Source organism: Nycticebus coucang, chromosome 2 (genome assembly GCF_027406575.1).
Source record: "Nycticebus coucang isolate mNycCou1 chromosome 2, mNycCou1.pri, whole genome shotgun sequence".
In the NCBI taxonomy this organism is placed as follows: domain Eukaryota; kingdom Metazoa; phylum Chordata; class Mammalia; order Primates; family Lorisidae; genus Nycticebus; species Nycticebus coucang.
Window position 1 is genome coordinate 151,246,956 of NC_069781.1, and position 144,179 is coordinate 151,391,134.

General features: G+C 41.8%; 1 protein-coding gene across 3 annotated transcripts; it reads right to left on the bottom strand.

The window, feature by feature from the left end:
* Positions 1-2,802: 2,802 nt before the first annotated feature.
* TOX3 (TOX high mobility group box family member 3) lies at positions 2,803-112,748 on the bottom strand. 3 transcript variants are annotated; one of them, XM_053582176.1, is made up of 7 exons: positions 112,243-112,748; positions 34,664-34,729; positions 30,380-30,634; positions 16,340-16,609; positions 11,058-11,285; positions 9,469-9,549; positions 2,803-4,779 (listed from the first exon to the last, which is right to left on the bottom strand). In XM_053582176.1, the coding sequence occupies exons 1-7, from the start codon at positions 112,327-112,329 to the stop codon at positions 4,039-4,041; spliced, it is 1,728 nt and encodes a 575-aa protein (XP_053438151.1). In that variant the 5' UTR covers positions 112,330-112,748; the 3' UTR covers positions 2,803-4,038. The 3 variants fall into 3 exon arrangements, with proteins under 3 accessions (XP_053438151.1, XP_053438152.1, XP_053438153.1); XM_053582177.1 differs by having other exon boundaries at positions 30,380-30,631; positions 112,243-112,699; XM_053582178.1 differs by lacking the exon at positions 112,243-112,748 and adding an exon at positions 59,227-59,390.
* Between the last annotated feature and the right edge of the window lie 31,431 nt (positions 112,749-144,179).

The window sequence follows — 144,179 nt, forward strand, 5'->3', positions numbered from 1 at the left end:
GAATATTTTCAAAGAAAATTCAAGTCTGGGTTGTGTATCTGTTTGCTTTTCTGAGTAAGGCACATTTCTTCAAAATGCACTACAATGGATGAATAACCTACAAATTCGAGGACTTCCTAATCATACCAGAATTAGTTGGGTTTTTCTGATCTCCCACTATTAACATTTTTAAATGTCTTCGCCTTTCCAAAACCTCAATCTCAGACTCCTAAGTCTACTATATTTTAGATAGACTTCTTAGACTTTTTAAAAAAACTTGTGCCTACTTAGCCCATTAATTTTTGCTACTATGGAGCACGTGTGTCTGGGCATGCGCACATGTATGTGCATGTGTGTGTATTTGGGGGAGCAGTGAGATCCTTAAAGTGAACCAGAATTTTAGAGTGATAGATTACATGTCCATGCTGTGTCATATCCAATTAACTCAAATTGCCTGTACACTACATTATTCTGTTAGTGCATGGAAGATCAATAAATATGGGGGAAATCCAGCTCAGCTCTCCACTTTCCCATCCGACTTGAGTAGGTCGGAGACGGATCATGCTACTGTGGTGTGCACGCCAGGGCTGAGGCAGGCAGGTGGTGCATAGACACCATTCAAACTTGGCCTATTCAATCCCAACCCCTCTAACGCTCCATTCATGCATAGCAAAACACCATCTGGTCCTATTTTGCCTCCAGCAATCACAGCTGACCAAAAAACGATAATAACAGCTGTTGCAAAACAAAAGCCAAACAAAGGGGGTTGGGTGGGGGGAGGAAAGGTTAGATTGAAGTCCAGTGCTGAAAAATGCTCCATGAAGTGAGAAATGGGAGAGAAACCATTCAGATGTCTAAAGCCCGCTGAATGGACACAGCGGACTCCTGCTTAAACTTGAGATATTAATCCATCTGTCCAGAAAGCCTTCAAACCTCCGTCAGGTGGTAATATATTGCAGAAATTATGCCGCACAAAGGCATTTAAGCCTTTGTTCTTTGAGTCAGGAACTATTGACCCCATGTCAGCTAAAAATGAAAACTGCTTACGTCCTCCCATCATATGGCAGTACAGGTTAATGTCCCAAAATCCCGGGCATGTTTAGCCAGATTAATAAAATAATGTCCACACTACTGGAGGAGAGTCCAGGTGTGTGTGTGATGGAGGTGGGGCTTGGGGTGGGGGGGAAGATTCCTTAATGGGGGAAGCATTTAGACCACTTATGTGGTACACTAATCAGATACTGCAGTTCTCATGCCTATTTTTCATTACCTGATTTATTTCTGCGCTGTTACCAAAAAAAAAAAGGTACCATGTACTTACTTAAATCTCAGGAACAAAACCAAGGCACATGTACAAATTGAAATATAAGCGGAATCATAATTTGCTTGCATGAATCCTGAGAAAAATAATTTGGTAACAAGGTTGGGGAATTCTTTTTGTGAATCAAGCCTTTTGACATTTCAAACAGATAGTTTTGCCAGGAGATTAAGTTTTTAAACTGCAGTAATTAAACTTTTTTTGCCCTCCCCAAACTGACCATCCCTGGCTTAGCAGCTTTTAATCAAATGTGATAAAACCTTAGATTTATAAAATCATTTCATAGATGTTACAACACCTGCTTCTAACTGCAAACAGTTGAAAACAGACTTCATTTGCAATTAAGTCTTATCACTAGTGACACTTTTTTCTCAAGCAATACTTCATGGGTTTTCAAAATGACAATTACAGAGCTAACACACAATTACTGTCACATGTAGTTTACCAATTAATTTTGAAGGCATTTGTCTAAAGGTTTTGCAACAGAATATAAAATGGTTCTTATTGTTATGTAATGTTAGTTTCAATTCGCAGAAAATCTTTTGCCATCAGCTGAGTCTGATGCAAGCAGATCATTTCTTTGTAGAATACAATCGCCCCATTGTACGTGCGATGAGGCGTCATTCTGAGAGCGTTTGAACACTGATACCTGTCAACTAATACATCTTATGAAAAGCTTCAATTTAGGCATAAATTTTTCTACAGCAAGAAATCCATAAATTTATAATTAGAATCTCTTGCTGTTCAATATTTGTACATAATACAGAGTATGAGAGGATTATGAAATATTGAAAACTAGATTCATTATTCATAACCCACAACATACAGTAAATATTCTCTGAAATACAACAACAACTTCGAGGAATCCATATTCCATTATTTTTGAATGTCTTGCTCACAGTAGCCACGGACAGCACCTCGTACAATCTCCCTCTTTCCGGATTAGGATTCTGCTCAGGGTTGACGCTTGCTGTTTTTAATTTTCATTTTATCATAAGCAGTTTAAGACTGTTGCCAGTGGTAATTTGCAATTTTTATCAAGACCTCTTCATTATAGCTTCTGACAGGACAGATGCTGTAATTAATCACGCGAGACAACTGGGGATAGTGGTCACACTGCTCTCAAAGAGGAGCCACCACAGAGCAAGGAAAGGGGGGAAGAAACAGGCACCACCGTCATTATTTTGGCTTAAGGAGGAGCATTCACTATCCATTTTAATAGCAATAACAACACAATGCCCAACCAGTTCTAGCCCCAAATAGAAAGGGAATGGATTTTTCGCTACCTACTTACCTTGCACTGGCATCTTAACAAAAAGACAAATTACAAAAACATTTCCAGTGGGTCTTTTTTTTTTTGTTTAAGGTCCCTGGATTTGTGCTGTGCAATCCAAATTCCTAGCCACGAATATATTTCTAACTGAAAACAGAAGAGGATGCTCAAATAAAGCAAGCTGGGCATGTGGCATATTTCCCCATCTTAGACGTAGGCAAGGGACCCGAAGTGAAATTTGACATAACATTTTATTTGAAAAGTGAACAGTTTTTCCTTGTTGTTGCATCAAAATACAGTCCACAGTTTTTACTGAAATGTGTTTATTCTATAGCAAGATAAAAGCATTTTTGTTTTAGTTAAGCAAAATACAAACAACTTAATTGCTGCTATCGTAACTCATAAAAAAGTATAAAACAGCATAAAAACACAATAAGCAATGTAGCAATGAATGGTTTCTGTCACCAGTGTTTACGTTAAAGCCTCATTTAGGAAAACTTTACAACACATGATATGAAAACTTACAACTTGGAAAGAAAATATTTACATTGATTATTCCGATGGGATGCGCCTTTTAAATATTCTACCAGTATTACATCATAATAAAAACTCTCACTTTTTCTTTTTTAAATCTTAACTTTTGTAATAACTGTTTTCATTTAAGTGCATTTCCCTTTTAAAAATACAGTGTTTTTTAATTTTTTGAAACTTGTCACTCAAAACACGGAATATAATATTCACATTTCTTTTCTTCTAATTGGAATGCATATAATGGGCTAACAGTGGTCATAGGTATTTTGTTACAACATATACTGTGATTTGATTTGGAGAAGTCAAGGTTAAAAAGTGGAAACAGAGTCAATAATTGAATCTAATCACTTGCATTTTTTTTTTTTCTTTCTGGAGAGATTTAGGAAAAAAATAAGAGCTTTGGCAAAAGTCTATGATTTACATTATTTTTTTCATGACAAAAAAATGCCATCCACTATTCACGTCATACAAATGTTTGTATGAAACTGGATCTTCGTATCTCAGGTAGTTACAACTGTGCTTTTTTATGTTTAGGGCTTCAGAAGTTCAAACAGCCTGGAAGTGCGGTTTACTCCTGGAGAAATAAGGCCATTTTTCTACGACTCAGAGAGGCCAGTCTATAGTCATCAGTATGTCCCAGGGTTCATTAAACAGTTTGATTCACATATTGTAGGTATAGCCTGAATAAATAAAAAAGGCATCACAGAAAAGAGCACAGGTGTTCTTGTTTAAAAACAAAGTGATTTATAGTCAGCTAAAAGATGTTACCCAGCTACACTGTGGTTCTTATTGCCTATCTGATAGACACTTGGGCGGACCGTTTGATCTGTTACGCATTGCCGCATAACCAACATCAGCGTACAAGTCTCAGCCACAGACTCCTTCCCCTCCTACGCCACTCTCCTTGTAAGGGGATCCGTCGGCCACGCGAGCGTCTTCAGAAAATACTGACCTGCGATAACACTTGAGTCTGAGTCTGAGCCTGTACCTGCGGTGGGTGCTGCTGCGAGGCCGGCTGGGGGCTGCCGATGGCCGGGAGGGGGGATGTTATCTGGGAGGTGGCGGGGGAGTGCTGCCGGGGCGAAGGCTGGGACTGCTGCTGCATGTGCTGCAGCTGCTGCAGCTGGAGATGCTGCTGCAGCTGCTGCTGCAGCTGCTGTTGGCTGATCTGCTGGAGGTGCTGCTGCTGCTGCTGCTGCAGCTGCTGCTGCATGTGGTGCTGGAAATGCTGCTGCTGCATCTGCTGCTGGATTTGCTGATGCATCTGGTGCTGCTGCAGTTGCTGCTGCTGCATCTGTTGCATCTGGTGCTGCTGCTGCTGTTGCTGCTGCAGCTGCATCTGATGCTGCTGGGTCTGCACCGAAGGGCTCACTTGGGTGGAGGAGGCTGAGCCAACCATGGCCGTTCCCATGGAGCTTATCAGCGGAGCCCCAATGTTCGAGGGCATGTTGGCTGCGATGGTGACAGACGCGACAATCTGCTTCATGGGCAGTCTCATGGTCAAGGGTTTGGGAGCGATAGACCTGGGGAGCGATTGCTGGAGAGTCTGAGGTGACGCCGACACCGTCCCGTGTTGAGACAGGGGAGCGTTGAGAAGGAGGGAGGACATGAGATTGGTGGACGCCAGGGTCTGCTGGACAGAACGGATGGTCTGGGCTTCTGCTGACTCGGCGGCGGCCTGTGTTGCCGGGGAGAAAATTCCAGAATGTTACAGTAAAGCACAAGTGTGTACCATAAGGTATTACAAACTGATTTTTTTCTTTTTTGAATGGCCACCACTATTCAGGCTGCCTGGTACCCCTGTCCCATGTTGTGACTCTTAAGCTCCTCCCAGAGGTGGAGTCAAGTTCCCCAGCCCCTCATGCTTTGGCTAGTCCCGTGATGACAGTGATACAGTCCCAGTTCCAAGCTGAGGACTCAAGAGACCCTGCACCTTCTTTCTCTCTCTCTCTCTACCTACCTGCCACCGGCATGTGACCAGATAGACAAGTGGCCCAGATACCTCACCCAGGAGAGAACTCACTTCTAGCCAATCAACTGCCACGTGTCCCAGTGAGTTCAGTCCTCTCCCCTCCAAACTATAAGCTGACCCTGTGGAGGAGTCCAGCTTGGACCTGAGCTAACTGGCTCTGAGATAAACGCTTATCTTTTAAAATCACTAAGCTTTGGGGATGGTTGTTACAAAGAGAACCCGACACACATGCTGAAGAGCAACGATTCTTCCACGTTTAAGTCCGCACTGACCTCACCACTGAGAGCCGCATGTTGAAAGACAGCTGGTCGAGTACAGACGGCCCTAGTTCAAAACAGTTGTACAACCTGACAGCTCTGTAACTTTGGCCAAGTTAATGCACCTATCTGTTCTTCGGTTTCCTTATTTATAAAATGGGGTTACACAGTATCTGCCCCATGTAGAAGTTGTGAGAATTAAATAAACTCATGTGTTAAGCATTTAGAACACACCAAAGCCCTGGGTTTGCATGATTATGGATAAAAGTGCTCACTTGAATAAAAGAAAAACATCATTGGGTGCTGAGAGATACTAAATCAAAGTATTTCACAACTTCAGAAATGTTTGCTTTACCAACTGTTTCTGAAGATTTCCAGAATTTACCAAAGGAGCCACAGCTAAGGGGAGAATGTTCAACACTGAATAACTTACCATACAGTAAACAGCAGGTCTAAGGTTAAACATGAAGAGAAACTACCTATTACATTTTGTGCTAAAACCACACCACTACTGGCAGGGACATAGCTCACGCCTGTAATCCTAGCACTCCGGGAGGCCGAGGTAGGTGGATTGCTTAAACTCAGGAGTTCAAGACCACTGTGAGCAAGAGCAAGACCCCGTCTCTACTAGGGTGGTGCATGCCTACGGTCCCAGTTACTTGGGAGGCGAAGGCAAGAGGATTTCTTGAACCCTAGAGTTTAAGGTGGTTGTGAGCTACAAAGATGCCAGGGCACTCTCCCCAAGGCAAAAGAGTGAGATCCAGTCTCAAAAATAAATAAATAAATAAATAAATAAAAGCAGGCTTGGCACCTGTAGCACAGTGGTTACAGTGCCAGCCACATACACCAAGGTCGGCGGGTTCAAATCTGGCCTGGGCCAGCTAAACAATAATGACAACTGCAATTAAAAAATAGCCAAATGTTGTGATGGGTGCCTGTAGTCCCAGCTACTTGGGAGGTTGAGGCAAGAGAATCGCTTGTGCCCAAGAGTTGGAGGTTGCTGTGCTACTGAGAGTGACATAGTGAGACTCTCAAAAAATAAAAAAAGAAAGAAAGAAAAGACAAAGCACATCATTACCACCACAAAAATAAATTCTTTTACTAATGCAACAGTAATTGGAATGACTCATCTTAAAGACTATTTTTCCCTCTCAGTCTTTACAAAATTAGGGCTTCTAGGGGGGCATCTTGGAGGCAAGAAGCCACCCACCATCCTTACTGGTTTTGAATGTTTACCTGTCAAGTTTTGATGACTCAGATGTATAAGATCTTACTATTGGAGGAACCTGAGAAATGACCTCATATGGAGAGTCACCGCCTGTGGCTTCTATTTGAACACCTGTAATCACTGTAAAGCATCCGTCAGTGAACAGCTCTGCGTTACGCAAGCTTAGTGTGGCTGCATGTCTACTGGAGGGAAAGCCGAGCCTGTGAGTACTCCAAGTCATCTGCTGAAGTAGAATACACACGGTTTTGCGCGCATAGCCACATACATAATTCTTATATACTCTAGTATTTAAAAAAATCACCAAGCTGGTCTTCAGAAACCACAGAGAAAGTCCACATTTAGACTGGGCAGTTGCACTGTTGTCCCTCTGGCAGCAGTTCTCAACCTGTGGGTCGTGACCCACAGGAACTGTATTAAAGGCTCGAGGCATTAGGAAGGTTGAGAACCACTGCTCTAAGGTGTCACCTCCATGGTACATGGTGACAGGACATGATTATAAAGAGTTCCTCCCTGCCTACCTCCTTATTCCCTTACAATTTAACCTTCTAGCAATTGCTCTGGACATTGTAAAGATTAAAAGTGTAATAGTAAAGTCACATCTTAAGGAAGGACGTCCCAGGCTTTGCATGTAGAGACCTATGTTAACTACGATGAAACCCTATTGTTACTCTGGACACTGAGACTAAAATCTTGCTCCCTGCACCTTCACCTGTTGCAAGAGTTCTTCTCCGAGGCCAGAAAGATTAACTTAGCTTCCCTTATACAATGACCCTCTTATCTGTGGTCTCAGATACATGCCCCCACATCCTCACCTCCCTGATTCTCAGATACATGCCCCCACATCCTCAACCTCCCTGATTCTTTCCATTGTTCTAATACCATTTGATTTCCAGTCCTCACCATCATGGAGGCAGCTCTCTGAAGGGCCTTCAATTGGCTGTCATCTCTCTTGAAGTTGTCAGGTACAAGACAGAAGCTAGGCATCACCCTGTACAATTAGATGCTGCTTCCTACGAGATCACTGTATTAGCAGCTATTTTATACCTTGGGTTCAGGTTGAAATTATTCTAAACTTGTATCTCAAGGACTATTTTAGTTGCCTCCAAGGTTTCTCAATATAAATTTAGGATCTCTCAAACTGCATTTACTGAATTAAAACTGTATTTTAGATTTATTCTTCTTAAATACCATTTTATTGGGTTTTTAAGGTCATCAAATTCCATTTGGAAATATTTCTGAATCCTGATTCTAGCACATTAGGTTTAACTTTTAAATTATCCTTTCTAAGTCTAGACTTGAATAATTAATGGCTGATTTTTTTTTTTTTTTTTTTTTTTTTTTTCTGAGACAAAGTCTCATTTTGTCTCCCTGGGTGGAGTGCTGTGGCGTCAATAGCTCAAAGCAACCTCAAACTCTTGGGCTTAAGCGATCCTCTTGCCTCAGCCTCCTGAGTAGCTGGGACTATAGGCACCTGCCACAATGCCTGGCTGTTTTTAGAGACAGGTCTCACTCTTGCTCAGGCTGGTGTCAAACTCCTGAGCTCAAGCAATCCACTGCCTCGGCCTCCCACAGTGTAGGATTATAGGCATGAGCCATTGTGCCTGGCCTACTGGTTAATATTTTCTGAATCCCTTTTGAGATCCTGGTTCTTGACCATACATCCAAGTAAGGTCAATTATTCAGGCTCTAACTCACAAAGACCACCTATACCTGTTTCTGGACAAATGAATGAATAAATGCTCCATGTAAGAAGAACACACTCACTGCTATTACACTCACATCAGTCCATCTAATTGACCATCAACTATACTTCAATTCTTGACATCTGTTGCCTACACCATCAGTTGTTTTCTGTCAATGTACAAATCTGAGCACAGAATCACTATATCTTCCAATGTGTGTCTTCCCGAGTCTCAAAAACAGGTTCTGCTATTGACCTGATAAATGCTTTTTTTCTTTCTAATAAAGTGGGCAGTGTCCTAAGCTGTCAACAGAGATAGAAGACCTCTGTGGATTGGATTCTGAGCAGCTGTCAACAGTAGATCTTAATAAAGATAATAAAAAGAAGAAAAACTCAGGTGAAGAAGAGGGAAGGGGAAAGACCCTTTTTAAATGACTGAGAGGCCCTATGTTGTACTTAAGGCAACAACAGAGACAATGAAATGGTCTCTCTCTTTGCCAGAAGAAATTTATCAAGAGCAAAAATGTTTTAGAACAAATTATCCTCCCTTAACTCTCCCTAAACTCCAGGAAGCCAACAGATAATGTTAATTCAATGTTAAATAATATAATGTAGCAGTTCATGCTCTTTCTGGAGCTAAGTAATTAATAAGCCAGAGTGACATTTGTTTGGAACCTTGGTGCACTTTATCAAGGCCTACTGTATACTCGATGTATAATACATATACTTTTTCCTTCAGTACTTGGAACATAATTTTATTTTAAATAATCATGAGGTTTATTTATTTATATGATATGGAATAGTCTGGTCAAAATGCAACAACCCCCATTATAATAATGTAACCATTGGAAAATTTATGATGTGATGTCTAAAAATGCCTGACGAACATCTCCCAGTTGAAATAAAGGACATGAACACAGATCCCGATCCCTGACAAAAAAAAATAAAAAAAAGAATAGGAGGCTGTTTGAAATGTATCTACAGCACCAAGTGCACATATATAAAGATCCATGAGTCTTTTGGAAACAATTTAGATTCAGGCACTTAAATTAACTCATATTTTTCATGTCATCATTCGGGTAACCTCTAATGGAAACCAATGCATTTATGAGTTGCTCGAGATGCTTTCTGATCAACTCTTAGGGGAGTCCATTTATGGTTTCAACGCTTGAGGGCTGCATTCAGTGTCATAACCATGTCAGACGCCGGCTGCTCCTGCTCAGGTTTACCTTAGAAACGAGGCTGGCCCTGTAAGCAGCCAGGGCCTTCAGGTATTCTTTCTTGGCAGCTTCTGTTTTCCTTTTATATACCTATTAAAAGACCACAATTAGCACCAATTTTAGTGTATTAATCCTCAGCTATAAAATAACTGCTGCACAAATTAGGTCCCATAAACATGTTGGGTCTCCTTGGCTTTCATTTTTAAATGTTCACACACACACACAGATATTAAAACAAAACCAAACCGAACCCTGCTACGCTTACTGGAGAACAGTTTTGATATCTACTATTGGCCAAGGAGAAATGGATTTCAGGTTGTAATAGGGATTCCTTGAGAGTAAACGCTGACAGCCTTCTGCGAAGGCAATAAGAAGATCACGAGAAGAAGACACTTTGCCAGAGACGGCTTATGTTATAGAAAGTAATCAGAATCTTCTTTGCTTCACACAGCTTTACAGAATCGGAGCATAAAAACGACAGGTACAGTGTGTGAAGTCAGAAGGACACCCATAGAGGCCTTTCAACCTTGGTTTTCTTTTAGAGAAAACAAAATCGGTCAGAAATCATAAAACACAGGCGATTTCCATTTGTGAGATGACTGAGTTACATAAATAAATCCCAATACATTAAACGTGACTTGGGCTTCCTTTTTAGCAGGTGGCTGATGGCTGGGGGTTCCACCAAAGTGCAACTATCTTTCTCTCCAGAGTTTAAAAGTTAAGTGCGGCAAGCAGTTTCCTAGTCCCTCAGCATTACATTTCTGGGACAGAAAAATCAGTCTGCTACATACACCAATAAACTCACTGCAAACTGGCACAGTCTATAGTTACAGGAGGAATGAGTTCGTGAAATGAGTGCATGATTTGCAAATAAAAATCAAAGGTAAACGGTTATTCGATGTTATCACTCATAGGGGTCTATCTGTTCTTCTGAAGCTACGTAAAAGTTAACTCCTATTAATGGTAATTGGAGTTTCATGCAAGGAGCCGAGGGAGGCCTGACCCCCCATGGGAAGCATTCTTCTCCTCATTTGTGTGGGGGAGTTGCTCAGGGAAGAAGAGGAGACCAGACCTCTAAGGAAGTATCTCCCACCAGCATGGCTAATCTCTGAAGACCTCTCATACTGCCTAGCTTTAAAATGAACTTGGAATAAAATTTCAAATGCCTCGTGACAATGAGACTTGCAGAGGCAGCTTCAAAGTTTGGAAACCCACCAGGACAGCACAAGGGTTCAGAAAGATGATCAATGGAAAGGCAAGCAGGACGGACCCAAGCCCTTTGTCATGCCCTTTCTGAACGAAGGGGGAAAATTCCACATTATTTAAAATGAAAAGATTATCATCAAAAGTTCGTGCTTGCAGGATCCTGTTTGGATCTCTTCCAACCCTCCTCTGAATGGGTTCTGAGCATGCACCCTTAAGCAGACAGAGAAATCAGTAAAAACTGGGGACTTGTTTAGATTTATACATGTGTGTTTCTTTTAATTCCATAGCTTCAAAAAGGCTTTCATAAAAAGCAGTCATATGAAGTGAAAGCGTGTACTCAGAAAAGGTGTAAGGAATGCTCTGGAAACTTGTCACATGCGGCCATGCCTCACCTGCTTCTGTTCCTCTCCGAGGCCGTCCCACATCGAGGCTACGATTTTAGAGACCTCTCCAAAGGTTGCATTGGGGTTTTGACCTTTAATTGCAGCCTGTGTGTCTCTGAAAAACAGGGCATATGCTGACACTGGCTTCTGAGGCTCATTCGGATCTTTCTTTTTCTTTTTCTTTGGAGTCTTGGGCTTCTTGCCAGAATCTGGGGCAGCTCTTTTCTCTCCAATGGCCTGCAAAGCAGGAAGAAAATTCACCACCTCGAATGTACTTGCAGAGAACGTAGCAAGACTTAACTCAGATCTGTAATTGTTCTTTTAAGGTTTTGTTAAGCATCGTCTGCAGATGAATCACCACCCAACATGGGGAGGGCAAACTTGCTTAGAGTTAACTGGACAGCAGAGATTAGTGTTTAGAACATTGATTAATGAGACCCAGAAGTATTTTCAATACATTCATAGCATATGCTCTAAATAGCAATTATGAGTAATGAAAAACAGAACGCTCTGTACCAGGAGATGCTATATATACATACACATATATATGCTATGCCACACATGTCCATACACACAAAATATTTTACATTTTCAAGGATATTATAAGTTAAACCTAAATAAGATCCAGGATGTTGATCACATTTAAATATTCTAAATGAGGTCCCTTGCCCAGTCACAAGCCGTATGTGTGATCTGCCTGTATTGATTTTTCTTTCTTTTTCTTTTTTTTTTTGGCCAGAATGTTATTTTACTAACGCATCTCCGGAAATTCAAACGGAAATTAGCTACAAGCTCTACACTTGTCCTGCAAGGAAAAGGTCATCTCTATTTTCTAAAGGAACAACTTTCTAAAGAATAGGATAACAAGAAATATAAAAATGTCAAAACTACTTTAGAGATAGAAAGGAAATTGATAAAATGAAAAACCTGTAAAATTAGGGTATTAATAATTGATATTTAAAGTCACAGACTAAAAAGAAGATACTTATCACACGTGGTAAGTAACCCTGCCCACGAGACCCTCACGCATACCCACAGCATGAGCTCCATGAGATCAGAACCAACCTTAAAAATGGTATGGGCACAGCTCCCCAATTTATATACCACTAGGCTCCATATTTAAAATGGAACCTTCAAAACAGTATGGGCACAGCTCCCCAATTTATATACTACTACGTTCCATGTTTCCCTGCTTCTATCACCTAATTTCACTGATCATTTAATACACTTATCAGAGAATTTGGTGGCCTGACTCTAATTTATCATTAAAAATACCTTGAGGCCTTTGTCTGAGGCACTGGAATTGATTGGTCAACCTAGTTTTCTTTCCCTAAGTTACAATATGACTTATATTGAAGATGATTTTGCAGTTAACGTCATCAAGAATCCTGAAGTGTTTAAGAAAAATCCATTTTCAAAGCCAGCCTTGAGCAAGATCAACAGAGATAGATTCAAGTTACTAACAGATTGGCTTTCAATGGCCTTGAATCCTGATGCAAATTTTCCTAGAGTATTATTACTTTCTGATTGAGAGTCATTGGGCACTTAATCCAAGTACGAAAATTATGAGGAGGAAAACTGGGAAGCAACCTTTTGTTGAGAGTTCTGAACCTCAGTGTGTTAAGAAATCACAGGCCTACTTCTAGGTAGGCTCTATTGTTTGCACTGAGTGGTAGCAACATCCACACTTCAGACAAGTAGTTCAGATGCTCCTTCCTATGGTGTTTGCATCCATAACCCACACAATTAACTCAATAACTCTCTAGTGTTCACAGTCTTTCTTTTTTCTTTTCTTTTCTTTTCTTTTCTTTTTTTTGAGATGGAGTCTCACTCTGTCACCCTGGGTAGAGTGCCGTGAACTCGCAGCAACCTCAAATTCTTGGACTCAAGGGATCCTCCTGCCTTAGCCTCCTGAGTATACAGGTGCCCACTATAATGCCCAGCTAGTTTCTTTATTTTTTTAGAGACAGAGTCTCACTCTGTCACCCTTAGTAGAGTGCTGTGGCGTCACAGCTCACAGCAACCTCCAGCTCTTGGGCTTAGGTGATTCTCCTGCCTCAGGCTCCCAAGTAGCTGAACTACAGGCGCCCGCCACAACGCTCAGCTATTTTTTTGTTGTTGTTGCAGTTTGGCTGGGGCCGGGTTCAAACCCGCCACCCTCGGGACATGGGGCTGGTGCCCTACTCACTGAGCCACAGGCACTGCCCCAAGTTTTTTTATTTTTAGTGGAGGGGCATCTCACTCTTGCTCAGGCTGGTCTCAAACTCCTGAGCTCAAGGGATTCTCCCACCTCAGCTTCCCAGAGTGCTAGGATTATAGGGTGAGCCACCACACCTGGCTTATAGTCTTTTTTCTAAATTTTCATAATAAATGGAACTCGTTTAATTCTACTTAAGGAATCTGAATTTTCAAGAGTCAGATGCCTTCCAGCTTCAATTGGAGCCAAGTTTTCCTTCAATGAAGACTTTAGTTCAGCAATAAGAAAAAATATATGTATATAATACACAAGTAATACCCGTGTGTGTATGTATATATATATAAATACTCAAGTCATGTTTGAATGCTGCAATCACAAGAGGTGCTCAACATAACTTGTATTCATCTTTTGTTATCAGTATATATGGAGTATTACAATTTTGATAGTTTTTTTTTCCTTTTTAAAAATGTGTATACATTTTTTGGCACCCTAATATATATATATACACAAATACTCATTTTTCTACCTGAGTCACACAACTATATTTTTTTCCTAGAGGAAAATTTGATACTGTTAGTGCCAACAATATCCTGACCAATGGCAAGATGAAGGTAATTTCCACAGCAGGTTTTTCTGAAAAATGAAAATTAACCTTCTTATCTCAACTTCTATAAAACAATATTCAAATGTTGACAACCTTTGAAGCCGTTCCTGGATAACCACAACTTACCCTAATCATCATTACTGTCTTAGAATAAACCAGAAAGGAAAAGTCCCACAGTTTAAATAAAAACTCAGAATTAGTTCTCTTAAAGAAATTTTTCCACCTCTGACTTAAAAGGGTTGGGACAGAAAGCTGGAGAAATAGCTTTACCCAAAAGTGACATAATCAATGATAATTTTAATCTTCCTTCCTCAGCTAAGGTGCTTAGAAGATAACAAATTGGATTCTTTGTCTTTATATAACACCTAGACCCTTGCTGAAAATGGAAGAAGTTGGGAGTCATGTCAAAGGTTCGCTTTCGATGTGACAATTTCAGCAAGGCCCACAGGCACGTTTGCAGATCAGCGGGCACGTGAGTGGAGGGAAAGGGAGCCACGTGAATTATTCTGTCCAGCCCAAACCCAGCCCAACCTTCTTCCTGCCCTTCAAGTTCCTGTCACCATTATTTTTCACTATGTCTATGAGTGAGAGCGAGACAGTTAATGCATTTACCATCTCTGTGCTCACCAGGGTGCTAATTTGAGGCTACAGACCAAACATTCCACCTTGAAATCCCTTTGACTCCCACAACGTTATTCAAAACCATCCTCTCCGTCACTCTCAGGCTTCTCTTGCCCTCTCTGTTTGCTATTTAAACATAAGTGAGGCGGCTCGGCACCCATAGCACAGTGGTTACAGCGCTGCCCACATACACCGAGTCTGGCAGGTTCAAACCCAGCCCTGCTAAACAACAATGACCACTGCAACAAAAAAATAGCTGGGCCTGGCGGGCACCTATAGTCCCAGCTACTTGGGAGGCTGAGGCAAGAGAAACGCTTAAGCCCAAGAGTTGGAGATTGCTGTGAGCTGTGACAGCACAGCACTCTACCAAGGGTGAGATAGTGAGACTCTGTCTCAAAAGAAAAAAAAAGTGAGGCTCAGAGCTCCGTCTTTGACTTGCTCCTACGTTCTCTAAGAAATACTAATTAATTCACATGCTCACGTCCACGGCTGATGGTGGAGTTAGTAGTTCTGGCCTCAGCGTGAGATGTGCAGATGGCACACTCACCCAGTAACACACCAAGCTCTCTTCTTCCCCGTGGAGAAATGCGGAACACTCCTCTCCTTCTGATATGCAGTCTGGCTCTCAGACCAAACCCCAATTCATCTCTGACCTCTCCAAATCCCAGTGGATCACCAATCTTCATGGTTCCCCCTCCTGTGTGTCCCACTAATCTGCTACCTCCTGCTCGTCCCCTTCTTTGATGAAAGGACACATAACAAAAAGGGCTCCTAATAACTTCCCTGTCTTTGTAAGGCAATTCTATATATAGCCCAAGTTATCTTTCTAAAGCATAAATTACTTACACCAATCCACTGTGCAAATAATTAATCAGCTCTCCAAACCAAGAGAAAAAAAAGACACCACTCCAAAGCCATTTCTTTCTCCAACTTCCCTTTATGCCCTCCCCAAACCAAAGGTCACAATACCCCAAAGAAGACATTTCTCCTTGTCCTTTCTCCCACAAAGATGCTGGCCTCTCTCGTTTGCCTCACAACTTTTCTGTATCCATTCAGACCTAACGAAAAAATCACCTTCTCAATAAAGTCCTCCTCACATCATCCCCCCCACAGCAGCATTAATTGTAATCTCAGCACACCAGATACATCAATTCTATCACTAATCGTATCTGGAGCTAGTTTTCAACACGGCTATTCACCCCCTGTGGGGATCCCATGAGTAGTAATCCTCTCACACGTCTTTATGAGAACCGAGTTAAACCCCCGGCACAGAATAGGTGTAAACACGCCACAGATGACGTCATGAGTAACGTGGACTATCACAGTATTGTTTTCCATTCTTTATTCTAAGTGTTCAGAAAAGTCACACCTGGAACTCAGTTTGTATTCCAAACTATGCATATTTTCAAATTGTATATATTCTCCCTAACAAAAGCAAAAATGGAAAAGATGAGAATTCACTCCCTGGGAGCAGATTGGCCAACACATCAGGTGACAGGCATTCTACATGAACATTAACTTAGAACCAACACAGTTTAGGATTTCTGGAAAGTCTAGAATTTCTGGAAATTTCTACAAAGGGAGTGCAAGCCCTCCTTTTGTAGATTAGAAAAATTAAGCATATTGTAAGAGTTTAATTGACATGCTTTATACCAGGTTGGAGAAGCCAGATCTCCTAATTTCCGATTCAAAACACTTTCTACAGAAAATAATTAAGTGAAAGACTAGAAGAAAAAAAAAATCATGAACTTAAATACTACTCCAAATCCATGAAGAGAGAGAAGGGAACACCATGAAGGAAATTCAAAGACATGAGGCTGGGTGATGCCCTAATCTGTAGGTCACGTGCTCAGGGCTGGGGTAACTTACCCTGCTGGCTTCATCCACATCCTCTTCATTGATGGAGCTGGAAGGTGAAGGAGTGGCCGATTTGCTTGCTGGAGGAGAAGGAGATGTGTGAGGCATGCTGGCACCTCCCAAATTCAACCCTAACTGGGCACTGAGCTGAGACTGGTTGATGGTGGTGAGCTGGGCAGGTGGCATGATCCCGGAGCGAGCAGCGTCAGTCATGTGGACGATGGACCTCATGATCAAGGAGGGGTCCTGGCGGTACTGGGACACCTGGCTGTGGCTCTGATCCTAGGAAGGCAAACGTGAAGAGGAAAGGGTGTCAGTCTTCCCAAATACAAACTGATGATGTTAGCAGCTCCTTAGTTAGGCTGGACCTGCTGCCATTTTGTAAACCTGACCTATTGCACGATGATGGTCTCTATTACATTTATTGAATGTTATGCGTTCATGCCAAAAAGCTGAACAGTCAGAAACGCAAACCCAGATGTACAGCCCATACTATTTCACTATAGAACATTCATTAATGACTTAAAAATTTAAAAAAGAGAGCTATTAGCAAAAGGAGAGATAATTTCCCACTCTTGCTTCTTATTGAGAAAACTGCTGGCAGGGAAAGGGTTCACGCAGAGATCCAACCCTTTCAGCTCACCCGCTGCTCAGCCATCCTTCTGTTTCCATTATCCTTTAGCCAGCTCTGTGAGAGAAGAAGAATCAGGTCTTTATTTTATCCTTCCAGGAATACACAGGACATGTAGAGAGGATGGGTAGAGAAACACAGAGCTTTGGTTTCATAGAGCAAACATCTGTCTGCTTTAGGGTACCCTTTCTGTCAAATCCTCTGTGGTTAACCAGAGGGTCATGCTGATTCTGAATTACATTGTCAATGGCATCTGGAAGTCATTCAAAGTCTTTGGGATTGGATATCACTTTCTTCATTTAAACCTACTTTGTTTTCTTTTGTTCAATCCACCATGATTTAATGTACTAATGGATTTTAGAAATATATACAGGGTGGCCATCAAGTTCATGTGCAGTCTAAAGTAGACAACTATATTAAATTGCATTTGAACCTGATGGCTACCCCGTATGTGCTCTCTCTCTCCCACTTTCTAAATATATATATGTATGTGTGTATATATATATATATATATATATAGAGAGAGAGAGAGAGAGAGAGAGAGAGAGAGAGAAGGTAACGGTCATAAGAAATACCTTTCTCTGAAAGTTATCACAGCTACTTCAAAACTAGCCCTCTCTGGTTTTGGTAATCATACAAGAAGGCTTAGAGTTGCTACCGCCTCCTTTCTTTTTCTTTTAATTCCAGAGAATCAAAAAATGAAGACATGCTTTTCAAATGACTTACTTAAAGGCACGTCATTCAGAGTGAGTCTGTGATTTTACTGAAACCAAATTCTCTTGACTCACAGTGACCCAGAATCTAATTTTATACACAAGCCCATGAATTCTTAACCATTCCTCTTTTGAGTCCTTCTGATAAGGCTTATTTCTGCTCTTTAAAGGAGCAGAATGAATTGTAAATAACTGAAGTGGAACATTTGGTTTCTTACTATTACATATATAAATGGTACTAAATAAGAAGCTGTCATCAAAGAAAAACAGTTGAATAAATAATTGTTTACCCATAAAATACTGTTTACCCATACAAAGAACTATGAAGCTTTTAAGAATGATAAATTTGATTCACGTTCATTGATCTAGAGCTGGGTTTCTCCACTGCAGCCCTATGGACATTTGGGACCAGATATTTTTTGTGGTGGGAGCTTGTTCTGTGCACGGTAGGTGCTTTGCAGAACCCCATTTCTACTCGCTAGGGGCTGACAGTAACCCTCCTCCCTCCACCAGTCATGACAAAGAAAAATGTCTCCAGACTTTGCCCAAATGACTCCCAGGTGAGGACCACTGACGGAGAGTGGTCCAAGAAACAGTAAGTGAAAAAGAAAACTGAAAAATAATTATAGAGTATAGTCCCTGTGTTTTTTAAAAAAAAAGCACATCAAAATTGTTACTAGTGGTTACATAATAAAGTGAAGGACTGGAGAGTGAGCAGGGGACAGTCTCAAGTTTTTCCATTTTCATGTGTATGCTATCTGGACCAGATGTGACAAAAATACAAAACGAACTAAATCAACAAAAACTAAAAGGCCTCAGTCAGGAAAAACAAAAACAAAAAGTAACACAAGTAGCTAAAACAGTCTATAGCTAATTGTTAGAGTTTACTATTAAATATATAATTATCCTCATTTCTTAAAAATTTCTGAATTATGAAACTACTTTGGAATCCTAAAGGGAAATGTGACACTTCTTGTCTAACTGAGGAGGTTCTCTTCCCTTGTTCCTAAACTACCGAATTCTACTGGCAGTTGTCCTTCTACAGATCTGGGTGACAAAAGTGAATTTTATGTTATCAGTTTGCTCTAATTTTTTATTTTTTTAAAAAAAAAACAGAGTCCCTCTTTGTTGCCTGAGTAGAGTGCCTTGGCATCATCACAGCTCACAGCAACCTCAAACTCCTGGACTCAAGTGATCCTCCTACTTCAGCCTCCTGAGTAGCTGGCACTACAGGCACCTGCCACAATGCCCGGCTCCCTTTTCTATTTTTAGTAGAGATGGCGTCTCGCTCTTTCTCAGGCTGGTCTCAAACTCCTGAGCTCCAGCAATCCTCCTACCTTGGCTTCCCGGAGTGCTGGGATTATAGGCGTAAGTCACCATGCTCGGCCAGCTCTCATTTTTTATCTGGCATTCTACCACAATATTTACACATTTCTCAGAAGATTAGAGCTGTCTCCGCTGATCCATGATCTCTTTAAGTTCAGCCATTGCTCATTACATCACTTTCTACCTCTAATTATTGGCAATTAAGCTATCCATCTTATTCTTTACCTTCTCTTTTCATAATACTTTTTAGAAGTTTTTTCAATCTTTCTTAAATCTAAATGTTTTAAAACATCCACAAGCAACTTTCAGGATATATTTAAATTCAGGATTTGAATTCTGACTGTACAATAATAAATGAGTAAACATGCATGGCCATGATACGTGATCATCTGATTGACAAAATTCTCCCCTAACAGAAGAGTTACTTTGCTGCCTTTCCTCCGACACCTGTGAAAATCGCATAGCTGCTTGATGTACTCACCTCCCAACTACAGACTGGCTCTCAGAGTCAAGCAGGAGGCCATGAAGTATGTCCCCTCAGCCTCATCAGCTCTTCTTAAATTCCACCTACAACTTATATACCTTTGTTATGGTTTTGGTTGCTTAACAGCATCTGCCGATGGACAGCCAAGGTTCACTGTGCTCTAAAGGAACCTTTATGGCCTGCTCAGTATGTGCCAGGATTTGTGCTGAGCTTAACGTGCACTTTCTAATTTGATCCCCTGAACTGCTTTCTGAACTGGATACTATCACTGTACCCATTCTTAGGTAAGAATGATGGCCTGGGCCACCTAGCTAGCTAGTGATTGCTCCCTGGCAACACCTGGGCTCCAGGCACTGCCTCAGAGGTGGAGGTGTGTGCCGGCAGAAAGAGAGAGGCAGGGGGCTTTGGGTGCTTTATCACCATCGTCCCCCTTCGACAAAATCAACTCCATTTCCATTTGTTGTATACACTGAGAACTCCTCGTAACACTCCACTACAAATGATAAAGTTCTTCTGCACTGGGGACAGGATGAAAACCATTTCTGAAGAACATTGGTGGTGGGCCAAGGCCTTGCCAAAACATAAGTCATCCACGAGCCTTTAGATCCAAAAAGATGCCAGCCCCATCTTTTTACCTACGACAGGGCCAGGCAACAAGGACCTCTAGAAAGTGTTTTAAGTAACCTCTGACTCACATAATCAATGTATCAAAACATGCTACCATTCACCACGGCCCATAGTTATTGGATAATAACTTCCTATGAGTAAGGATTCTAGTACAGAAGATTAATGGTTAAAGTATGTCTTTAGAAACTCCAGCTCCTTTAGGGCCAACCAATTATTATCAACTGCCCTGGGGAACGGCTCCAATCATTTTCCATGAAAAAGTAACCTTTAAAAGACATTTCTTTTCAGCTTAAAAATACCACTTAAAGAGATAAAGATGCCAGCCCAGTTTACAAATACTTACTGAGGACCTACTATGCGCTAGGCCAGAGTAGTCAATATACCAATGCTCGTATCTCAGAAGATTAGAAAACTACCTACCAAGTGATTCTTGTAAACATTATACAAAGTTTAGAATGGACTGACAAATTTACTATGACCAAGTAAGGTCAGAATAATTTAGATACATGTCTCCAAAATACTTCACAATTTTTTCCGGTAGTAATGATACAATACGTAAATGCATAATCATCAGTATAGCCCAAGGAAACTTAAATGTGTGCTTGTAAATATTTCTCCTTCATTAAAGTTAAGTCTTGAGAGATTTACCAATGATCACTTAAAGACAAACTAATCAGTTGGTTATAAGAGACTGACACTACCCTATCCAACAGTAAGAGTTGAACGCTGGTAGCTTTTCAGCCCCCTTCACAGTTATATTTTATAAGTAGTATTCACTGGTATCCTATTTTCTAAATTATTCAGCATTTGGGAAAATTCATTCATTCCTCCTGTCTCTCTCTGTCCTCTACTGATGATCTTGGACGAGTGTTTTTCAACATTAACAGCTGTGACATTTTGATCTGGGGAGCTCCTTGTTGGGGCCAGGGGCGTCCTGTGCTTTGCAGAACACTCAGCAGCATCTCCAGCCTCTGCCCACTGGGTGCCCGTAGCCACCCCTCCCCCACCAGGCTGTGACAACCAAAACGTCTCCAGACTTTGGCAAATGTCAAAATCTTCTTCACTTGAAACTACTGTCAAAGACAAATAGCATGAAAATCATCTTTCTTGGAGAATGGTGGTGAATGTCCAAAGTACACTTCTCTGTCTAAAATTAGAAAGCATGGGCTAAGCCAGACTCAAATTGTGGTAAATATGAAGAAAATAAATGAGTCATTAAAAAGAAAGTTACTAGGAAGAGGAAGATCACGTGTGATCACATCAGAGAAGATGACGTCTCAGCCAACACGGAAGGATTATGAGGAGTTTCAGGGAAGCAGGTTCCTGGCAGAGGGAACAGCATGTGCAAAGTCTGAGTGGGGAGAGAGCTTGAGAAGCGGAAAGGAGGGCGGGGAAGCTGGTGGCAGGGGAGGCAAAGTGAACAGTGAAATGTGCTGGGATCGGACAGACGGGAATGGGCCAGATCACACAAGGTGGGGAAATCACGCGAGGAGGTGACCCACCAGGCTGAGGTACAGGAAAAGTGGAAGCTAACTAACGGGGGCAGAGCACGAGGGGAGAGATTCACATGTGCCCAGGGTCCGGCACGAGCAAACACACCATGGACAGGGAAAGGGAAGGCCAGTGTTACCCAGCCAGGAAAAAGCAAGGCCAGCTATGAAGCTGACATAAAGAGACAAGTACTACTGTCCGTTTTAAGAAGTCTGGATGATATTCACAGTGTAGAAGGCTGCCACAGAAAGTCTGAAGCAGAGTCTGAGGCTCTGCCTCTGGTAGCTTCCACTTCTCCTTATATCTCGGCCTGGTGGGTCACCTCCTCCCATGGTTTCCCCACCTTGGGTGATCAGGCCCATTCCAATCCTGACACATTTCACTGTTCACAATTGCAATGATTACTGACTAGTCATTTCAATAAATATGAACTGACCTTACCTCATGGGCAACCCATCTAAATCAAGGTGGACACTTCTATGTAAATGTTTAAATATACTGTTTTGAAGAGTACCCATGGATTAATTTTCACAGTCATGGGAAGTCATTCAGAATGAGCAGGCCATGGCCCCCAGGAATTGGTCTCGGCCGGGTCCATGGGTGTGCTCCATAGCCTTACATCTGTGTGTGTCTTGGTGGGGGTGGGGAGTGCTCAGAGGAGGCCTGCTTCTCTCTTCACCTGATGAAAGAGCATCTTTGTCTTTTTTTTTTAACAGGAAACCAATGAATGGATATTTCTTGCAGCAGCCCCCTCATTTTCTTACATTGCCTGAAACCTAGTCTATTACTGAACATTAATCACTTGAGTGAACCTAAAATTCTGAATGATTTTATATTAAAAAGGAAACTTTAGATCACTAGCATAAATGAAAAGCTAGAATCATGACCAGCTGGAATTCATGACCAATTAAATGCCAAATAAATACCAAGGAAAGAAAATAATACTGTGGCAGTGTAAGTGCGGAGCCAGCCTAAGGCTCTGAGCCTGGGCAACATAGCAAGACCCCATCCCTACCAAAAAAATAAAATTCAATAAAAAATCAATTTGAAAGCTTATATCTTACATCTGCAAAAGGAAAAAAGAAAAATAAGACTGGAGTATGGGTACCTACATACCACCCAGTGTCTAGCACATGATCAACACAGCACTGCCCAGGTCGGTAAGAAGGGGTGAAGAAGATTTAAATATAGAAGAAAGGGAGTTTTCTGGGCTCAGGAAAGAACAAACTTTACTTCCAAGATGTTAGCTTTATATGAAGTATGAACAGTGATTTAAACAGTAAGGAAGTTTTGCCACTTTTCAACTCTACTTCTTAAGTCAAGAAGAAAGTCTCAGTTTGGGGCTAATATGTCTCCCACACATCTCTCTTAAGAGACAAAAAAATCAAAAGAGAAAAAAATCAAATTGATTTATTATTGAATTTTATTTTATTTTTTATTATTATTATTTTTTTTTTGTAGAGACAGAGTTTCATTTTATGGCCCTCAGTAGAGTGCCATGGCATCACACAGCTCACAGCAACCTCCAACTCCTGGGCTTAAGCAATTCTCTTGCCTCAGCCTCTCGAGTATGTATTTTATTTTTTTTGGTAGGGTTGGGGTCTTGCTATGCTGCCCAGGCTGGTCTCAAATTGCCTAGCCTCAAACAATCCTCCCACTATGGCCTTCAAAAGTGCTAAGCTCACAGATGTGAGCCTCCATGCCCAGCCCTAACCTTTTCTATTTTACCTGGTTTTACTTATTACACTGGTACTTAATCCACCTAGTTTGATTTCACCATAGAAGATGTTTTAAAATCTAATATGTAAATGTGCTTCATGCACCTTTTATCTAGACTTGCAAATAAATACACTCTGTAATGATCCAGTATTATGTTTTCATAATAAAGGATAACATCCAATTAAGCAAATAACCCAAATATATTACTGTGACTAAATCTATTTTCACTGTGCCAGTTTTTTAATCAATATTTCTTGAGAAATGAAGTGATTAAATAATTATCAGCAATAAAAATTACTTGGTAATTGATAAATATCAGAGTAACCACAGTATGAAATCCAGGTCCGTAATGTTATATTCAATTATTTAGTTATATCTTACAGCAATGCTAAAATTTATTTCAATAAAAGTTTACGACAAATAGTTACACACAGCTATTATGTTTCTAACCCCAATGGAGCCTAACACAAATATAGTTACGTCAAATGCATACCAATAATTACAGACTTACAAGCCACCAACTTTACACTCATTAAAGTATCTACTAGTCAATTTTTATTTAATAACTACTCTCAGAGTTATAATCAAACATACCTACATGTCAAAGTTCTGAAAGAACAGTCTTCTTTAAAGTTAATAATTTCTTAACGAAATAAAATATTTAAGAGTTTGCTATCAAACACGGAACGGTATTTTAGTCACGTACCTGTAACTGCTTTTATTTTACCCAAGATCAGCTCCGTGCTCATTTTATTCAGTCCTAAGTTAAAATTTTAAAGAAAAAATTCCTCTTTTAACAACTGTTGATATTTAATCCCCCTCTCTTCCATCCAAATTTAGCAGGCAAGTTGCACTGTTAATAACAGATAAATATTCTTTCGTTGACCTTTGATTCATTCATCTATTGAATAAATGAAATAATTCTTGACAACCTAGTCTATGCCAGCCCAGTCATTATTCCAGGCCCAGGGATGACAGCAGATGTGACAGGTGAGGGTCTTGCCTTCTAGGAGCTTTTATTCTGGCAGGGAGGGGGACAGGTGTTAAAGAGGCAAAGGAGACTCTGCAAAGGACAACAAGTGCTGTGACAGAACAGAGCAATCCTTACCCCTCCAAAAAACATCTGAGCTACGCTGCCACTTCCATTTGGGTACCTAAATGACATAAAGGGTGTCTTTACCACCTCTGAATCACTGGTAAGAAGAGGCCAATACTCAACAATAGATGATGTATGTTAAAAGAAGATACGGGGAAATAAACCACAGCCACCTTTCTAATAACACTTTCCCTTAAATGTTATAAATCAAACGAACAGTCATGTGTTACACTGCACAGAGCTAAATGGGTTTAGTGCAAGTTTGGAACACAGTCATACTTTAATAGGTGACCCCAAAGTTAACTTAGCCCTAAAGCCAACACCTATCTGCCCAGTGTCAGTTGTATTCACAGGCCAAGATAAAAGAATATTTATTTTAAGCTCTGCACGAGGCTACGTGCCCATAAAGGTTCTGTGGCCTGGACATTTCCAGGCAGACACCTGCTATAGAAGCAGGTAAACTTTTTTTTTTTTTTTTTTTGCAGTTTTTGGCCAGGGCTGGGCTTGAACCCGCCACCTCCAGCATATGGGGCCAGCGCCCTACTCCTTTGAGCCACAGGCGCTGCCCCGAAGCAGCTAAATTAAAGGTGACTTTTGACCAGAATCATCTGTGAAGCAGTATCTACACTCAAAATTTCTGTGTCTCTGTATGGAAGAGACACTGGTAATCAAGAAAACCATTTCACAAATAGTATAATCAGACCCCAATTATCACAACTAAAATACTGTACTTAGTAGGTGTTCAAAGTATCAGACTCCAATTATTAAAAACAATACATAGTGCCTAGCAGGTGTTCCGTAAACATTTGCTGAAGGTTAATATGGTTTCAATTTTATAAGTTAGACGTCATATAAATAGGTCGTATTTTATAATTTAGACTTCATACAGATAGGTTGTAAATTTTTTGCTTATGTAAGTTGTGTCTTGATTGCATCATTAATGTACAGTAAAAATACTTTTGACCATAACGTCACCAAAAATAAACACTGCTAATTATTCCATTTGTATGGGAAATGGCTAGTTTTCCCAATGGCTAAATGGTCATCGGCCTGTGGAATTCGGCTCCACAGCCTCTGTTGACAATGGCAATGAACATGCTCATAACAATAATAAGGGCTTGTTTTAATAGAACGTTCCATGCATTAAACACATTAATGACCCATGAAATAACTGTTTTATCTGTAACACATTAAGCAACATTGCTAAAAACAATGTATTAATTGAAAGTCTGCCATTTCTCTTAACATGAGGTTTTTTTTTTTTTTAAGTATAAAACGGGCCCCCAAATCATTTTTTAAAAACAAATATAACACTTTTACACTGCTGGTGGGACTGCAAACTAGTACAACCTTTCTGGAAGGAAGTATGGAGAAACCTCAAAGCACTCAACCTAGACCTCCCATTCGATCCTGCAATCCCATTACTGGGCATCTACCCAGAAGGAAAAAAATCCTTTTATCATAAGGACACTTGTACTAGACTGTTTATTGCAGCTCAATTTACAATCGCCAAAATGTGGAAACAGCCTAAATGCCCACCAACCCAGGAATGGATTAACAAGCTGTGGTATATGTATACCATGGAATACTATTCAGCCATTAAAAAAAATGGAGACTTTACATCCTTTGTATTAACCTGGATGGAAGTGGAAGACATTATTCTTAGTAAAGCATCACAAGAATGGAGAAGCATGAATCCTATGTACTCAATCTTGATATGAGGACAATTAATGAGAATTAAGGTTATGGGGGGGTGCAGAAAGAGGGATGGAGGGAGGGGGGTGGGGCCTTAGTGTGTGTCACACTTTATGGGGGCAAGACATGATTGCAAGAGGGACTTTGCCTAGCAATTGCAATCAGTGTAACTGGCTTGTTGTACCCTCAATGAATCCCCAACAATAAAAAAAAGAAAGAAAAAAAAAAAAAAAAACAAATATAATTCAACTTCCAAATTAGAGCCATCCCAAACAGTAGTATAAAACCTTGTAAAATAAGACTGGTAATTTTAGGTGTATTATTTTGATAAATTCACATTTTTCTCATCAAAAATGGTATCTGTCTGAATTATGACTTAAGAGTCTTATGAATATTTTAAAAGCTCACAATTATCTTCCCTGTGTGTCCCCTGTAGTATTTATCCTCATTCCTTACTACCATACTCAAATATACCTCCCTTACTCCCATCATTTTCAATTTTCTAATACTACATTTGGTATTGTTAAGAGTCCCAGTGAAGCATTTTCTGTAAATTATGTGCAATTACAATTAAATCCATGGCAGTATCAAACAAAAACTGGCAGTCCTCTAAACACAGAAATATAATGTATGAAGAAAAAGTATAGGAATTATCAGTGTGTTTTATAAATTCTCTTTTGGGGGGCATACACAATATCAGACTAGAGACAATTATTTTACTGTCTGTTTCTTAGATATCAAAGAAAATTTTGAAATTCATCAAAGCTAACCTTCTGTTATGTACAACAGGCTAAGCTGAAAAGAATGTTAACAAGTTCAATTTTCATTCAATCAGCACTACTGCTCTCTGAAATGTTTCATTGCAGGAAAGAAATAAAAATAATCTATATGGTAATTATGAGGATGAATCCCCCAGTAACTTTCAGCTACATGAAAGGTCAGTTCTATTCAAGATATTTTATCAGTCCCCTGCACATACTCCTGTCCTGTCATTTTAAATCTGAACAGCATTTTATTTTCCCATTTACAGCTACCTGCAGAATTAAGTACTTAAGCCAAATAAGAAAAAAAAAAAAAAAAAAAAAGAAATGTTGAATGCTGGCAAAGGCTATAATAGCATAGAGATAAATCGTTCATCTGTTCTCGCTCAAGCCTCTAGGGCTGCAGATTTTTCTCCTCCTGGTGCACTGTGGGTATTCAAAACTTGTTCAACATGATTTCATTTCATTTCAGGCACTGCCTGAGAAAACTAAATTACAGAATCAATCATACAGAAGGTCAGAGTGAGACTTCATTACAAGTATTGCATGCTTGCATGAATATCTTTCATTTATGACTGACCCAATATGTCACAATAGCTGTCTAGTAAAAATAATCCACTTTCTGAAATTGATGTACTACTGATGTCAATGCTACTCAGCGGGCTGGGCAGATTATAGAGAGGTGTTTTTTAAAAAAAAAAAAACCTTTGGAGCGCACATTGTAGATTTTTAGAATTGCGATCTTTTGTAGATTAAAACAATTTCCAGATGATCATCTGAACTGACAATAGTGCTTAGAGATAACAAATTTTTCACCAACATCTACCGTTGGTTTTGACTTGGCAGGCACATTGTGATGAGGAAAAATACTTGTTTGAAAATACACGTATTCATGACAAGCAAATCGAGGTTGTTCTTTGAAGTCACAAATACATCGACATTCAATTTTTCAGCAATTCGCTTTTGAATACTAGGGCGTTATTTGCATATTTTGAAATGTGAATGCTAATCATTGGACGCTTTTTAATCCCCCTCTTTTTTTGTTCCTGCTTTCTGTTTTTAAATATAATGGCATGAATTTAAGGAAGATAAACATGTTGTGCTTGTTGCCAACAATGATGCAGCTAATCAGTAATGTGACAAACTGTCACTCTTTCTAAAAGAAAACCGGTGATGCTCTGAAGAAAAGCTGGTTCAATGCAACATAAACAAGCTGGCTTTTCTTCCTATAGGACAGTCTTAATTCACCATAGCAATCCTTAACAGACAGCCATACTCATTTGGATAATAAAACTTCTCACTTGCATAAGCTAGGAAACATCCATTACACACTGGGAAGCTGAACGCGTGATGTATAGAAGATTATTTATTATTTTTCTGGTGACCTTCCTAAGGGAAATCTCCGAAGAGGCTTCTATGGAGTATTATGATGTAGCCAGCCAACTCGATACCCGGAGGGAGATAGAGAAGAACCTTGACATAACCTATTTTTAACCATGCCTCTGGCGATTCTGAATTCAAGTTTATAGGTGAACATGTCAGGTAGTGCACAGAACAAAGCCGACGACACATTGTATTCATCATAATTCTGTCCTAGTACATTTTATTTTTTCCAACATTTGTGATTTAAAATCCCATGACATTTCTTCAAGGTGAAATTCTACTAGAATGTTCAACAAGATTAGTTTGTTTCAAGCCAAAATAAATATTATTCAGGTTCAGTGAAACTTCAAGAAGGCGCCAATAAATGTGATGAAGTCCACGTAGATTCGTGACAACAGTCTGCACTTAGCTAAAGTACCTGTACTTTTAAAAATCAATGAAATAATTCAACTGCTTTAGTGATTAGCCATACATTACATAGGCAGCATTAAAAATTGAGTCCTCTCCCAACGCCGGTCTGTGAAAGCATTGTTCTTTAAGTGTATGTGAATATCATAATTATTTTATGATTCCATCTTTAGTTCTTTCCAATATAGTAAATTCAATTGACCATGAAATGAAATTTCATAGTCAAAATGCCTTCTTTACACTTTTTTATAACAGCAATAACAGTTTTATAGCTTTGAGGCAAGGTAATTCATCAGATGTTTAATTTAAAGGCAGATTCTTATATTATTAATAAATATTTACCAATTTAATGAAGTACACATTTTAGCATACATTATATGGTCTTTTAACTATTTCTGCAGCTTCAATGAGCCTCGCTGAGCACCTATGAAAAATGGCAAACCCTGGCAAACTCCCTTGCTGACTAAATACACCCTTTTTATCTTTATTATTTTCGGGCACAACATGGCAAGCCCAGCTCCAGAGGAACAGAGGGATAGCGTCCTTTGTGCCAGTGTCAAAGGGATAAAAACGTAAGAACGTCCACAGGAAACAACCATTTGTGATGTTGAGTAACGTTTATGAATACTTAATAACCAGTTCCTGACTGTTCACTGCATTCTTTCCTCATAGAAAAAGTAAAAATAAAAACCCTGATGTTCGGCTCAAACACAAAAGATCACAAGCAAGGAAAATTATGTTGCCACAATCCTATTTGGGAACGTAATCTTATATTTCAGAGAGCACACTGATTCTTTTCACGGCTAATCCACTACGTAGTTTGCAATCATAAGTTGTCATCTGGGGAATTAACAATGAGACCAATAAACATCACTGGCATGGTCCTAACGTGTAAAGAAACATGTAAACAAGCACAGGATTCGTTTTGTTGTGGTGGTGCTGGTTATACCAACACATCTGTTACATTTTATCAGGGTTTCTTTTTTTAAAGCACTATGAACTAGTAATCTTGTTTTAAAAATGTCTGCTCAGTGCCTCACCTAGATAGACACAATGCAAAATGTACTCTGATGGAAAAAAACCAATCCCAGCACAAGAGTTTAAAATACTTAAGCAGATTTACTCTGGCGATTGCTGACTATAATTGCATGCTAAGAAAAATAGAACCAAAATTATTGCATTAGTAATCTTGCTCCTCTGGAGTGTCTTATTCAATGCTTATGACAATAAATAACACAATTAGGTGTATTTCACTCAATAACCTCTTCTACATTTTCCTCTGCTGGTTATAAGCAATTATTTTTCTCTCTTTGTGCGTATCACAGTTTGATATTTCATTTGAGGTAGGAGCAAATCATGTACCATAAACATTATGTTACAATCCAACAAATTCAAAAGACACTTGAGAAGGGCTTCCATTGCTACAATCTTGCTTCAGCAAACAAACTTTCAACTCTGTGTTAAACCAAAGGCAAGGGGAGATGGGCTCCATCCAAATGTCTTAAAAATCATTTCAACTCAGCAGAATCTTGTTGGTTCATCTCTCTCAGGTGACTGACTGCTGGCCAATCTAATACCCTCTTGTTTAACACCTATATCTAAAGAGTAACAAACCACAAGTCCACCAGTAGACCAGCAAGAGTACGGACCCGCAGGTCTGTACCATGATTAGTGTAAATGATAAAAAAATACTTTCAAGCAATAAATGTGGTGCCTACCATATGCAACCCACTGCTGTGAAGCACGCCATCTTGTTCCACGAGATTTCTTGAGATTGTAATGGAAGGAAGGTCCAGGCTTTGAGGGGGAAACTGGGGTGTGAATTCATTTCCCTGGGAAGGCAATGGATCGCTGAGGGCTTGAAAGGGGAGCAGTACATCCGGCATGCCCAGGGCGGGGTCTGACTCTGGAGGCGGCGTGATTGGCGGGATTTCAAACTCCTCGTCCCCCAGGCTTGGAGTATGGAATGTCTGCTAAAAGGAAATAAAATACAGAAATCTTCATAGTCTGTTCCCATTATCTTATTCCTCCCTCAGAGGGAAAAAGATGTCACATGAAAACACTACGTATCTAGGCCAAATATTTATTTCTCAAATGAAAGCATCTTAAACACAGATTTCCATATATAAAGTTTGCTGATCATTCTGATTAAAGATTTAAGTCTCATTATCATATGGTTTTAATGGAGTATCAGTATTAACAGTTTTTTAATGCGCCCTTAATTAGCAACATCTGTCTTTGTTGTTAGTTGGAGAACATAACAAATTGCTACTTTATTGATATGTTAGTGAAACAGCTCAAACCGCTGACGCTACCCACACACTTCATAAAATTCTGACAAGTTTGTGGTGTGCGCACACACAAACACGCATAATCCAGAAATGAACATTACACATATTTACTTTCTGACACAACACATAAAACAAGTAATATTAAATGTGTGGTTTGCTTTTCATATTTCCTTATTGGTATATTATCAAGTTCAATGAATTCTTCCATGAAATTGTTACTGTTTGTAAATGCAACACTTCATATAAGGATTACCATAGCTTATATAAAAAGGTGACGGTGCTTTCATTTAACCTATCAGGAGGGTTATTTTCTTTCATATGAACATTTTAGTATGTATTTATCAGGACTTTTTTTTTTTACCAGTCTTTAAAGACTATTCTAGAGAGCAGAGCACAGAGCTATACTGATATACCTATATTGATACTGTAGATACTAAGTACATGGTATTGCTCACTTACATGGACAAGTGTTGTCTTTTAAGACCTAAGTAAATTTTAAGGCATTGTTTTTCTCTACTGTGACTGAGATTCTTAAAGGTATTGTTTCAAAATCAGGCCTAGTGATGTCAATCAGGGCTGCATGGGTCAACCACACTAACCATCTTTCTTAAAATAGAACTTGGATTTTTTGGGGGGAGGAAGAGAACATGTCAAGGTCTAGGATAATTTCTTTTGTGGAGTAAAGGGTTGGGGACTACTCAGATATTTTTTATGCCTCGCTCAGAGGGTCAAAGTTAGAGTTCATTTATTATTAATAGTATTTGAAAGAATGAACTGGTGTAGGATGATCCGAGCACTATTATCATTTAAGAGAACTAATTAAGAGCTGAAAATCATCATTCTTCAAGTTAATCAATCATGATGTCACGTAATAACCAGTTAAGAGAAATGAGACACGAACTCCAGAAAAGAAAAGCAACAACAATAGCAACCAGAAAAACCACTTCTTACATACAGAACCTGTCAAATCTCATCTGTATCTCACCAGAAAAAAAGAGGTCACAAGCTATGGCAGTCTATGATGGGACAACTGAACGTCCTGAAGTTCTTAGCAGATCCAATACACGTGAAACACTGCGGCATAATAACACATTTGAAAGCTAGAATAAAATAGTGCGTTTTCTGACATATGCCTTCTAATAATGACCCCCAAAGATGTCAATTTCTAACTGCGGTGCCCTGAGTTCTCAAACACAAAGGGATGAATTGGCCACGAACGTGGTTGGCTAATGAACGTAACCCTATGGCTGCGTTCGCCGTTATCTTGGCACTAATGTAGTCTAGTAACAGATGCAACTGTAATTTGTGACTCATTTGCTACCCCATTACCGCTTAATGAAATCTAACATATCACATTAACAATACGGATAAACACTCATTCTTGATATGTGGCATTTGGCTGTTTTCATTACCACTGTAATTAACACTTGAAATATTATTTCAATAAATATTTAAAGTACTTTAAAAATGGTCAGGGTAATCATGACACAGACAGAAAACATAAAGCAAACGTGTGAATTTCAAACTCTGAATATCCCAATCCCTGTAGTCTTATCTACAGGACAATATCTACGTGCAGGGAATTGGTTTCAGGCACAATTTAGACTTTACAACATGCAAACCTAAACTCTTCCTGAATTAGTTTGCACTCATTAAAATGTTAAAAAACCAAATAAATTTACTTTTAATGCAATGATTGGGAAATTAGGCACATGCTATAATGCAGCATTAACATTTACTTGGGCTTTATTTTTTGTTCAAGAAAAGATCTACAGAGAAATCGTTCTGTAAGATTACCTCTTAAACTCTAACATAAAGCACGTCCTATGCTAGGCAGTCACAGTTAGGAAGGTTTTCATTTTTATTTTTGTTAAGGAATACAGAGATGTCTTACACATAATATGTTCCTATAGTATGATTTTAGAAAAATAAAATAAATTAATTTTTACATTAGAATTTAGTGTATTACTATATCCTAACCTAATAAAACAATGCAATAAAATTATATAATCAAGAAAATGCTAAAATTTTAAACTACTTTGAAAAAGGGTAATACATTAAATATAAAGTTAAGTATTCCTTAGAGAAAAGAGGAACTTCAAACACTGGATATCTGAGATTATATAAATAACCACATATGGCATCAACAAAAAAAGGACACAGACTTTTGTCACTCTGCCATATGACCAATATCAGACTCATCACTTACAGTTTATGTGATTATTTTTTACAGATATTGACTTTTCAGTGTTTACCTTGAACATGTTAAAGTAGTATGTATATGGTTAAATACCATCTGTACTGAAATGTTCAAAACATTTGTTCCTTTTGATAAAAATGCAAATCTGGAGAACTGTTGTATCAACATATAACAGCCAATGTCTGACACGGTGAATTATCACAGCTGGAATTAAATTGTCTCTGAACAGCTGCTGGCAGTAGAGCTTTCATCAATGTTTGATTCAAATGTAGGGGGAAAAAAATCTTACAGAATGAAACATCACGTTGTCCTACAGATGGGGTTTGTGTTCATTATCACAAACAACACAGCACCCAGTGCCAAACAATATTCCCTTATCTGAGCTGTCTTCCTGGTTAGAGAGATGATGGTCACTATAAAAATGATTAATCTAGGAATACCCTTAATTCTTGATTCCCCATTCCTTCTAATAATTTCTCAAAGTTAATTTCTTTCGTATCACTTGCTTCCCTCTACCAAGATCATTTATGAAGCCATTATTATTTTCATCCTCTGGGGTCAAGCTAGTTCAGTTTCCTATATTTGAATGTATCTGGAAAATGAAGACTTTTTATTACTTGGACCCGCAAGAGAAAAATGTTCCATTTGGGCCAATTTCACTTCTATTTGTTCTTATATTAAAATCTGAAGTCTCACACAGTCTACCGTTTTTAGAAAACTACCGTCTTGACCTAATACCTCATCAAGATGGAGGTTTTTGTGGATGGCAGGTCAACAACCGGACAATAGCCCTAAGTCTGTCACAGCAAATACATAACACTGGTGACAAGGAGTCATTTGTTCCACCTGCACTGGGAGAAAGAGACCCAGAGCCCAACATGGCACTGCGCTGGGATTCTGTCACCCGGTTTCCCCACCTGCAGCCACGTCGTGGAGCAAGCCCACTCTTCACTCATTCAATGAATATTTACTAAGCGCCCAGCACTGCCTGGCACCGTACTAGGCTGGCGGGTATCTAACAACAAGTAAACCCCTCATTTCACATCATTTCACTAGAATCCTAAGAAACTCTCACCTTGTTCCGTCACGCACATTCAGAAACCATGGCAACTTAACGAAATCATCCCTAAAGACAGGTGAGGTTCGAATACCTTCAAAGTCGCTTCTAGCCTAGTTTCCAAAGTGACCACATTATCTGCTCAGGTCCCAGTACAGTCTGCGAGTATATCTTAACACACTTTCTTACATATTTATCTTTGTTTGTTTATCTGTTTTTTTCATCAAGAGGTTTGTATGAAGTGGTTAACATTAGTCACAGCCTATGGACCAGTGGTAAAGGCTTGTCAGGTTATTTTCTTTTCCAACAGGCTTTTCTCATTTCTCCTCCAAAGTCGTCCCCTTGTACCACATGGGACAGAGATAAATTCAATACTTTGCTTTTCCCTCCAAGCCCATTATATTACCTAAGTAACGCACAAAACATGAGCAGACACATGAAGATAGTCACCCACCTCGCTGGCAGCAAAGAAGGCGTTGTTTGCCTCAGCCATATTCATGTAGCTGTTATTATTTCCAAACTGAAAGAAAACAGATTGTTTTATGTCAATATGAGGCATGATAAAGAATTCTGGCTGTGATTTGGAAAGAATGCTGGTGTTACTAGATGAAAAGGGGGGGTCTTACTCAGACCAAATGCAAAATATGACCGAGGTTTCAAAGCACCATGTCAGTCATGGCAAATACAGCTCAGAGTTAAGCTAACTCGATAATTCTAGAAAATAGTTTTGTTTCTCATCAAGACAAATAGTGAAGGCAGAGGATTACTAACATTAGGCCCACTGGTCGCAAGTGTGTGTTGAGCTGGCATTTGTCAGAGGTTAGAAGGAAAGAGTTTCTCAGAAAATCACCTAGACACATTGTAAAGCTTGTTGGGATTTGATAGCTTACTTTTCAAGAACAGATATCACAAGTGTGGGTAGGTGAAAATGTGAATTAAAGGGAATGAAATTCAATTCCCAGGACTCAAATGGTATTTTCTAGTGAATGGGGGTGTGGCATGAATATAAATAAATAAGACTAAAGAATATTTTTTAAATCTCCAAACAGAGCTGCTGAAAATAGTGATATTTAATCTCTCAAAGTAACGTTAAGTGCAAAGAGGTTTAAAAAATAAGCGAGATCTTATGAACACGGCAATTTTTATTTCATTCCCTAACACAATAGCCCATTCATATCATCACAAATAAGGCTGTATCAGCATTTCAGACATAAGCTCTTTACTTTCAGGGACTGTTATCAAAATGTAAAACTTGGATTTGAGCAGAAATGTATTTTCAGGTTCAAATGGTCTAACTAGGCACGTTTTGTTGCTTTACACATTCTGTTATCAGTCTGGCAATATGGAAAGGTCCTGTGAGCATAATTATCTAAGAGCGACATTATTTTTAAATGGTAAAAGACTGTCCTTTTTATACAATGTATTATTTCCCTTCCTTTGATGCATCAAATAAAACATAGCTTTGGTTGCCAAAAGGTGAGGTGTATATATCTATTTTCTAACATAAATAAATCTGATAATTATTTAAAGTGAAAGGTTCATTTTCACCAAGGAGAGAGAGAGATGGATGGGTGGACAGATACAGAGAAATAGGTAGGTACTCGGATACACAGATACATTGATAAGTACAGAGAATAAATAGAATTTATAGATCAATACACAGATATGGAAGACTCACGTAATCCTCCTCACAATAAACCACTAACAAAACACTTGTTTCCGAGGGGCTCTCAACCCCTGACTCTGGATCTGGAGGACTCACCGCACAGAGGCGGGATTGACACTCTACGATTTATCACTCCAGGGATCCAAAAACTAAGCAGGATTTATATGAAAGACTCTAATGGTTCCAGAACACCGTTACCATCTACAGAAGCACAGTCTCACCACGGAAAACACACCCAAACACACACACACACACACACAGTGTGCCACCAGAAAAGCTCTCAGTGAACACGCAGATTCACTGCAGTAAGTATCTTTAAAAGGATTTCTGAAAGACTGTTAGCACTTAAGAAAGACCTTTATATGGCTTGGCACCTGTAGCGCCAGCCACATACACTGGAGCTGATGGGTTGGAAACCAGCCCAGGCCTGCCAAAGAAAAATGACAACTACAACCCAAAATAGCCGGGAATTGTGGCAGGCGCCTGTAGTTCCAGCTACCTGGGAGGCTGAGTCAAGAGAATCACTTAAGCCCAAGAGTTTGAGGTTGCTGTGAGCTTTGACACCACAGCACTCTACCAAGGGTGACACGGTAAGACTCTGTCTCAAAATAAATAAATAAATAAATAAATAAATAAAACAATGACAACTGCAACAACAACAACAACAACAAAAATAGCAGGGTTTTGTGGCAGGCGTTTGTAGTCCCAGCTACTTGGGAGGCTGAGGCAAGAGAATCACTTAAGCCCAAGAGTTGGAGGTTGCTGTGAACTGTGACACCATGGCAATTCTCCAAGGGCAACATAGTGAGACGGTCTCTCATTAAAAAAAAAAAAAAAAAAGAAAGACCTTTATCTGGTTTCTCTGAAGACATGTGATATCCAAAACGCATGTGTGAGTGTTTTGTGCCTGTGAACACACACACACTTTTTCGCCATTTTTCTATAATGTTAAATATAGGCAACACTGTCATGAAATGCTTGACGTACTAATGATACTAGAATCAAAATCTTGTGCTTCCAATCAAATGTTATTTTTGGATACGTATAAGAACCTGGGCTGCCAATGTGTATCACCCATGCACCAATCCTGGCCCCTTAAACCGCCTAAGAGCCTGTTATCACAACTTTAACGTTATTTAAATGTTGGTTTTGTTGGGGAATTAGAAAACCATTTAAAGCAAACAGCTTATTATCAGAGAGTATTTTTTTTTTTTACGATTAAACTTGCTTATTATCTAATAGCACCTAAAACAACAAAGAAAAATAAAATGGCTATTAAACTAAGGGCCTAAACAATTCAAAAAACAAATTAAGCTTAGAGTGAAATAAGAACTGGGTTAGAAATCCTCTTCTGAACAGTTAGTATGCGAATGTAATTACTGAAGAAACTACAGCTAATCAGCTGTGAATTGTATCCATTAATTAGTATTTGCCCTGGAGAAATGAGAAAAATCAGTAACAACGCTGGCACCACCATGGTGCGCTGATGAAGGCGAGAGCCGACCGGCGTTTAGTCAAGCAGGTGGCTCCAGCGGTCCACGTAATTTGAAAAGCTCTCACCTGAAGTACAGCGCTGGAATTACAAAGCCCTTCTTGCATATCTTTTGTATCTATATAAGGCCTTAATTAATGGCTTTTAATTTGGAAACACTTGCCCATCAGGCGGGTACAGTTATAAATCATTTCCAAAACAGAAGTAAGTAAAGGTTTCTATTCTGTTTGGGGTAAAATATCTCAAGTGGCTTTAAATATAGACTTGTTGCTGTCAATGGTCATTCTTCTGCACAGGTGCCTGGAACTTTGGTTCAGTGTGGTAAGGTAATCAGATAAAATACAAGACACCCAGATAAATCTGACTTTTAAATGACCAGCAATTTTTTTCTTTTTAAGAGAAGGGTCTTGCTCTGTTGCTCAGGCTAGAGTGTGAAGGGGTGATCGCAGCTCACTGCAACCTCAAACTCCTGGGCTCAAGTGATCCTCCTGCCTCCACCCCCTCCTGAGTAGCTAAGACTACAGGTGCACATCACCATGCCCGGCAATTTTTTTATATTTTTTTGGAGAGAGGGGTCTCACTCTTACTCAGGATGGTCTCAAATTCCTGGCCTCAAGCCATCCTCCTACCTCGGCCTCCCAGAGTGTTAGGAGTGCAGATATAAGCCACTGCGCCCGTCCAAACTTATTTTTTGGTATAAATAGAACCCAGACCCTATTGGGGACATACTTATGCCTAAGAAGTATTCGTTATTTATCTGAGATTCAAACTTAATGGGGTGTTATAGATTTTTATTTGCTAAACTGGGCTGCCCCACTGTGACAGTTAAAGCTCATCAGAATGAAAGATGTTACCTTGCATTTGATTAGCTTATCTCTACTTACTTTATTTTATAATGTGACCTACGAATCCTGCCTTACTTGTTTGTTGTAAGCATAGATCCAATTCTGAGAGAAAAAGTGCCCCTATGGGGCAGATCTCTAATATAATGACTTCAGGACAATTAATTTTAAGCGAATTGTATACAATTAAATTTACTCTGTGCTCTAAGAGACAGTGACATCAATAAACACATTACATTATAAAAACCGTCTAGGTCCATGGGGAAGGGTCCTTAGCTGTGTTCACTACAGTCTCCCCCATGAAGTAACAATGCCTGGCTGGAGTATTGGAAACACTCTGGTATTTGTTGAAGGGAAGGAGGGAGAAAGGTTAATGACTTTGAACTTATGTGCCTCCTAATCACCCATCCTCACTGGAGTAATTTACCACCTACTTTTTTGTGATAATGAGTATTCAATCCAGTAAAGCCCCCTACATCCTTTATTTCATTTCATTTTCCTAAGTGAGACTAAACATATTTTCCCAACAACCAGTAAGACAAATATAATTTTGGCTAGGTGTAGTGGCTTACGTCTGTATCCTGGCACTCTGGGAGGCCGAGGCAGGTGGATCGCTTGAGCTCAGGAGTTCAAGACCAGCCTGAGCAAGAGTGAGATTCCTCTCCCGCCCTGTCTCTACTAAAAATAGAAATACTAGCCAACTGTTGTGGCAGGTTCCTGTAGTCCCAGCTACTTGAAAGGCTGAAGCAAGACCTCTTGGGCCCAAAGTTTGAGGTTGCTGTGAGCTATGATGATGCCGTGGCACTCTACAGAGGGTGAAGGCAACAGAGTGAGACTCTGTCTTAAAAATATACATATATATAAATACAATTTTTATCCCTATTTTATGAACAGACTGAAGCTTCTAGGCGGTCAAGTAATTTGCCCAGGATCACGGACTGAACGCTGGACGTCGGGCATCCAGCCTACCTCACAATCGCTTGCACTCCAACATTCACAAAACCTTGACTCTTCCCTTCACTCAGGGATCAATTCAACATCAACTCTGTTATCTACTTTACTCAGAGCTAGAATTTTCCAGAGAGTATTTCAAGGTACCTGAAGCTAGTAAAATGCTCCTCAAGAAATGGTTCCCCAGTCCAGCACATCTGGGGAAAGCTGCCTTGTCTGTGATGAGTCACAATGCCTGCGCCAAAGTTAAAGGCTCTGAAAAGTTCCGGAGTTCATCCACTCGGCAAGAATTTACATTCCTACCTCGTGCAAGGCAATGGAGACAAAATGGAAAGATGACAAGGTCCCTACTTGGGTGAAGCTTACATTTTTCTTGAAGTGGGAGACACTTAACGTCCTCTTCCCCCTCCAAAAAAAAGCAATGGGTCACTTCCTATTGTCTCTGTGGAAGCACACTTAGGAAAACTTTCTTCTAAGCCCTTTATTAACAAGATTCTTTTATTTTCCCCTAAATCTTTCTTACAAAGACATGTTGGCCACGTTTGGTGGCTCATGCCTATAACCTAGCACTCTGGGAGGCCCAGACAGGTGGATTGCTTGAGCTCTGGAGTTCGAGACCAGCATGAGCAGAGACCCCCATCTCTACTTAAAGAGAAAAACTGGACAGGTGTTGTGGCAGGTGCTTGTACTCCCAGTTACTCAGGGGGCTGAGACAAGTGGATCACTTGAACCCAGGAGTCTGACATTGTTGTGAGCTGCGGCACTCTAGCCTGGGGCAACAGAGTGAGACTCTGTCTTCAAATAAATAAATAAACTAACTAATATGTCAATTTTATACCATGGTAACATTTATGCATTTTATGAAGTAACTTCATAAGAATTTCTAAATTATTCACTCTACGTCACCTTAATTTGGCCTATCTCCAAACTTTCTAGACTGAAAGTTCAACCTTTCAAAACCCCACTGATCTTTCAAACTTTCTAGAACACCACTGATGGGTTCCTTCAAAGATCCCCTAATCAACCACATAAGGGATCGTTTATGCAACTTCAAAAGTCACAAGGAAATAATCCAAATACACTAAATGAACATCAGGTGAGGTGGTTAATTACTCTGAAGGCACATGTAAATATTATGCAAGCACTCAACCAATCCCAACCATTTTAAAGAGCCCGGGTGTGGAGAAGTAGTTGCTCAAGGCCAGGGTGTTTGGCATTTATGAAGTGCCCGGGTGGTGACAGGTCCTCTAATAAAGGTGATCCCCAGAGATACAGTCCCTAAAGATGTCGTTATAAAGCAGAACTAAATCACTCCGCGTGTCAAACTTCTGCATCTTAATAATTTCATAAAAGAACATCTTCATTGTACTTGTAAGTAGATTTGCTTTTTTGCTTCTTGATGAGTAATTATAGCCTGGGCAAATACAATGCATGAAGGCCATCAATTAAAAAGGAGCACGGCGGGGGTTTTTTTTAGAAATGTATTCAAGACCATCATGTCCACGGCCTGTCTGAGCACGTGAAGTGCCAGAGTGAATTAAGGCGGATTGTGAAGTCTGGCTGGCCTGGCAAAGGGTCTGGAAGAAAACTAGAGCAGCCGGGACAAAAAGCCGTCTGTGATCACAAGACCAACCCTTCCGCTTGATGAGTCCACACAACACCATTTTCCCTGAAATTATTTTGACACCCATGTGAAGAACTGTATAGGCTTCTCATAAAGCAGTATTAACTACAGGGTCCCAAGCAGCCAAATGGCATAAATTTAATCCTAAAAATAAAAAAAAATAATCCTTCAAACTCTCTTTTTTTCCTGTTAGATTTGTTAGCAGACACTGTGCAATTTGATGGTTCACTACGGACATCTGTGCCATTACGGATGGGGGTGCCGGGAGCACTGCAGAGTCCACTCACTTCCAAAGCCTCCCAGAAGGACTCCCTGAAGGAGAACTTGGGAGGGATCACCGAGTTCCAACCACTTCCAACAGTGGTCATCTGTTTCACAATAATAAAGCCCAAAGGAGTGAAAACGAGCCCAAGGCAAATGATAGGAACGCTGGTGGTGATCCTGGGTGGGTCTGGAGACCCCCCCATTAGGAGACCAAGAATGACTTCATGAGTAAAGACAGTCTGTATCAAAGGGCAGGGGTTCAACAATAGTCTGGAAACAACGGACTGTAAACAATGGGCTACAAGGTGTAATTATGGAATATATATAATTTATATTTGTATATATATACACAAAATTCTGCTAACGATGTATATACAATTATGTGTAATTGTTTCTCTATGTAGAATTCTATGTATAGAATTCCACGCGCACATGTGTAATTACCCACATGCCGCCCCACATGCTACCAGCTCCTAGATGACCATCTCCCGAGCACCAGACATAGCATCCAGCCATCTACAGCCATCTTGGAGCCATCACCTCCAAGCAGGAATCAGGAGGCATCGTAAACAGCCTTTCCCACTCTTTTAGCGGGGAAGTCACTCACTTCCATGATGAAAGTAAAAAATACTCTTGAATCTCCCCTTTCTCAAGAGAGTCTGTTGGCTTTTCCTTCCAGGTATACTCAAGGACAACCACTTTCCACCACTCCTCTGGACCACCCAGGCCCAAGCCATCCATTCCCTGCCGGACCTCTGCAGCCACCTCCCAGCAGCTCCCTTCAGTTCTAGGCCCTAACATACTACCCAATAGTCTGTTCTCAGTGCAGAGCCAAAGTAGCCCTTCAAAAGTCTACATCAGACCAGGTCACTCCTCTGCTCCTTGTAACAGCCTCGGGTTCTTCTCAGACCTCTTAGCTAACGCTACTGAAGCCTGCTGGCCTTCATGCCCTTCCTTCAACACCCCAGACAGTCCCACCTCAGCACCTCTGCATCGGCTGTTTTCTCTGCCTGGACCGTTGTCCCTACGAATGTGCCTAGGGCTTGCTCACTCCCCTCCTTCCCAGTCTTTCCTCAGATGTCCCCTGGTCCATAAAGACCCCATCAAAGTTCTCTGCAACCCCCTCCACCTCCAATACTCTTCATCCCTCTTCCCCTACTCTATTTTTCCATGAACACTTCAATGTCATGTAATGTAATTACTGCCTGTCTCCCCTCACTAGAAGATAAGAATTTTTGTCTGTCTTCCACACTGATGTCCCAGTTCCTACTTCTACTATTAGTAGATAGACGTGTAGTAGGGGTTCAATCAAGCCCATTGGAGGTGAAGTGATGGTACTCAGAATTGCTCTTCAGGCCCATGCAGGGGTGAAGGTTTGCTCAAAAATCAACTCACAAAAGGCAGATTGGAGAAAATGCGTACACAGTTATTAGATCACAGTTTTACATACATGGGAGCCTTCAAAGTGAAGACTTGAGCCCCCTACTCCCTGGGGGATACAGAAGCCTACCTGCTTATCTTTTCTGTGGTCACAGAAAGAGTAGGGGCTTGGACCTGGCTAATTAGGTTACAGAGAGGGCAGAGGAGGAATTCTGTTGAGGGGGGTTCTATGAAGGGAAATCTGGCCTGGGACAAAGCCTGCTGGGCCTGCAGAGCTGATCGTGGTTCATGACAAACATCCGTTTAGGTTTTGTTGACAGACTTCAGTTTTCCTTTCTGTGATATGGGCTCAGTGAATGAAAACTCCAGGAAGGGCCTGGAAGTTAACTATTTATGTCTTTGGTAGGGCAGGAGGTTAGACCAATAAGGGAACTTCGGAGAACAACTTTATCCTTTTGGGGGACAGACGAGAGATGGGGGCAGGGGGGAGTAAGCCTCAGAGAGAAATTAGGCTTTTTCTTCGATACAACAACTGGTACAACACGCTACATTTGGGGGTGTCGGCTTCTGAGCCCCGACATGCATCAAGACACAGGATACGCACTTGAAATTCAAGTGCAAACAGGAAGCCCAAGAGATGCCACCCCTGGTCCCTCCCCAGAGCACATCTCCGGGGAAAAAGTGGTGACCAGAAGACTTACATATTCCACAAAAGTAATTAATTCCTAGAGATATCTAGCTAGAAAAATGCTTTATTCTAGACAATGCACTAACCTTTTAATAAAAAAGATACAGAGGCCTGGGTGGGTGGGGTGGTCAGGGATGATCATCTCACGTGGCTACAACGGACCCAGATTCCAGCCTGCAGGGATACGCTGGGAGAAGGGAACAGGGGGTCTAAGGTCTCAGGAGCAAGGATGTGAGTGTTAAATCAGATAGTAGATTTTTCCTTCTAATTTAAAAGTCTCTTTTAGGGGTATCTGGCACAGTACCTGGGTGGAAGACCCAACTGCAATTTGGACTTTACCTTAGAAATGTAAACGATGTAACCTAATCTATGTACCTTCGAATTAATCCAAAATAACAAACAATAAAATAAAATAAAACGTTTTTTTAAAAACTATAGTCTAGGTCAGGGTTTCTCAAAGCGTTGTGCCAGGGACCACAGAACAACCAGAAGCCTCCTAAAAATGCAAATTACCTGATCCCCGCCCTGGATTTAGGGTATCGGCATCTCTAGGCAGTGGGACCCTAACCTCTGTATTTTTAACCAGCTTCTAAGGAATGCTAAAGTGCACTAGTATTTGAGAACTAATAGCCCAGCTCATTTTAGACTCATGTGGTGAACATTTCTTTTTTAAAATAAACTTTTCTACACATCTTATGGGAATGCTGATGGAGCTCAAGCTGTCTTGTCTGTGCCGATAAAGGCTTCACTCAAGTATTTACAATCTCTTCTCACCTTCCTTGTTTGCGGGGAAATGCAAACATTTGTGAGGTGACGACATCCCCCCCTTACCCTTGTCACCAGGAGAAAAAGATGAGAACATCTGAGATCAGATGGAGTAGGGAAGACAAATTCCACTGTTGGTTCTCTCAGCAAGTTCTGAGGACCCACACAAGGAACAACAATACCTAACCATATGGACTCCACTCAAACACGGAGGCCTTTGGATTCTCATGATCTGGACACATTTGCGTCTGTGAATCGCATAACCATCTGGACGAGTGAAAAGCGACAAGGGGGGAAAAAACCCTCTCAAACTCAACTGCACTCGTTTAATATCATAAAAACAAATATAAGTAGAAAAGAGGATACTAAAGTTTCAGAATCAAGTTTTTATTTTTCGGTTTTGTTTTTTTGTTTTTAAGCAAACATGGAGCCATGTTTGGGATGGGCCCAATAACCAGTTATCAGCAGTATTCAAGAGAATGGGAAAAGAAGGGATCTGTTTCTCCTTAAACAGACACCAACAAAAATATGCCAATGGTAACACATCACTCCCTCTTCCTGCCAAAACCTTGCCAACTCTTAACTGAATCCCTATTGGATGTTAATTCATAGGACATATTAGGGGAATATATCTCCAGATATACAGAAACAGAAGATTCGAGTGTTGATTTTAAGGGACAATTTAGTTGGTGTGATGAGAGGAAAAAAAAAAAGATCAGGCCAGGCCCGATGGCTCCCTGGGAGGTCGAGGCAGGTGGATTGCCTGAGCTCAGGAGTTCCAGACCAGTCTGAGCTAGAGCGAGACCCAATCTCTAAAACCAGCTGGGCATGGTGACGCGCGCCTGTAGTCCCAGCTGCTCGGGAGGCTGAGGCAAGAGGATCACTTGAGCCCAAGAGTTTGAAGTTGCTATGAGCTGTGACGCCACAGCACTCTACTGAGGGTGACAACATGAGACTGTCTTAAAAAAAAAAGGTACCAAACTAAGGGCCAAGTTGCTGGCAAAATGGCTTGCAAGTTTAAGAGGAGGAGCCACAAAAGAATGGCTTCTCAGAGAACCAAACCTCGAACAAAGAAAAGGTGGCAGAGGAGAAGACCGAGGCAAAGGGCAGGGAGTGGGTGAAGCGCAGACTGAACTGTGCACAAGCTCTGTTCAGAGACCAAAGCAGAGAGCGTCTGCCTGCAGGAGAGGGAGGCAAGCTGGGAGAGACGGCGGGTAGCCAGACTCCGGTGGGCCTTGAAGTCCAACCTGAATATTTCAAAACATATTAATTAAAATAGGGATGTCCAGAAAGGAGTTTGTTAGAAGGAGGATGATGTAGAGGGAGAGGTAAAACCCACGGTTGAACACATAAATCATCTGAAATGTACAAGGAGGTCAGCATTGAGCAAGACTGGGGCAAGGAGCCCAGTGAGGTCAAGGCCGGCAGAGTCTGCCAGTGTCTGGGGTGGACAGAGGCCACAGCAGGAAGAAGGAAACTTGGAATGCCCCTCACCCCGAGTCAGACCAGCTGGCTGAGACTTCCAGTCCCACCACCACACGAGCCATGGGATGGCAGGCATGCCACCCCACTTGTCTTAAGGACAAGTTCAAATCCCAGCTGAGCTCCTTGCTGGCTGTGTCACCGTGCAAAACTGTTTGCCTCCCGGTGCTTCACTTTCTCCATCTATAAGACAGGGATAAGAACATATTTGCCTCATGAAGGTTTTGAGGATTAAATGGGTTAGTGCATATAAAGCCACTTTTTCTTTTTGTACTAATGGCCCTGGTGACATTTCAATGAGTCACACAGAAACCAAAACAGACCAAGTATATCTGCTTTACAAGCTGCTGTAGTTTAAATGGCTGTGCAAGAGAGTTTTACTACTAAAAAAAACTCCAATGGCTTCTCAAAGATACTTAAAAGGCCAACGCACTGGCCCAAGCGCTGCAAGATCTAGCTGCTGCTGCCTCCTTCTCCAAATTCCCTGCTAAGAGGGCTGCTCCGGCGGCTCAGCTCCAGGCCCACCACACTGGCTGCCCCTCAGTGCCCCACACCTGCCGTTCCATGTGGCTGAACCACTCCCTCCACCAGCCTGGCTTTCTGAAGGTTTCTGCTCACTATCCGCTGGGCAGCGAGTCCTCCCGACACTCCACTCACAGGACCCGCACGCCTCAGTCTCGGCCCCATCCCCTCCTTTATATCTCACTGGATATAAACTCACTGATGGCTGACCAACTTACTACATTTACTTGTCTGTTTGCTGAAGATCTCCACATGAGAATGGTCAGTCCATTTGTCTAGTTCAGTGCTGTGTCCTCTGTCTGACCCACGGCAGGTGCTCCGCATGTACCTGGTGAACACAGAAGCGAGGGAGCCCAGGGAGATCCAAGCCCGAATCCCAACTACCACTAACAACTCAAGTGTCATCAGGTAAGTTGCTTCATGTTTACCAATCTAAACTTCTGTCTCCTCATTTCTAAGGAAGGAAGGACAGGACTTACGGGACTGTGCTGCATAAGAAGGATGAGACAATACAAACCCCCCAGCAAAGCGTCTCATATGGAAGAGGTGCTGGATAAATGTCAGAAATTCAATAAATGGGTCTTTGAAACACTTCATATATTACTTATTAAGTACCTATTATATAGAAGACACAATAGTAGATACTGGTTTTAAAATGTGAGTAAGACCTACCTAAGGAGAGTTCTAATGGAAAGAAGAACCAGATAGGAACCCACATGACAGGTGCTATATGAAGGATAGATGCAAAGTGCTCTCTCTGGAAAGTCAGCAGAAGGTTTCAAACAAGAGGGGCCATTTGAGTGGGGTCTTGCAGGATGTGTAGGAGTTGGCCATAAAACAAAAGCACTCTGGTAGAGAAAACTACTTGGGCAGAGACCTAATGTCATGAAAGTGGAGCTGGCAGATGGACAAATGGGAACGCATCATTCTAAGAATAGAAGACAGAGGGAAGGCTGATGCCGGAACCTGCAAGTATAGACTGTGCTGTGGGGAGGCATGGCTTGACGTGGTGGTAGGAAGAATGAACTCAAAGGAGAAGACCGGCCCATGATAGCAGGAGACAAAGATTCAGACTGTAATTTCCAGGTGTCTACTCTTTGTATCTTCTACTGTATTTAGCAAACTGGTTGACATCCCCTATAAAATAACAGCAATTTACAAATGAGATATAACAGCTCGGAGTAGTTGTTCGTCCAGATGGAAGAAAAGTTGACTACGTCTTTGATATCACTAGAAGAAATGGAAAGACCTCTCTTTGGCCCAAAAGATAGGTCAGTAAAACATGCAAATTTCCATGACTGGCAGGACATTCCTTGGTTTTACAGAGGGCTATGACTCCATGCATGATAAATTCTACTACCATTGGGAGGAATACCCACTTAGCTCTTAATCTGCCATGGACACTTTAGTGTGAATTAGTTTATAATGAGTACTTCCACTGATGTTCATAGCAGGTATCCTCTTCAAGGATGCTCAAGGCCGGGTGAGGTGGTTCACACCTGTAACCCTGGCACTCTGGGAGGCCAAGGTGGGTGGATGGCCTGAGAACAGAAGTTTGAGACCAGCCTGAGCAAGAGTGAGACCCTATCTCTAAAAATAGCCAGGCATTCCAGAGGATGCCTGTAGTCCCTGCTACTCAGTAGACGAGGCAAGAGAAATGCTTGAGCTCAAGAGTTTGAGGTTGCTGTGAGCTGTGATGCCACAGCACTCTACCCAGGATGACAAAGTGACAGTCTGTCTCAAAAAAAAAAAAAAAGATGCTCAAGAAATAACTCCTTGGATAAATAAGCCTTCCCTGGGACTACCTTCCCCACACCCGGGCAAACGGCCTTCTCAAGCTCCCAGGTAACCGGTACGTCACTCTACACGGTGCCAAAATGATCTACTTTGGTGTCTGTCTCTCTCCTCAACTCCATGGGAGCAGAGGCTGTGCCTCATTGGACATTGCAACACCAGGGCTTAGCACACCGTTGGCACTCAAACTATAATGCAGTGGCGTCAGCATCAACCTCAGGGGTACATGGCAGCTTCCATGTGGTTAAAGACACATATCACTAAGCCCTTTTTCTTTTGGTGCACAGGACTCAGTCCACATCAAATTCAGGTGACCCACTGCCATTATGGTTTGCCAAAGCACTGTCAAACCTTAAAACAAAATAGAAATAAAAAGTCACATACAAAAAACAAATCTGAGTTATTTTCCTTGTACGACCAGATTTTGTAGTTCTTGCTGCAATCGAATGACAGACGGACCTCAGAGACCTTCTGCGGAAAGCAAACTTCCAGGCCTCTAATGACACAGCATATTTACACCCAACACCCTTCCTTACTAAGCCTCCCGGGCACTACTTCTTTCACAATCATGAAATTTCCAGCGTAAAAAAAGAACAACAAATTAAGCAAAATGTTCCTCACTGTTCTTAAAGGAAAATCTTTTAACTAATTACAAAAAGTCTTTAACTCATAAACCAAACTGTACTAACCAATGGTAAAAACACACATTCTCTTATTTCAATCAATCCCTCTATTTATGATTTAGTATGAATTCCATTCAAAACTTTCTATATTGTCTTCCATTCTTTCATCTCCAAAGTATAAAATTTAGTGCTCTTAAACCACAGCGTATTCGTGCCCAAATCTAATATGCTAATACGTAGATGCATAAAAAGTCATGTATTGGGTCATAAGTATGAGGCTTACAGATCAGTGATTCTCTACTGGGGGTATCCTCCCCTTCCAGGGGACTTTTAATGATCTCCAGAGAGAGTTTTTATTAACATGACTTCTGTCATCCAGTGAGTAAGGCCAGAATGCTGGTTATCATACAGGAATGCACAGGACAGCCTCCACAAAGAATTGTACTGTCCAAAATGTCAACGGTGACTGAGAAACCCTAACGAGAGGTCGATCCGTACATTCAGCATAAATAGAGATATGCAAAGTATCTTAAAATACATATTGCAGGGTCACTGCTTCTACACTATCCAAACCCATTCCATACTCTTCTCTCAAGTGGGCATTACACCACTGTTGGATATATCTACTTATAAGATTATTGACTCCCATTAAGGATTATATTAGATGTGCTTCAACTACGTATCAATTTGCCAGCTGTCAGCTATGAGACATTCCACTTATATAAATATCCAGTTGCTTTCTTTTTTTTCCTGCAAAGGATAAGTCAAGAAATAGAAATAGTTCAACATGTTCCTTTAAGGTTAACATTTTTTAAAAGATCAATAAACCTATCCATTCTTCCTTAAGCATTATAAGTGACTCGATGTGTTTATTTTCCCCTCCCAACCACATTTGATAAGCCAAATACCTAAGGCCTACTTAACTCAGAAATCATTAATGCTAAGAAGTTCAGAAGCATGTATCATCTATAATCATTTCAACCAAACAAGACTACCTATGGGCTCTACTCATTCACATCTATCATGGCTTAAGAGTAAATCTCAGATACTTGATAAGAAATTGTAAGAATCTATGGCTAGCTACAGCAGACACATCAAGGCTAGTATTTTACAGTGCAGTGGCAGAGAGCTTTTGCTCACACTGCAAGAATATCCTGATTACATACATTTTTCTGTGATTTTATGATTGCCTGAATTCTGTAGGGACAACTTCTTACCAGATGGGTGATCATATAGCTTTCATTAGTTCTCTGTATTTTACCAGTTGTGTTTATCTAAAATATTTTACTAGGAAAAGGCCCACATGAGGGTCTAAATCTTATGTCTGGGAGGGTTAAGAGCAGGATGCCAGGAAATCACATTCCTCCTGACCAACGATCCCCAAACCTGTAACTTCAGATTTTATATTTATGGTATAAGAAGAGTGTTTTGTTTTCTAAATCTATTGCTTTAAATAGTTTGAGTATTTGGCTAATGGTTTCCTACACATAACAATACAATAAAATCCCTACAAAGTGGGGGCCACTAGTTTTCATCTTGAAGACAAATCGCTGAATTCAGTCACGATGTCAAGGTTAATCTGCTACACAGCTCAAATTTATTTTAGCGTTTCATAAAAAAGAAACAAAACATGAATTTCAGGATTCCTAAAAATAAGGGAGGCATTTTATTCTCGGGATCCTGAACAGTCATTTTGTATACGAATGCCTTCAAGATTACCTTAACATTTCCTTACACAAATTTAAAAAGATGTGGTTATACAGCAATTTATAAGCTGCTCTTCTAAAATCACATATTAAATTCTACTCGCTTCAGCAAAAACCAAATTCTCTTCTAGAAGAGTGACTCAACCGTACTTAGGCAAATCAAGTTGTAAATACAAGTGACCAAAAGGGATACAGAACAGATGTAAAAATCTTTGCACGATCACAAAGGGATATTAGTTAGGCTGCATTTTAAGCTGAAGACGCTATAAATACTATCTAAAAATTTATTAACCCTCTTGACGTGCCACAGTTAAAATGTAACACATTTGAGGAAGGAATGCTTGCTTAGAAGCTTAAAAAGGGGGCGGGGGGAGGCATACTGCTTAACTTTAAAGTAAAATATTAGAACCTTATACACAGGGACTCTTACACAAAGTATACATATTACCATACACACTGACTCCATTTATTCAAAAACAAAAAAGAATTATTTTTCTCATTGCTACTAGTGGAAGAATATATATATATATATGGCACACAGGGAAAATTACTACACATTCCACAGTGCTGGTTAATAACCAAGGGAAAAAGTAGAATCCACCTATAAAGCTGATCTATAAATTTCTTTGGCCGTAATAAAAATAAGTTAGAGGTATGATTTTTTTTTTTAAGAACTGCAGCTGCCTTCATATCAAGATTAATATTGAAAATAAACCCTGTGTAACAGGGCCCCTGGGATAAGTAACAGATTCCGGGAGGGATGTCCATCTGGCACGGGCCATAAGCTGCTGCTCCCTTCTCCACGGTGCTAAACGCACCACACCCCAAATACGCCCTTCACAGAAACACCAGGCCTTTAGAAGCGATGCAGATTGACTACACTGTTTCTTTATAAAGAGGTGAAGTCGAATATTCTAATGCACAACTAGAAAATAAAGGGGGTGGGGTATATATAAAAGGAAAGCTCTCAACAGAAAACATCAGAATCCTCCCTGGAAAAAATAAGCCACCTAGAGATAACAGGGAATGTGTTATATTACATGGAAGTTCTTGACTCTTGAGTTGACAAGATGAGCTGAGAAAAAGCCAGGTGCTTACCGCGTCCCAGCACTGGGCAATCTGGATACTCACTCCCCTCATTGCCTTTGGAAAATGAGTGCTAAAATGAAACCCTCGCATGCCCAGCCATCCCATCGCTGGAGAGAAGGTGAGGCTGCTTCCTACTGCACAGGACAGTTTGCAATGCAAGGCAAGTAGAGAGAAAAGACTTCATTCCTAGTGGAGAACCCGCCTCTCATGCTCTCTGTGGTCACCTCCAACTACATGTAGCGTGTTGCTTTGTGGAAAATATTAACCAAGGACTCCACGCTCTGACCCTGAAAAACCTGAGTATGATGGAAGGTCCAGACGACAACACAGATGCTTATAAAGTGGCAGCAGTTACTGAAGCAGAAAACATGCTTTTGACACTAAACAGAATGTAATATATTTTAAATGGTGCCTAAAGTTCATCAAACCTAATGGGCTCCAGTACTTAGAGAAATTTCTTTAACTAAACAAGGTCTTTCCCAAAGAGTTTTCGAGCATCAAAGACAGACATTCTAGAAAGATGGTACGTCTCAAATCTGTCGATTTTATTTTAAACATTCGTTCGAATAACAAAATTCGATATAATTGATGATATAATTGAATGATATAAATGATGATATAATTAAAAACTACGATTCAAAACCATATATACAATGTGATAGAATTTTTCCTTCTTTTGTTTTTCAGTGCTTTCTAGCCTTTCTACCATTAGCACCAACCAGCTCTGCAGTCAGAAAAATACATATTTACAACAGAACTGCTCAAGGAGGAGTTCCTTAATCTCCATCAGCATAAAAGCACATCAATAAACGTAAGTCGTACAAACAACAAAAATCAAATTTTAATGTTCGTTTACTCATTCTTGTAACAGATATAGTCTGATTAATGCCTATGGGCCAGAAAGTCTGCTAAAGTAGTGAGAAGATACCATGACCCCCAAAGAAAGAAAAAGGGAGGGAGGGAGGGAGGGAGGGAAGGAGGGGAAGGAAAAGGAAATGGTCCCTGCCTGCACGGAGCATCTATCCCGTTGCAGGGAAATAAGATAACAATCAAATAATCATAGATGAAATGAACACATACATGAATGCAGCGAGTGAAGGAAGGTTAAACCTCACCCACCAAGTACACAGCGCTGTGAAAGGTAATGGTAGGTGGACTCTGGGGGCAACAGTGGGGGAAAGAGCGAAGATAGGAAAAGTTGAGAAGAGGAGGGATCCCGGGGGTTTCTTAGGACTGTTTTCCTGAACTAGACTTGACAATGACGAGTTGAGGGAGTGAGGAAGAAGGGACTGCTGAGAGGACACCGAGGTTCTGGGCTGGCAGCACTGTGTATGTGGCAATGCCATTCATCCACACAGGGACAGCCGAACAGAAAGCAGTCTCTGGGCAGTGGGCTGAATCGTGGGTGCATTTTGAACACGGGGGGCTTGAGGTGACAAGAGATTATCTGTTGTTCACAGGAAAGTCTGGGGCAGGTACACAATGAATTCATGAACATAAATAAAGGAGACTGGGCAGGAAGAAACTACAGAGTGAGGCGAGAGAAGAAAGAGAGGAGAACCTGGAAGGACTCCAGCATTGAATGACCTGGATTTTGGTCCAGCAAAGGAGCCAGCAGAAGAGGGGCGAGGGGTGTAGGAAGGAAGCCTAGAAAGGGAAGTCTTCAGTGGGGAAAGACCACCCGTGGGCACTGCTGCGAGAGCTTGAAGTACCCTGAGGCTGAAATCTGCCTGCCTGGTTTAATAACACCAGCGATACTTTGGGCAGAAATACAGGCGAGGGACGGAACCCGCTGCGCTCAAGGAGTTGGGAAGACAAGACAGACAGATGTTCATTTACACAGCACCATACCCGAAAGAAACTCAAATGCTCAACTCCAGTTCTGGTGGGAGTATAGAATAGTGGCTGAGGGCAAGACAGGTTGCCATGGCTAAAGAAGAATTATTCAAGAAAATACGGTGAGGGCCCGCCATATGATCCTGATTCGTTATGAGGGGGAAAATAATAAGCATCGTGCCCTTAGCACATAAATTATCCCTCTGCAGATAAAAGAATCCAAAAACGTCTGTAAATGAAAACGCCTTAGAACAAATAGGCAGAAATGATTTCGTTATAATAAAGCTGAAGGTACATCTTTTGGGTTAGTGAGAAGGCCTTGTTCACCTATGAGCTACGACAACAGTTGTACATCCCGGAAACTGCTGTTTTCTGGTAGTGACGTGCAAAGCACCAAGTTTATTCCTCGGTCCCATATTGTTCTCCATCACAGATGATAAAAAAACGAGAAAGAAAAAGACATTCCCATCATCATGAAAAAAATCAACTTTGCCAGTACCCTTTCCCTTCCAGGAAATGTCATGTAACAGGAGATGATATAGAATTGTTTTCAACTCAAGACCTAATAATTCTGAAATAGGAATAGTTCAAAGTTAAACACAGGTGTCTGGAGCAGGAAGTGCCCCTGCCCCCAATTTTATCCCTCCATATACTTTGAAATATGAGAAATTATCCAGTATGCTCATAAGATAATGACAACAACTAAAAAAAAAGCAACAGGATTAAAGGATTGTTTCTGTTCTGGGCCAACAAATTTGTGAGCCTGAAACTGTCATTGTCCTTTATCTTCTTAATAATGTCTTAAAAACAACAGAATCATTCCAGAGTTTGCAGTTAAAGTTAATGCATGAAATATTAACTGGAAACTTGAGGACATTGCTAATGAAATTTGAAACCACGCCTCAAAGCAATTTGGTTTTGATAAATATTGATGTCTGGGCACTTTTAAACTAATGATTTTAATCTATGAAGCAAAGTGCATACCTACACATCTCTGATTTTTGGAATCAAGTATTTAATGACTAGTGGGGAAAAGCAAAGTTTTCCCTGGTTCTGGTATGTGTGAAGAATGAAACTGACCCACACTGAATCTCTCCTGCTTCCCTTGGAGTCCTGTCAGATCTATTACCCCAGGTAAACTGCCAACTACCCAAACCTAAAAACGAGGAACTAACTGTAATTTCCACATATGGATCTATCTGTAGATGTACATGGGTATGTATTTTATTTTTCAAACACATCCCACATTTTCCCAACTTCAGGCCGTCTCCTCCAACTGAAACACTGCCCACCTCCATCCAAAACACTCCTGCCCCTAGACAGCAGTCGCTGCCGAAACTCCACACCCACGCCAAGGTCCAGTGCAAACCAGCTCTTCTGCCACCAGATTGGCTGTCCCTTTCTTTGGAATATTCCGAGCTCTTCCTTTCCATCTCTGATGGTACAGCCTATTCTGGTAATACTTAATTCATCCTCTGCTCCATCCCCCAGGACCCTCGAAACTTCTTAAGGGCAAGGACCGTCTTGTTCCCCTATCACTTTTTTGTAGGACTAACTACAAATGACGCTTTATCCACAGAAGAGATGATATGCATTTGGATTTAATTTTTCATTCTTGCATAAATCCTTTTTTAGTGGAGTAAGAAATACCAACTATCAACAAGAAAAACAAAGGTCACAAAAGTAAAGCAGGAAAAGGGATTCACATCTTGACATAGTGCTGGGGTTCTACGAAGAAGGCCAAAAAGAAGTCTGCAAATCTACAAATGTGTACTGAGTGCTCATTATGGGGGGGCACACACACATGATTAGTAACCAGTGGAGATATGAGCACCCGTGAACAGTCTCTCCCGACTAGTTTTGGATTCGTAGGTTTCTGACATCAGCAGAGCCTCTCCCAGCTTGCAGCTGTCCCTCGTGACTCCCAGTCCCATCTCTCAGCTACTGAAAAGCTTCACTCCTCCCCTCGACTTTGTCCCAGGCCCCACCCACTCCTCCACTAGAGAACCTGGTCTCTCACTAAGAAGACAGAGTTCTTGGGTCCTCACCCCAAACAAGCACCTTCTAACGTTCTTCCACCTGTGCTGAGTCCCACCCACACCCCATCTAGACTTAGCTCCATCAGCTCACCACGCCTGTGATTCTGCAGCCTCTCCCACTGCCCTGTCCCCTTCCTCGACCCATCAGAATGTTCAAATCCCATTCATCTGCAGGCACAGGGGAGCAAACATCACCAGCCCCTCTCCAGGGAATCTCTCACCTCCTTCCCTTAAATCCACCAATGGCGGGTCTGGCTCCTCATCTTGATCTTTCTGCTTAGCCTATCTACTGAGCTGTGGCCGTTGAGTCTACCGCAGTCCGTCCATTACCAAATCCTGTGGAGATGTCCCCCAGAGTATCTCAGTCCCAAATGATCATCTTTCCTCTGACACTTTAAACCATTCCCCTTTTGAAAGAGGATTTTCAGGCAGACACAGTGGCGTACACCTATAATCCTAGCACTCTGGAAGGCCAAGGCAGGTGAATTACTTGAGCTCAGGAGTTCGAGACCAGCCTGATCAAGAGTGAGACACCCGTCTCTACTACAAATACACAAACTAGATAGGCCTTGTGGTGACCACCTGTGGTCCCAGCTACTTTGGAGACTGAGCCAAGAGGATCACTTGAGCCCAGGAGTTTGAGGTTGCTGTGAGCAATGATGTCACCATGACACTCCAGCCAGGGCAACAGAGTGAGACTCAGTTTAAAAAAAAAAAAAGTACATTTAGTGTACTTTTTAAACTGAAAGATATCCTGCAAGCATTTTCCTCACCGAGACCACTTAAGATGTGATTTCTAATACTCCGCTGTACCCCAGAGCATGGCTTCAGCACAAATCAGGGAACCAGTTCTCAGTCAGGGCTAGCACCTCAGTATGGAGGTCTAACCATACATGTCACCCCAAAAATCTTTCCACATTTACTCACAAGCAGCTAGCTGCAAACTCCTTTCTTCATTGAGGAAAAAGGCCATTCACAGGCCCGTACCACCTTACCTCCCTGGCTCCACTCCCCGCGTCTCATATCGTCAACTGGTGTGTGCCTCTCTCTGGGACCCTTCACCTCCCTCCACTCCCCCGCAGAAATGCCCCGTGGGGTCATTTCTTAGAGTCCGATGGTGAGCCCTCCCTCCTCACCCCAGGCCCTGTGGATACCAAGGCCTTTTATCACAAAATACGATTGGTTTCTTTAAATGTGTACTAAATAAGCAGAAACAATGTTTTTTTCATTTGTATTTGTCACCGAAGAAAAGGGCTTATTGTGAAATATTTACAAGGAAGTCTCACAGAGTATGGAGTGCCAAGGATGAGCCCTGGGCACAATCTTGTTTGATCCTCAGGTTGCTATTCTGCATGTATTCAGGTAATTATTTGGCAGATGTACCTGCCCGCCCACTGACTATGTCCATCCTAAAGAAAGTGTGATCCTTTTGGTCATGGGGAAATGACGTATGTCAGCAGCAGGTACACTATGGGGGATGCTGTAGGTGCTAAATAAATACCCTCTGAATAATTAATGATAATTAATAATTAATTAATTAATGGCCCCATGGTCATTCCCAGCGTCGTCTCCATCCCTACAGAAAGGAAAGTGAAGCGTAAGCACAGTAAAGAGTAGATGACACGTCAGCTATGTTTCAATATTTCATTACCATTTTTCTGATGGTTTCTTGCTTCTCATAAAAGAAGGGACCCAGGGCCACCTACTAAGCTGTTCTGGGGGCTACAAGCCACACGGCCAGGAGCAGCAGGAAGCACTTCGCTTTTGAAGACCTCCAGTCTGGACAGCTCTGCAAAGCCCCTTATAACAAAAACGGTTGACTTTCAAACACTGGTCCCTTGATTTATAAATCAAACCTGTTTTACAAAATGGGTCTGCACAATGAGCTTTGATATAAAAATTACTTTGTTGACACTTGGGAAACTTTCCAACAGTGCTATGCTGCTAGTCACTTTTAAAACTTCCAAAAAAACTATATCCCTCAATTTTTCGTTTCATATAGTATGTTAATGAGAAAGTTAAATTTTCATATATTGTATCTAGGACCTAAGACAGATGACCAAACAAAATTAAGTCACTCTCTCCTTCCCAACAGAGGTGGGGCTCCAAATGTTACCAGGTGTTATCGGATATGACAAGAAAGAAAAAAAAAAAACTGTATCTTTGCTTCTCATTTGCAAGATGATGAAAAAGCATCCTTCTTTTCTTCCTCAACAGTGGAGTCTTTCAACTCCCAATTTTGTTTTCGTGAGAGGCACGAGGAAGATCAGACAACCCAACTGGCAAAAAAGCCGTTCACTCCAGCTTTCCTTCTCAGAACGCCGAGATCAAAAAGATTTCTCTGAAGGCAAAACAGGTGGGGTTTTTCCTCCTTTATGCTCAAAAGTGAGACAAACATGTACTTTGTACTTCCACTGAACACAGAACAAGTGGACAGAGCCGAGCGTCCCTGAACTTAGTCAATGTCCATATCCGCAAAGGACTCCAGTTCTGAAAAAGAAACAGGCGGCTGAGAACTGGGGCGAAGGCAGCAGAGCTCCACTGCGGTGCTTCAAGCAGCTTGTGCAGAAGAGTGTGCAGGTGAGAGAGAGACGTAACGCAATATTCAGAGATATTTAACCTTGAGCACACACTTCCATACACACAGCCTCACACGCACACCCAAATACCCACAGGTACACACCAGCCCTCTTCCTCTCAGAAACCAGCTCTTTAGGAACGCTGAAAGCCACAATTTCTCTTCCAGTTCAGCATATGCATAAATTGGACCATAAAATAAAAGTGGTAATGGTGACTTCCTGGGAGAGGTTAAAAAAATAAATGTATAAATAAACTACAGCGTGATGAAAAGCAGTAAAGCACATTTTACACCCAATATCATCTGAAAAGAATTCCTTACTGGTAAGAATAAAGAGAGACAATCGGTTATAAATATTCAACAAGACTAAATATTCTCGTTTGTTCTAACCCCTCTTTTTCTTTTATTGAGAAAAGGTCCTCAATATCTTCTCATTTTTATCCCAATCCATCTAAGAATCTTCTTAAAAACTATGCCTAGTTTAGAGAACATGCCTTCTCACCCAAACAGCCTTTGCCACCACCTCCTGAGGTCCCACCTTTTCTAGAAAGTCTCCCCTTTATTGGGAAGAAAGGTGGTGACTATTTCCCAAACTCCTACCCATTTAAGCTCATAATTACCCAGAGGGCACTGCAGTCCCTGCCACTCTCCTTATATGCAATGTCAACACTCCTGATGCTTTTCACTGTTTATAATGCTCCCTGAGGGCACGTGCTCTTTAAACATTTATCTCCACCAATATTGAAAGGCTTGAATTTCATATCTTAGGAGAACAGATAGTTCCTAACTGATAATCCAAAACTCCCCTATAGCCCTTTCACCTGTAAGTGTTAAGAATAATTTTATCATCTCTTCTTCCAGCTCCCCCAAAGAATCCTCTCATACTGACAAACAAATCTGCTTGTCATTTGCGGCAGCAACAGCTAATTATTTTCTAAGTCATGCTCCTCCTTCCATGGTATAGAATCACTGGCTGTTTCTAACTCTCTTGCATTTTGGTTGGGCGGCTGGGACAGGCACTTAGCCTTCACCAAGTGCACTGTGAGCAGAAAGGAGGTGTCTCACTTTGGGGCCAGAGCAGGTGAACAGGTGTGGGCCTCTCCATTTTCTATTTCTCCTTCCACTCCAGCTGATGTTGGCACTTAGGAGACAGCAGAACCTCCACCAGTCTGGGTTCCTCCTCCACCAGCCTGGGTTCCTCCTCCACCAGCCTGGGTTCCTCCTCCACCAGCCTGGGTTCCTCCTCCATCAGCCTGGGTCCCTCCTCCATCAGCCTGGGTCCCTCCTCCACCGCCAACCAAAACAACTGTGAACTGAACAAGCCAACAAGAAATACACCTCTGGGCCAGGCACAGTGGCTCACACCTGTAATCCCAGCACTCTGGGAGGCCAAGGCAGGTGGATTGCTTGAGCTCAAGAGTTGGAGACCAGCAAGAGTGAGGCCCTATCTCCAAAACTAGCCAGGCGTAGTGGCGGGCACCTGTAGTCCCACCTACTCAGGAGGCTGAGGCAGGAGGATCACTGGAGCCCAAAAGTTTGAGGTTGCTGTGAGCTATGATGCCAGAGAGGATGACAGAGTGAGCCTCTGTAAGAGAAGAGGAGAGCAGAAGAGAGGGGAGGAGAGGAGAGGGGAGGGGAGGGGAGGAGAGAGACAGTACACCTCCACTTACGTTTACCTCATTACTCATGTTGGGTTCATCTGTTACGGCTGTTTGGCTATTCTAACTAAGCCGCCTTCTCCTCCGTCCTCATTTCTACTTTCCATGTCTCTCAAAGCCATCTCAGTGACTCGACATTTCTTGGATAATTCTGTGTCCTTCTTGCCCTTCAAATCTCTGATCGAATCCATCTCTCTACGAGGAACTTCCACTCAACCATCCTGTCCACACTTACGTATTGTTTGTATTACATTAGCTTGCATTTGGTTACATCACTCAATCTGTCCATCGATAAATATTCATTCAGAACTCTTACATCAGATGCCAAGTCCGTTCACCGAGCTGACGACGCGACCTTGTAGGACAGCCGCGTTTGCAGTTCTTGTCCCCGCCTGTGTCGTACACCAGCAGGTAAGGAAACCCCTCGAATCTTCAGAAATGAACTGGTCAGCAGGGTTCAATGAGCTTGTTTACAAGACCGTCCTCAGCATCATACAAGGAAGGGCGATCTTCCGAGGAGAAGTTAATATTCTAAAAATAAGGACACTGCCTGCCGTGGTTGGAAAGGGCAGAGGGTTGCAGTCCCAGGAGACACAGGTTCAAATCCCATCCACTAGCTGCAGTTATCTAAGCTCTTTACAGGGTCTTTAAATTTTCTAAGTTTCCATTTCCTCATCTGCAGGAATATAGGATAATACTGATGGCTGTGGGATTTCTGACAATGAGTTGATAATGAGATGTGAGGAAACCTCTCTTATCTTTAGACATCATAATATATATAACATTGAAAGGAGTCAAGAGCTCAGACAGTGCTTTAGGAAAGATGAGCTCCCTGTCTTCCCAAAATGCAATACCCTGATGCCTTGAACCTTCATCAAAATTCACTTCTTCAGAGGATATAAAGGATAGTCATGTGACTTTCCACTAATGGTTATGGACCAGTGCGACAAGGAAAGGAAAGGAGGTTTGAAACCACCACCCCGGGCAGCTTTTCCAAATCTCACTAGCCCTACAGTGAGTAACATTTACTGCTGTTTTAGTAATTACACCTTGATCACAACCCTATAAGGGAAGTATTTATTATTTTCTCCTCTGGTTACAGGTACAGAATCTCAGAGAAGCTATTCTCTAACTTAAGTGTACCTAGACTCTGAAGCTGGCCAAAGGGACACCAGGTGCTCTGACTGCCCCCATTGTGTGTTAAGGAGCCCCTGACTTCCCAGACTACCGCCAACCCACACACACTGTTCTCTCCTAATTTTTGCACGAGGCACTTGATCCTGAAATTTCCCCCCAAAATTCAATCTAGAAATTGTCCAAATTAAGTCATGAGGAGGAAGGCAAAAGATTTTCTACAAATCTCTATTTTAGTATAGTGAAACTCGGATAGTACATTTTCTTTCCACTTATTCTCACTAGAATTTTGGTGTGAGCCATTTTGAAAAAACACCTCCACCCACCCTCACAACGACGAACTCTGACTGTCATTCACCACGGAGACGAAGAGAGGTGCTACCCCGGCCTCTACTGAGTGTCCTGCACGAGTATCAGAGTCTACCTATCAGCTTCCTTCACGCTTTCCTAACTAAAGACTTAAACGCCAAATAAAATAGTAACTTGGAGCTTTAAAAACATGTAAAATACCATATAATCAAGATTGCTTAAATGTATAAAACTGTCAAGCAGATTATCCTTTATGCAATTCAAATGAGCCTTTGGGAGACAGAATTAACTGAGGGCAAACAAGAGCTTAACTTTAAAAGACAAAGAGTTGGCTTCTATCAAGTTGACACTTCCAGATAAGATACTGCATTATACCAGGTTATACTTGCAGTAATAATTTTTGATTGGCATATCATTTGCCACTAACTACTGCTTGGCTTCCAGTGAGAACACGAAACATACTATAAACTGTTATGAAAGATGTCTTTGTCTTGTTCAATATTTACAGGGCGCATTATTTTATAAATGCTCCAGTTGGCAGAAGTTTAGAAAAAAAGAAGAAAAAGCATTAAAACGTTTCAGATCAAAAATGATCCCCTTTGCCTTACAAAAGAAGTACTTTCTAAAAGACAGGTGACAATTCTGTTCAGAAATTTTCACACCAAGGCTAAGTAAATGTGCAGCGGTAAAAACAGAATTGCTTTGTTCAGCTGCACAAACAGATTTCTACCTCGCCTCCATTTGCGTATTCCTGAATATCCCCTTTCAGATCCCACTTTTATTATGGGAAGCAAAATCAATTTTCTTTTGGACAAAAAAGTGAGATCTGGTCTAATGATTTTAATCTTTTAAATAAACATGAACTGAACTTGGAGCACAAGCTTTTCCCTTAAGAAAAGATCTTTGTTGCGCAGAAAAGGCCTCTTTCAACCTATGAACAGTTGACGCCAGCAACAGTCTAACCTGGAAAAAGAAATTGGAAAATACCTATTTCTATCATTTTCTTTTAAAAGAAATGCACATTTTTCTTTTATGTTTAGGGGAAAAAAACGACCCACAAAACCCCTGCATTCAAATTATCCTGCCCCAAATGTAGACTGATGGTGAGTTTAATTTTTGAAGCAAATTAGGTTCCCCAATTCAATTTTAAACAAATAGAAAATGAGAAACAAAAAACTATAACATAAAACTTTTATTGCTACTTCGCTAAAAAAGTACACTCATGTTTATGAAATAGTCTCCCTTAGCCTCCAAAGGGGAATTATTCTAAAAATCGGCAATACGTCAGGATCTTCAGAAACACCAGCCCAGTGCAGCGCTCCCAGGCCTGTTTCAGCCCTGCTAATAGTTATTGTTTGTACAACTGTAACTAAGTACATTACCAACCAGTTGTTCAATCTATATAAATTTAAGGAACACACATTGCCAAGGAGTGACTCATATATCAGTCTATTATATGCTACAGGGCTGACTGTATTAAACAAATCATTCTGCCTACAGCTGAAGAATAGGAGCTGTATACAGAGCAGAGGTTATTGTCTAATTTAAATCTTGGCTTGCTTCCCAGTGCTGTACAAGATTCCAATTTGTGGAAATGTTGCTCTTTGCTACTGCCAGAAAGGCTGCAGAAAATGGTATTGGGAGCCTTCCAGAAATATGTCTGCAAAATGCCAATCAACAAGTCACTGAGATTAACAGTATGACTGTACCAAATTAATTTAAATTATAGAAACATATGGCTAGGATGTTTGCTTTGCACTTAAGACAACACCTACCTCACCAACAACTAGGTTTGTTCCGAGGTATAAAATAACACCCCCGTGTTCGGATTGCTGCAAAATGCGAACCCCAACTAATAAATCTGGACCCCGATGTCCTTGCAGAGCTGATCTTTTTAGGATGTTTGGGGTCTTTAATATATTCAAAATATATGGGAGGATTTTTTTTATAACAAGGTATGTTTTCTCCCACAAAGACAGAAAGAAAAAAAAATCAACATTATTCAACAACTGAAAACAATTTGCTCTGTAATGCGAAGAAAATTCTAGCTTTATTGAGCTTCGCCGTAGAACCCAGAGGATGATGCGATCTATTGCACATTATTCCCCATTCTAAAATATGATATTGGGCTAAGAATTTAATATACAGTCGAGAGAAATTCACTAATTATATGACCTAATCGTGAGAATCAAGACAACACAATGTAGCCCCCCATGCTGGCCCAGTACATATCATATTTGTGCTGCCCCCCATTATTTTTACGATCATCTTTAATATATACAATCACACCATCAACCAAAAGGGGGAAAAAAATCAATGGTACTTCAGGCCGTAGTTATACATTAGTGTACACTGTATTTCAACTGAATAGGAAGGGAACTGTTTTATGTTTCTCCCCACCGCTTTTCTATTATTGCCTAGCTAATGGAAATACATCAAACAAATGTTCTACAAGAGCAATAAATATTAAAGTTGACCTATCCATCTGGGAGAAATGAGAACAATACTGCTCACTTTTAGCCCAAATATGACACTGACAAATGAAGCGATGAGATTCCATCACACTTCCAACAACCTGGGCTGGGAGCCCCCGCGTGATCCTGGTACCAGGAATTCTCTTCATTCATCTTCATTAGGGTGTCACTTGACCTGCCTCCCAACATCCCTGTCAAATCAGAACCTTGGGCTGGGGGGGTGGTACTCTCTAACAATGTGGCCTAAATGTGCTCTTCATGTTTAAAAAAAGGCAGAAGAAGCCCGGGATGAGCATGAAGGAGGGTGCGAGAAAGTCCTCCAGAAACAAAGAGATACCCACTGTTACTTGTGATGTAAAGGGAAACCAGGGGCTGAACTGGTCCAGGCAGCATCCTGCTTGCTGGTGCAGCACCATGGAGGCAGGGAAGGCCCCCGAGTGCCTGAATAAGCACCCCCTGAGCCATCACAAGACAATTACGCATTCAAATGAAGGATGTACACAGGGCTTATCACAGATGTAGAAATGCTTTCCATTTCCTCCCTCAATCACAGTTTCAAGTGAGCTGGAACAAGAAAGGAGGACATCCTTACCCTAACACAATGAGCGAGTTTCATCACATTAGCAGTTTTACATTACAGTCCCATTATTTCCTATTTCAACAGCATAATAAGAGAGGTGCTGATTTGATTATTCCGTAATAGTGAAAATGAATACCAATGCAATATAAAATTGCTATTATAACACAAAGCTACTAATACGATTCACAAGACCCCCTGGAAATTAGGTTTTATAACTGTGATCACAGGGGAAAAATTAGAAATCCAGTAAGCAACAGAAGGGAATTAGGTGCTCCAAACCAGAGCCTCGGCAACGCAGACAGCTGCTCAAATGAAGCCAGGCGGCATTTACTTCGAAATGACGTGCAAAAGACAGTCCTTGCAAATTACGTGAGAGGTATTCCCTTTGTTTTTCTTTATAGCAAGTGTTCCAGATACTCATAAGGTTAATGAAGGCTGTGTTTGAGTACAGTATTAATGGAAGGTTTTCTGATTCAAAAAAAAAAAAAAAAAAAAACATAAATGAGATGGTGCTAGCCAGAGTACGAAAAAGCTATCACTTCCAGAATCAGATATTTAGAACTGATTCTAAAAACACACACACACAAAAAAATGTTAAGCAAAATTGACCATGAATTTAGGTCAAAGGACCTCTTTATCCTCATCCCTCATCCCAGATTAATAAGGGTACTAAAGGATGCTAACCTCGTTATGGTTATTTCTAAACCAGTCTCCTCCTTAGCACTCTGAAAGGATCCAAGGCCCACCTCATGATACTTTCACTTGGCAGATTTGGGCACATCTAGTTTCTATGCATCCACTGAGCTGAAAACATGTCCTCCCTGTGGCTTCAAATATACACCTGCCTAGACCAGGGTTGGGGGGCAACAGATGCAAGGATGGGCTCCAAGGCCCTCTTCAAAAGCTCTCGGTCAGTCCTCCATTGGGCTCTGAAAGTGAGCAACCTAACATAAGCAGAAAGCCAAGATCGGCACCAATCTTGGCTTGAACACAAGAGCCACTGGCTGCAAAGTAACAACTATGAATTTCTGCTTATGACCCAAGGTGACAAGGGCATTGATGTTGGCCCGAAAGTTGTCCATCTCTGCAGACAGGGCATAATAGGACTGAAAATGGAAATGCTTATTGTGGTTTTCTCCTCAAATAAGAGCGATGACGATGTATTTAAGAGATTTCCAAAAGCATACTAATGTTCGTCAGCCAAGGAAGTCACATCACATCAAATTTTACCCTACATCTGTACATTGTGTTTAAAAATCTCAGTTACTGAGTGAGGCAGCAGCCATGACTCAAACAAAAGCCAAGGAATAAATACATCAACAAAACAAGTGCACCCCATGCACAGCACTCCTCAGCATCGGCCTTAACTCCTGGCACAGAATTCTAATCAACAAATACCCTGAAAATTGAAGGGTGTGGGTACCATCCCATCAGCACCCAATCCTAGGAACTAAAAATATCAGATGGCAATTTCGGGACAATATTCAAATGCTGCCATGTTTCCCAAGCTGAAGACGATGAGCCACCTCCAAGAGTAGCCAAGGCGGAAATCTATAATCCTAGTAGACGTCAAGGGCTGATCTCCCAACCCTCCAGCTACTGTCACTGCATTTTCTGTTCTCATTTCCCTTTTAGAATAATGCACACCCTGTACCTTAACAATAGTGACAGTTAATACTCATACATGCTGGGCGTTATGCTGACCATCAAACATCGGATTCATCCTTCACAACCTCATGAGGCAGAAACGAATTATTTCATGAAATCTAAGACACTATTGATTATAAGATATAATCCAACTACAGACATGTTAAATGTGAAAAAAAAATGTGTGTCTTACTCAATAAAATATGCTATTGTTATTACCATCCCCATTTATAGCTAAGGAAGCAAAGCTCGAGAGGTTAAGTTAACTTGTCCGCAGTCACAAACTAGACAGCCTAGACTCAAATTAAGAAGTATCTGAAGGTCTAGCACCCTGGAAGGCCCAGGCACGAGGCCTGCTTGAGCTCAGGAGTTGGAGACCAGCCTGAGCAAGAGCAAGACCCCATCTTTACTAAAAAAAAAATAATAATAAATAATAATAATAATAATAATAATAATTAGCAGAACCTTATTGGCAGGCACCTGTAGTCCCAGCTACCAAGGAGGCTGAGGCAGGAGGATCACTTGAACCCAGGAGTATGAGGTTGCTGTGAGCTAGGCTGACACCATGGCACTCTAGTCTGGGCAACAGAGTGTGACTCTGTCTCGAAGAAAAAGAACTGTTTGATTCTGAAGTCTTAAAATCTAAATGTAGCCTCCAATTATTTCAATTATTTTGTTACATACCTCTACTAAAGACTTTCAATAATAATTAACATTTGCATATCACTTACCATGTGCAGGACACAGTTCAAAGTTCTTCCCATTAATTCCTTACAACGACCTACAAAACAGACATACTCGGGCGGTGCCTGTGGCTCAAAGGGGTAGGGCACCGGCCCCATATGCTGGAGATGGCGGGTTCTAACGGCACCGGCCCCATATGCTGGAGGTGGCAGGTTCTAACCCAGCCCCGGCCAGAAACTGAAAAAAAAATCCCGATGTCAACTTCTGGATTTTGACCCAGGCATTAGGAATTTCTTTATAGGGCGGTGCCTGTGGCTCAAAGGAGTAGGGCGCCGGCCCCATATGCCACAGGTGGTGGGTTCAAATCCAGCCCTGGCCAAAAACTGCAAAAAAAAAAAAAAAAAATCAAAACAGACATACTCACTACACCAGTTCCACAGAGGAACAGACAAGCCTCAAGACGACTCAGGCAAGTGCACCCCAAAGTCTACACTGAGAGCCACTGTAGTGTCTGTCTTAAAAATAAGGGCATCACCTCCAACATGAGCAGGCTTATTCATTTATAAGCTACACACATATTTACCACCATCCTGATATATTTATCATATATCATATGTCAGGATATCATAATATCCTGAATTATGCATATTTCAAAATATGCCAAAAATTATAATAGAAAAGGATGATAGAAAACAGGGAGAAAATTACTAATATTTTCTTTTCCAATACTAATTCATGCTCACTCTCTGAGCTACGTGGGCCACCTACTAGGCGAGCTACTGCCCTAAACCCACTATTTTAAACAGATTTCTTTTAACAACCTTCCCTCGGTAGAATGATCTGTAAGAGACAACTGCGCCAACAACCCAGGTTCCCTCCGCCTTTCTTCCTGGAGTAGCAAATCAGGACACTGCTCACCATTCTGCAATTATCTAGGGAGGGAGGCACTGGCCAGGGGAAGGAGGGCATCTCGGTTTCCTGTAATTTAAATACCCACCAAATAAAACGTGAGCCATGTCAATACAGAAGAAAGTGGTGGCATTTTCCCAGATAGCAAAGCAAAATGTGGGCTTTCTGATGTATTGCAACTTCATTCTTTTTCCTTGAAAGTTCTGAGCCTACAACAAGACGAACAGGCCTTTCCTGAGGACATTCTATTTGTCAGGTTGTGTACAGCACCAGGAACACAAAAATTAAAGCTATGGCCATTTAGGAACAAGATTTCAAAGTAGAAAAAATAGAAAAATCTAACGCGGATGGAAAAGGCCACCCTCTTCCATACTTCAAGTTTCGTTTCCATCTCTAAAATGTCTACCTTTCTGTGTTAGCCAGAAAACTAGCTCCCAGCAAGACAGGTAGCAATAAATATTACACAGGCCAAACCTACTAGAACGGGCCTTCAAATAAAGGAAATAATCTTCAGTTAAAATGTAAAAGTCTATTCTCAACAAAAAGCACAGATTGAGAAAATATTTCAATAGCATGGAAGGACAAGGACCATTCATCCACATTGCCTTATTTAATAAAAAGCAGTTAAGGTTCTTATATAGAAGTTCAACCAAATAAATCACCATCTCGTCAAAATCAAGAATTCCAGAAAGTTCTCTCAAATACATTTAACAAAATTTTAAGAGTAGAGGAAGTATTTTTCAATATTAGTTATTTTTTTCTTTTGAGAAATCAACATTAGGATTTCATGATATCCTAAAGAATAATAATACTTGGTAACTCGGTTTCTAGAAATTTTAAAAGACCGTCAAATAATATTGCTTCTTGCATTAAGTATAATATCGGCTTGTTGGTATAAACCCAACAATAACAATGCATACTACTTTAAATCAGGGGCCAGGAAAACTTTTTCTTAAAAGACCAGACAGGGGCAGCACCTGTGGCTCAAAGGAGTAGGGCGCTGGCCCCATATATCGGAGGTGGTGGGTTCAAACCCAGCCCCAGTCAAAAAATGTAAAAACAAAGAAAGTAAATATTTTAGATTCAAGGGGCCATCCAGTCTCTGTGGCAACTACCCAACTCTATCTGACACAGCAGGAAAGCAACCACAGAAAACAGACAAAAGCAGAAGCAAAGGAGTGTGACCGTGTTCCAGTAAAACTTTATTGACAAAAACAGGCAACCACAGGGCGGGGCACAGTAGCTCACATCTGTAATCCTAGCACTCTGGGAGGCTGAGGCAAGAGGATCACTTGAGCCCACGAGTTTGAGGTTGCTACAAGCTGTAACACCAGGGCAACAGAGTAAGATAAATGCTTGTTAGGGTCTTTCTGCCATAAAAATTATGTTGTTCATTAAAGAAATTTGGAAAGTACTAAAATGTAGAATGACAGAAGAGCCTTGTTTGGATTATGGAGTCCAAGAAGACGTGGGCCCAGGTCAGCTCTGTGACTGGGCAAGTGACCCACCAACTCCTAACGTCAGCTTCCTCACTCGTAAAACCAAGATCATGACAGTCTTGACCTCGGAGGGTCACTCACAGCAATGTCTAGACCGGGGATACGCAGTTATGCATAACCCCACCCCAATCACAAGGACAGCTATCAACTTGCTTCTATATTATCACGAATGATATTATAAAAACACCCAGCACAATGCTGGCATAAACACTGAATGAGCAAATGAAAAAGTGAAAGGAGGGAGGGAGGTGGCAAAATTGTACCTTAGTTTCCAAATTAAAGTACAACCTGAATCTTCTAACATTTTCCAAAACAGAAAGGGAACAGGAAGTAATAGTTAATATTTAAACTATACTGAGAGGTTTGCTAGAGAAAAGTCTATATAATCTGCTTTTCTCCAACTCCCAAAAAAATAAGAAACATTTTTTTTAAAAAGAACTGTTGTTAAAAAAAAAAAACTGTTATTTTAAAACATTATTTAAATGAAAGGATGTGTTTATGGTAACAATAAACATTGTAAATTGACCAGATTCTATATTACAAAACAATATTCCAAGAACAAACGTGTCATACAACTTATTTTTTCCCTCTGCTCCCATATGACATGCAGTCATATGATTTAAATGGGTACACCATGTCGGGTAATTTAAATAAATACGTTAAAAAAGTACACGTCACTCCGAAGTCTGCTTTATTGTTATTTTTAAGACCAAAGAGTCATATTCTAAAATTTGTTCTCCAACAGAATCATCACTTTCATATTCACTACAGCATGATCGGTCCTGATAATCCAGGGATTAAGTCATTTCTTTTAGCAAAATTGAACATGAGGGCAGCATATGCCAACCATTCCTGGTTGTGCAACAATTTTTCTTTTGGGGAGAGGATGAAAAGAAACAGCCTAGGCTGTTCCCTTAAGAAGCCCCAGCTCTGCAATGAAGAGTGACGAGAAACCGTCTATGCACACAGGGCCACACAGACACAGGTTAGTCGGAGAGCACAGTCAGGTGCACACGCTCCCCTGGCTCACACGACAACATTCCAAAGCACAGACGTGATCTAAAGAATGGAAGAAATGTGGCTTCTTTCACTAATGGGGTAAAGGAGACTCTTAGGGACTATGGGATGGACAAGGAAAAGGATTGGGAAGAGACACAAAAGCAAGGCAAGGGACTTGATCTGGGGAAGGAGAGTGGGGAGCAGAGAAGTCCCCAGGAGCAGCAGTCCCTGGAGATGCGTTCAAAGAAGTCTTTCAAAGAAGCGAGATGGAAGGCTGGGCGGAGTGGCTCATGCCTGTAATCCTAGCACCCCGGGAAGCCGAGGCGGGTGGATGGCCTGAGCTCACCAGTACAAAGCCAGACTGAGCAAGAGTGAGACTTCATCTCTAAAAATAGCCAGGTGTTGTGGTGGGCACCTGTAGTCCCAGCTACTCAGGAGGCTGAGGCAAGACGATCCCTTGAGCCCAAGATTTTGAGATTGCTGTGAGCTGTAGCACTGAAGTAAGACTGTCTGAAAAGGAAAGAAAGGAAGGGAGGGAAGGAGGGAGGGAGGGAGGGAGGGAGGGAGGGAGGGAGGGAGGGAGGGAGGGAGGGAGGGAGGGAGGGAGGAAGGAAGGAAGGAAGGAAGGAAGGAAGGAAGGAAGGAAGGAAGGAAGGAAGGAAGGAAGGAAGGAAGGAAGGAAGGAAGGAAGGAAGGAAGGAAGGAAGGAAGGAAGATGGAAAAATCAGGAAAGGAGAGAACTGCCTGGGAACGGAAGGCCTGGCTAGCATTCCGCAGACCTTCTAATTCACTACTCTCTTGCTAGTCATCAATGCAGTTAAGAACCAAAGCAATCAAATCAAATCGCTCAGTGATTAATCTGCACCACCAAGAGTTCTGATTGTATTAACCTTGCATTCCAATAAAAATAATCATCTGGTTGATCCATTTCTTCGGAGGCATTACTTGTTTGCTGTTTCTTTAGCTATAATAAACTCTAACTGCCAATCTCCAAACTAAGCATTAAACAAATTGATTGACAATTTGGAAGCATAGGAATAATTACAGATTATGCTAGACAATACAACTAGATTGGGTTTTCATGAAGCTGATGACTGGATTTGCCACAAAAATCACTAACTGCTTTGGCTTCCAGAGAATGGCCTCATGGATATGCCCCAAGTTCCAGATACTACAAAATCCGTCAAAACCACATTCAACTAGCTAATCATTTTACATCACAGTAAGAATTAATAATCTCTAAGAAAGCCTCAATTTTTACCTAAACCTATATGAAAACTTCATGACGAATTTTATTAACTGAGCCCTGAACTGATGCTCCTGGTGAAAATTGCAATCATCGTAGAAGAGGCTCAATGTTAAACTCTAAGCTATTTTATAGACATCCAAGAATTTTAGAAGCAATATAATTAAAACTCTTCTCACACTAAAAACAATCAATGGACAAAGTACCTCTGGGTTTCTCTCAAGTTTCACTAGGCTGATGCCTGAAACAGAACAAAGTGCTCATGCTCCCTTACACTTGTCCAGGGGACTAGCTAACAAAAGACAGATATCAAAGGTCATTTTCCCCTGACTGGTGGAGGCAAGTCCAAGTGAAGAAAGAAGACAGAACACAGACTCTCACAGATGAGAAGTCAAAACACGAACAGTCAACATCGTCTTCCCAGCCCAAGCCACCAGCCCGTGTATCAGATTGAATGGTAGACAGGTTGGACATGCTGTGAGGGACTGGTGTACACAAAGCAAAGGCCTTGGCGAGTCATGGTCCTTCTTGGAAAGAAGGAAGCGTCTCTGGAGGATGAAAGAACCACAGAGTCCTGGAAGCCAGCCTCCTACTACCAAAAATTGTTCACCACCTCAAGACTATTTTGGTCAGGTTCATAAAGTAATCAGGACTCTTTAGAAGCTGCGGTCAAGATGCAGATAAGAGGGACTCCCGTGCTGGGTGGGGGAATCTCTGGGGAGCCTCCAACAATGAGATACCACCTATAATTACTTCAAAGATCAAAACCCGCGATTAAATCACATATTAACATTCTCCCCCTTAGAACTCCGACTCTCCTTAGAATGTCCTTCTGAATCCAATTCATCTAAGAAGTGCTAGCATTTATAAGGGAGTATTGTTTGTGTCAAATTCTAGAAAGAGGTTATCGTAGAGGCTAATGTTTTCCATAAGCTGGAAACCCTGATGAGTCACCCACAGAGATCTGAATTCTGCTCAAACACAACTGCCAAAGAAGTGATGGTCGACTCTCAAAAGGGATGAGACCACGGAGTTCGCATTCAACGTTAAACCGTGTGGCCCTTCACTTTCCTGACGGGGTACACTTGGGAAACATGTGACACCTGGGAGACACAGGCCAACAGCTGCCAGAGTTATGAAGTGAATTTGATCGTTTCCCAGATGATCGATTTATTCAAAGAATAGCAAGGGGAAGAAGGATGCTACCAGTTGTGTCACAGCACAAGGAAATTCTATGTAAAAGAAGCCGTCAAAATCCTCAGGTTAAAAAATAAAGCTAGCGGTATTAAAGAACTGCTGCAGGCTAAGTGAATTCAAAGACTATCAGTTCTCTGTCTTTTTTTTTTTTTTTTTTTTTTTGGTCATGCAGGTTACTCCTGTGATCAGGTTCAGAAAGAAAAACCTTCCGGGAGTCACTGAAATCTTCACTTTAACAAATATGCTCGATTGTTTGTGCCTCATTTAGGAAGCAAAATAAGCCACAACCAAGCCGCAGTACCTTAAAAAACATCTTTTAAGGAAAATGATACAGACTCAATTATTTCCATATTTTCTGTGCAAAGGAATACCACGAACAACCCAAGACAGTGGTTGTTTAGAAGTCAGGTACTGAGAAATGAAATACAGGACATAATTTTTACAGTGCATCTATAATCTTAATTACATTTCCTACAGCATGTCCAGATTATTTTAAAGTAAACAATGGCTTCAAATCATGGTAGGCAGCAGGAAGAAAGGAAGGTAAATCAGATGGCTGAGCTATGTCACAGGGAAGGCGTAACATCTGTGTAATGATGACAATATTACAAATGACATGAGGCTTGTCGCTGAATATGTTTAATATGTGATCAAAACTATTGAGCACTTTTGACTAAACACTGTAAGCAAAGAAATATGCTACCATAGCAAGACTTCTATAAGTTTTCATTTCCTAAGAACATGTTCCCTTTGATTTCATTAGAAAGTTAATTAATCATCCAAATACCCAGGGACATTACTGTGAAGGCCGATACAGAGGAAATGTATAGCCCAAATGCATTCTGAGTGCGAATGTAAATTAGTACAACTGCCATGGAAAACAGCATTATCTAGTCAAGCATGTAGCCTAAAATCCCTGAATTCCACTTCAAAGACATGCAACTCTTGCAAGAATGTTTGCAGGAATATTGATCATAACAGCAAAATAGGGGTAACAAATTAAATGCCCACAAGTGGTGTACTCAGGCCAGGGAATAGTACACAGCAATGAAAACAAAGAGCTACAGAGACATGTGTCAACCTGGATGAATACTATAAAGAGAATATATATATTTTTTGAGACAGTCTCACTTTGTCACCCTTGGTAGAGTGCAGTGGCGTCATAGCTCACAGCAACCTCAAACTCCTGGGCTCAAGCAATTTCTTCTTGCCTCCAGCTACCAGAGTAGCTGGGACTACAGGTGCCCACCACAGTGCCCAGCTATTTTTAGAGACGAGGTCTTGCTCTTGCTCAGGCTGGTCTTGAACCTGTGAGCTCAGGTGATCCACCCACCTCCAAATATAAAAATAATATTGAAGGGGGAAAAGCAAGTCAGAAAAGAAAATGCATAAAATAATTCCACTTATACCGAGATCAGAAATATGTAAAACTAAATTAACAAATCATTGCAGGAGAAATACATTTATACATAGAAAACAATTCAAATGTATAAAATGCAATTAAAGAATGCACAGACCAAGCCTCTAACATAGGAACCATCAAAAGATGATCGTTATTTATAAAGCATTTCAAAAAGGAACATTAGATTATTTCCAGAAATCCTGGCTATGTTCTAGGTTCTACTCTGTATCTTTCTTCTAAACCACAAATATGAGTAAATACTTCTTTGGAATTATCTGTATCACTACACTGGAAGCTGATATTTCAAGTGAAGCTATTTATGAAGCTTTGACGCTGGTTTAAAGGCTGATCATTGTGGCTTCTTTACAAAGAACATCTAGAAGATTTTTTTCCCAAGCTAAAATAAAAAAAAAAAAAACAGTACTATAATAAGGTATCTTACATTCGTGGATAAAAATACTCCTTGTAGAGAACATAATATAATTAGTTTCTATTCCAAGTCTGTCAGTGTGCACTGTTAACCTCTGACAACCATACGCGAACCTTTTAATTAGCATGTTATCTTTGGTGCAATTAATAACTTGTACTTTGTGTTACAGACGAATTAAAGTTTTCCCACTAAAACCAGATTCTTCTGTGTAGTTCTAAAAGTGTTTTGCCATTTAAGTGAAATTTTAACATTCAGACCTCTTGTTCCCAAAACGCATAAGCAATTTTTTTCCAAAGCGAGACAGCTTTTCGCTATCAACGTTCTTTCAAATATTTTACCTAAGACAGAGAAACTCATATTAAATTCAATTTCACACTTGCCAATCACTCAAGCCCACGCACAGTTCCTCCAGATGATGCAATGTGGCTGATTGGGTGCATGTACGTGTGCACACACAAACATGAATAATGTTTAGATACATGCAAACATGCTGAGAGCTAGGTACTGGTTAAGACAAACTTGCAGCATACCAACATATTCCACGTTAAATGTAAGGACTGATACTAGCCGTTCTGCTCTTGCAATTGACCTTTAGGTTTGAATTATCAAGTCCACAGTCTAAGATCCACACCCGTGGCTCTCAAGTTGGTACAATAATGTACACGGCAAGGCACGGGGGCGATGATTCTCAAAGAGCTTCCATTCCTACTCTCCTAGAAACATGCTATTTGCTGCTGGTCGGGATCAGGATGGAGTTTCTAAGTACAGGATCACCTCTATCCCCCCAATTCCTAGAAACCTTGCACCTCTAAAAATACGTGCTGCTTTTCCAAGGGAAAGAAGAAAGATAAAAGCCTTAGTTTTAAAAGGAAAAAATGATGTCACTTACAAAAGTAAAGGTAAGGTGTTTTATTTACCTTTCCCTTTCTCTCTGGCAAGCATGGATAATCTCAAAATATTTGTGTCGACAAAACGATTGCAGTAAAGTGATGGATGAGACACCAAGATTAAAGGGAAGAAAAGAATCAAAGTAATACTTAGGACTAGGGCCTTAAAATCTAGAGTAAGTTGGCTGAACAGAAGTATTTATGAAAAATTTATATTAGAACAAAATAAAAATGGATTTAGTAATGCCAGATTTAAATTGGAAACTGCTATTTATTTGAACTGATGACCCTAAAAAAAAAAAAAAAAAAATTTAACTTTTCTAAGCTCTCTGCATTTTAATGGCCTAACTGGGGGAGTCATTACTTCCCTCCAGAAACATCTGAATGGAACAATTTGATATGATTCCCAGCACCCAACTTCTGAGCCCTAGTACGAATCTCTGTTGAAAGGAATCAGAGCTCCTTGAAGGATAGCTAAGTCCCTAAGTCCATGTGTTGAGACACAAGAAAATCAAGATCCAAAATCAAGAACTTCTTGTAGTTCTCAGAAACAAAATGCCTGAGGGTAATGCTGAGAAGACCAAGGAGGAAGTTCAAAGGGACTCCCACAGGCCACACCATGACCATCTGAGCATCGACATGCGAATACCAATCATAGTTAATCAGAACAAGTGGATACTATAAAAGCTGTGAGTCCAAAATACTAAACAGAAACAGTAAAGCATTTGTCATACGAAAGAAGAGGATTAGAAGGTACCCTAAAATACTTTTTTTTTTAATCTTTTTATTGTTGGGGATTCATTGAGGGTACAATAAGCCAGGTTACACTGATTGCATTTGTTAGGTAAAGCTAAAATACTTTCTGATAGGTGGTGAAAGCTTCACAAATTAGGATATTCTATTTCTCCTATATAAATCTGCAGTTTCCTTATGCGCTTCTGTAGGAAAGAATGAATACAGGGGACTCTGACCCAAATAGTTATAATTTCAAAGAACGCAGTATAGCTAAGGCCTAACTGGGTAAGTTCAGAGCCCCCGAGGGAGGCAGCAGAACACAGTGGGGAGGGGAACTTGGAATCAGATATTCCACATTCAGGCTCCATGGCCCCTACTCCCCGATTTTAAAAATGACATTCCCACCTCCCTCAGTAAATGTGAGGAACAGTCCCTGTGGTTTGTATTTGTTGGACTATATTTACAGGTTCATCTTTAAGAGGGTTTGATCACGACAAGTGCAAGGTATTTTTATTATTATAACCCAGAGATCAGGACACGGTCTGGAAAAGACACATAAATATTGGCTTGAATTGATTTTGTTTCATCTGAATGAAAGGAGTAAAAATTTGCCCCAGTGGGCGGCGCCTGTGGCTCAGTCGGTAAGGCGCCGGCGCCATATAACGAGGGTATGGGGTTCAAACCCGGCCCCCGCTGAATTGCAACCAAAAAAATAGCCAGGCATTGTGGCGGGCGCCTGTAGTCCCAGCTACTCGGGAGGCTGAGGCAAGAGAATCGCTTAAGCCCAGGAGTTGGAGGTTGCTGTGAGCTGTGTGAGGCCACGGCACTCTACCCAGGGCCATAAAGTGAGACTCTGTCTCTACAAAAAAAAAAAAAAAAATTTGCCCCAGAAATAGTTGCCAAAGTACCAAGAGGTTTCTAAAGGAAGAACTGGGAAGCTAATGGCTTGAGTGTTCAGCCCAGTCAAAATGATTCCAAACAGCAATGCTCTGTTACCAGAACTTTACTCCAGAGCTATTCCAACCAACTATTTACTAAGAGCGTAGTTACTGCTCCGTACATCCAGGCATGCAGCAAATGCCGTATTTCTTATCCCAAGCCAGACCCATTCTATGAGCTCAAGATGCCGACAGCAACAAAAGAGGCCAACCCACATGCCCATGATGAGGGGAAAGACCGCTGATGGCAGTCAGAAAGAATTTTTTTTGGTGGGGGGGGGCCGGGGCCAGGTTTGAACCCACCACCTCTGGTATATGGGGCCAGTGCCCTCCTCCTTAAGCCACAGGCGCCGCCCCAGAAGGAATTTTAAATGAAGGAAGTAAATTAAGCTTGTGGGACTTAAAATGACTTGGTGGGCAGGATACTTTTGAAAGGGAAAACATGGAAGGCTTCTCAGAGGAGCTAACACTAAGATACAAATGGCAGGGAGCTGGCCTGACAGGCAGCTGGGAATGCATTCTTTGCAGAAGAAAGAGGTAGAAAAGCCGGACTCAGGAACGTATCTCACATGTCAAAAAGAGAGAGAGAGAGAGAAGAAAAATAAAGAGCAGAAGACAAGCTAAGGTAGCACAAAAGCTAAGATCGTGTTTCCATCTTTTACAGGTGGCTGCCCAGTTCTCCCAGTACTGTGGATTGAATAGTACTGGGGATTCTTTTCCCCAGTGTATGTTTTTTGTCTACTTTGTCAAAGACGAGATGAGAACATATGAATGGTTTCATCTCTGAGGTCTATGTCTTTCTGTGCTGGTACCATGCTGTTTTGGTTACTTGTACTGGTACACCTTCGAAGTACTCCCCTTGGCTATCTGGTAACCACAGTGATATTCAGCAATGAAGTACGTCGTGCTTTTTCTAGGACGAGTTCGTGAACTTAACTGTTGTTCAGACTTTGTGTGATGACAGCCCTCATGGCCATTCCAGAAAAAGAGTTCTCAAATTGCTCTGGACTGAGCACTGGTGTCAGTGCATAGCTTCCCAAGGGAAGTGCCTTGAAGGTGACGGAATATTCAACTACGAGGTATGTAGCACTTTTTCTAGGATGAGTTTGGGAAGTTAACTGTCCAACCTCGTATAGCTTGAAGTCTGGTAAAGTGATGTCTCCCAATTTGCTCTTATTCTGTAAGGTTGCACCAGCTATTCGGGGTCTTTTCTGATTTCATACAAAGTATAGAACTATTTTTTCCAGATCTGTGAAAAATGATGTTGGTACCTGAACAAGAGTTGCTTTGAATCTGTAAATCACTTTGGGCCATTCTAACAACACTGTTTAGATGTGAGCTTAGAAAGCAAAGAGTGAGCTAGAGAATATGATGTGAGCAAGGTAAGCAGAAAGAATAAATAATACTTAAAATAATTCCATTTTGCACATCCAAAAGTTGATCAAATTTCTTTTTTTCCAGTGCCAAAACACATGTAAGTATAGGATAATATCAAATTGTGTACCACAGGGGCGGAACAGAAGGGAAGAATGGCTACAATGCAAATAAACAGCAACCAATTCTTTGGGGGGTTTAAAATAAAACAGGTGATACAAAAGGCTGAAAAATCACAGCCTTACTCTAAGAACAAAATTAAAGATACAGGTTGTAGGAAAGGCACCAGGTCCTTCAAAGTTATTCGTGCCCACTCAGGGCCATCTCCATCACGAGCACCATCTTCCAAAACAGGTAGTACATGTTACTCCTTTGTTCTACAAACATTTTGTGCTATGATAACCAATTTGGGGAGAAATATGGTACATTCATCATAAAAATGATAACGTATTCAGTATGCAGAAATCCCTAGGACCAGGCCCCTACTTCCCAAATATTCATGCAACTAGAAATGTTGCAACGGTAAAGGAATAGTCAAAATTACAGGAAACTAAATGAGATGAAAACTGAAATACAGAGAAACTTGAAGCCTCTTAAAATTAAAATGGGATAATTTATGCAAAGTTGCTAACAGAGTACCTACAATCCTTTCCAAACTGAAAGTAACGTTTTTCTGTGTTGCTTCTACTTGAGTTCTGAAGCTAAAACCTTGAGTAATACAGGCAGAGTGACTTACAATTGGGATGGAAAAGACCAATCTAAAACTGAAAAATCTAAAATGTAGAATCTTTAAAATAAGGGGAAGTTCACTATTTATTTGGTTCACTGAAAATAATTAATGATTGTGAAAATTCTTAAAGCTGGAGACTTAACAATTTGTGCACTTTATATATTCATTCTTCAATGAGAAATTCAAATAATAATGATGACGAGAGGCCTAGATTAAACCATTCACAAAGTTTCTCAGTAGTAATCAAAGAATCAAAATGTTTGTAGTATATTAGAAGTAGATCTTTCTTTGCTCCCCAAAAAACCTTGACTTGGAAAAGTTCAACCTAAACAAATATTTGCACAGAAAAAAATCATTCCAAGTTTAAAAAACACCCATTAAAAATCATCCACCACTGAAGAAAATGAAGGGCAGAGAATTTAAGATGTATTTTTCAGGATGCTACATACATTCAACCTTAAAATGGACTTGTGGTAGGTATTACTACCTCCTTACCTGAAGAAATCATGGTCCAAAGATATTAAATCATGTAAATAAAGGCACAAAACTAATAAATGGCAATTGTGGAGTCAAACCTAGGGTACACAGAGTAGGTTCCAAATTCATGTTCTTCCACTGTGAGTGGACTGCCTCTCAAATATACAAGTTTAACAAATTCCAAATTATTGGGGCCTAAATATATACCTTATTTAAAATTAAATATTGCCTTTCCTCTCTTGAGTTTTGGGAATCATTTCAACCACAGCTCTGGAGCCAGTGATTACAAACCTATCTCCACATGCTCATTTGGAACAAGATTCAACTGGTACTCAACCACTACCCTGTGTATATAAGTCTCCATTCATCACTGGAGAAACCATTTAAGAAACAGGAAAGGGGCGGCGCCTATGGCTCAAGAAGTAGGGCACGGGGTGGGTTCAAACACAGCCCTAACCAAAAACTAAAAAAGAAAAAAAACAACAAATGGAAGAAAGAAACAGGAAAAACAGGTATTATTTTCTCAATATGGTTGTAAAAGCTAAGATAAGAACAGTTTTACCAAGTTCAATAGAGCTGGAAGTAGAGGACCAGCAGGTGGAGAACCCAGGAAGTATTTATATAGAAGAATTACCTTGAAGGAAGAACCACACTCCAGAAGGGAATTCGCACACCAGCCCTAACTGCAAAAGGACCCCAGAGAACTCAAATTGCATGAGAGCAGAGCTCTACTCCATGTCACTTTGTCACAATACTGGATACTCGAGAGGTAGTTTCTGAAGGAATCAATGAAGTAAATGAATAACTTAAAAGCATAGCTATGAATCTTTAAAAAAACAAAAAAATTTAAGGCCAGGCACAGGGGCTCACGCCTGTAATCCTAGCACTCTGAGAGGCTAAGGCAGGTGGATTGCTTGAGCTCAGGAGTTGAAGACCAGCCTGAGCAAGAGCAAGACCCTATCTCTACTAAAAAGAGAAAAATTAGCCTAGCCGGGCATTGTAGTGGGCGCTGGTAGTTTCAGCTACTTGGGAGGCTGAAACAAGAGGATCACTTGAGCCTGAGAATTAGAGGTTGCTAAGAGCCATGATGACACCACAGCACTCTACCCAGGGCACAGAATGAGACTCTGCCTCAAAAACAAAAAGGAAAGTAAAAAACAAACAAAAAAATTTTTTAAAGGAAAGTAAAAAACAAAAAAACAAAAAAAAAAATTTAAGTGGGGAAAGGCCTGCCTGTGCCCTTGTCCTTGGTCCTGAATAATCATGTTTAGCCACATAGGATAGTTTCCTAACCCTGGCTCGTGGTGTCCAAAATCTAGTTTTTCTTTGTTTGAATTTTCCAGCTTTATGAAATAAAAAAAGTCTAATTTTTTGAGCTGCAGAATAAATCATTCCATGATTTAGGTTCTGAGCTTCTATAACTGACTGTTGAATGTACTTTCAACAATTCTATCATGCCACTTAGAAATATTTTCCCTACACCCTCTGGGAAACAGGGTGTTTTGTGTTTCTCATCCTCCTCTGATATTATACTTTAGTTTAAAAATAACAATCATTATCACTCAATTAGTCAGTGATCAAGTGAAACACCAGGTGCAAACAAAAGTTCTGACCACCCTAGAACATGCCCTTGTTACTGCAAACGACTTAAGAGCTTTGCGCTTATGAAGCCAGTGATCGTGTTATTCTATAAATTTGAATAAACTGAAAAACGGCATAAGCTGATTTTTTCTTTTTGTTTTCTTGACTTCTTTTTCTTTCTAAAGATACCTATAGCAAAATATATTAGCCTTCTGTTTTCTCCATTGTTGGCATTAGCATTAATTGGCATCCAAAAAGTTTATAAATTATCATTTTAACTGTTTTTATAATCAATCTTCTGAACCAGCAGATCTAAAATACGAACAGTACCTCACATTGGGTTTTTCTTTTATTTCAGCATTGAAAGGGCCTTTGAGTTCATCCATTGGTGTTGTAGATAATCCTGAATGTGAAATATTAATAACTTTCAAATTTCACACTGATTTAATGTCATTGAAATGTAGTAAAAGATTAAAGAAATAATGAAACATATATGCTAACCCTACAGGTTCACCAACATGGGTATATTTAAACATTTATATACTCCCTGGTTTAACTAAGTCAACATAACCAAAACTGTGTATCATATACATCAGGCAGACATCAGACCTATGGTTGGGGTCACAGACTAACCACAGAGGGGCACAAGGAAACTTGGTGTGGAATGGAAATGTCCTATATTTATCCATTATTAAATGTGTTTTATTTTTATGTTTGTCAAAATTTATTAAGTAGGACTAGGCACAGCGGCTCATACCTGTCATCCTCACACTCTGGGAGGCCAAGGCAGGTGGAATGATTGCGCTCAGGAGTTGAAGACCAGCCTGAGCAAGAGCAAGACTCCTATCTACCCTCCCCCAAAAAACAAATAGCCAGGCATTATGGCAGGCCCCTGTGGTCCCCGCTATTTGGGAGGCAGAGGGAGGAGGATCACTTGAGTCCAGGAGTCTGAGGTTGCTGTGAGCTATGACACCACAGCACTCAACTCCAGGGTGACACAGTGAGATTCTGACTCAAATTAAAAAAAAAAAAAACCTTATCAATTTGCACACTTAAAATTTTATTGTATATAAATTATCAATATATCTGACACCTCCCCCCAAAAAAACTCAAGATTCTGGTATACCATGATACCTAACAATAACTCCTATAGATTATCTACCTAGAACATTGTAAGTTACTCAAATACTAACGGCGACCCAACAAAATGCTATAAAGCATAAGAAAATAGTGATTCTCCTATAAAACTACGCACACAGAGAGAGAGAGAGAGAGACTTTCTTAAGGAATAATGAGTACACTGGTAAGGTAAGACACCATAATATAGAACAGAAAACACACTTCCCACCCCCTGCCGTAACTACCCACTTAACCTTTGCTGAATACAACTGAAGACAGAATTGAGGGAATCTTGGGAGTATGTTAACTCACTTCCCCTACATACCATCATTCAAAGATTCCCTTGGTGCTCAGACCCTTCATTTGACATTCATATGATTCTGACCAGGAAAGAAGGGTGGCCCACCTTCACCCGGGCCTCTCTCTGCCTCCCTCCTAGAAAGGATTAGGTAGAGAAAAAAGAGTAAGGATATACTGGCGAGCCAGGGTGATCGTTGGTAGGGGCAAAATATTCTTGTCACAGTGATAGCTCCCTTCTCCTTGGTGGTGCCCAGTCCACCCACAAGGGTGTCTATAAATAGGAGAAGAGAAAAGCACTAATAATGATGATTGTAACATAATTAAATATTTTATGAAGGACAAAATATTACAGCCGTGAGAGCTCTGGCAGCACAGACAGATCATATGCACCTCACCTATAAGTTCAGGATTAAAAATGCTAACTGGCCTCCACAGTGCCCTCCCAAGAAAACTAAATTGAGACTATTTCGTGTGATCAAACACACCGAGACCGCTCTGAAAGTACACAAGGGCAAGACAAATGAACAACGAAAGGGATGTAGAGGTCCCTGGAAATCAAGGGAGGGGAAGAAAAAATAGACTTATCAGATACAGTGGACTCTGTTAATGGAGATGGGCACCCCGACAGCCCTGACCTGAGCATTATAAAAGATACTGTGAACAAAAACATTTGAACCCCCTTAATATATTGAAATTTTTTAAAGCCAAAAGAAAGAAAGAATGATATAGTATTTTTAAATACTAGATAGTTTGAGTCTTAACCATATTTCAACTCCCCCAAATCCTCAACCCAGAGAGACATGAATTTCTACTACAAAAAAAAATGATATTTTGCAAACAGGATAATACATGTGTTTTTTTTTTTAAATAAAAAGTAGGGCAAAGTAAAAAACAGGTGCCTCTACAGATGGAGTATACTAAATACATTTAACACTTCTGATAATGTTGAACTACCCCCCTTTTTGGAATTGAAAACCTCCCTAAAAACCTGAACTTTCCAACATTGCTAAATATTTAGATTCTCAAAGGATGAGAGTCATTATTTTGCACAGTAACACATCTTCAAATAATATTTCAGCCTAGTTTTGAAGAACTGCAATTGATATCTTTTCCATATATACTTAACCTCCTACAGATTTATTTGATTCTCAATAATTACTATTCTCTGGTAAAAGGCATATGTTATTACAGTACACTGCGCTCCCACAAGCTGTCCATTCAGTGCATTTTAATAAATCTCTGCCAGAGCTGTATAAATTTGATCCTGTTTAAATTTAATAAGGATCAGAATATATCAAAGCACAAATACCCATGGGAGAAATAGATATTTTGCATAGTTATTGAATGGCCTATTCAGGGATACAATATGTAAGACCCAGACCATCAACCTTGAATTAAAAAGAGAGATTAATGTGTTCAAAGCCAGCTACTTGTTAAATAACATATGAAATTAGTATTTAATAAAACATCTTCTCTATATTGCTGCTAATGGTATCAGTCCTAATACAGCTTTAATATCAATATTCTCATACAGAATTCTAATATTTACAAGAATTGTCAGCAACGTATTTCTTAAATATCTACATTACTTTGATGAAAACGCAAGGCTATCTGGAACACAGATGAAGTGTCTCCAGCAATTTGGAATTGAGGGCTTAATCTTCATCTCAATAACATCAATAAAAAGAACAACTACTTTGCTTGATGTATTTCCCCCAGATTACAAGCATGATGATTAGTGAACGGCTTTCCCAAACACTCTCATCTCTAACAGGGTATGTTTCTGATTTGAATCATATTTCAGTGTTCATTAATATTCTGTGGTTGGGCAAAAATCACTGCTTTTTTTTTTTTCCTACCAAAATTTACACTTAAGTGTAAACACAAAAGGGCTGTGAGTAATGGGCTTGGATTTAGAGGCTGGAGGAAGGTACAGAGGGCAAAAGGTCAGGTATCAGGAAATCCTTCTTCACAGAGAGGATGACTTATGTGACAACTATTGCCAAAAAGATCAAAGGGACACAGCATCGCTTACGGCATGTAAAACCAACCTTTTCTAGAGCTAAATGCCCAGGACAGATGGACAGGCTAACCTGTCTTTAGTTATCTACAAATATTTTGGAGGCCACAAATCATTTAAAGCCTGGGAAAACTACATTAGCTCATGCATGTTAAATTCAAATCTACACCTCATTATTCCCAGTCCCTTTCATCTTATTTAAACTAGAAATGTGAGGGCTGGTTCGTTTATCATACAAACTGATAAAATACTCTATCAGTTAGCCTACGGGGATCCATCAGCCAACCTGACCAGAAGATTAGGTCTTTCAGGTAGGTGGTTATCAGGTAAGGAAAGCTCTCACCAAGGTGCCTGGCTCCGGGAGCTAGGCTGGGCCTAATTCCCCTTCACTACGACTTCTCGGAGCCACCTATGCAGTGGCCCTGTCCCTCTGCAGGATGGGGTTGGGTGAAAGAAGTGAATCCTAGCTACCTAAAAAAAGAAAGAGGCATGTTGTTTGGGCAATCACTAGCAAAACCAGACATCAACTCTTAGGAAGAAATTAGTAATTGAATGATGTACAAATACAAGCCCCACTAGCCAAAGAAAATCAGAATACGGATACAGACACCACATGTCAGATGGACCCAATTCTATAAAGGGTCAGTACACAAAATCCAAACATAAAAAGCAGATCCATCAGACTAATTAGTGCATTTAAAAACTTCTGAAGTACCTTTAAAATCTTTTATGTACCCTTAAAATCAAGCTCTTGGTTGAAATGTCTTCAGTTTTCCAATAAAATAGTGTGATGTATTATACTGTAATTTTTTCAGAGAAACCAAGACTAGTCTTGGCAGTTGATTTTACTAGCACCTGATTTTACACAAAATACAATGCCTTGCCTCTTAACAAGTACAATGCTACCCCTGCCAGCTCTTTGCAGCAAGCAAAAGCTGAGGAGCCCTAGATGTTACATGTGTTCTGATCCTATTGATAGACCCACCTCAAACTATAGCTCTTCCTCCCGGATCAGTGTCGGCCAAATTTCAGTTATTTGTATACCCCCTTCGTGGACTGGTCATCTAAAGCAAGTCCATGCTCTTCCTTATCCAAAGTCTTGGAGCCGGATGTGTTTTACAGTCGACAGTTTTTAAGATGCAGAAAAGTAATACAGCGCATATTCCATTATTCCATCAACACCTCCAGTGGTCTGAGGCAGCCCCGTATCAACTATATGGACACTTCTGCAGCAAAACATATTATCTGAATATTCACATAATGGAAGGTAAATAAAGAACGATCTCATGTGAGCTCAAGTCAGGTTTTGTCACAAATGTGTTGCCATAAACTTTTTCTAAATTTGTTTTTCAGAGCATTTTGAATTTTGGAATTATGAATAAGGTACAGTATTGGGAGCCTTTATTTAGAGCTAACTCATGCCTTTGCCTTTAAAACATGTGCCTGTTTATTAACAAAAGGCCACTTTAGATCATAAGTGAAAAACCAGCATTTTGCCTTCAATAGCACATAACCGTGAAAAGAAATAAATAAATGAAAAATAATGTATTTAATTCTTACAAACCAATAGCTACAGAAGGGTTTGTAACTGGGTCCTACATGTTATCTCTCCCCACCTCCATGTTTGTCAATCTTTCTGTTAAAAGGGGAGATTAGCAAGTACTGGGTGTTAAAAGACACAGTTGCACCAAACTGAGATTTTCTCCCTAATGCAGTAAGAGAAACTGAAAGAAAAATGAAGAAGAAACCCTTTCAAATTCAATGTGGTATAAAAACATATCCTCATAGCTAAAAATCAAGCCACACCCCACCAATGGTAAAAGCCCAGCACCACCTGCCCAGCTTCTTGTACCCAGACCAGCCAGCTCATCCTAGCGTTTGCTCACCCCCTGGCCAGCCCTGCCTTCTCCACCAGCTGCTTGGAAACAGAGGTCACAACACTCGGGGGGGGGGGGGAACCCTAAAATGGAATAAGAACACAGGAGTCCAGAAGAGCTGCATTTTATATAAAACCCACCTAATTTTATAACCCCTTTGAAATATGTTTTGCCTTGTGTATGGCTGACTGTGTCAATGGCGCTGTTATCAGCGGAGTATGCAGACACCGAGGGCAGGTTCCAGCTGTGTGGGCACAACACCAGGGGATGCAGGAAGCCTGAGAATTGTCCCAAGGACTCAGCAGCAGCAGCGACACCTGGGAATTTGTCACAAATGCAAATTCTTGGGCCCCACCTCAGACCTACTGAATCAGAAACTCTGGGTGTTGGGCTCAGGGATGTGGGTTTGAACAAGCCCTCCAAGGCGATCCTGCCGCTCACTCAAAGTTGGAAAGTGCATGGCCAAGAGCGCAGCCTCTGTACTCAGTCTGAGTTCCAGCTCTATCACTTCCCACCTGCCACTCCCATCACGTTATTTCATCCTAGCCACACTTCCACTTCCTCCCCTGTCAGCTGGGACATTAATCGTACTTACCTTGTAGAGTTCTTGAAAATTAAACTTACTAACACATGTACAGTCCTTAGAATACTTCCTGGAAATATTTCACAAGTATTAACAGTATTCTGTGTAAGCTACATAAAACCTGTACTTAATAATATTTCTTCTTATTAATATTTCTTATTGATAATATCTCTTTTCTCCAAACCACAAAAGACGGTCAAGTGAAGAATGTAGGTTCTTCACTTAGCACTAAAACTTTAGGTGTGTAGGCCTCGAACGAAGTCTGGGTTTACTTCATCAGAGATAACCACAAGGCAGCCCATGGGGCTGTACACAATCCGTAGGCAATTTCCAATTAGTGCCAATATTTAAAAATGTTAAAATATCACAGAAACACATTTCTGATCCTTTTTGGAAAATTAGGAGCTCAGACAACATGGACCTACCATTAATTCCTCAGAGCTACTCTTGGCCAGAGTGGAGCTGCAACCATGTCCTCTGGGGGAGCCCACGTTCCCCTGTTCACCCCAGTGCTCAGTCTCCTACACACAGGTAGGTCAGCCGCAGACGCGTATCACCTTCCAGCCACCTGTGACACACGGGGTGGGGAGCCCTGTCCTTCTGCAAGCTCCAATGCCTTTGAGTATGCTCTCTGAGCACGGGATGACCAGCCATCCCAGCTTGGGAGACTAAGGGGTTCCCAGGTCACGGGTCTCTAAGCTAAAACTGGGAAAATGCCAGACAAGCTGGGACAAGTTGGTCACCCTGTCTGTGCAGGCGGCTCCCAGTCTACAACCCAGATTTCTTTCTTCCCTATCTGGTCCCATTTCCAATGCCATGGGGAACATTCCCCTTGCAATCAATCTCACTTTTTCCTCGACACACACTTCTCTCCCTTCATTCTCACCTCCTCAGTAGCAAACAGAGTCCTGGCACTGGAGAAAACACACTGAACACGGAGCGGAGACTCTGCCTCTGTGAGGTCATGTTCTAGCATGGGGGGAAAGGACAACCCAACAAATAAAAACACAGAGCATGCGTGACGACAGTGAGAGCTTGGAGAGCAGGGGGGCAGGGAAAGGCCTCCATGAGAAAAGGACAGCCCAGGGGAGACCTGGAGAAGCTGAGGAGGCTTGAGCCGTGAAAATACCCCCAAAACAGTGTTAGAAGCAGAGGGAAGTAAACCAAAAGCCTGGAGGTGGGAGCGTGCCAGGTCCAGGCGATGTCAAGGAGATGAAGCCCACTGCTGAGTTCAGCCTGAGCCTGGACCCTGAATGGATCCGGAGAGCTCGGAGCCGAGGAGTCATAGGATGACCCAGCTCACTTACTGGTCTAGAGTAATCATCAACACCTCGGCTCAGCGCCTCTCAGAAGTTAGGGCCCCGGCCACAAACACCAGAACCGGAGGGTTTGAACCCAGCCAGGCCAGCTAAACAACAATGACAACTACAGCAAAAAAAAATAGCCGGGCATTGTGGCAGGCACCTGTAGTCCCAGCTACTTGGGAGGCTGAGGCAAGAGAATCACTTAAGCCCACACATTTGAGGTTGCCGTGAGCTGTGACGCCACAGCACTCTACCAAGGGCGACATAGTGAGACTCTCTCAAAAAAAAAACCAACTCATCAACACCCAGTTGTTTTTTTCTACTTATTCAAGGAGGTCAGTTCAAAGAAACTAGATTCCCCTCCTTCTATAATTTCAGTACCCCAATCCCGCCCATGGAAAACGGGAACCACATTCAACATCATTGGATCCTTTGACTACAAAGATGGACCTAGACTCCAATGCTGAAAAGGAAGACTTGCCTCAGTTCACCTGCTGGGATTTATATACTGTGGGCTAATATTCTATTTCACTGGAATATTTGTGTTTATGAAGACATTCTGATGAACAAGACTTTTTGTTTTACTTCATGAAATTTTCAACATAAAAGAACCCTGAATTCCGATATTGAAATCCATCATGCCATTTTTATTCTGCCTGTATTTTAATACAGCATCAATATTTAACTACTCATTAAATGAAGTGTGACTTTTATAGTGAAAATGTCAGTCTTTGCAGTTCATTAAATTCATTTAAAGGATAGCTGCTTGATATTTTTTTTTCCTGGAAGAATAAAAGAACTGGGAATTGAAGACATAAACTTTAAATTTAAGCATGTGTCTTCTTCAAAATTAACATTCAGGATCTGTAACATTATTCATGAGATGGAGGGGCTGTTTGCATCTTCCTGCCTTCACTTAGAGACTGTCATCTTTTATAGAGTGTAGAGCTGTTTATCACAGTTGGATATGACCAGTGGAATGTCACTGTGGACATTAAGATGTCATAAGCTATTATGAATCTCTGGAATTCTGCATGTAGTATTAAAAAAACATTATCTTGAACTATGGCATCAGAAGAAAATAAACCCTGGAAGATGTGAAATTTAATAACTCGCTGAATCCAATAGGGCCTAAAAGTGGTCTATTTCAGTTTTAAAAAATAATTCTGATAAGACATTAGACTGCCTGAAAAAAAAAAAAGGATATATTAAAGATGGAATTCAAGAAATGAATTCAAATGGATTTTTTAGATGTTTGCAATTCTTCCTAAAATTACTGTGATTTACATGTACGGAGCGGTAAATGCAAATGATTTCCCATCACACAGGGACGTGTGCACAATTACAAAGTCTCTTAATGAGAATTGAGGAGATTGTGGTGTCTCTGAACAAGACATGAAGGAAAGGAACTCTTCCAGGCCCTTTCTGTGGCTGAAAGGGCCTCATTGGCATTACAAGAACAGGGACACTCCTCCCTCTCTCTGGCTCCCCATTCTTTCCCAACCACCATGATCTTTGAAGCACACTCAGTTTAAAAGTGTCTGGAACATGAAGTCTCAACTCTACACTCACCAGGCAAAGACCTTTCAAAACCTGGCCTTGACCCTCTGGTCTCCTAAGAACACCCACTTTCTGCCTTTCTAGGACTTCACACTTTTGCTGGATGCTTCTCCCTTTCCTGGCACACCTACCCCCTCACCCCACGTTCTCCTGTCATGGTCAAATTCCCCAGAAAGTCTCTTGAGCTAGGGTGATAATTATAAAAGAAAAATCTACTGTGCTATATTCTGGTTTCAAAAATCTAAAAGGCAAGACATTTGAGGGAAAAGAGAAAGAGAGAGAGTGTGCTTTATTTTGTTGTTGTTATTTTATTTTCTTTTTTTTTTTAAATAAATGTTTAGGACCTGACAGCTGATCGCATCTCACCTCATCAGGAACAGGACATAAAATGACTGGAGAATCTTTCTGGTGAATGCAAAGGGTAATGGCATTTCAGGGGCAGAGGGCTCACTGTGTACCTTTAAGTAAAGATCCATTTAATTAAGTTGGGGGAATGATTTTTTTTCTTGTTCTTTTTTTCTTTTTCTTTATCCTTTTTTCCTAAAGCTCTCCTACTGGAAAGGAAATGGAAAGAAAACTTACATGGAGTCTACAGGGCCTGCCTAAATGATTACGACAGCGGTTCTCAACCTTCCTAATGCCTCCAAATGCCACAACCCTTTAATACAGTTCCTCATGCTGTGGTGACCCCCAACCATAAAATTATTTTCATTGCTACTTCATAACTGTAACTTTGCTACTGTTATGAATGTAAATATCTGATATGCAGGATGGACTTTCATTGTTTCAAAGGGATCTGCGACCCACAGATTGAGAACCACTGCTCTGAGATATTATAACACACATAAAATAAAATAATAAAATTCGACTTCAGGCACTTGCCCACTTCTTGAGCCGCAGGCATCCTGCCATCAGTAACTTTTGCATCTACATCCAGAGGGCACCCGCTAATTTCAAATCAACGGCTACTATCAAGCAGTTATGAATTCATCCATTACATCTTTGCTACCAGAGACAGTAGGGAACGGATTACCAAGGCAAACACTGAGAGATGGACTCTTCTCTCCACTACTGGGAAGTCTTTATGAGTCTTGTGGGGTGCAGGTGCCCACAAACACATGTACAGACACACACACACTTTTCCAACCTTTTCCAATATTTTTATATTTTACGCACTCCCTCTCTTCTCTGTTTTAGGTAACAGCAGTAATACTTCAGTGGAAAACTGCCTAGCAAACCCAAAAAGAAGTAGAATTGGAAAAAATGTCAACACATCCCACTGAAAGATGCTCACCATTAAATTATTTGTTCCCGCTTTTAAACAGTGCAAATACCGACGTGCCCATAAATAACGAACGGGTTTGTTTGTTTTAATCGAGACCTTCCCCAATTGGCTGTTTAGGAACTTCCCACATTGCCCAAACTAGCTACTTATTATAAGATTTCCCACTGCCTCTAAGACGCTCTCTAACAGTCCCATTGGCTTAAGTATTCTCATACTTTTCTGCCTAAATTTGTAGTTTCCCAAGTTTAATTATCCCGCAACAATCTGGTGGTCAACAACCAACTAAAAGAGGATGGTATTTTTCCCCCCTCATAAATCTATTCATCAAGATTCGACCAGGCCTGGAATGTTCAGGGAAAGCTTCAATAATCAGGGAAGAAATGAGTTGCAGAAACTCAAAGAGAAGAGAATAGCCAAGGCAGGAGATTACGAAGCCAGGAGATGAGGGCACACTGAATTAAACATTCTTAAGCAGACTTACATACATAATGAATTGGTCAATTCTGCCCAATGTTTCTGAAAGAGATTACCCCTCCAACAAGCCAAATGAGTGTTCAAGGATGGTAGCGCGGATGGATTCCTGAACAAAATAAGTGTTAATCACTTTATCTCCCCCAATCTTTTTTGTGAAGAAGAGCAACTTTTCATTTCCATAAAGCCTCAGGAAAAAAAAAAAAAAGAAAGATGGCTGGCAGGGGCTGGGGGAAGGGGTAGGCTGGTTGGAGGATGAAGACAATGAAGGCCCTGAAAAGGGGGATTTCCTGACAATAAAACCCTGATCAGAGCCAGAGAGGGGACATTGTTGTCTTCAGCACAGCCCCTTCCTTTGGGAATTCCAGGCATAGTAGAGAGAACAGGGTCACAGGGACAACTGCTTTGGGAAGGATCTACCAGGTAGGCTTTGTGACTTATTGCTTGGGAAGCTCTGCAGCACCACAATACATCTTCTTGGAATTCATTCTTTTAAACACATGGCTATAGGCTTGCTTAAGACATCCTGTCAATTGTTCCAAAAATGTGTAATCGGCTTAGGGAATCTTGAAGCAAAGAATACTAAATATTAGCATATAAATCTTGCAACGGGTTACCTATTAAGATTTTTCCCACAACCAGGCACAGTCCTGGGTACCCAAGATACAACAGAAAACAAAGCACACAAGGTCACTGCTCCCTGGAAATCACAGACTAGAAAGGACCAAACTGCTCCTTCAATGCTGATGTGATCCAGGCCACATGCAGCAGAGGAACAAATGAGTGAAGAAAAGACTTCTGACCTGAGGTTCACATGACTCAAGACTTAAAAAGGAAAAAATAGCTAACAGATATAATGGAAACAACCAAACACATGAAATCATGAACTTGAGTGTATCCCCACAATATCAGGGGGAAATGGGGCAAGAAATCAAAACCCTTGACGTCTAGATCCTATTTGCTACTTTAATATAATTATTGCACAGAACCGGTTGTTGGAATTATTTTAACAATTCCTTCTAAATAGCTTTGTGACTTATTCCAGCACCCAGGGACATAGGTGGGCCTTAATTAAGCCAATTCCCCAGTTGATGGACAATTACTTCCTCTAATGAGCACAGGCCTCTTCTCAACACACTCTATCACACTGCTTTGTAAACGTAAAAGGTAGAGAGATTTCCAAACAGAAAGAGGGAGAAGAAAAAAGAAGACATCTGGCAGGTGCCAAGGCAGCGTAGATTATTTTACGTGGTCCAGAAGCCTCCTTCCCTACTAAGCATCTATTCCTCAGAATGAGTACTGGCCTTCTTAGCTATTCTGGGGAACACACAGAGACGGAGGCTCCTTTTAGCTCCATCAGGCCCTAGAGAGATAACTGCCCTATATTTAGATAAATGCCCTTTGTAACAAAGGAATAACATCCCAGTTAGCACTTTCTAAATGACAAAACGAGAAAGTTTTCCAAAATACTCCTCTAGCTCAGTAGTTTCCAAATAGGGGACATTTGGCAATGTCAGAAGACATATACGGTTGTCATAATGGCAGGTGTTACTGGCATCCACTGGATAGAGGCCATGGATGCTGCTGAACCCCTACAATGCACAGGAAAGTCACCCACAACAAAGAATTATTTGATCCAAAACATTCACAGTGCCGCCATTAAGAAACCCTGCTCAAGTTATACATTAAACAAAGAACAGGTATAAAGTCCCCCAAATAGTTCTGTTAAAATATAAGATATTCTGAAGTGAGATGTTTCTCCCATGGTCTATGTTTAGAAATCTATCCGTATGTTAAGAAACTGATCTGATCTTAAGGCAACACTTCTTATAATAAAATGATAATGATAAGATTAATGAAGTGCTTAATTTACAGAGAATGACACTCAATATTTACAGCAATCCCATGTTGTAAATACTACCATTACCCTCTAGGGGGTAAGCTTATTTGTTACATACAATAACCCTATGGAGTGGGTGGGTTTGTAACCCCCTAGGAAGTGTGTACTACAGCAGGACTTGGTATGTTTGGCTCACCACTGTTCAGCACCCAGCAGAGTTAAATCTCCGTTTTAGAAATCGTGATACTAAGTAAGAGGCCACCCTGCTTCCCTGGTGCCTCCCGCGTTCCCTGCCAGCCTGCCAACTGCTTGATATTTGGAGTCACAGAAACCCATCAGACCCAACAACAGCCTAAGTTGAAATGAGTTAGGCTGCTTTCCAAAGTTACCAAAGTGAAATTTTCCCATTTTCAGGAAACGGATTAAACAAAACATTGACCCCAAAACAATGGTAAAATACATGTGGATGGCCATGAGTCACTTTCAAAACGATCTTAGAGGGTGGCTGGTTTTACAAGAGGTCAACAGCTTTTCTTCATTTGACCAGGGCTCATGCAGCACAAGGACCAGGCTGGAGTCCTGAAGCCACTATGGCTGTACTTTCTCAAAGGACGAACGCCCTGGGCAAGTGCAGAGATGCCTTCCACCCAACAGGGAGATAACCAGGGATCGGGACGTATGTGGGGACACCTGACAACAGGTGCAGTGGGCACCCGATGCCAGGGTTACCCTAACACAGTCTTTAGGTAAAATTAAGAAGGATGCTAATGATGTCATGAGGTCAACTTTCAGGAACTAATGCTTTTTGAATGATCAGATAGCACCAACAGTAATTTAAAGGGTCAGAGAGTGAACCAATGTTCCTACTATTATCATTTTGATAGATTCTATAATTCTGGGGGAAATATCCTATAAGAAATAAACTCTAGCAAGTGCTATAAATTGAGAAATTTTGTGTTCACCTTTACAAAAAGACCCACAGGGGAGAAGCTAAGAGTTTGGGGTTTTTTTAGTTTTACTGTACTGACTCAGTAAACTTAACTTTTTCTTAATGTGGAAACTTTTAAATATGAACAGTATTCTGGACACTATACAAACACTATAAAAGTACTTCAAGTATTCATTCATAATCTGCTCTTCTCCACAAGAGAAGTAGGGGGACCTTTCTAATATATTTCATTTTTGTCTCAAAAAATAAATAAATTTAATTTTTAAAAGAGAGGTAATAATTATGAGAATCAAGATAAATAAAAAGTAAAATTACATTAATAAAGTCTGGATGACTAGCGCCCACGAATGCAAACCCTATGGTTCTGAACAGCTGCTAAACAGTTTCATTTTTGACTCTGAGCTTCCTAGACCCAATGCAAAGAAAGAACAGGAATGACAAAATGAAAAATACTCTTAAGATAGAACTAAGTGGATTTTTTTTTTCAGCCCTTTCTGATATAGGGACCCCAGAAGATTCTTTGGTAAATCATCATGGAAATGGACACCATGAGATGGAAGGGGCTACCCTCTAAACAAAACCAAAAGAGAAAAAGGGTGTCCACAAAACTATTCCTCATAATTCCTCTTCATGCAAAGTGAAGCACCAATCGGTGTGGTCCGTAAAGGAGAAAGAGCCGGTGGGGGCGACTGTGAGTGGGGGTGCACGTAACATCGTCAGAGCACTCAGCTCTCTCAGGAGTGTGGCAGAGCCTCTCATCAGATTAGGTTATCTGGATGCCTTGATCTTCTCTGGAATATTCTCCAAAACTTTTATTTCTTCTATTTCTTTTTCCTTTTTTTGAGACAGAGTCTTACTGTCACCCAGGCCTTGGCCTCAGCCTACCTCACAGCAACCTCAAACTCCTGGGCTGTAAAGGGATCCTCCTGTTTTCAGCCTCTCAAGTAAGCAGCTGGGAAGGCAGACACTCCCCACAACACCTGGCTAATTTTTCTATTTATAGTAGAGACAAGGTCTCGCTCTTGCTCAGGCTGGTCTCAAACTCCTGAGCTCAAGTGATCCACTGGCCTCAGCCTCCCAGAGTGTACCTGGCCTATGATGGTAAGATTTATCATCAGGAATAAATATGTTGGGAAGTTGAATTCTAACACACAGGTTGTGTTAGAATGGGAAATTTTATTAGCAGCTGGAATCAAGCAGTGAGGTATTACTGTCTGTCCTCAAAAGTCATGTATCAACCTAGGATTCAACGGGTATCATTTTCTCAAACACACCCTTCCTCTTTTTCCCTCTCTACAACTGGAGGCTGTTTGGGGCTTTCTCCCTCACACATCTTCTAGATCGCGCTCCTCTGTGGCACTCTTTCTTACCTTCTGTTACCATCTCTCACACTCACCCTTTAACTGCACTTACTTTTTCCTTCCCTTGGTTTTCCGCCTTGAACTTGCACAGATCCACCCTGGTGCGTGCACAGGCTTGAGAAACAGGGAAGAAGGGATATGCTAACTGCACCTGCCATCTTTCCACCTGCCGGAAGCTCAGCCATTTTCAAAGTGTCTAAACTAAGAACAGAGCCGAGGTGATCAAATACATAGTCATAACTATATGTCTTCTAGAAACCTAGGATTGAGACAAGCCACAAAAAGGGGGAATATCTAATATATTTTAACCCCACTGGCAATTAGAAACCTACCAAGCCAAAGCCAAGATTAAAAGGATATCTGCAGGGGTGGCGCCTGTGGCTCAAGGAGTAGGGCACCGGTCCCATATGCCGGAGGTAGCAGGTTCAAACCCAGCCCCGGCCAAAAACCACAAAAAAAAAAAAAAAAAAAAAGGATATCTGCAAAATGATTAATGCAGACAAACCAATATTATATGCCACCAAAAAGTTATTTATTATAAACAATTGGGCTTTGAGTCACATGGAAAACAGCTAACTTTAAAAACTAATAAATCTAAGCAAGGTGCAAAAAACTAAAGGCAGCAAACCTAGTTTGTGAAACTGAGCTATAACCACTGCTATGACTGTCACAATGACCCTGATAGAAAATCCATCAGCTGTTTTCCAAAAAAATGTGTTTTTGCTTAATGTGGTAAGTTTCATACTAGCTTTGGAGTGCCTTCAAAGTAAAGTTGAGGTCTTAGCAATTAACCCTGAAGGCCGGTGTTCCCACTATCTATCTGCATCCTAGATTAACTTAAGTAGTACATAAATGGACTTTTTAAGATTTTTAATAGTTATGCATTTATTGTACAGGTAATGTTCATACATTGCAAGCCATATAGGGCTGTCGGTATACCACAGTGATATAAATTAAAAAGGAGGGAGGGCATGAGGCAGGAACTCACCTAACCTGCACATTATGAGGGTGTATAACACACCCCCTGGGTGAGGGCCTCTTTTACAACTGGAACTTTACCCTGGAAGTGAGAACAATGTGATCTAAAAAATGGGTATTATATGTATTGACACCATGTCATCTGTTTACAAGATGATTGGTCTGTCTGAAAAGAGTTACCACAGCTGCAAACGTCAATCTGCATATTAAGCAATTCAGTTTTTTCTTGTAATATCTGGACTTCTTGGGGGAACTCCCAGCATTGCTATTAATGCCTTCCTATGGACCCCAGAGCGTTATTTATGGTTTGTGGCATTGCACTAAACACAACGTAAAATACACAAGAACCACGCGAGATCACTTTTTACTGTAATATGCAGTTCACTGGCAAGATGAACTTCCTATGCAGAGGTGATTAGTATCACACAGTATTTTAAGTGGATGATTAATTTGAAATAAAATTAATTTGAAATAATAAATAAATAAATAAACGAATAAATAAACCCGCATGCAGTAATACAGATACATTTCACAAATGTAAAGTGGAATAAAAGCAGCTAGATGCAAAATACTATCTACAGTATGATTACATTTACATAAAGCACCCAGACAAGCAAACTGTTCTCTGGTATTGGAAGTTGGGACAGTGAGAAGTACGGGCTGAAAATGAACATCAGGGGACTTTTCACAGTGATTGTTTCATAATCTGGATGGCAGTTGTGGGTGTGTTCAGATTGTAAAAAATCTTTGAGCTGTACACTTCAGTTGTGCACAGTTTTCTCTATCCATCTTATTTGTCATTTAAAAGTTAAGAAGTTGAAATACAAAGTGAGTCAGTGTGAAAGATTTTAAGTAAATAATACCAGCGGTGGGTAGATAAGGCAAAAATGAAGGTGGCAAGTCTAAAAAAGGATTGCTAAAAACAAAGACAAGCCATTGTAAATGCTTTTTAGAAGGAGAATGATAGCTTAGACTGATACCCAGAAGCAGAGCCTAGATTCAACTCATGGTGAGAAAAATTAAGAGTACAGAGAGGCAGAGAGGACCCCACCACACAGGGGTCCTGACAGGATGAGGAGGAGGAGGAGGACGGGCTCACAGAAGAAGAGTGAAGAAGGAAGATGCATGAAGAAACTGCAAGAGGCCAACAGCATTGACTTCAAAGCTCTGCATCCGGAAAGGAACATGGCTCTGAGAGTACGGAAAACTCACAGGGGAGTTTGGAGCAGGAGGCACACGAGATGTCACCTGGCTTACGTTGGATTCGCACCGATGGCAGACAGGGAAGTGGTGACGGCCACGTGGGAGCTGATTAAGTAGAGCAAGCTGGATGAAGATTTGAGGTCTTGGGGCAGCTTACAAAAATGGCCAGACTCTACACCCCCTGAATCCCCCTTTCGTAAGGTAATTTTGCTGCCCCTCCCATCAACAAAAAGACTAATTTCCTCTTCCCTTGAATCCGGGCTGGCCTGATGACTTGCTTTGGCCAGCAGAATGTGAAAGGAACGGTGTGACATTTCGGGGCCTCAGAGGCTCCAGGGTACTGCCGTGCTCAGAAGATGCCAGGGTGAACATGCTGGAGGTGACAGACCACATGCTGGGGAAACCAGGGGCCCGGCTGACAGCCAGCCAACGTCCAGAAGCAAAGCCTCCTAGCGAACCCACAGACGACTGCAAACATCATAAGGAAACCAAGAGGAGAATCACCACCCATCTGTGCCCAATCTAAACTGCTGACTTGCAGAAGCTGAAGCAAAATACATGGTGGTTGTTTTAAGTCACAACATTGAGAGTTGGTTTATTACACAGCCATAGATAACTGATACAAACATCACCAGAGAGGGAACAGCTAAAGGCACAAAACAGGATCTGCATAAAAAGGAAAGAAATACAGAGGCAAAAGAGTGAGAGGCCAAGCCTCTTAGAGGAAGTTCCCAACCCCTGGGAAGAAAAGACCAAGCAGAAGAGGAGCAATCAGCAGCATAGCACCGGGGAAGCAGGGCAGGGGAAGGACCGCAAGGAGTTCTCAGCTCAGTACAACCGAAGGGCTTACTGCAGCTTCTGGCCTAAAGCAGGCCCCCATATTTTTGCATGAATGAACGAAGTTTGGTCTGGCAAGGCGGAACTCACTGGACAGGAGGGTCAGTAACTCAAGGAGGAACAGACGTGGTGTTACGGAGGGACTGGCAAAACATGGGACCATAAATAAAGACTACTTGTTGGAAGAATCATTCAGTGGGGGCTCTGCGGAGTCAGGAAAAGTGAAAATGTGGATAGCCCTTTCTGTAGGACTCTACAACCACAAGTCTGGGAACTCAGCATGGTCTGGGAACTCACTCCCATGTCCACTCTCCAGCAGCCTCAGGCCTACTCTCTGCATTTTATGCGGATTCCCAGATAGGAGCACCTTCAAGTGTGAGAAGCACTGCTCTAGGAGGTACAGAGACAAGGCATTGAAGAGCATTTAATTACATCTTGAGACAGCCATTCTGTGTTGAATTCCCTTTCAACCCCTCAGATAAAATCAAAGACAAAGTCTCAGGTTGGTGGGAGCTTGTCTTCCACCTCCCTAGCCCTTGCAAATCTCCCTTTTCAACAAACAGAGAGCAGAGCCTTAGGCAAGCAAGGTCTCCAGTGAGATTTCAATAACACTGTTTACTCCCCTTCTGTTTATTTTTAGGATTTTCTCCCATGTGTGGAAGGCATTGGATTTTCCATTTGCAGTAGTCTTAATTTCACGTTAATTTATTTAAGGGAAAAAAACTAGGTAAACAAAAGTATGAAGGATATTACAATGGGAGTGGAATGAGGAGACAGCAAAACTTGTGTTAAGACAGGTGGCACTCAATAAAGTCAAGACTGGGAAATCTCAGTGGAGGTCAGAACATCTGGGCGTCTTTGAAGGTAGAATGGAAGGATACAGGAATGATGGGAGCCACGCCCAGAACCAAGAATGTACAACAGGTAGGAAGAAATGAAACACCTGGAAGGACTTATCCCAACAGGTAGAAGGTGCTTTTCCCTGGGCCTGGAACAAAGAGAAAGGATGACAAATGAGATTGATCAAATTCCTCATAACCTGGAAGATCAGAATTCCCATCTAAGAATGAGGGTGGGCTGGTCTGGCGGGCCTTGAAAAGAGCAGGGAAGATCTGAATTATGCATTGCAGAGAATTTCCAAGAGAATAAACAAATGCACAAAAGGATTATGCCATCGTCAGCCCAGGTAAAGTCGGGTGACATTAATTTTTAGTAAGGAAAATGAATGCACGTTTTGGTTGTCCCAAGGTTGAGAAGTGAGACTCTGAAGGCTGACCCAAAACACATGGAGGAGAGGGGACCCAGGAGGCTGAACAGTGGCAGGAGCAGCTGACAATGCCCTCATAGTCAAGGTTAGAGTCCAGGGTTAATGAAAAGGGCCAGTGGATACAGAGAAGCAGAAGGCAGAGGGAAACTAGGTTTAATGAAAAAGGACAACCATCGATTTGTTTTTTTTAATTCTAGTTTTAAAAAATGCTGACTGAAGACAGACTAGAGCTCAGAATTTTGTTACCAACACTTAGGACTTGAGAAACAGCACTGTGAGAGTTTAAGAAAAATCCTAAAAGAGAAATTTGGACCTAAAATGAAGGTCATCAATGACAAGAAGGACCCCATGACTTGTAGTTCTTGCAAAGAACAACGTAAGTCACTGGGTATTTTAGGCCCAATAATAAATATTTTAGGCCCAAAATCAAACTCTAAAACTAAAGAAAAAGACTAAAGGGCGGCGCCTGTGGCTCAAGGAGTAGGGCGCCGGTCCCATATGCCGGAGGTGGCGGGTTCAAACCCAGCCCCGGCCAAAAAAAAGAAAAAGACTAAAAAGATACAGATTTTATCACAGTGTCTCTCTCTCCAAAAGAAGATCCTCCCAGAAGCAGCAAATGGACACTAAAACAATGACATTTAGAAAAAAGAGAGTACTACAGTTTGCAGACAGAACCTCAGACGTAAAGACAGCCGAGAAGGGTTTCTTGAAGCTCAACCGGCACTCACTCACACCCCTGTCCCTGACTAGCCAATCATTCCCTCCACAGAGCTGAGTATGTAGCTAGGCACACGGCCAGCCCCAATGGAGACTACATGTCCTGAGCACCTCACAGTCACAGGTATGGCTGTGTGACTCAGTCTAGCCAGTGAGATATAAGCAAAATGGCATGTGACAGCTTCCGGAAACCTCCATTTGCCTGGACCACCTTCTTCCTCCTTGCTGGCTGGTCCACGGACATTGGAGCTCAACTTTGAACCACGAGAACAAGGGCCATCTGAAAGCTAGAAGCAGCACAGCTCCCAGGTATCTAGGAAGCGGCCCACAGCAGGCCTGGACCACTTTTCTCTAGACTTGGCTAGGGGAAAACAAGCTGAACGTGGACTTCATCGAAGCTGTGGCTCTCCTCCGAGTTACTCTTTCTTCCTGTTACATGTGAATTGAACCCCAACTGTGACACTCCTCTCTGCTTGCCTCCTGGCCTCCTCTTCCTTCACCTCGTCTTCTTACCTAGCCTGAACTCTCAGATTCAGACTTCAATATCTCCTACCCGTTTTCTTTCCACCCGTGTTCTTCTCCCACTCCTTTTGAGGGAAGATCCCCACCCATCAGCTGCTTAGCCATTGCTCTTTTTCTGCCACCAACACAGTTAACAGAGAAAATTACAAATAAAATTGAAACGTAAAAACTTCTAACAGCAGCCGGGCGCAGTGGCTTGCACCTGTAATTCTAGCACTCTGGGAGGCTGAGGCGGGCAGATCCCTTGAGTTCAGGACTTTAAGACCAGCCTGAGCAAGAGAGAGATCCCATCTCTAAAAAAGTAGCAAGAATTAGCTCGGCGTGGCTTGGCAACTGTAGCTCAGTAACTAGGCGCCAGCCACATACACCTGTCTGCCAAACAACAATGACAACTACAACAACAAAATAGCTGGCTGTTGTGGTGGGCGCCTGTAGTCCCAGTTACTTGGGAGGCTGATGCAAGAGAATCACTTAAGCCCGAGAGTTTGAGATTGCTATGAGCTGTGATGCCACAGCACTCTATGGAGGGCAAGATAGTGAGACTCTGTCTCAAAAAAAAAAAAAAGAATTAGCCAGGCATGTGGCAGGTGCCTGTACTCCCTCCCCAGTGCTCAGAGGCTGAGACAGAAGGATCACTTGAAGCCCAGGAGTTTGAGACTGCTATAAGCTAGGCTGACACCATGACACTCTACCCAGAGTGACAGAGTGACACTCTGTCTCAAAAACTAAACAAACAAAAATTGTAACAGAGATTATTACAACTGCAGGCCATCTCCTTGAAAACAAAAACAGAAGTGATTCTCACCACTTCATTCCCAGCTCCTACAAGCGTCGAAAGTTTATTCAAAGATTAAAGTAAACTGCCCCAGATCTTCTGCTCCACAGTATTTTTATTTATCTCTAGTTCACTCCTGTCACATCTTCTTTCGTGTGCCAAGACCTTTTCTAGATGGTAGATCTACAGTGCTCATCAAAGCAGACCCGCAGTCCCTACCCTCGGGGAGTTTACATTCCAGTGGAAAGAGATAAACAAGGAACATATGAATAAATGAATAAGCAAAAATTTCAAATGGGCAGACATGCTATGAATACAATTATGAGGGTAGGAGATAGTAACTGGAGGTATGGTGAAAAGATATTTCAGATAGCATGACATTTTTAAGAGTCAAGTCATACATACTTAAAGGTGACACTGGGGCTCAGATATGAATGCTAAGAAGAGGCCACCCAAGTGAAAATCTTTGGGGAGACAGCTCCAGATAGAGGGAACAGCAAGTACAAAAGGACTGGCAGAAGCTGGTGCAGTTAAGACACATGGGCGGAGGGAGTAGTGGTTGAGCAATGAGGTGGGAGGAGTCGGCAAGAGTAAGCTTTTCAATCAATTCCCCTACCCATTCACAGTCTCCTATCGCTGTCCGACTCTCTCTCTCTTCCCTTCTTCCCCACCATCTTGTCTACTGAAATAAATAAATATATATGTATATAGGTGCATATATATATATATAAATCTTCAGCCATCCTCTCTTCCCTATTATGTAAAAAAAAGTTACCAAGGCTTCCTTGAAAGCCCACCTCCCCTTTATCAACCATCTTCATCCAACCCCAAGTGATCATCACATCTGCCTACCCTTCAGTAGCTAACTTTGAAGGTAAAGTCGGATGACGTTAATTTTTAGTAAGGAAAATGGATGCAGTTTTTGGTGGTCCCAAGGTTGAGAAAGGGGACTGAAATGAGACTCCCACGTGCCTCTCTAATCTCTCTCCAATATTCTCAGACACTGTCTTGAAAACATGGTCTCATTAGGTCCCTCTTCAAAATGCATGCTCTACCCCCCCAATGTGCAAACACATCATACATATAAACGTGCCAACACACATGTGCACACACATAAATTTTACTGGTTCCTACAAATAAAACCTCAGATCTTTCACTAGACATTCCAGTACCTTCACAATTTGTTCTCAACCAACCACATCTCCCACATGGGAAGACAAGCCTCATCTCCGCAGATTATCCCCTGGGACGGGCCAGCACAGTGCTCCAGTGCCATGCCCGCAGGGCAAACCCTGCCTGGAATTCCCTCTCTTGCTCTCCCTTTACCTCTAAAAAATAATCCCATTTGGACAGCGCCTGTGGCTCAACGGAGTAGGGCGCCGGCCCCATATGCCGGGGGTGGCGGGTTCAAACCCAGCCCCGGCCAAAAACTACAAAAAAAAAAAAAAAAAATCTCATTTTTCCTACTTGTGCATTGTGAGCCTGAGAGCCCCCGTGAGCAACTTTTCCTCACCATACTAAACCTCTCTGACCACCTTCCCCATCCAATCTACATGTAGACCATTTCCTCCAACATCACTGGCTTCAGTCTAAAACATCTCTCTCTCTCTCTCTCTCTCTCTCTCTCTCTCTCTTTTTTTTTGCAATTTTTGCCCGGGGCTGGGCTTGAACCTACCACCTCCTGCATATGGGGCCGGCACCCTACTCCGTTGAGCCACAGGCACCACCCTAGAACTTCTCTCTTATATACACATATCAATACACACAGACACGCACACACACCCAATCTCATGAACACATATATACACACCTGGCCCCTGGCCAATCTACGGCTCTCTTTGAAGGCAGACCACATGTAATCTTAGCTCCCAAAAGAGGTGCATTCCTAATACAAACGATAATTATAACATCTGCATTAAATAAGCACAGGCTAAATTCTGGTTTCCACAAAGAATAACAATAAATGTAGATAATGGAAATCCTTAGAAATATTCAAAATTATCAAGCTTTACTTCCATTAGCAGTTTAAATGGACATTTTTCCTATGCCATGCCCACCACTCCCCACACTCCTCCCCCATGCCCCAGTTCCCTTACTGTGACCTCAGCACCTTACTTCTCCTCAGAGGAACCACCGCCCCCTATTCTTAGCCTATGTGGCTTCTAAGAGGATCACAGCATCCAGCTTCCATGCCTGAGATGGACATGTGACTTTGGGTCTGGGCACATGACTCAAGTCTATCCAATGAGACTTAATCCAGTAAAGTTGCTGAAACAAGCAAAAAAGAATCTCTACCTCTTGAGGAGAATGTGACCTGGCACCACTGCAGGACCACTTCCCACCACTTGAGTGTATCGCCTGGCTGATCAAACAAACGGAAGCGGACCTAATATAAGAAGGTGCTGATAACATCTCAAGACTCTGCAGCCAGCCATGTCAGAAACAAAACTCACAATCCGTTTTCTACCTAACTCAGTTTGACTGATCTCTTTTTCTTATTTGCAGCCAGAAACATTTTTATTAATATGATGGTTTTTAACCACTTCTCCATTAAATGTTTTTATTAGAATTTTTTAAATAAACCAAATAATAAAAGTTGAATTTCTAAGGAATTCCAAGACGTGACAAAACAGGTCTACTGAATATGTTTTTTAACTGTCCAGTATTTCTAGATTTTACTCAACCTTTTTTCAAGAAGATTGACTTCTCGTCAATCATACATTATTTCATAAAAGTGTTCTAGTCGGGTCAGCATTTTAAACTTCAACTTCCTATACCTAGGAGATTTTTAAAAGAAACTGTAGAATTTTTATTATTCTACAGTAAATCCCCGGCTCTTTACAAATTAGCTGTAGAAATGGCAATATGGTACAGTTAGTTATACTACATCAACTTAAAATAAATTTTAAAATTCACCCGTCATCATCTTTAATATTATTCTTCTGCACAAACAATTTAAGCCGATTTAGCTAAAACTACATTAGACTTGCAACCTTTGGAATAGACAAGCCCAGCGTAAAATCTAGTTTCTGCAAAAGAATGAGTCTACGCAGAATTTCATTCAAATTACGTATTTAGAGTAAAATCCAAATGTTTCTTGACATTGGCCAATTCAACTATGGACTAGCAAGACATGCAAGGTATTTTTTCATAAACAAAGCAAAATTAAATTAAAGTTAATGATACAAGGTTAATCATACAAGAAAGGCCATTTTCCAGTGGCTGATATGTTTTTTACACAGGCTTGGAACATAATTTTTAAGAGAACATGGCATCCCTGAGGAAGAGATTAAGGATACAAACCTAGGAAATAAAGAAAATAAAATGATCTACCTCAAAGGGAGAAGATATGATCTGTCAGAAGCTCATACAGACCTTGAATAAAAGCCTCTATTCCTTAAATAGGGTTTTGGGGGTTTTTTTGGAGCACTAAATCCACTTTCAAAATATATTTGAATTTTATAAGCATACTTAGCAAAAACCTAGTCCTTCTTTATTAATCACACTCAAAATAGATTCCTTAAGATATTTATGACATCATTAACGTCTCACGAAATCCAATTTGAAATTGCACCTCCTACAAAAAGGAAAAAAATACATGAAATGTTTTCATTCACAAATGGCTCATACGGTTTTAAATTATGTTATTGCAAATTTTGCACCATTCCCAATGAAATAACAACCATTTAAGAACGTTTCCTTCCAAATAACTATTAAGATAGGAAGGATGTATTGTCATGCATATACGAACACATAACATAAACACATACTCCTTTTATACTTCATTTTCCTGGTGCAGTAGGACTTCCAAATTCTCTAAGTCCTCAGTTGCTGCCTCACTAACTAGGAAGCTGAATTAACACCAACTAACCCTCAGGGCCCAGATGTGCCCTTACAGCTCCTGTCTCCTCCCTCTTGAAGGACTCAAATCCATTTCATCTTTGTACCAACAGGAAGATTTCAACTTTGGTTCCTCAGCCCTGAACTCCCTCTTGAGTCCCAGCACATGTCTCTGTGGGAATATTCCACCCAAATATCCCACATCAGCTTCATCTTTCCTTCAAACACAGCTTCTCTTCTGACCTCCCTGCTTCTACTCAGGTCTCATCATTAGTCCCATCCAGGCCAAATTCAAATACCCTGAGTCATTTCTGCCTCCTCATCCTCCCTTCCAGGTTGACATGCTCTCTGAGTGCCTTCCTCTCTTTTGCATTCAAATTCACATCTCCTCAACTCAAATCCTTTGTGTATCCCTTACCTGGATGGAGTGATGACATCCTACCTCGTCTCCCCACCTCCAGTTGGGCCCTCTACTATTCAAAAAGTCAGATCCATCTTCACAAAAAGTACAACTCCAACCAAACCATTGGCCTACTCAAAATTTCTTAAATGCGCAGAGCACCTGACACTCCCAGGTGTCTTTCCAAAAGCCTTTTTCCTTGCTAACAAAACATAACACAAATTGTGTTCATGTAGCAATGTCCAGACCCAGAGGATGACATAGGATTGGTTTAAGCTGATCACAGCAATCTCCTCCCACTTTGCCAATAAGCAGCCCACGGTGGACACATAACCCATTTCTTATCAACAAGATGAAATCAAGAGTCTAGTGGAAGAGGTTTTCCGCTACCAGCGCACCACCACCACTGCCTTATTTCCTATTTTGTCCGCTATCACATGAGGATGTGATGTCCGGGGCTACAGCAACCAACTTGTGACCATGAGGAGACTGCTAAAACTCCAAAGATGGCAGAATAAAAAGAATATCGAAGAAGTGTCTTTAAAGATATGATCAAATCCTCCAATACAGACGCCTACCTAGAGACATATTTGTAGGTAAAACCATTGTCTTTGTGGTTTAGACCACTGTTTTGTTGAATTTTCTATCACCTACATCCCAAAGCACTCTGATAAACTCAGAAAGAGCAAAATCTTTACCTTATCTAAGAAGGCCCTCCACACTGGGCTACTTGGAGCGTGTGGTCCACAGACCCATAAGCTCAGCACCTACCCCAGACCTACGAATCAGAATCTCTGGGGGTAAAGTCCCAAAGTCCATGTCATAACAAGCTCTTCATGATTCTGGTACATGTTAAGGTTTGAAAAACACTGCTCTCTAAAATGATCACAAATTACTTTTTTGCCACCTCAACGACTACTCTATACACCTTTAAGGTGACGTCTGTAATTTCTGCAGTGACAGTAATCTGGCATCAGCATGTTTGACCATGATCTGTTGCTTAACTTCATCTCCTCTTTTAACATTTTCAAATTTGAAACCTCCCAGGACCTGTGAGCAACAGGAAGGGCTGAGTCTGAGAACAGGGAATGGAGGACATGGGATGAACCACGGTACACACGCCCATCTGAAAGGGCGCCCAGCAGATGCCCTGCAAGGATACAGACTCAGAGCTGCCACACTTACGAGTATTTCTAAAGAAAAGCTCGAATCCAGATTTATATGCAAAGATTTTTAAGTAGACTATCAACTGTTTTTTTGGTTTTTTTGTATTTTTTTTTGTAGAGACAGAGTCTCACTTTATGGCCCTTGGTAGAGTGCCGTGGCATCACACAGCTCACAGCAACCTCCAGCTCCTGGGCTTAAGCGATTCTCTTGCCTCAGCCTCCCGAGTAGCTGGGACTACAGGCGCCCGCCACAGCACCCGGCTATTTTTTTGTTGCAGTTTGGCCGGGGCTGGGTTTGAACCCGCCACCCTCAGCATATGGGGCCGGCGCCCTACTCACTGAGCCACAGGTGCTGCCCTATCAACTGTTTTTTTTAACACTATACTGATGAAACAAAACATGTCTTCCAGTCAATTCACTATCCTGCTGCATTTGTGACCTAAAGTAGACAGTTCTGGAACTATCAACACGTACTTTGAACACTGAGACCATGTCCATTTGTTGACTTCATCTAAAATGGCTAAAATCCATTTTCTGTGGCTAATTAAATACTAGTCTCTACTGAGCACAGGACTTTCATCACCGTTCCCCTGTTCAGAGTGGCCACATGGGGACTGTGTAGACCTCCCATTAGGGAAGCAGGACTTTTTCATCCCATAGTCATTGTGGACCAGACATCTAGAACTACATGCTTCTCAAGGGCCTCGAGGCCTACAAAAATGTGTACAATATGAGAAGAAAAACTGAACTGGCCACACAACACCAAAATCTATAGTACAAGGTTTTAACTAACGGATGTGAAACTAAATGTCTACAAAACGTAAACATAAGTCACGAACTCGCATCAACTTGGACATGGCAGAATATGGACGCATTATATTACATGCAGGATATGGATGCATTTTAATGTTTGATAGGATGCAGAGGAGAGCCCAGATCAATAGTGCTGAGGACCTGCCAAGGTTCTAAATAGGCCCCGAGTACCAACCTGAAACCAACCATCCTGCCATAAGTCTCCTTTACACTTATCACAAATTCTGTTACCTGGTTCTCCTCCACTCTCTTCAACTGTCCACGCAGTTGGATATGAAAGTAGCACTGTCCACACAGTTGAAAATAAACCACAGTGACTTCCTAAAATTTTACTTTTGAATCCTCATCCACATATGAATTTTTCTAAGATAAAAATTACAACACAGCAGCACACAAGCATGTTGAGTCTAACATAATGATTTTAATTATTTCTTAATTTGTTGCCAACACAAAAGATTCATATCTTACCTAACAGTCCAGATTACCATTCTCTTAAACAACAAAAAAATAATTACTGCAAGATGTAGAGATAATTGGGCCCAAATGTGGGCCTGCCAATAATCTACTAATGCTGACCAAGGCCACCCCTTTAAATGTGGTATGTTTCCCTCTTGGCCACAAACCCTATGTTCATGTAGGGTAACTAGCTGTCCTTATGACCCCAATGTAAAGTTCTTAGAAAACTTTATTTCTTTTTCGCTATGTGGCCTCAGTATCTTGCTTGAAGACCTGCCATGAAAGGATATGGAAATCTCTCAATTAGCTCTCAAAATTCAACACTCCCACATACAATACTCCAGAAATTGGTTTTCATGCTAGTGCAAAGAGTTACAATCAAATTACCCTCTTAACATGTTCTCATTTTGAATCTTGGTCCCCTGGAAGATAGACAAATGACAAATTGCCTTTCAGTCTCTCTTACCCTTCAAGCCAGCCAAGGGAGAGACCCAATGAGGTGGAGTCAGAGCACTAACATTGGAATGACTTAATTAAGCAGCGTGATCGATAAGCAACACACATAATAATTAGAAAGCCAAGTTTGGGACTGATAGAGTAAAAACGACATAGAACTAATCTAGCAAGGGTCACAAGTCAATAGCCATGTTTTGAAAGGAAAAGAAAAACCCTAAAAATGTTTAATCCAAGTTCATTATTAACCCACTATATGATTTCATCTCACTTATGCCTACGTTAATTAAACACAGTATCTTATTTTGGGGTGGCACACTTCTGACAACTACAGGTTGAATAACCCTTATCTGAAATGCTTGGGACCAAAAGTGTTTCAGATTTCAGGGTTTGGGGGGCTTTGGGACATATTTGCATTACTCTCACCGGTTAAGTATCCCTAATCCAAAAAGTCCAAAATCTGAAATGCTCCAATAAACATTTCCTTTGAGCATCACATCAGCACTCAAAAAGTTTCAGATTCTGGAGCATTCTGGATTTTGGATTTGGGGACTGGAAATACTGACAGGCTAAGTGATATTCTGCATATTATTTTTTTACTAGTGAAAAAACTAATTGAACCCAGGAGAAGAAAAAATCCAGATATATAGTCAAAGGAGTCACCAATTCACTGGAGTAGCATAAGGACTTTTTATTGTTGTAATATACAGGTTTTAGTTTAATATGTTAGCCACATCCAAAAAAGAAATGTTCAAACAGTAGATTTTCCACTTGGAATTAAACTGGAAATTAGCCCTTAGAAAATAGAGATAACTTTAAGTTTATACATCAGTGGCTGGTTCATGAATTATTAACTGATTTTAATGATCCTGGCTATATTTTATTTGAAGTTATTCTACTTGCAATGACTTTTGAACCCTCAAAACTCTTTCATCCATTCTCCATAGACAGAGTACACTTTCATGAGCGCGGACATCTGAAAAGGATCCATGTACTCACAGAATGTAGAGATAATACACATGCATATAATTTATACAAAGGATTCTGGTCATTTGTTAAAGAGAAAAATGAATGAAACCCTATTATTCACGGTTTGTAAATAAATTTAAAGATAAGTGCTAACTTTTCACTTGTTAAGCGTTGAGCCAAGAGTTCTTCTAAAGTTTCCCAGATGGTCATTAAAACAAGACAAGGCAGAAACATACTTTCTGTGAAATCCATCATTTCCCATCCAGAAAGATAATGTATGTCATCAAAAGTCTTGAGAGATTAATAATTTAGGTATTTTCAAATAAAATAAAAGCATGTCTTTGTGAGCTAGTCTTTACATTTTCAATATAAACCTATACTGAACAGCACCACTGCAGACACACTAATTAGCTGTGAAACAAAATGCCATAAACCTTTAATTAGCACTTGCTGTTTTATTCCCATAAAATTAATTCTCCCCCTTCTACTACATTGTCTGTATAAAGAAAAATCACAGGAAATAAAATTGGGCCTTGTACTCCTGAAATTAATCAGAGTAGGAAAATATACTATCATGGCTCCGTTTAAAGATTGGTATATTTTCACCTGCAAGGAAATAAATGCAAACATCCCTTAGATTAAGTACTATTTGATTCCTACCAATACCAACCACTGTATCTAACTTTCCTAAGTTGGGTACATAGAGCACTTATGATGATCAGATTGCTAAATCAGTAAGAAAGCAAGTTATTTCAGGCAAATGGCCGCATTAAGAAAAGACAGCAAACCAAGTTGCCTCCACACTCCTGCAGTTGAACAAGCATCTCAATAAATACCTGTTTTCAAGCTTTATAAACCCTCCCTGAAATAAGTCTTCTGAGTTTAAATTAACTCAAAACATCCTTTCTCAGAAATAAAGAGACATACATAAAACACCCACAATTTCTTTGGTCCCTTGAAGTCCCCTTGGGACCCTAGTGAACACAGATTTGCCTTGCATTGCAGTGACTGGATTCCTACAATAGGTTTCTATTTTGGTGTCATTCGAGTATTGCTGATCTTAAATCAGAGAAAGAAGTAGTTATATTAGGAAAGGTAATAGCTTCCAGAAATAAGAGCATGCCCAGTTTACACAAGGCTTGCATACACTGCCTAAGTTGTAAGGAGATAAATAATACCCCTACTAGAACAATTAGGTGGCTTCTCAGAAACACCACGTACTTAATTAGGCTGCCTCAGTCCCTGACTGAGCATACGTGGGGGAGTTTGCAAAGCTTTTAATAACCTGAGTAAATCCAAAATCAGAGGACACAAACTGTTCCTTAACTCTGGCTACAGCGATCGGCCTTTCCTTGCTTCTCTTTAAATGTTTTATGGCATCACTCGTGGAATTCTGAGGGCATGAACGCTCCCCACTACCGAAGGGTTAAAACACACGGAATAGAGACCCACCACCCCAGACTCGGAGCCGGGGGACGATGGCACAGGAGCGAGCAAGAGAGACCTAATGGTCTTTTCCAAACTTGAGCACTGGAGTTGGGAACGGAGTATAAACAAATAGAAAGGAACGGGAGCCTCCGTCAGCCACCGGGCACAGCAAACTGTTCCCCACTAGACACAATTCCTCCTCTTCCTGTTATTTATTCATTACTTTTATATAGCACCTTTCCTTCAGCAGGCTCCTTATTTCTCCAGTTATCCAAGCAATCATCAACAAACTACGATTTGAAAGAAAAGGTGGGGGGAGGAGGGAGGAGAAGGAAGGGGGAAGAAAAACCACGTTCGAAAGGCAGAAGCCATCCAAACCCCGGCTCTTTCTCCGAGTATCGCCCACTGGGTGATGTTTTCGCCCCGTTCAGCCCTGGGGGCTTCAGGAAGTACAGAGACCCGGGGTCAGCGCGCCCCGGCACACGGGCAGCGGCTCCCGCACCAACTCGCCGCTCCAAGCCGCGCCGGCTGCCCTGAGATCCACCTCCGGCCACCTGAAACGCGCGGCCTCGAAGTTGGCAGAGGAGGAGGGGAAGGTGGGGTGGCCCCAGGGTGTGGTGTGGGGGTCTCCAACCCCGACCTCCCCGAAATGTAAAACTTAACCACCACCCCCCAAAACAAGTAAATATCAGAAGCCACTTGTGCTAACCCGGAGGGTGGGCAGCTAGGTTCAGTGGTCCAAAGCTCCCCAGTGGGAGGGCAACAAGGGCCACCTGCGGGGGTCCCAGCACTCCCCCCTCCCAACTCCCGGTCCAAGAAATGCTCAAAAGTTAGTGCCTTTCCTTCCCTAAGAGGCCTCGAGGCCAGCCCTCAAGTGGGTGTGGGAGGTAAAATGGACTTGGGAGGAGCGGGACGAGATCACCGGACCGATTGATCAGGGACCCCTGCGTCCCCCCGCCTACTGGGGAGGCTGCGATCGTGTTTACTAATAACAGCAACAAAGAATCACACACGCGAGCCCCTCTTTCAGTCCTCGGGCTGCTCTGCGCTTCTTTGGGGCAGCAAAGGAGAGTCTGGCTGGGAGGTGGGAGGAGAGGCGGAGGGGCAGAGGAGAGAGCCCGTGGAGGGACAAAAAAAGGGTGGGAGAAAGAGGGAGTTGGACAGAGGCGAAGGCGCAAAGGGAAAGGAGTGGGTAGAGAGAAAAGAGGCCAAAGAAAGTGCAGCGGGCGGTGAGGTGGGGCGCGGGCGCGCCTGAGATGGGAAGGTGGCCCCCGCCCCGCCGCCCCCGGCCCCGGCCCGGCCCAGTCACCTTGCTGTAGCCGTAGTACCCCAGGCACTGCGCGAAGTCCAGGCCGGCGGGGTCCCCGGCCGCCGCGGGGTAGAACCTCACATCCATGCCGGAGCCGGGCCCGGGGCCGGGGGCTGGGGTTGGGGTTCGCCGGGGCCGGGGCCCGCCTCCTCGCGGCCGCTAGATCCACCGTCGGGGGCGCCCGGGGGCGGGGCGCGGGACTCGCGGCTGGAGGGGCGCCGCGACCGGAGCCCGAGGAGCCCGGGAGCCGCGGCCGCCGCACACAAAGGCGCGGCCACGCGAGCCGCGGGAGAGCGGGAGGCGGCCCGGGGGACGCGCCCCGCCGGGACACCGAGGCAGCGCTGCGCGCGGGCCGGGCGCCGGGGGCGCAGGGCGCGGCGCGGGAGCCCGGGGCGGCGCGGCGAGTTCAGGTGCGCTGGGCGAGGCTGGGATGGCGACGGCGGCGGCGGCCGGCCCCGCTCCTCCTCCTCCTCCCCGGGCGGACTGAGGAGAGGAGCCGCGGAGACAAGGGGCCCGGCCCCTCCCCTCCTTCTACCCCTCCTGCCTCCGCCGCCGGTCCCCTCCCCGCGCCGCCACCGCTCCGCCCCTCCCACCGCGGGCAGCTGGCGCTCCGCCCGCCCCGCCGGTGCGCTCCTCGGCCCGGACCGCCTCCGGGCGCGCCGGCCCCGCCCCGGCCGGCCCCTGCCCCGCGCGGGCCCTCTCGGCTCACGCCGCGCCTCTCTCGGCCCTCGCGGTCCCCATCACCCGCGCCTCGGCCGCCCCCTCTCTGGGCTCCTCTTGTGCCCACGTCCCCCCCTTCCCTCTCCGGTCCTCTTTGTCCCCGCTGTCTCGGAGCGCTCGGAGCGCCCCTGCTTTCCTTGGCCGAAGCGGCCGCCCGGCCGCAGCCCTGTCCCCCGTGGGTCCCACCCCCTCCTTCCCGACCACCGGTTCCCTCGGCCACAGCTTCCCACGCCGCGCGCTCCCTTCCCGCCCCTCGTCCCGTCGCTTCCCTCTCCTCGTCCCCATTCCTTCCTCGTGGGTGTTTGTCCTCGGGCCCCTCTCCCGTACCCGCCTTGCCCCTCTAATGTTCCCTGCGTGGGCGCACCTAACCCAGCAGCCAACTTGCTCGAGTGTCCCCCCGTAGCCGGGAGCCGGGCCCCCGTGTACACCTGTGGTATTTTCCAGAAGGGGTGTTGGGGCCTGACCTTTCGCAGGTAGGCGGACTTGAAGCTTCCCAGGTTAAGCCTCGTGTCGGTTCTCTTCGTATTTTCTTTGCTCTTGTGTATATTCGAAAGCCATTTGAGTAACTGGATCTAGGCGGATCATTCACTGCTCTCACGGAGAAAATGTCCCTATTTTCCTAAAAGGTTCTGGGTGATTAACTTCCCCACTCCGCACTCGCCCACCCCCTCTTTATTTCTTTAAGCTACATTTATTTATTTATTTATTTATTTATTTCCCATCGGCTTTATTACTTTGAGTTAATTTGAGAGTTTGGCCTTCAGCCTTGGCGAAGGGAAGGGTCTTTACACTAGATGGAAACGTTATGGAGAGGCTGTGAGATCGGCCTCCACCCGGGTTTATCTACGAGCTACTTTAACAGGCGTGCAGAAATTTTGAAACATTTTCTAGGACGCTCACTAAGTTTTGTCCCCTGGTCACACTTAGCTGGCCCAGGGCCTGAACTTTTTCAGACAAGTATTACATAGGTTTCTGTCCATTTCTTTTGTTCTCCAAAGTAGACACTCAGGCTTGTGACACCTGTGTGTCTGCCTTCACTCATAATATCTTTGTGGAACCAAGCAGAAAAAAATAAACTTCAGTGAGGTGAAAGTTTGTGTATTTGCTCTTCTCCTCGCAAAAACCCGAGTCTGGAGACTGCAGGAGGGACCGGTGTGTATTCAGGGAAGGAACCACTGCTCACATTGTCCCGGGAGTGACTCGGAGCCCTCCTACCCCCGAAAAAGCTTTGGTCCCTTCTCCCTAGTTTCCATTTAACAGTGACAACCCAGCGGCGCTCCCTAATGGCCCAGCGGGTTGCACAAATTGGCAGTGAGCTGAGATATTATCAGAACAACACCCCATTGAGTAAGTTCTTGAAACGCAGAAGTGGAGGCCCTTTCTCAGGGCCACTGGCGCCTGTGGCCTTTCCACCAATCAGAGCTCGAGGTTGCAGTGGCCACCTGTTGTCTCGCAAGAGAACATCTTTTAAGTTTCACGATTAGTATTTAACAATGGCTTATAGTGCAGGATCTGGCCACAGGAGAGGGGCAGCGCCTGCTGATCTGGGGTACCAAAAGAGAAATTTTTTTTTCTCTTCTTTACAGTTAGCTCTTAACAAGGAACCAAACTGCTGGGAAGCCGAGTTTTCCGTTGCACACTCAACACTCCTCACCTTCTGCTCGTTCGTCGTGCATCTGGAGCGATCTGAGCTTGATTACTGAAGATGAAGGAAAGTATAATCACAGTTACAGAGACTAAACCTAAAGTTGTAATCAGACCTCAAAATCAGGAATACAAATACGCTTCGCAGTGGAAACTCGCTAGCTGCGAGGGTGGAAATTGCACGTGGGCTGAGGCGTTCCACAGAGCCCTGCGCTCTGGAGCTTTGGAGCTGAGTGAGGACCTTCCTACTCCCTGTCCCCGCCCCCACGCTCTCAAGGGTTAGGAATGCCCGAGTCGCATTCCACACCACCTCTTAGCCTTTGTTTTGGAAAAGTCTTTCTCTTAAAGTCCCTTTCCCTGTTAGGATGCAAATGAGAGGGGAACAATATTCCTTGGTCTGCATCTTATGATTTTGTTTTAGTGTGTAAGGTAAACAAAAGTTCTAAATTGAAAATTTTAACGTGGGGGTGGGGGTTAGAGGAAACTTGGTGATGAGACTGAAGATGTCAATGTTGAGCCATGTAGAATGAGCTGGTCTCTGGGTCGTTTGGGAAGGCTGCAGAGTTGGGTTGGGTTTTTGCCCAGTCTCCATTCATACAGCAGCTATTTTCTTAAGTACCTACTACAAGCCAGACACTATTTTAGGCACTGTGAATGAAAAGGGGGATCCCACAGGATGCATGTGGAAGTCCTCAAAGGGGCCTATGAATCGGAGTCTCTCTCTCTCTCTCTCTCACACACACACACACACACACACACACACTCACATGCACAGGGAGTCCCAAACTGTTGGGTTGCCTGGAAATCCCATTATGCCACAGCCACTGCTGCTCTAGAGGGAAAAATCTGAAAAACAAATTCACATACAGTGTGGGGATGCTGGGCTCCTCCATGGTGTCTTAGAAAAGGGCTCAAGGGAAGGGGCAGAGCACCCTGCCACATCACTGCTGCATTCCCAGAGCCCCAGACCACGCTTGGGACATAGTTTGTTTGCAATAAATAATTGGCGTTTAAGATCGGAAATTCAGAAGGAAAAATTGGAAGGAAGAAAGGAAAGAAGAGTGGAAAGGAAAGAGGGAAAGAGGAGGAAGAAAAAGAAAATAATGTTTGAGTATAGGATTTTTTTTGTTTGTTTGTTTGCAGTTTTTGGCCAGGGCTGGGTTTGAACCTGCTGCCTCCGGCATATGGGGCCAGCACCCTACTCCGTTGAGCCACAGAATGGATGTTATTTGCAGAGAGAACCTGGTTATGGTAGGATTTCAGAAGAATGTATCCAGGACCTCAGATCTGGAGAATAATCTACCTTGTGGGAGAGGAAAGAAAGGGAGGGCCTTTGGCATGCTGCTGTTATAGGCCCTTCGTATACATTAAAACTAGCATTGTATGTTGTTTCATTTATGAACATACAAACAACTCTCCGTTGCATTCCAAATACCTCCTAATTTTAGGAGTTCTAGTAGACTTGAAGCCCATCCATTAAAAATTTTAGAATGATGCTTTTAAAAAGTTAACACCATTTTAACTGTCATGCTATTTGTTATCTTAGGGGTGTCACCTTTTTCCGTCTGTCAGCAATCTTCTTTCTGAAATGGCATAGACAAAGGTTTTCTTTATACTAGGTTAGCCTTGAATGTGAAGAAACTTCTCCAAGAACATATCTAAAATATGCTTTGAATTCATGCGGAACAGTGCTAACAGTTATTGATTTACAAGGGCAGCACAGGAATCAGTTGTGCAGCCAAAATACAATTTTTGAGCATTGAAAACTCCTTTAAGGTTTTTAGATGATTTGAGTCAAAACTGTCAGTCTTATTAGCTTGATGTTTCTAATTAAATAGTTGGTGTCATGAAAGAATCTCAAAAAAAAATAAATAAATAAAAACAAGGAAAAAATATACAAACTTTTACATTTTGGAAAAAAAACACATCTTGACAAAACTAAATCTCTCCTTTCTCTGGTTCCAAATTATGCGAGAAAGTCTCCTTGAGGAGTGCATTAAACCTGCTGAGTTTTATAACCAAAAATCTTACTGTGACTCCCACATTTAGGAACCTGTGGAAATAGCTTGACCCCTCTGTGTTCTGCTTGGCCAGATGAGATGGCGATACTGTTAAACAATATATATGGCTTAATTCTCTTGGGTTTTTGGTGATGAAAACTCCTCTCCAAATATTATGATCCTTGTTTGCAATTTGTAATATAGACAAATTAACAGTAGCTCAAATGGAAATTAACAAGGCCAGAGCTGCTCAGGTTTTTTCTCATCTATTCCCATGGTAACAGCTAATGTCTTATATTGGTAAAATATATCTGAATTTGGCTTCACTTCATAAACCATAGTATTCCCATACAGCCTGGATTCTTACATATATAAGCAACTCCATGAAATTTTTAAGAGTTTCATGTCAGAGAATCGACACTTCCTATACATAGTTTAAATCACATGCAGATAAAATCAAGTCAAAACCTACCAAGGTTCTCACAGAAATGAACATGGTAGAGAGGAAACCTTCTGACCTTGGGGCCCTCATTACATGTCCCCAGGGCAGGATCTGAAGCTAATCATCACGGTGGCTCTCGCCTGTAATCCTAGCACTCCGGAAGGCTGAGGTGGGTGAATTGCTTAAACTCAGGAATTGAAGAGCAGACTGAGCAACAGCAAGACCCCTCCCCCCTACTAAAAATAGAAAAACTAGCCCCACATTATGGCAGGCACCTGTAGTCCCAGCTACCTGGGAATGTGGGAGGCTGAGACAGGAGGATCGCTTAAGCCCAGGAGTATGAGGTTGCTATGAGCTAGGCTGATACCATGGCACTCTAGCCTGCGCAACAGCATGAGAACTGTCTCCAAAATTAATTAATTAATTAATAGGGAAAAAAAATACTAATCACCAAGAGAGTTTCACACAGGAACTATAGTGTGAAAAAAATCCCAAAGCATAGTCATTGTTAGTTTCAGTTTTCAATGACTCCAAACTTTTCTGCTCTGAAAATGTGAGCTATTTTGATATTTTTAGTTTGGTCAAAAAATACAGAAACATGGGCAAATTGTGGGAAAAAAAATAACCAACTTTTCCTCCATGATAACAAATATATATTCAGATATATATATATATATATATCAGGTTGCTTCTTATACTATTATACTATAACCAATTTGAGTTGTTTGTCTCTATACTGCTGGGCACAAGAAGAGCTCTAAAAAACTCACCATTTTCCAAGTTGACTATCACTTTTATTAAGAGTGGATATACCCATAGTTTCTGACAGATATATAGTAATTATGGACTCGTAACCCTCAAAACTCCAGTAACAAAAAAGTACCAAGCCAGGAATTCATTCCCAGAAAGATGAAATGCAGCAAGTACTTGCTTATGACCTGAGCAACTCTTCAATAAAGCGATTTTCGAAACCAATACATGCAACTCAGTCAGGAGATGTGCAATTTTCGGTATATTTACACCCTCCCTCTAAAAAAAAAGAAAGAAAAAATTCCTGTATTCACAGAAATCCTAAGCCGTTGTCCTGCTTGTGTTCTGAAATCTATTCTATTTCTTTTAAAGTGAAAGAATGACCTCTTTTGCAGGAACAATTTTCAGAGACAGTGTGTTTATCAAATGGTTTCTCTGCTTTCATAAAAACAATTTATTTTCACTGAACTCTTCAAGATAAGCATCAAAGCCAGGAATAATGTACAATGAAGTTTATAATTACACTCCAGAAACAAATAATGGGTAATTTTTATTTTGCTCAAGTGAAAAAAGATCCCCACCCCCACCCCCAAAGAAACAAAGGTAGTGTTGGAGGAGGGGGCTTATACAGGGGTGAAAATCAGGAAGCCCCAGACAGTTTATGTCAGGAGGGGCCCCACCACACTGCCTACAAAGACCACTGGCTAAACAATGAAAGCTAAAGACCCAATACTTTCTAGGCACATGGGTGGGAATCAGTCCGTATTTTATTCTTCACTAAGGAACAGCTATAGGGGCATGAAGGAGAAAAAAATCATTCGGTAGATATTAATTAAACCCTTTCATGACGGAGGTATATACCACTGCACATAAACATCTCTCCAAGTTGGAGCCTCTTGTGACATCCTTTCTTTGATAAGCATCCACGTTTCTAGGCTTCATTTATATGGCATGTTATTTTTCATGACTGTAGAACAATAAAATTGTAAAAATAACCGAGGCAAGAACTGACTGAGTCTAATAAAGATTCTGTGTCTTAAGAAATGGGAAACAATCGCGTTTGATCACAGCACAGCCAAGGACTAGCTGCAAAATAATCTCCCCTCATTTACATAGATCCAGACATGCCAAGCAGATGAGTGTTTGCTTTGCAAGTACCAGTGCAGGTGGGTATCCTGCAGTGACTGAATCTCTAACTCATCAAACTGTTTCGCCAGAGTGGGACATGCCCTCTTTTTCTGGAAGAGTTTCAAGTTTTCTCCCCAGCATTTCAGCCACCTGTTTATGGAGTTCATCCTTGGGAGAAGATGCATGCCATTAGAAACAAGAAAATGCAAATAAATGACCTTGTTTGTTATTTATAACAAAGAAACTCAGCAAAATTATTGCTGTGGAGCTTGACCTCCTGACCCCGGAGAAAGAGCCACCTCATGGCTTTGTGGCCAACGCACAATAGTCCAGCCGCTCCCATTGTCCAGCCGCAGTGACTTCTGGATGGTCATTAAAGCTGTATGTTCCAAATATTAAATGTTTTACAAGTTAGATTAGACGATGTGCACTTTTTTGAAATTCATATTTAAAATTCTGAGGTTAGTTGGCACAAGAGATTTTCTCTTTTAAAGAGAGCAGGTAAAAGTGTTTTGCTTTCACTCCTTCCTCTGTCCTTCAACAACATGTTGAAGAAAGGGAAATATTTAAAGATTTTGAATTTTGCTCTGGGAATGGAAGAATGGTTAAATACAATAGAACCTCCATAGCTGACCACCTTCCTACACTGACCCCCTCCTTAAGTTGACCTAATTTTCATAGATCAGACACGCACATGTACGTGTCACTATAGTAGGCCTAGTTCCTTATGTTGACCACCTCGTATGCTGACCAGTTTGTTACAGGGCCTTGGATGGTCAAGTTACAGAGCCTCTACTATAAATAATAGAAATCAAATAGAAAGGAAATCTTTGCAAGGAAGAAAAGCTTTGTGTTTCTGTGTTTCTTCCCTGTCAAGGTTACTGGTGGTAAAGGCAGATGCAACTTCCTTCCATTACCTATGTAACGTGGATGGTAACCCCTAGAATTGTACAGAGAAGTAGCACAGCTGTTGTCCCTTCTGTGGCTCGCCCTGAAGCCCAGGCCAGGCGGTCACAGTGGATCAGAACTAGCGTGTGGCTGGAACATCTTGAGGTGGAACGGCCTTAATGACACTCTCATAACTTGAATGGCTGATTTTAAGGCTGGCCCCTGCTACCTGTTGCCTCTTTGCCCCTTTCTGGTCCCCCCTTGTTCACCCACAACAAGTTCCAGGAGTGTCCTGGATTCTTCTAGACCAGTGGTTCTCAACCTTCCTAATGCCACAACCCTTAATACAGCTCCTCATGTTGTGGTGACCTCCAACCATAAAATTATTTTTGTTGCTACTTCATAACTATAATTCTGCTACTGTTATGAATCGTAATCTAAATATCTGATATTAAGCGACCCCTGGGAAAGGGTCGTTCGCCCTGTTCGACCCCCAAAGGGGTCACAACCCACAGGTTGAGAACCGCTGTTCTAGACCTTAAGTTAAAACCTACGTTTGGTATTTTTCATCCACGGTGTTTGCTGGTTGGTCTATCTGCCCAGGGCTACCATGTCTTTAACTCTTTCATTACTAGTTTTTCTCTGGAGAAAATAACTTTTTTCAAGAAGGAATTTCTACTCTTCCTCAAAATATCTTCTTCACTGTGAAAGAAAGTAAGAATTTCTTTCTCTTTTTTCTTTCTTTTTTTTTTTTGAGACAGAGTCTCACTTTGTCACCCTCAGCAGAGTGCCGTGGCGTCATAGTTCACAGCGACCTTAAACTCTTGGGCTCAAGCAATCTTCTTACCTCAGCCTCTGGAGTAGCTGGGACTATAGGCGCCCACCATAACACCCAGCTATGTTTTAGAGATGGGGTCTTGCTCTTGCTCAGGCTGGTCCAGACCTCCTTTGCTCAGGCAATCTACCCACCTCTGCCTCCCAGAGTGCTAGGATTACAGGTGTGAGGCACTGTGCCTGGCCGGTGAGAATTTGTTAAGGCACACAGATTGTCATGTGAACACCACCCCAAGCATTATAGACCATCGCTCTTCACCTTCCCTTTTATTTCTAATCTCATGGGGGTATTTCAATCCGTGCCTCTCCCTACCCTTTATCAGGTACACCGTAGTCATAAACCTGGAGAGATCACCAGAAGCCCTGTTGGTATCTCACCTGCCTACAACAATAACAGCAACAAAATTATAGCCATTGAAGAGCCAACTTTCTGGTTAACCTTTGTGGAGCTGGCCAATTCTCAGATCCAGAGAAAGGAACTTAAGAAAGTTGCTGCATGTCGTTGGTCTAAAGAAACCCATTCTGCATCCCAAAAGCACATGGCAGCTATTGTTTTGCTGAAAGACTGAGTTCTCTTAATCTTGAGACTTTACCAACTGAATTCCCACAGTGTGCTTCAAATACCACATTACATAGCTGTGTTCAGTGCCAGCACTCGAAAGAACAAGGGTACAGTGCGATCATTCCATCTTACCCAGAAACAAAAGCTATGTCATTTATTTTTCAACAAATGTTCGATGTGCCTAAGCATATGGTATTAAGTTTCCAGATATGGAAAAACATGGTCTGTGTTCACACTAAATATTATAAGGCATGGAAGTTATTATATTATAATAATAAAATATTATAATCAGTACCATAGAAGAAGCATTTCTTTACTAATGTAGTTAACAAACATTTATTTACAGATAACGTGATGGGGTTTGGTTAGTGAAGGGAGATCATTTATGAGCAGGACAATCAGAGGAAGCTTCATAGAGAAGGCCATTTGAAAGTAGATAGCATTCTGGGGAGGCAAGAAGGATGAACAAAACAGGCTAGGAAAGGGAGGTTTTCAACACAGTTACTTACAGAGCAGAGTGTGTGTGTGTGTGTGTGTGTGTGTGTGTGTGTGTTAGGGATTTGGGGTTGACTCGGCCATCTCTTGGATAGATTATGCCTCTGTAACAAATAACCTCTACTATCTTGGTGGATTGCCAGCACAGAGGACTATTTCTCAGCCTCATTCTTGTCGGCCACTGAGCAGCTGCTGCTCTTTGGCGCATCTTCATTTCAGGACCAAAGTTGGAAGAGAAGTTTCTATTCACAGCATGCTGGTCTCATGCAGAGCAAAAAAAGAGAAGGAAGAAACATGTGATGGCTCTCAAAGCCTCTGGTCCCTTTTCCACTCACCTTCTACTGGTCAAAGCAAGTCAGATGACCAGTCCTGCTGTGGATGGGGCAGAAAGTATGGTCCATCTGGAGGGACTGGCCTGATAGGGAGAGCCCCACTATTTAATGCAATCAGCGATGTGGGAAGAGATTTTCAGAGACCCAGAGAAATTTTCAGACAGCAAGTCAAATTGTCTAGCAGAGTAGTGAGTAAGGGTTGAAGGGAAGAGCTTGGTGAGATAAGACACCAAGAAGTTGTAGGGGGAGGACACGGGATACGAAGGAAAACATAATGGAGTTTTGAAACCCAGGGAGCCGAGTTTGATTGGACGCAAGAAGCTACAGGAAAGGTGCCACAAGAAACATGCCTAGGAGTTCTGATCTCAAATTTGTGTTGACCCATATACAGCAGCCTCATTTAACGTTTAATTAGTTTACACTGTGTGTCAGTTCTGTGCCATGTAGATATTTGCATACATTATATATTTAAATTTCGATCCTCATGACATCTTTCTGGGATAGGTGAGTATTATTCTCTTTTTTAAGCTGAAGAAGAAGGCTCAGGAGGTTAAATGACTTGCTTAAGAACACAAAGGTAGCAGGTAGGAACTGTGATGCAAATTAAGGTCTTTTCTTTCAACTCCACCACTGTAGGGCAAGAAATCAAAATGTCACCTTTTTTTGGTATTGACTTTTTTTTTTTTGTGGGTTTTTTTTTTTTTTTTTTTTGGCCGGGGCTGGGTTTGAACCCGCCACCTCCGGCATATGGGACCGGCGCCCTACTCCTTGAGCCACGGGCACCGCCCTAGTATTGACTTTTTATTCTTTATCTTCTCCTTCATACACACAGTCTGAAAGCTGTTTTTCCTCAAGCAGAAGTCATCATTAAATTGATGTTCATGTAACCATTCCTTGCACAGTATAACTTGATAAGGAAATAAGAAACAGATCTTTACCTAAGGTATTTATTTTAAAAGTCTTGTGGCAGACATAGTTACTGCTTTCAGAATTTTCAGATGCTCCCTGCCCGTGTATCCCCCAACCTTTCTTGTTGTTAGGTGAAGGGTCATGTGACCAGTTCTCAGCCCTGGACCATAAGCAGAAGTAACGTGTGTCACTTCCAAGCTGAGACAGTTAGAATTGGCATTTGTCCTTCATCTCTCTTGACCTACTGTGATGTCCTTGGAAGCCAAGTGTTCTCGAATGCACAGGCAGAAGATGGAAGATAAACATCCATGTTTCACAAGTCACATGAACCAAAACATGCCTCCGTGCTATCGACCTACACAATATCAGTATTTATTTGTTATAGCAGCGTAGCACAGCCTATCCTGATTAATTCAGCTCCTTCTGGCTTTAATTGATATGTGGAAAGTGGGCGTATCTGTCTTGATCATTATTGCTGAACACATGACCTCCCACCTAATATAGGCTCAATGGATTTTGGTTAAAGGAAAATGAATGATTCTTAAATTGAGCCTGGCCTGTGTATGCTGTTTTGTTAAACCACTTATGAACTGTTTTTAGAAACAGTTGATCAATCTTGTGGAAATACTTCATCAGATCACTCTTCAGATTAAGATTTTACTATATAATTAATCAGTTTTAAACTCCTTCCTCTGACATTCAAGGTCCTCATAATCTTACCTAGTTTTCTATGACTTTACTACTTTATCTCTCTAATCTACTTGTATCTAATCTCTTTCTACTTACTGACATGTGCCACCTAGTCATTTTTTCAGTTTCAAGAGCAAACATTGTATGACCTTGTGCAGATCGTTTCAAGTCTCGAAGCTTCAGTTTCTTGTTCTGTAAAATTGGTATTGTGGCAAATGACAGAATACATACAAAAATTTTAAATCACACAGTAATGAAAGTAGGCAAATCCAAAGTTATTTGTTTTTCTTGATATATATTGATTAAATTGATAGGCCAGAAGAATGATATTGATGGTGTCACTATTTCAGTAATACATTTGCCAAAATCTCCCATAATAATCTTATACATAAAATTTCTGTCTAGGTAGCATTAGTGAAGGGAACCAGGGGCACTTTGGTTACCCACTCTAAATTTAGTCTTTCTGCTTTTTACTTGACCCTACCTTCATTTTATTTAGGTCCTGTCCTTGTCCTTGAAACCATATTCATCCAGGGTGGATTTTTCATGATGGCTCTATTTTCATTGCTAGTGATTAGTGTAGTCATTGGCAAAGATGCCTTTCTGGTCAATAAGACATGTGCAAAAGAGTACAGGAAGGCTTCTAAGAAGGGTTTTCTTGATGTTAAAAAGGCACATTGAAGACAATATAATAATGTCTTCTTCTGGACAATATCACGTCCTGAAATGTTGCAGCCAGCTTGACAGCATGAAGGAATCGAAGCTGACATGCTAAGATGGGAAAGGTAGAAAAAAGTGTCTCGGCGCCCGCAGCACAGTGGTTATGGTGCCAGCCACGTACACCAAGGCTGGTGGGTACAAAACCAGCCCAGGCCAGCTAAAAACAACAATGACAACTGCAACAACAACAACAACAACAAAATAGCCAGACATTGTGACAGGTAGCTGTAGTCCCAACTACTTGGGAGGCTGAGGCAAGAGAATCACTTAAGCCCAAGAGTTTCATGTTGCTGTGAGCTGTGATGCCACAGCACTCTACTGAGAGTGACATAGTGAGAGACCCTGTCTTCAAAAAAAAAAAAAAAAAGAACACAGGTCCTTCTCCATGTCATAACTTATTGATTAACCAACCCTGGAGCTCTTTTTGTCCTTATTTCTAGCAATGTGAAATAATACATATTCTTTTTTTTTTTTTTTTTATTGAGACAGAATTTTACCTTGTCACCCTCGGTAGAGTGCTGTGGCATCACAACTCAAACTCAAACTCTTAGGCTCAAGTGATTCTCTGCCTCAGCCTCCCGAGTAGCTGGGACTACAGGCGCCCACCACAACGCCTGGCTAGTTGTTGTTGTTGTCTTAGCAGGTCTGGGCTGGGTTCAAACCCACCAGCCCTGGTGCATGTGGCTGGCACCCTGCCCTCTGAGCTACAGGTGCCGCCACATATATTCTTATATTTTGATCCAGTTGATTCCAAGTTTTCTACTACATGGAACTGACAATGGTGAAACCCACATTAAACTTGCTGTATTAATCTGCTGGGGCAGCCATGACAAAAGTCCACAGACTGACAATTCATTTTCTCATACTTCTGGAGGCCCGAAGACCCAGATTAAGTTGTTGGCAGATTTGGTTTCTCCTTTGGCCTCTCTTCTTGGCTTGCAGAAGGCCTGCCCTCTTGCTGTGTCTTCACATGGTCATCCCTCTGCTCAGGTGCCTCTGGTGTCCCCTCTGTGCGTCCTAATTTTCTCTTCTTATGAGAACACCAGTCAGATTGGATTAGGGCCAACCCTAAGAGCCTCATTTTAACTTTATCACCTCTTTAAAGGTCCAATCTCCAAATATGTCACATTCTAAGGTAGCGGGGTTTCTAACATAGGAATTTTGGAATTTTGAGGGGACATAGTTTAGCCCATAACATTTCCTCAGAACAAAAGCAGAATTTAATTAAAAACTACAGAAAAATTTCACAGAATCAAAGTGTAGGTTATAAAGTTAGACCTCTCAAATTTCTACTTCTTGTAGCTTGTATACTTTTTTCTTTCTCCTCACAAATCAGCCCCTATTCTGCATATGTAAGGCCCATTATGAATGCCCCACAATGGTGGCCTCAGCCCCAAGTCACATGACTCTGATATTTGGGTCTCTACAACTGACAGGCTCAGGATCTGCGCCTCTTTGCCAAATTGATAGAGACTCTGCTTGGCCTGGCCCATTTTGCATTTGAGTGTTCACCCTTGGTCCAATCTACTGTGGCCAGGAGGTCTGTAAGAGCTGACTCTTATGTTCTATGTCTAAATCAGTTCAACACGAGGATTTGAATAAGAATAACATATTTGGTAGCTCTAGTGCAGTGGTTCTCAACCTTCCTAATGCCACAATCCTTTCATACAGCTCCTGTGAGTCGTGACCCACAGGTTGAGAACAGCTGCTCTATTGGGATTAGGACAATGTGGATAAGATTATACCATGGTCTGGTGGTTTTGAAGCATATTGAACATCCATGCACAAAAATATTAATTAATTCTTAAGAGAAGTATTTAGTAGTTCATTATGTGCTTGATTTTGATTTTTTAAATTTTCCCAATATTTTAATAAATATCTTAGAATAGGTATAGAAGACACACCTGCTGAATTCTTAGCTGACAAAATGACAGAAGCATTAGTTAAGGTGGTTGGAGACAAAGTTCAGACTCAAGCCGGGTAGAATCAATAAGATGAAAATTAGCTCAGATATAAGCATTAACTCCCAAATTTGGATTTCAGTATTTACTTGGAAAATGATGGAATGTAGTTTTCAAATTGAGCTCTTATATAAATTACAGCACTCTAGATATGTGTCTCTCTTTCCAACAAGAAAGTCCTTTTTAATTAGTTGCATGTTAAAGTTAGTCTGGCTAAGTAAATGTTTTCCTAGTGTTGAAAGAATTCTATAATTTTAGTTTCTCTTTTATTTGCAGATCAAGTAGATTAAAAGACCCAGTAAATAACTCTGAGTCCCTACAGGTAACACACCAACCTGGAAAATCCCAGAATCAAGAAGTCCCCCCATACAGTAGCTGAGTGAGAGCAAGCTACTGTAATAGCCAACATGAGTCTTATCATGCTACCATAGTTCTTTCTATATAACTGAATAGTCTATAGTCTAGCTTGACTTTCTCAAATTAGGAAACAAAGATAAAGGCAAACTTACTCTTCTATTTTGTTTTGCCATTTTTATTTCCTTAATGTTTTAGGAATGACATTATTATTTTCTTCTTATACGTGAATTATACCCTTTTGAAAACTGAAATCTAAACATTACAAAAAATATGTGGTGTAGAAAATGTAATATTGCATAATAGGTAACCAATGTAAATGGTCAGGTGATGCCTCTTTCATATAATGTTCTTGTGCATATTCTAACAAATTACTAATATTTTTATTTTAATGAATATAGAACCATGCTACGCATATTCTTTTGTACCTTGCTTTTCTCATATAATGATACAATCTGCAGGCTATAATGATAGACTTTTCTGTTGCATTACCCAGGGACAACTAGAACAGCCAGACAAAACATTTGATTGATTTGGGTTGAAGTCATCAGAGAGCTACCGAGACAGCAAGGACTTGAGGGACTAAGATTCTTGAGAAAAGACTTGTGCAAAGAGGTGATTTCACCATTCAGTCTGCTTTCCCCCTCAGGGCCTTTAACTGATTCACAAGCAGTGGTCAAGAGCAAAATAGATGAGGGTTACTTCTGACAGCCTTATCACACTGAGGAGGAAAATGGGAATTCAGAACCCAGGAAGGAAAATGAGCCACAATAAGCATCCAGGTTCTTAGTTGACATTCACAAAGGGCTATACCCTAGAAGTAGGAGTGAGACATAAATATGTACACAACAACCAGGCCTCACAAAGAGTAAAGTCCAGCTTTGAGTAAACTTAATTCCTGATTGGATTAGGTGATCTGCCTCTACCTTAATGGTTTACTAAGAATAAAAGCAAATCTTTGCAAGAAGATAAAATTACCCAGAGCCTCACATTATCTTAACTTTTTGATAAACATCTGGCATCTAATTTCAAGCTACCAGTCATTTCAAAAGGCAGGAAAACATGAAAAAAGAAATAAATGATAGGGGCACACCTAAAGGGTGTTCAGATATTGAAGTTATTAAGCATGGATTTTAAAATAATCATGATTGCATAGCCACTCTCTACTTGCATTATTCAAGAGATACTTAGTACATGGGCTTAATATACAAGCTTTGTCCACCATACTCTCACTAATACTTAATGATTTAAGCTGATAAATTAATCCAAAATAATGGTAGTTGTATATTTGCAATTTAACTCTAAATAGTGTATGGGTGATTTAACTGAGATTCCTGAGACCCTACCTTAACCCAAGGTACCTGACACAATTGGATGGCTGACACACACACACATACACAGTAATTTACCTGGAGAAAGTCATACTCTCATCTATTCTGTTTTAGTCCTTCTGCTTATGTCATAGAAGAGGTCTCATCTTGGTGCTAACATGTCTTTTAAACTATCCGAACCCTATGTGATTTTTCCTTTTTAACAAAGAAAGAACATGCCGCAAGCTGGGACCATAGACAGACAGTTGAGATTCTCAAGGAAGATGCTCTGAGCATTTGGAAGAGTGGACCCTGCATCAAAATAACATTTGTAAATACAAATAAAATACCTCATATTATAAAGGAAAAATACACTGACATAAAGTTCTGTCCTCTGTCCTTGGTCCCAAAGTTTTTGATCATTGTGTTTATTTTCTGGTTACTTTCTATTTATGGAAGTGTCATTGGTTTCCATTTATAGGCATGGCATACAATTTGCATTTTAAATAAATGTATTTTAGTTATAAAAGGAGAGATGAATTAAGGACATATATGAAGTAAGAGTAGGCGCTACAACCAAAACTAAAAGCTGTGTGCCCTGGCTGCGTGAAGAATGCTGACTTAACCCAAAGAGCAGCACTAGGGGCGGGAATCTCAGGCAACCCTTCAGGCTCCCAACTGCACTACACCAGCCTTGGAGCAAACCTCAGTCCTCCATCAGCAAAGTCCAGATTTGTTTTGGTTGTTTTTTTTAGACAGAGTCTTACTTTGTCTCCCTGGGTAGAATGCCATGGCGTCATAGCTCACAGCAACCTCAAACTCTTGGACTCAAATGATCCTTTTGCCCCAGCCACCCTAGTAGCTGGGACTACAAGCACCTGCCACAACACCTGGCTAGTGGTGTTGTTGTTTAGTAGAGATAGGTCTCCCTCTTGGTCAGGCTGCTCTCAAACTTCTGAGCTCAAGCAATCCACCCAACTTGGCCTCCCAGAATGCGGGGATTACAGGTGTAAGCCATCCCACCCCACCCGACGTGCATTTACTGAGAGGCCCACTGAGTACCAGACACTCTTCTACCAGGGACAGGGATAGGCCCTTGAACAAGACAATTCACTCTCAAGGCGTTTACATTCTAGGGGAAGAATAAAAGGCCACCAACAGGCAAAAACTTTCAATAACAAGATAACTTCAGACACTGACTTTTGTCCTGAAGGGATTAGAGAAGGGTGACTTAGGGTAGGAGTGGGACTGTGAGAGTGGGGTTCATGCTTGGCCCCAGGCCAGGATAGAAAAAGATCAGGCTCCCACTCCAGCGGTGCCCAGAAAAATGCAGAGAGACAAGCTGGGATTTCTGAATCATGACAGTGAGGAGGGGGGTCAACGTCTGTTCTCTTTCAGTGCTCCTCTTGACACCCGGGCAAATGGCTGTTTGCACAGGCAGATCACCCAGCCGCTCCCTTGAAGGTAAACAGCTGCTTCCTGCCTTCCCTGCAGCACAGATTGAGGCCCTGAAACTGTGTGTACCCAGGCAAAAGAGGAGTGTTCCTCCATTCAGGTTTTCACTCATTCAGCTGAGCAAGATGTGCTGAGTGCCTCCTAAGCGCAGGTACAGGAATACTGAACAAAACAAGAAGGAGATCACTCCTCACCTGAGCTCTCTCTCTGCTTCAGGGTTGTCCAAGATAGAAGTGCCTCAGAGGCCCCCAGGCCACCCCTCCTGTGGTACAGATGAAACCATCAAAACCTGAAGAGGCACAGTGACTTGCCCAAGACCCCGAGCTGGGTTGCTGTAGATTTTAAGCTTTGTAGATTTTGTCAACTGCTTCATCATTGCCTATAGCTTCTGAGGTTGCCCATCTCTAACAGTATTTGCTTGACTTCTTAGAGTATTTCACTCCCAAAGTATTATGGCTTAGGGAAGGAGAAACCAGAGGTTCTTCCCACAAGTTCACTGAAATGTAATCCAACTCTAAGTCCCTAAATTACTACCAGGACTACTTGGACTGACTGGAGTTGCCCTATTGTTTATTTACCCAAGTTGAAAAATAACTATCAAGCTTTCAGTTTGACCATATCTCCCGCTTTTTTAGAAGGTACTGTATTTTTAATTGTTTCATTCCCTGTTAAATGAGCACATGTTCATGAGTCCCCACTGTGCACCAGGCCCTGGGACAGGTCCTAGGATTTAATGGTAAACCAAAGACAAACATAGCCCCAATCTAGTCTTTGCTCTCATAGTCTATTTGGGGAGGTAAGCCATTGCCAAATAACTGCATGTATATGACTGGGGGTGGGGAGCACAAAACTAAATGCTTTATGAGTTGTTTTTTTTTAAGAAATTTTAAAAGATTTGTATTGAGGAATTAGAGCAAGGAATAAAAACTAATCAGTTAAAACAAATAATTGCACAAGGCTGAGTACAGAGGCTCATGCCTGTAATACCAGCATTCTGGGAGGCCAAGGCAGGTGGATTGCTTGAGCTCAGGGGTTTGAGGCCAGCTTGAGCAAAGTAAGACCCTGTCTCTACTAAAAATAAAAAAACTAGCTGTGTGTTGTGGCAGGCACCTGTAGTCCCAGCTAGTTGGAGGCTGAGGCAAGAGGATTGGGTGAGCCTAAAAGTGTGAGGTCGCTGTGAGCTGTGAGGCCATGGCACTCTACCCAGGTTAACCAAGTGAGACTCTGTCTCAAAAAAATAATAATAATAGTTGCACATATAAATAGGAATTTACCACCATAATAGATACTTGGGTTATTGAGATCTTCTAAGCAGCAGGCCAAGAGAGGACTAAACATGCAAGAGATTTACTGTGAGTAAGAGGAGGGGGATGGAGAAGGCCAGGAGAGCCATACGATAGGCAAGTGGTTTTGTGAAGAAGAGAGGGAAGGAGAGACAGGTGGGTGGTCTTAGATTACAGTGTAGTTCTCAAGAAATTCTGGCAAGAAATTCAGCTTTGGCTGCCCCTGAGAAGAGTCTGACTTTCTCGAGGATGGACCTGTTTTGGTATTGCTGTTGGGCTTGGTCACAGGCTGGGAGCAGCCCTTGGGAAGTGTGGCCTCAACAGAGACATGGTGTTGGATTCAGAGCACAGCGGGCAGCTGGGCCGTCGGTCCACGGCACGCTCCTCAGTAAGAGAGCGAGGGAGCACACATTCACAGCCATCACACTGCTACCAGACAGCAAGCACGGTAACAGCAGAGCATAAATTAGAGGGGTTGATGTGGTCTAGGAAAATGGAGGCTCTCTGAGAAAATGATCTCTGTGTTACATTAATAAGGGGAAAATGCAATGTTCCAGAAAGAACAGATGGCAAGTACGAAGGCCCTGTGGCAGAGGCAGCATAGGATGTTCAAGAGACAAAATGAAGCCAGGTGAGGTGGCTCACGCCTGTAATCCCAGCACTTGGGAGGCCGAGGAGGGTGCATTGATTAGCTCATGAATTTGAGACCAGCCTGAGCCAGAGCAAGACCTCATCTCTAAAAATGGCGGGGTGTTGTGACGGGCACCTGTAGTCCCAACTACTTGGGAGGCTGAGGCAAGAGAATCCCTTAAGCCCAGGAGTCAGGAGTTTGAGGCTTCTGTAAGCTGTGACACCAAAGCACTCTATCCAGGGTGACAAAATGAAACTCTGTCTCAAAAAACAAAAAAAAAAAAAAAGGAAAGAAAAGAAAGAAACAAAATAAAGGCCAGAGCAACTTAACAGAGAGAATGTAGGACAGAGAAAAATGTGAGACAGAAGTGGACCCTGCTGAGGAGGCCTTAAAACAAAGGACTTTTTGTTTCTTGAGATAGATTTCACTCTGTCGCCTAGGCCAGAGTATAATCAGTGCTATCGTGTCACAGCTCACGGCAATCTCCAACTCCTGGGCCCAAGCAATCCTCTTGCCTCAGCCTCCCTGAGTAGCTGGGACTATAGGATTCTGACACAACAGCCGGCTAGTTTTTCCTATTTTTAGTAGAGACAGAGTCTTGCTCTTGCTCGGGCTGGTCTTCAACTCCTGAGCTCATGCAATTCACCTGCCTCGGCCTCCCAGAGTGCCAGGATTATAGGCCTGAGCTCTCGTGCCTTCCTGTTGTTCACATTTGAAAACTGGACAATTCTGCATAAAAATCTGAATTACTAGCTTTCTTAAAAAATAAGCTCTAGTAAAAGTAGGCCCACATTCCTGCCTGAAAATAATTAGCCGAAAAAAAGTAGAGGCTTCCCCCTGTGGACATGGTATAAAGAACAGGGGAGCTGGTAAATAAATATTTACTGAATGCATAAATAAATGAAGAGTCAGAGACCTATCGGTCAGGATACACCGTGGTAAAGGAACCTCTTTCAGCCTTCTAGAAAGAGAATGTGATATAAGATTAAGTCCAGGGTGTGATGGTAAATGTTTAACAACCCACTCCTTAGGGAGGAAAGAAAAGTCCAGATTTGCAGTGTTTGCTGGTTATTGTGATGTAAATACTCCCACCATGACCAATTTCTAGCTCTCAACATGCTGTCACTGAAGTTGGAGCTGGAAAAAGATGAACAATTATAATCAGATCTCGCGAGATGGTGCAAGCCGGCTCCAGCACACTACTGTTAGATGTAAGGCTAGAATTACAAAGTGACTGGAACAATGACCTTCTGGAACAGTGCCCAAAACATAGCAGGTGCTCAATAAATGTTTATTTAGCCAGGAACTGAATGGGTTGAAGCTCACACATGGGAAATCAGTGGAAATCAGGACAGAGTAAGAAGAGGAACAAAAAATTCGAGGTGCTGCTGACCCTGGGGCTGTAGATTAGGGGATTGTTATAATTCTTTTGACCATTAACCTTTCTGATTTTGAGATCCCCCATCGGTCATATGAAGGGGAAGAATGAGATGATCTCCCTAGATCTTCTTACAACTCTGTGATGTAAATTAGTGATTTTCAATTATTAAAAAGTGTGGGGCGGTGCCTGTGGCTCAGTCGGTAAGGCTCCAGCCCCATATACCGAGGGTGGCGGGTTCAAACCCGGCCCCAGCCAAACTGCAACCAAAAATAGCTGGGCATTGTGGCGGGCGCCTGTAGTCCCAGCTACTCGGGAGGCTGAGGCAAGAGAATCGCTTAAGCCCAGGAGTTGGAGGTTGCTGTGAGCTGTGTGAGGCCACGGCACTCTACCGAGGGCCATAAAGTGAGACTCTGTCTCTACAAAAAAAAAAAAAAAAAAAAAGTGTGATTATGATAATTACAAGCAAAATTTCCCAAATAAGTCTACTAAAAGAAAATGTACTTCTGTTGGGAGCTTGATCCTATTCCTGGTATTTTTGGAGCCCCTTGTAGTAGTCTATTCAATTGGTAATTCCCCTCCCCTTCAAATAAATCACATTTTTCCAAAATACGCACCTTCGCAGAGTTCCTTCCTCTTGAATCTAGGCTGGGACTATAATCTGAGTCAACCCATAAAGCTCAGCAGAGGTGAGGGTGGCTTTCTGCTCTGAGCACAAGGAAGGCTCAGTGGCTTCCAGAGCCCTGAGCTACTGTATAAGTTCAACTTATATGGACTTATATGGAGGCTGGACAGGCCGTGCAGAGAGGCCCAGGAGGACTTGTAGGAAAAAGAAAGACCCTGGGACTACCTGGGACAAGAAAGAGCAACCCAGCCACCCCAGTGTCCCTGCTGAGCCTGGCCCCAAATCAACCCGCCAGCTGAACATGTCTGCAGGAATAACCAGCAGCAAGACCAGTAGAACTGCCCAGCCAAGTCCAGTCCAGGTTGCAGACTTTGAGCAAATAGAATAGTTGTTGTTTTAAGGTTTCAGATCAGGTTAGGATTTAGATTACATTAAAGAACTGAGATTACCTTCGTAGCCATCAATACAAAATTGATTCATGCAATGGAGAATGGCACTGCTCTTAGAAGAAGGCAAATCTATATTTACTGGTAAGATTTACTGTCACGTGAAAAAGCAGCATCCGGAAGAGTCTGCAGGGTACAGCACAAGATTCCATCACTTAATAAAAAAGAGAAGATAAGCATGTGTGCACGTGTGTCTAACTGTAAATGCATAAAATATTTCTGCAAAGATTTGTAAGAAATTAGTAACAGAATGGCAGACTCTAATAAGAGGGGAGAGACTTGCACCATACCCTTCTGCACGTCTTTTTTACCTTGTTTGTATGATTTACTTATTCATATCATAGAAATAACATTTTAACAAAATAAAAACAAAAAAATAAATGAGTTTCTGCCACCGTAACAGTGCAGGCAACTAGCTACAATGCTATGGTAACACATGACTCTACTGGACTTGATAATTCAGGTTTTTAACTAAATTTGACTCAGAATAGAATACAAGAATCTAGGAAAGAATTAAAACCCTATCTGGTTAACACACACCCTTGGGAAGGGAAGGTGGTGGCAGGGAGGGAGTTCTTATGATGGAAAGATCTCATGCTTCCCAGTGCCTGAGATTGGGTTCTCTGAGAAACAGATCCAGAGTCAAGAATGTTAATAAAATGAATGTCTTTGGGAAGTGATCCCAGGAAGCACCAAAACAGAGGTAGGAAAGGAAGACAGAAAGAAGGAGGTCAACAAAGGGAACATCGACAAATTACCATTGTGGCAGCTGAGGTCGGGCCCACTGGGGACCTCTGGCAGTCAGTAGAACATGCTTTCGAGTTGTTCCACCCAAAGTGGGAAGAAGCTGAGGAATTCACCCTCTGCTCCCAGAGGACGTTAACTTTCAATGGTTCCACTTGCAGGCTGCCCCCACTTATAGGCTGAGATACCAGGGAAAGTGCTTGTGTAGGAAGTTGTCAATGTGTAGAAGTGAGGGCCGAGCAGATAGACACAGCTAGGCCACTCTTGTGCCTCTGCTTACCTAGAAAGCAGAGCCTATGCAAGACCTTCTGTGCTGGTGAGGCAGGGAGGGAGTGTGAGCTGTGAGCTGCGCAGGGAAGGGCATGACTTTATGATAGATTGATTCCTTTTTTTCTTTTCCTTTTTTTTGAGACAGAGTCTCCCTTTGTCACCTTCCCTAGAGTGCCATGGTGTCTCAGCTCACACAAACTCTTGAGCTTAAGCAGTTCTCTTGTCCCAGCCTCACAAGTACCTGGGACTACAAGTGCCTGCCACAATGTCCGGCTATTTTTAGAGACGGGGGTCTTGCTCTGGCTCAGGCTGGTCTCAAAACTGTGAGCTCAGGCAATCCACCCGCCTCAGCCTCCAGGAGTTCTGGGAAAGTCTGCTATGGCTACAGGTGGAAGGGCTTGCTGGGAGCCCCCATGCCCAGCCCTGTGACAGGCTGATTTCTTTGTCTTCCTGAATGACATCCAGGGGGCCACAGGAAACCACCTCATCTCATCCCCACATCACGCCTCTCCAAGGAGGATGTCCCAGGGCTTCAGCTCCTCTGCACTGCTGGGTTCTGTACACGAAAGTTCCCAGTGGGTGTGTGCCATGGCGTCTTGTGTCTGAGTGGCAGCAGGGGTGAGAAGGACACAGGGCAGGAGTGAGGACAGGCAGTGCCCAAGAGCCTGGGAGCTGCCCCCAGCAAGCCCTTCCACCTGTAACTACAGCAGAATTTCTAGTAACCAGCTTCACAACAGCAGGAAGAGAGCATGCCCAGGTCAGGGCCTCCCAACTGCAAGCCAGGCCAGCATGACTCTCAGGAGGTGCACAGGGAACCTGGCCCGGAAACAACGACCAGGAAACCACGTCAAATCCCAGCCCTGATGACTCACGTCATCTTAAAGTAGGAAGGACTTTATCAATAAAGGTTTTCATAAATATTTTTAAAGGTATATTATCTAAAACTAGAGACATTATTTCACTATTGTTCCTGACAATTATAAGGTAGAAATGATTAAACAATGTTGATACGCAGATAGAAAAGAAAAAGGTAAATTACTAAGATCCAATATTGGTTCCCATGCTGTACCAGCCAATTATTATTTTTTATACACTTACTTTACTGATAAAACACTGATCTAAGCAGGGCTGCTGGTCATGTCACTGACAATATTCTTGTAGACAACAAGCTAAAGCATGGGTAGAATGACTGTGCAGTTGGCTGAGTCCAAGCAACTGTCCTCAGGTCTCCCCAGATATGCCACAAGATGCTTATCTTGGCCTGGCATGGTGCCTCATGCCTGTAATCCCAGCACTCTGGAGGGCCGAGGTGGGCAGATCACCTGAGCTCACAAGACCAGCCTGAACTAGAGCGAGAACCCATCTCTAAAAATAGCCGGCCATTGTGGTGGGCACCTGAAGTCTCAGCTATTTATGAGGCTGAAGCAAGAGAGAAATGCTTGAGCCCAAGAGTCTGAGGTTGCTGTGAGCTATGACGTCATGGCACTGTACCCGGGGCAACAGAGTGAAATTCTGTCTCAAAAAAAAAAAAAAAAAAAAAAAACATAAAAAGACGCTCACCCATTGGGTTCAGTAATCTTTCTTCCATGATTTGGAAGAAGACATAGCAGGCATGCTCGCCAAAGTTTTAGATGGCAAGAATAGGGAAGGGATGAATGGTTGGTATGTTTGATGGCAAAATCAGGATTCAAATTACATTGACAGGCAGGAAGTTAGGTCAAAACCAACCCTATACAATTTAAGAATAATAGAATCTGTATTTATCACCAAAAAAGTCCATTTTTGTCATTACGGGACTGGGGAAGGGGGCTAGACTGACAGCAGCTGGGGGTTGGAAAAGGCCTTGGGGTTTTAATTAATCCAAAGGTCAGTAAGACCCAACAATGAACCAGTTTATTTTTTTGAAAGCAATTTTAGGTGGCAGTAATAAAAGACTTCCTCTTGGTTGAACGGCAGTAATGTTCTTAATAGATTCTGCGAGGGGCATCCCACATCTGGAGAAGTGTATGTTCAGTTCTGGGTGAAAAACTGAACAATTACCTACAAGGAGGGGTTTCCAAAGCATGTCACATAGGGACTGGTTCTCAGCACCAGGGATCAATGAGAATAAAATGGTAATATTTTGCAGGAATAATAGTAACCTCCACCTATTTGGAGCATTCAGGTGCAAAAGGGAGTCAACCTATTATTTTTGCTATGTTTGCATCAACTGTTGTCACAAGGATGCTGTGTTGGCTTGAAACAAGGTCTTAGGCATCTGCAGGTGAGCTGAACTTTGTCTGATCTACTGAGGCTTGGCTGGGCGTGGCTCAGGGCGGGGAAGCCTGCTTCACATAGTGCAAGGCAAGTGTATGAATTTCTCTTACAGAGTAGTGCAACCAGTAATTCAATTTACTCCACTCCAGACTAATAGGGCAAAACGAGGGTCAGCGATCTAAAGTTACGGGAATATAGATTTTGGTATAATGTAATAAAAAGAGTGAGTGGTCATTGTAACAGTCCAAGACTGAATGCAAACTAGTGAAATCCTTGTCCCAGAAGGCGTTAGACAGAGTCTAGTGCACGGTTTTTCAACCTTTTTTAAGTCACGGCACACTTGAACCTATAGTTAAACTTCCGTGGCACACTAAATTATGTTATTGGTTTGTTTGTTTTTGAGACAGAGTCTCACACTATTGCCCTGGGTAGAGTACTGTGGTGTCATTTTACTAGAGGTGGGTCTCGCTGTTGCTCAGGCTGGTCTCGAACTCCTGAGCTCAAGCAATCCACTCACCTCAACTTCCCAAAGAGCTGAGATCACAGGCGTGAGTCCCTGTGCCTAGCACTTAAATTATGTTGAATGACTTTTAAAAAAAAAAAAAGACGAGTGAAAAAAAGGAATATGCTTACTATGCTTTGAACTTCTTTAAAAAATAATGAATGATCTTTAAAAGTTTTTGTAGCACACCTAAGATCTTCTTGCAGCACATGGGTGCGTCACCACACACCAGTTGAAAATCGCTGCTTGTGTGGATCCTTCCCTAAGAGCATCTGAGATGGAAATCCCGTATCACCCGGGAAGTTGGATGCTAAGCTGACTGGCATTTTTCCTCCTCTAACATTCCACAGTCCTGCTCCGTCCCTGCCATCCCTTGAGAAGCCCGGTCACATATGGCTTCTTCGTGTCCCTGAGAGTTTCTGTGAGTATTTATTGCCTTCCCAGTCACTTTCAGAGCATTTTGAGGGTACAGGCTGGATCTCAAACTTCTCCTACATCACCTACAGCTATGAGCTCAGGGTAAGACCCCAAGTCCTTAGCATCACCCAATACCCCGTTCAGCCCCCAAACATTTTTCCAGTCTGATCTCTGACCTTTCCCATCGTAAGCTACTTGCCCTTCCCCACACACAACCTTGGCTTTGCAGGCCTTTGCCTACTCATAATCTATCCTCCTTATCCTCCAAGGCCAGACCCCACCCAGCCCACCCAGAGAAAACCAAATGCTACCTTCTCCAAGATATTTTCACTGATACTCTATCCTAAAAGTAGTCCCTCCGCTTCTTCTGAACAGTCTTAACACTTCTCAAGGTGTTTATGATTTTTATGTTATAGAAAAGTGATTCTCAGGCAGCACCTGTGGCTCAAAGGAGTAGGACGCCAGCCCCATATGCTGAAGGTGGTGGGTTCAAACCCAGCCCCAGTCAAAAAAAAAAAAGAAAGAAAAGTGATTCTCAACCCTAATCCTTTTAGGACGACTTAAGAATACTCAAAACAGGTCCCATCCCAAGATAGTCTCATGTTATTAGTCTGGTAACAGAAACTCTAAGTAATATTTAAGTAAGAAAGAAAGGTGCTTAACCAGTTGGATGAAAATATTTCAAATGGTATATAAAACCAGCACATTGTACCCCATGATTGCATTAATGTACACAGCTATGATTTAATTTAAAAAAGAAAGAAAGTAAGGTTCATGGAAACAAATGTTTCCAGAGTTGACAGGGCAGTTGAACCTGGGCTCTTTCTTCCTGATCTACCATTTTCAGTGAATCAGCAAAGTCTTTCCTCATGATTGTGAGATGGTTGCTGTGGCCCCAAGCATCACATCCTTGCACCAGCATATTAAGCAAGAACAAAGCAGAGGTGGGAGAACCCTTCTCCTCCTTTTTGATACAGAGTCTCACTCCAGGCTAGAGTGTTGTGGTGTCTTCATAGCTCATGTAACCTCAAACTCCTGGGTGCAAGTGATCCTCCCACCTCCGCCTCCCAAGTAGCTGGGACTACAGGCACCCACCAACATGCCCCGGTAGAGGAGTATACTTCCCGTACATCTCGCTTGCCAGAGAAAGAGAACTGGAAGTTTCCTGCAGACAATTTCCTACATGTCATTGTCTACAACGAGGCCACACACTCATCTATGACCTTTCACTGGCAAAGAATGAGTTCCAGACATGAGCCACTGTTGGAGCTAGACTGTCCTGAACAAAATCTAAGCTCCGGACTTTAAGCAAGAAAAAAGAGAGGGCAGCCACACCTTCCCTTACATCAGTGGTTCTCAACCTTCCTAATGCTGCGGCCCTTTAATACAGTTCCTGTGGGTCGTGACCCACAGGTTGAGAACCGCTGCCTTACACGGAGAAGAGGAGCAGCTTATACAGGGTGACCATGAAGTTCATGTGCAATTTTATACCACCTTGATAGCCACCGTGTATAAACAGACACCCCATGGGACAGTAAGCTTGCTGAGGGCAGAGTATATCCATGCATAAGCTCCCTGGGTCTTCCAGCTCTACAGTCACTTCTGAACCACTGAAGCTCTCTCCAAGCCATTGTCTTGAGCTGTTTTTAACTGACTATAAGGCCTGTAGTTCCCAGGCTCCGCTTATTTTGTCTTTTGAGGATGTTCAATTCCCCAGGACCTCCAAATATGTCAGATTTTTCCTGCAGAGCCCTCATAGGTGTAGAAATTGTCTAAATATATGCTAATGATTTAGGTTCGGTAGAAAAATGTTTCTCTATGAAGGAGGTGGAGATTCAGCACAGCTAGTACATAGGATTTTCTCTGTCCTGTGAAACAGGATGGGGAGTGAATGTGTCAGACAAACCAGGGATAAAATACCAGTTTCAACATTTACGGCTGTGTGACCTCAGGCAAATTCCTCAACCTCTCTGAGCTTTGGTGCCTTGGCCTCCTCATGTATTAAGTATTTTCTGTGTTTGTCCACACATCTCTCAATAATAATTGCTACCACTTTGTGAGTGCCCATTTCATGGCAGGCCCGATTCTAGACTTTTTTATGTGTTACCATTTAAAATCTTTACAAAAATGTGATGAGAGAGGGGCTTGCATTGCTCCGGAGACTTGAAGTAGTTAAGAGACTTGCTCAGAGTCACGCAGTGAATGGGTGAGGGGTGAACTCATGCGTTTGGCTCTAAAGCCAGTTCCGGAGCGTATCCTTTGCTGGATAGTTCTTGGTTTCCTTTTTCCTTTTCTCCAATTATTTAATGCTATTCCAAAATCCATCAGCCTGGTTCCTGTAGGCCCTCCTTTTTGCAATGATATAATGTGATCTTTCTCTTCTCTCTTTCCTCTGTGTGGTCCCAGGTAAATTTTTGGTCTTTTTTAAAAAGACCCACCTGTTACAAACCCTTGTTAACATACAGTCCCTGGACTGTCCTGCCCTGATCGGGGAAACAGAGGTAGAGCAAGGGGAAAGGACCGATGAACTCAAATCCCCTTTTTCACTTCAGAATGCTATGTCACCGGCAAGCCCCCTCCCCGGCATCTCCCCTTTCCTGGAGAATACCAGCCTGCTTTCATTTCCTTTTTGAAATATCCACAGACCTTTGTACCCCTGATCACTTTTGACTGTATTGCACTGGGCCTCGGTAATGGCACAATCTCCTTTTCATGATAAGGTATCCCAAGCATCACAGCAGACTGGCGTAGCCGGCCAGGATCACCGCATTCATAGCGGACACCACAGGCTGTCTATCGGATACCCTCATTTTCTCTTTTCAGGAAGGGCTCATGTCAGCTTTCATGCTGCTTCTTACAAACCTGGAGCTCATTTTCCCTAAGAGTTATGGCTGTTGTTTTTCAACCTCTGCCAGTTGCCATGTCTGTGGGACATCAGTTAAGGGGGCTGCCCCTACCCACAATAGGGATTTGGGTTAACCAAGGGTTGGCATTCTCCCCAAAGCCTGTTTTGCAAATATTTCTGAAAACCTGTTGGTTTCCTATCTACCTTCTTTCCTCCATGAGTAGAATCCAGTGACCATGTCACTTTCTTTCTTCAGAGATTCTGGGGATTTCACCTGCTTGTTGTAAAGGAAACATTCTTATGGCCGATACAGTCCCATTGCAGGTGATTTCACCTTCTAGAATATATTCTAGAAGCTTAAAAATGATAATATAATATTAACCCTTGTGTGACTATCTGTTGAAACATGAGCCTAGCAAAGAAATTTGAGAGAAGGGCCGGCAAATCGATGCGTTGTAATTTAATTATAATAACTAGTTGTCATTGATGAAGCCCTTAATAATGCCAGTAATTCTCCTAAAACTGTTCTATGTATCATACACGTATCATTTAATCTATACAACAAGGCTCAGGGGACTATATTATTATCCTGGATTTATAGAGAAAATTAAGGCTAAGAAAGGTTAAATGATTTGCCTAATACCATGCCATTAGTGAGCAGCAGAAAAGGGATTTGAACCCAGGAGCCGGCTGATTTCCAAGCCCACAAGCTCAGCTGCTGCTGTTCAGCTCTCCTTGCTGTTTGTTCCACACACCACCTCTCTGACGTTTCCTTATTTGCCTTCTGGTTAATGTTCACTGTGTCCCTCCTGGTACTCCACAGCAAGGGTGTGGCACGGGCTGCTCACTTCCTGAATGTGCCCTACTTAGTTTAAACCAGCTTCACTCCCTTTCAAAGGAACGTTAAAACTGACAGCCCTAAATTTGTAGAGAACCAGGAACTGATCCCAGTATGCAATTGCTACTGTAGGATTTTTATCTTTCCTTTATTATCGTTGAGGATTCTTCCATGGCAAAATGATCCAGAAATATCTATTCTCTGACCTTTAGACAATCCCCAAGGAATTGTGGGAAACCCCCAGGCCTGGGGGGTGGGGAAGGGTCACTAAAAATAAATGGATGCTGGAAAGACCCTTACTCATAGGATTATTGGCTGGGAGAGATTATAGACAATTTTTTTTCTATTACAGAATCAGTGTGGTAGAAGGAACGTGGATGGTGGCCTCTGAGGTCAGAGCTAGGCTTGCGGGAGGACCCGGGGAAGTATTCTGGGCCTCTTTGGGGATAACAATGTGGCATCTAGAAACAGTTCATCGATGTATGAGATTTAGTATATAAAGCGTTCAGGAGACGCCTGGCACATTGTAGAAGCTCACAACACCAAAGTAACAATTCTTCTTAGAGATCTATCTTGGCTTGTTCTGAAATCGCCAAGTGATCTGGGCTTCACTTTCAGCCCATTTCTAAGCCACCTAGTGAAACTGAACTTGTTAGTATCACTGTTTACTTCAGTATCCTAACTCTGGACATAGAACTCATCATTCCATGCTGCCTTTTATGTATTTTGGTAAGAATAAACAAGAAGTTCACATAGTATTTTGCAAGTCTAAAATACTGTTAGGTTTTTTTTTTTTTTTTTTTTGCTTTGAGACAGAGTCTCACTCTGTTACCAAAGTTAGAATGTGGTGGCATTATCATTGCTCACAGCAACCTCAAACTCCTGGGCTCAAGCCATCCTCCTGCCTCAGCCTCTCAAGTAGCTGGGACTACAGGCACCTGTTACAACACCCAGCTAGTTTTTCTATTTTTAGTTGAGAAGGAGTCTCACTCTTGCTCAGGTTGGTCTTAGACTCCTGAGCCTAAGGGATCCTCCTGCCTCAGCCTCCCAGAGTGCTATGATTACAGGTGTGAGCCACCACACCTGGCTGGATCTTTTTTTTTTTTTTTATTTTCATAGGAAAAAGAAAGGAAGAAGGAAGGGAAGGGAAAAGAGACAAAGAAAAGAATACAAGACTGATGTTTTAAAATTTGCAAAGTGAACAAGATGGGTATTTGATACTCTTGGTCTCTCTGTTTCTTGTTCCCTTTTCTCCCTTAAAATGGGGGAGGAAATATTAGAGTCCCACCTGTCCAGTTTGAAAGAGTAAAAGGATGAGGCACATCTCTCCTGTGATCCCTCAAATCAGACTATAGAGAAAAGGGCCTGCTACACTTTTTTATTTTTCAAAATATTATAGGTGTACAGATGTTCTGGGCTACATATATGGATTTTGTTACACTTGACTCAAGGTTATAAGTGTACCCATCACCCAAATAGTGTTTGCTGTAGCCATTGGATAGGTTTTCCCCCTTCCTGTCCTCCCCCACTCCACTGCTTGATTTCCACTGAGTTTTACTCCCCTCTGTCCACATGTGTGCTCATCTGTTAGCACCAGTTCAATAGCAAGTACACGTAGGGTTTGTTTTTCCATTTTCTTAAGACAAAATTATATTTTTAATTTCAGATTTATATGAGAGTACAAATTGTTTTTCCATTCTTTAGATACTTCACTTAGGATAATGGTCTCCAGTTCCATCCAAATTGTTGCAAAAGGTCTTAATTTATCCTTCTTCATGGATGAGTAGTATTCCACAGTACACATGTACCACACTTTGTTAACCCGCTCATGAATCGATGGGCACATGGGTTGATGCCACAGCTTTCCAATTATGAATAGTGCTGCAGTAAACATTCGAGTGCAGGTGCCTTTTTGATAAAATTACTTTTTTTCCTTTGGATAGATACCCCGTAGTGGGATTGCTGGGTCAAATGGTAGGTCTCCTTTTAGTATTTTTGAGGAATCTTTATGCTGTTCTCCACAAAGATTGTACAAATTTGTAGTCCCACCAACAGTGTATAAATGTTCCTTTTTCCCTGTATCCATGCTAGCATCTATTATTATTGGACTTTTAAATAAAAGCCATTCTGTCACGGTAATAGCTCATTGTGGTTTTAATTTGTATTTTCCTGATAATTAGTGATTTTGAGCATTTTTTAATTAAATCATAGCTGTGTACATTAATGCAATCATGGGGCACCATACACTGGTTTCATAGACCATTTGACATATTTTCATCACACTGGTTAACATAGCCTTCCTGGCATTTTCTTAGTTATTGTATTAAGACATTTATATTTTACATTTAGTAAGTTTCACATGTATCCTTTTAAGATGCACAGTAGGTGTGGTCCCACCAATCACCCTCCCTCTGCCCATCCTCCCCCCTCCCCTCCCCTCCCTCTCCCTTTTCCCCATATTCTTAGGTTATAATTGGGTTATAGCTTTCATATGAAAGCCATAAATTA

Bases quoted from the DNA above. Each gene is read 5' to 3' on its own strand.
- TOX3 (XM_053582176.1), bottom strand. From the start codon at position 112,329: ATGGATGTGAGGTTCTACCCCGCGGCGGCCGGGGACCCCGCCGGCCTG. The intron at 34,730-112,242 runs GTGACTGGGCCG...GTTTTCTTTCAG, and splicing joins GGTACTACGGCTACAGCAAG to TTTGGAAATAATAACAGCTA. The intron at 11,286-16,339 runs GTAAGTTACCCC...CCTGCTTTGCAG, and splicing joins ATGTGGATGAAGCCAGCAGG to GCCATTGGAGAGAAAAGAGC.